Raw genomic sequence first — 144,179 nt, 5'->3', positions numbered from 1 at the left:
AGTAGGAAAGAGAAAATCCCTACTGTGGTCCTATTGATAGACGCTGAAAAGGCATTTGATAGAGTAGATTGGGGTTATATGTTGGATACACTGGAAGTATTGGGGATGGGACCCAGAATGAGAGAATGGATAAGGAAATTATATAGTCAACCCTCTGCTGCAGTCATGGTTAATGGGGAACTATCAGAGTACTTTAGGATGCAAAATGGAACAAGACAGGGATGTCCTTTGTCTCCACTGTTGTACGTTTTATCTTTGGAATCTCTGCTGGCTACAATAAGGAATAACATAGATATAAAAGGTATTAGTATAGTTGATACAGAGCATAAGGTGGCAGCTTATGCAGATGATATGTTGCTCTACATAGGAAATCCAAGGATAACATTGCCAAATTTAATGAAATCAGTGAAGGAATATGGGGAGATGTCAAATTTAAAAATGAATCCAACTAAAACAGAGATTTTAAATATAAATATTTTAAATAGCGAGAAAAATATGCTACAGGAGGAATTTCCTTTTGTATGGAGAGAAAAAGAATTAAAATATTTAGGTATAACGTTAACTGTATCTTCCAAGAATTTATATAGATCAAATTATATCCCATTATTAAATGAGATTAAGGATGAATTAAGAAAACTAAGTGGATAGGTCGTATAAATTTGATAAAATGGTACTTGTTCCAAAAATTCTATACAAATTCCAAATGATACCAATTAAACTACCAGAAGTATATTTTAGAATTATTAAAAAAATTTAACAAGATTTATTTGGAGGAATAAAAAACCTAGAATAGGCTATGAAATCTTAAGTATAAATAAAGAGAAAAGTGGACTGGGAGTTCCAGACTTGAAAAGGTACTATAATTCGGTAATATTGACAAGAATTTGGGATTGGACACATAATTCACATGGGAAAAGTTGGGTAAAAATAGAAAATACACTAAGTCACACAAGCCTTGGTAGAACTGTATGGTTACCTCCAAAATTTCGAGGATTAGCAGATAGCACAAGCTATTTCACACTTAATGTGTTAAAAGTATGGGATGTTTTACATAAACAAAAGGGGTGGGAATATAATTCACTGTTAATGCCCTTATGGTCCACAGAGCTTTTTCCACCAGGTAAAGAAAGTGTCACTGGGAAGTGGATAAAGAAGGAAGAAGTACGGTTGAGAGATGTAATGGTGGGGGAGGAAATAGGTTCACTTAAGGATTTGGAAAAAAAGACGGAAATATTCACGAGAATTGATGAGTGGCATTATTTTCAGTTGAAACACTTTATAGGGAAGCTTCCAAGCAGGGGTGGACTGACAACTCATGGGGCCCCCGGGCAATAGGGGATCATGGGGCCCCTGTGTCCTTGCCCAAACTCAAAAAAGCCTATGAAAAAGGTACCAGGGGCATCTCTTGGGGCCCCCTACTGACCCCTCGGGCAGTGCCCGAGTTTCTAAATGGTCAGTCCACCCCTGCTTCCAAGGCAATTGAGAACAAGAGAGGATTGGAACCCTTTTGAGCACTTATTAGACACACGGGGGAGATGGGAAAAATGGGATTTCTAAAATATAGAAGATTCTCACTGGAACAACCACGGATATAAGGTCATCATTTATAGAGAAATGGGAAAGGGATATAGGAGTAATATTGGATGTGGAAAAGCAAAAGAAAATATATAGTTTAATCCACGAAAACGTAAATATGGAGGAGGTAGAGATGAATTATAAATGTTTGGCAAGATGGTATATTACACCGAGTGTAGCACATAGATTGAATAGAGACAATTCACCTTTATGTTGGCGTGGATGTGGGGGTAGAGGTACAATGTATCACATTTGGTGGGAGTGTCCTAAAATTCAAGAGTATTGGGGTAAAATAGTATGCTTGATTCAGAAAATAACGGAGGTTGATATTCTACAAGACCCAGAGACTTGCCTTTTTCATGGTACTAAGCTTTTGGTTAAGAAATATAAAAAATATGGTTTATTGTACTATCTGAATGCAGCAAAGGGATTGACACCCAAGTTTTGGAAGGAACAGGAGGTACTAAAAATAAAGGATTAGGTAAACAGGGTGGATAAGATATGTAGATTAGAAGAACTTTACCATTTGAGCGAGGATAAGATGGAGAGTTTAAATGTATGTTGGAAAAAATGGGAGGAATTTAAAATGTCAAAATTAATCCTGGAGTATATGGGGGATTATTATAGAAATAATATGGATATATTCTTGAATCAGGATCCCCAGAGCGAGTAGGAAAGATGCAGAGCGGAGGTTTTGTGGGGCTGGAGGGGTGTATGTGATTTAGTGGAGGGGGGGATAGTTGGGGGGAAAAAGTATTAAGACTAAGGTTAATAATTAGATATTATGACAAGCAAATTAGAGGTTGTTATTTGTGTTTATCTTTTTAAACGGTTTGTTTGTATAAATTTGCAATTTGAAAATTTAATAATAAAATATTTAAATAATAATAAAAAAAAAACAAAGATCAGGAGCAGGACTTTGGCCAATGATATTTTTTTGAAGTGCATTGGGGGACAGTCAGCCGGACTATTCCTGCTGAACATTCCAAATGCTTGGATTAAATCCAAACACTGAGCTCATCCCTAACAGATAACATCTATTGATCTACTCTAGAAATATCTATTGTGATTAATCAATATTTTCAATTGGTATCACAAAACAACAAAAGTATAGTCTTGGATATAGTTCATGCGATATAATGTGACTGTGGGGACACAATGAGCAACAATTAGCTTTCGTGACTGCTGTGGCTGGAAGCAATAAGCATACTATGCACTAACCAGATAGCACATATTAACGTGCGTTGGAGTATATAAGACCTACTCCTAGGTACTCTGGGGGTGGGAAATCTGCATGCGGATGTGGTCATCAGGTGCCCTTTGAAAATGTGTTGTTACACGAAACGCGTTAGAGAGGTACCCTTTCTCATGGAACACTAACTGCATGACCTACTGTCTACCTCAGATGTAAGTGCTGGTTCTTTTTTACCTGTACTACTAGTAAGTACATGTTACTCCTTTTGTGATCATTAAACATACTACACTATTGGAGTTCTTTCTCTCTGGGCTCATTTTTTTGGCCATCATATCGCATGAACTATATCCAAGACTATACTTTTGTTGTTTTGTGATACCATTTGTGTACTGTAAATACTCTATAGCACCGCATTTGTACTATTATTTTTGGCATATCTTGGAGGATTTGAGGTTGTTTCCCCTTCTATGCTGGCTGCTCCCCCCTGTTTTTCCTGCTATCACCCAGCGCTCATAATTTATTGTTTATATTATTCTAATATTTTCAATTGAATTATAGTAGTGCAGTTCCTGTGATTAGTCATTATTTTGCCTTTAGTCTTATAGCTGTATATCTGCAGGTTAAGATCTAAGTCATGGTGTATTTGATTTGTAGTCTCATGGGATTTTGAGTGAGAGTTGGTAAGGATGTTACTACTTTACCACTCACTGTTCTCCTTGCTGAAGAGGAAACTGTAACTGAAGACTTGTAGTCCACAGGTCTCTTCTTCTGATTAATTCATTCTATGGATCACCACCTCTCCTGCTACTTTTGATCATGTCCATAAAGTTTTCAGATCACCAATCATCAGGAGGAAGTTATGATATGAGGAGGCCAAGCCTGTATTAGAATAGCTTTCTCCACACATAGACACAGCATGAAACAAGTCAAAATAATTAAATAAGGGGAAATTATCCACTGCAGGCATTGCTGGTGACTAATTTTTTGCCTTCTGAATGCATTTTTTGTGCACAGCTTTCACAGTTCAGGTTCTCCTTAATAGCAGAGATCAAAAAGGAAGGGAATAAAGAAGAACGTGGAAAATTAGTAAAATGTTGAATATGAAAAGGAATCTACAGTTAAAATGAATGAATGGTTTTCTATACAATTTTTTTTACCAATGTTCTATTCAGAAGAAGGTGATAGCTCATTTTCCCGGACTAACGGATGCATTAAGCTTAGTCTCTTCTGGTTGGTATTGTTAGTATTCTTCATCTATCCTTAGCTTTATTATCTTTGTGTTAAATGTAACTAAAATTTCATCTTAAAAAATAATAAACAGATGAATAATTCAAAAGAAACACAAAATGTGCATGTAAAAATATTTTACAGGATATGTTGAAATGCCAAGATGAGAAACACTTTATAAACTTTATCAGGCACTGCATTTTCTTCTTAATACCCCAAAATATGTGCTGGCTTAAATTGGATACACCAATCATTTTTTTTCTTGAGTATAAATTCCACTTTGTATTATGAGGCATATGTATCAAGTTGACTCTAATGCTATAAAGGTAGGTCCCTTAGCATATGCATCAAATATCAATGCATCATGCTGACTTTATTAACATGTAGCTGGCTCCCTGAACATCTGGTAGTTGCATGAAATATATTACATATAAGTATGTTATACAGGTGTTTTGTTTTCAGTAGGTTATGCAGCTGTTCTTTAATATTTAAATTATTCTCACATAATGTTTGTCATTAAGCATGACCTTTGTGCTTTAACGTTATTTACTACATGCTGTCATTATGAACTTATGTATATAAAAAAAAGAAGATGAAGCTAAATTCATGAATAACATTAATAATCAAGTGCAGCGCTTAAATAAATCAGTGGAAATAAAGTCTCAATAAAATTCAGTATACAATCGATATTGTGAGTTGTGGCAGTACGCATATCCTTATTAGGTGGTGCTCCGTATATGTAATAAAGTTGTGCGTTTACTAGAAGCGCATAAATTATGCGCATAGCTAAATCAAAGTTGTGAGGTATGCATCTGGAACATCCATCTCCAATTGGGCAGCTCCGCAATAAGTGGATGATGTCTGCTCCAGAGGTCTCCTTAGGGATCAGCCGGGTCAGCCGCCTGATTACAGGAATTCCCCCTATCTGGATAATGGAGAACTTCCCAGGTTCTGTATACTTAGAAAACTCTGTAACGGAGTTAAAAAAGTGCTCATAGCGTAATATTGCCAGGAAATTGAATTTATTCGTATAGCAAGTTTGACAATAAAAGTAATAAAAAAAGTAATAAAAAGGCACACTGACCAGTAGTATGAATGACCGCCGGACCTGTATATGGCTCCGGCGGTTGAAAAACACAGCGTGTTGACTCCTTAGCCCTTTCGTGCAATTGCACATCTTCAGAGGAATGTCAACAGTGCTGTGTGTATATTGCCTGTGTTTAAATAAGACAGGGTGCTTGTATTTTCGCGCAGGTTCTCACATATGCCTTGCAGTCCTTAGCCATATTCGACCACCAGAACGTGTGCTGCACCAGCTCTAATGTCTTGAACACCCCAAAGTGACCCGCCAACAGGTGATCACGGCAGTAGCCCAGGACCAGAGTTCGAGCTTCCTCGGGCACCAGGATCTGCTTCCCTTTCCATAACAGTCCTTCTCTGCTCTGCACTGAAACTCCAGGTGGACTGGGCATTCCTACAGACGTCATTTGTAACTTGGACAAGAGTTCGGACTGCAACAATAAAAAATTCCCTGCAGGCAGGATGGTGGTGTAAGTTATATGAAAAACAAACCTCGAGAAAAATAATGCCCATCTGGCTTGGCGTGGATTAAGGCGCTTAGCTGTTCTTAAATACTCTAGATTTTTATGGTCCTTATATATTAAGATTGGATGCATAGCCCCCTCCAACAGGTACCTCCATTCTTCCAATGCCGTCTTGATTGCCAAAAGCTCTCGATCTCCAACATCATAGTTTCTTTCAGCAGGGGTAAGTTTTCTGGAAAAGAAAGCCACTGGGTGCATAAGTTCTTTGAGGCCTTTTCTTTGTGATAAGACCAGCCCCACTGCATTTTCGGATGCATCTACCTCCAGTATGTAAGGTAGAGCAGAATCTGGGTGACTTAAGATGGGTGCTGCTGTAAACAACTTTTTCAGGGATTCAAAAGCAACCTGTGCCTCAGGGGTCCAATGGAAGCGGACCCCTAGCTTTGTGAGCTGGGTAATAGGAGACACAAGGCCCAAAAAATTCTTGATAAACGTCCAGTAAAAATTGACAAAGCCGATGAACCTCTGAACACCCTTCTTATCTGAGGGCACCGGCCATTCTAGAATCGCAGAAATCTTCTGAGGATCCATGGCAATTCCTGCAGTAGAAATAATCAATCCCAGGAATAGAATGCTATGTTGCTCAAAACTACACTTCTCTGCCTTGGCATAAAGCCCATGCTGGCGAAGTCGCTCCAGCACGCTCCTGACATGACCTCAGTGGACCTCCAGGGATGAGGAAAAAATTAGAATGTTATCTAGGTAGATCCCAACAAAGACATCTAGGTAGTCCTTGAAAACATCATTAATAAAGTGCTGGAATGTGGCGGGTGAGTTGCACAATCCAAAGGGCATGACCAGATACTCAAAGTGGCCGAACCGAGTGCGGAAAGCTGTCTTCCACTCATCTCCTTCACGTATGCGAACCAGGTTGTAGGCCCCTCTCAGATCTAATTTAGTAAAGACCGTTGCTATTTTCAGTCTTTGGAACAGCTCAGGAACTAAGGGAAGGGGATAACGGTTCTTTACGGTTATCTTATTCAGCTCCCGATAGTCCACGTAAGTCCTCAAGGACTTATTCTTCTTCTCCACAAAGAAGATTCCGGCTCCAGCTGGTGAAGTGGAGGGACGGATGAATCCTTTTTGGAGGTTCTTGTCTATGTAATCCTTTAATACCCCCAGCTCTTGCTCCGATAAAGGGAAGATTCGCCCGAATGAGATCTCGGATCCGGGAAGTAGGTCAATCGGGTAATCATAGGCTCAATGAGGGGGAAGAATGTCGGCTCCCCGTTTACTGAACACATCCAGGTAATCATGGTAAACTGGAGAGATTGCTTGAGTCAGTTCTGCGTCAGAGTCCATGCACAGTAGGGCCTTTGTTGCCAAGGGTGTCCTGGGTAAACAATGTTCTTGACAGTAGGGTGAAAAGAACTGGATTGACCCTGTTTTCCAATTGATTTGGGGGTCATGCGCTCATAGCCAGGGAAGTCCCAAAATAACTGGAAATAATGGGGACGCGATGGCATCCAGACGAAGAAACTCCTGATGGTGGCTGGCAACCGTAGTGTGGATTGGTGGGGTCTCTCGGTCTACCAGCCCAGACCTAATACGGGAACCATTGGCCAGGAAGATGTTCAAACAATGCTCCTTGGTCTGCAAAGGAATACGCTGTTGGGCTGCAAAATTTAGGTCTATAAAACAGCTGCAGACCCCTGAATCAATGATCGCCGTCACCGACACGATTCTTCCGGAAAGCCGGAATGAGATGGGCATGGCTAGGTGAGTGGACTTATTGAGACAGGCTGGAGAAACAGCAGAAGAGACAGAGAGGCACTTACTTAGCTTCACTGGACAGGAGCGCACAAAATGGCCTGCTTCTCCACAATAAAGATAGAGGTTATTCAACCGACGTCTTTGGTGCTCCTCTAATGTTAACGAAGGTCGTATCATTCCAAGTTGCATTGGCTCAGGTACATCAGTAGCCTCCGAGTCCGGGTTCCTGATAGAGGGATTGGACTGGACTGGAAAATGAGGAAGCACCCATGTCGACCTCTGGCCTTGACTGGACCTTTCTAGCCTATGTTCGCGCAGCCTGCGGTCGATCTGAATGGCCAACGTTATTAAGTCCTCCAAGAAGTCAAGTATGCCCACTCTAGCTAGCTCATCCTTGAGAGGTTCAGATAGGCCCAAGCGGAACTGATAATGCAGGGCTGCATCATTCCAACTAGTGTCGCCACTCCAGCGTCTAAAATCAGAAACGTAGTCTTCTGCTGCCCGGTGACCTTGTCGGAGTGCGTGTAGAGCCACCTCCGCTGAAGTAGCCCGCTGCGGGTCGTCATACAACTGTGCCATCGCGTTGAAGAATGTGGACACAAAGTTCAGGTGTGGGTGGCGAGCTTCAAGCAGACGGTGGGCCCAGCCCTGGGGTTCACCTTGCAGTAAAGATATGATGAACCCCACTTTTACGGATTCTGAGGAGAAAGTTCATGGCTGCAGATCGAAGTATAACTGGCAAGTGTTCTGGAAAGCCCTGTATCTTCTTCGATCCCCATTGAAACGCTCCGGCGTCGGCACACGAGGTTCAAGTGGAGGTAGTGTGACCACCGTACCGGTGCGAGGTTCCATGGGGTCCCTGGCCGGGGATGGAGCAGCCGAATCCAGAGATGTAGAGGCTGGTGAGGCTAGGGTCTGGATATGTCCCTCCAGGTGTGTGTACCCCTCCTGCAGTGTCTTAACAGCCTGGGTGAGTGCCGCCAGATGATGACATATTTCATCCAATGGAGAGGGTCCTCCTCCAGGCTCAGTCATGGCCGTATTGTACTGCCATGTACCTACTGACGGTTGCTCTATGGATCCACAGACCGGGATTCCCCAGGGCATGGGGTCTAAGCCCCAGTCTGCTTGTTCACCAGAGCCCCTGATGGTGGGGATGGACTTGGAGCAGGCTGAGACCAGGTCACGGTCCCTGGGTACACCCAGCTGTAGTAGAGGAAACTGCCAGTGGCACGTAGCTGGATAAGAGCCTGATATGAGGAGGCTAAGCAGACCTTGACAGTAACAGATGGATCCATGCAGGATGGATGGATGGAACACACTGTGAACAGTAGCAGAGTCAGACAGGCTGGGTCGGTATCGATGGAGGCAGAACGGAACAGAGCATCAGGCAGAGAGTCATCGGGTCACAAGCCAGGTTCAGCAGCAGGAGATCAGATACTTGGAGACAGGCAGAAGAATGGTCAAACGAGCCAGGAGTCAGGGCAGGAGATGGTCAGCAGTAATCAGGATCAAGCAGGGTTTGGCAACAACAAGATACTCTCACAGGAACAGGATAAACAGGAACAAGACCATACGGCAATGTGAGCATTGCAAGAGCCGGTTTAAATAGCCCGCCTGGGTCCTTGTGCCCACCTGCCTGTATGTCTTGTCTGGATCCTACGCATGTGCAGATTCGTGTGTCGCGGCGATCTTCTTGTTCCCTGACACATACACATTGTGTATTGATGCGGGAATCTGTGAGTTTTTTTTTCATTCAACCCCTTAGACGAATTAAAAAAAACCTCAATGTGTATACCCTGCTTAAGTCTGGGCAGTCTATCCTGTTCAGTCTTATATGTATGCCTAACTTATTTCTCTAAAGTGTATATCGACCATCTCACAGTTGTTTTTTTTTTTTAACAAACCAATTTTTAAGTATTAGTTCCCATGGATTTTCATAGGTGTCTCCTATGTCCTTTCCATGTATCCTTTAAAAGTTCCTAAATTATTCATTGATGAATTCTTCCCTGCTCCATCTCCCTATAAAATTTAGATCAGCTCATGGGGTAAGTCACAGAAAGGGGCAAGTCATAGTCGGGGCATTTTTTTGCCTAAGTGTTATGTGAAATGTTAAGCAGTTTCACACAGCAGTTTAACTAAAGCAGGATAACTAAAGCAGTAAGAATATTCAACAAGAAAGAACTCTGCTCCACTCTGGACTGAATGCAAGCAAACAAACATTTTGTAGAGCATCTCTTACAAGTCTGACTCCTACTCTCTCTACCCTTTATTTTTGCCCCCTCTACTCTGCCTTCTTATATTAGTATCCTTTTCTCTCAAATTCTCATTTCTTTACCCCTATCCCCCCCAAAGCTTTCACAAATCACCCTCACTTCCAACCTCTCCTTACTACTGCACTCATCACCTCTTACAAATATTCAACCTACATGCTGACCTAAACACCAAGACAGGGAGGTACGTGCACTCATATATATCCTGCTCTTACCTTACTTTCCTTATACTCCTAATCTTTGGGGATATCTCCCCCAATCCTAGCCTTCCGGTATCTCACTTCCACATCCCGAACCCTCTATCCTCTGGCAATAGCAAAAAAACTCTCAGTTCAAACTTTATGAAAAATCAACCCACCCCCTCCTTCTTATGTGTCCTATGAAATGTCCACAATGACAGTAAGAAGCTCACCTCAATTCATGACCTTTTTGTCTCCCATTCCCTTAATCTACATGCTTGCCATTACTGAAACCTGGCTTAAAATATCTGTCCCAGACCCAGTGGATATAAAAGAGGTGGAGCTGGTTTGCTTCTCTCCCTGCTGTGCACTATTTAAGTCCTTCCTACCCCCTCCCTCTTATTTTTAGAATTATAGTATTCATCTAATTTATGTAATTTCTCTAAGGATTGCAATGATCTATCGCCCTCCTGGACCAGTGTCACTCTTCCTTGATGATTTCTCTGCCTGACTTCCCTACTGTCTCTCCTCTGAAATACCAACTATCATTCTTAGTGATTTTAACATTACCATTTATGTTAACAGCTCAGCTACATCTAAGCTTTTCAACTTAACTTCATCTTTTGACCTAACACAATATCCACAGTCCTCCACTCTGATGGTAACACCCTTGACCTTGTTTTCTCCCATCTTTGCACTCTCTCTAATCACAACCTCATCACTTTCACAGTGTCCCTGTCTTCAACCACCTATTTCTTCAAGAAGCAAAGGATTACCCATAGAAACCTTTGCCACTTTAAGCCTTCATTTCTCTACTCTGCTACTGAGTATCTCTATGTCAAAATCTCACCCCTGTCTTGCCCTGTCCTAGCCACTTATGTCTACAACAACTCACTGTCATCCACACTGGATTCACTTGCTCCTCTCACTACATGCAGTATCACTACCACTTGGCAGACTGACGAAACCAGAAATCTAACAGAGATAGTCATGCACTGGAGAGATTGAGGTTTAAAACCAAATCCCTGCAAGCCTTCACCCTCATCTAAAACTGCTCCCAAACAAACTTATCTCAGAAGCCTGACTTACCACCTGTTCACTGGACCTCTTTCCTTCACATCTACTATGGTCGCCCTGTTCTTCTATCCTATGCTCCCTCACTCATGTCTTCAATTTCGCCCTCTCTACTGGCAAAGTCCCCCCCCCCCCCCCCAAAGCATGCTCTGATCAACCCCATACTTAAAAAGCCCTCACTGGACCCCACCTGCCTGAACAACTTAAAACCCATCTCCTTGCTCCCATTTACCTTAAAACTTTTAGAATTATTAGTCTACAATGGTCTGAGCTCCTGCCTCACTGACCACAACCTTCTTGACCCCTTACAGTCTGTTTTTCACTTACTACACTCCTCTAAAACTGCCCTTCTAAAACTCACTAATGATTTACTTACCACTAAAACCAATGACCGCTACTCCCTCCTTATACTACTAGACCTTTCTGTGGCCTTTGATATGGTTGACCATACCCTCCTTCTCAAAAAACTCCACTGTCTTGGTCTTCAAGACTCTGCTCTTTCTTGGTCCTCCTCTTATCTATCACAGAATTCCTTTAGTGTTGCCACTCTGTCTCCTTCCTCTTTCTGTAGGGGTTCCCAGAATTTTGCCCTCAGACCCATCTACCACCTTTTCTATAGTTCCCTTGTCTCCTCTTCCCATGCTCATCTCCATGACTTCTCCAGAAGCACTTCCAGCCTCTGGAACCTCCTACCCCAATTTGTCTGGCTATCTCCTACTCTGCCCACTTTTTGGCGAACCCTGAAAATGAATCTATTCAGGGAAGTCTATCCTATCTTCATCTAACAACGAAATCTTTTATTTCTCCCAACAGTTCATCTCTCACAGCTGTTACCTTTTGTTCTACTTCCTCCTCCCTATTAGATTGTAAGCTACCAGGAGCAGGACCCTCCTAACCCTCTTGTATTGAATTGTAATGTTGCTGTATCATCTCCCTTTATATTGTAAAGCACTGTGTAAACTGTTGGCGCTATATAAACCCTGTATATTAATAATAGTGATAAAGCTTCTACTGCATTTTCAAAATGAGCCATGCCAGTCATTAAAAAGGGGCATTTCCATTTTAATTTAGTTTTTTTAATACATTCCAAGATTTTATTTGTTTGTTTGTTTTTTAATGCTGCTTAGCAATGAGTGCTGTTTCCCAGGAGAATGTTAGCAATTATTTCTAAGTCCTTTTTCAACTATTATTTGCCCATCTGTTGCCAATGAAGTTATAGGAGGCAGTGTACTTATACTTTCTTCCCTCACATTCTTGGATGAGCACAGGACTTTACATTTTTTTATTTTAAATTTCATGATTGCCATGCACCCAAACTTTGCACATTTTGAATTGCTTGGTACAATAGATGATAATTCCCTTTCTTGAGGGAAATTAAAAAACAAACAACCCATGTTCCTAAGACTCCTTGCCAAGCTGCTTCTGAGTTTGTCAAGATATGGATGTTGGTTTAGAAAAGGCAAGTAGACTATTCACTGTGCAAGGAAATCTCCAACAGAGCTTAGTGAATGAATACTAAGTTTCATCATCCAATCATGTGCAAGCAAAAAAATGTTGTTTTATTAATTTTCCTTGAATGTGATTAAGTGTTCTTTGCGAAGTGAAACTTCACAATATTCCAAAATAACATTTGATTGTAAAATTACAAATTGAGCTGCTTAGCTCTGTAAACAAGTTTTAAACAACAGTAAAAGGTGAAACTAGAAAAATTAAAAGGAATCTAAACCGCCACCTCCTGACTCAGGAGTATACAGTATATTAATTTTCAATATCTTATATTTATCTGAGTAAAAGAATAAAATGTTTAGAGTTGAATTGAAGAAAACAGCTAAATACACAAAGGAGATACCTAGAAGAGATCTCTTTTATCTGCCAAAAAAAATTTGTATTTCTGTCCATCCTTAGGATTTACACAGCTCTTTACATACCTGATTGGCTCTTTTGTTGTTTCTACCTCCCCCTCAAGAGGCCTATGCCAGGTCAAAGTCAGATGCTTAGAGCGCTTGCACTAAAAAAAAAAAAAGAGTTGTTTTAATTTGTGTTTTTTACACCTTGCTGAAGCTCAACTTTGATTTTATTTTATAGTCAAGAAAGAAAGAAATATTATTACAGCCAATGCTATCCCTGTGGTTTTGGCAAATGTCAGAAGGTTAACTAGAGCATCAGTGTGATATCAGACTTGTACTTTATATCTGTGTTGCATTTTATTTATTATTTATATACTGCAAAAGAACCTTAGAATGCGATGTTTATTTTACACTAATTATATGAAATTTCATAGTTTTTAAATTATATTTTTAATTTTCTTCTCTATATTTGAAAAAGTAATTTTGCCACTTGTTTTATCACCCCTCAGATTTAGTGACTTGCTCATACATTCATAATATATTTAATGTCCACTACATGATAATGCTGATTCCGAATTTCAGTTAATAAGATGCATTCATCATCTCATTAAACTTAATATTGATGTTAGTTATCAAAATGTATTCTGTAGCTATTGACATGTTGGTAGAAAGCATAGAACATTATGTTCAACCATTTATTCATAATCAGGCAAGCGGAACTTTTTTTTTTCAGCCGCAGACTAACCATGTGTTTCACCACCAGTATATGTACTCCTAAGAGAGTGTTAGCTAAGCCCCCAAGCAATAGTTCAGACCTGTAATTATAAAAGCCATGTAATGTTACCTTTGAGCTTTCTCTCTAGTTTGGGGCATGACCTTTTGTCATACTACTAGCGTTTCTTTAGAAAAATATGTTCCTCTTGACCTATATCCAGCTCATTTGTCCTTTAAATATTGTCTATGATGTAAAAACTATGAAATGTAGTCATGTGGCTAAGTATTTAACAGCAATGGATGGTTGGTCTTTTAATTATATTACCCACATGGTATTACTCTACAATCATCTAAAAGATAATATGATTTTGAGATATTTATGTTATGCATACAAATCTCTTCTTTTCTAATTGTGATATATTATGTGTGTGGTTCAAGGGTATTCACATTCCTCAAAAACTCTTTATAGTAATTTAGAAATAGAAATTGGACATTTTTCTTTTTTCACAGCATAGTAATTGTATGCAAACTATTGTGTACAGAGGATTAGGAGGAATATAACAGGCACTATACTCTGAATAGTACCACATGGCCATCTCAGTTTAATATGTTTTTAATATGGTTTTAGTTTCTATTCACATTTTTGATGACACGTCATACATTCAATGGATGCTTTTAATGCATGTAGTTGATCTTAGTACAGATTTGCTGTGTTTAAGAGACAATTTATGCAGGAGAGTAGATATCATTATCTGCTCTCCAGATGACACTGCGGTGTTTGCTCTACAGTGTGGAGCCTGTGATATACTACCGAGTATTCTTTGCATTACTATGTAGATAATACTGCAGGATTTGTAGGAGATGCCAATTACATGACTTTGACAGATCATGTGACTATGCTCTCCTTCTCCCAGCTTTTTCCCATTCAAGCAATGCGGAAGGCTAATAAACACAACCAAAAACTTACCCATAGATATAGGAATGATTGTGTGCATCTGTTGGTCATACAACTTTAAGCACTAAGCGTACAAAATTGATGACAGTTTTACCTTAGAAGAACAGCCGGGAATATCTAACCTAGTGGCCAGTCAGCTAGGCGCTGTATGTGTTTTAGGAGCCTACAGACATACTTTTCACAGTATGAGTACAATTGGCTGAGTAGGAAAACAGTCGTCTAATTTCTGTGAGCCCCTTAACTGGCTTCCTCCCCTTGATATTCCTTTATGCTGAAGCTTTGGCCTCAATGATTTTTGAGTTGCTGACCCAGAACATGTATAGACATCAGAAAATCTGACATAGCCAAGCAACTAGCATTCTCTTAAAGTGAAAATTTAAGTGTTACTAAACCCACAACAGTAAAATCAGTCTATATATGCAGGAAATCATGCTTGTTATACTTGCTGTGTGTTATACTAAGTGGTTAATCCTCTGTATTGTGTAAAAAGGCTGTTTTATCCTGTCTTCTCTGATCATCCCCTTCTTCCCCAATCCATCGGCTGATAGTACTGAGCTCTAGGAGTCACTCTGCATAGGACTGAGCTCTAAGAGTACTGATAGTACTGAGCTCCAGGAGTCACTTGGCACACGCTCAGTATGTTGTATATTGTTCAGAAGGTTTTTTTTTTTGAGGGTGCATGTAATCAGCACAGGGTCAATCAGCGCTGTCCATACAGAGGGTCAGGTGTCATGCAACCTCATAGGACAGTCAGAGGAGAATAGAAACTTCACCTACTAGGTTTAACCAGTGGTCAGCCAGACACTGATAGAAGTTACAAGACTGCTCTAACTGCTGATGAGAAAAGGTATTTAGCAGTTTATATTTACTAAAATAATTTAATGTCCATGTTCTGTGTACTGTGGGAGACCGAATATAGTGAATGCAGGGTCCTGGGTTTAGTGAAAGCATAACATTTGTGGACAGGAAGCTGCAAAAGAGACATATTGGGATGATTTATTAAAAGCAGCTGGCCTGTTTACTGTTCAAGGGAAATCCCAACGTGCCAGGGAATTTTCCTTTAGTTTAATGCATTTGGTGAAAATTCACTTTGCAAAGAATACCCAATCACATACAAGGAAAATAAAAAATATATATTTTTGCTTGTATGATTGATTGAATGATGAAAGTCAGAAGAGCTTCACCTCATTAAGCAAAGGGTAAATTCCCTTGTAAAGTTCAAATTCCCTTGCAAAGTAAATAGCCTACTTACTAAATGAACCCCACTGTCTTTTCTACAATAAAACATATTTACTTTCCACTTCACAAACTGTTATCACTGTACAATGACCTGCATATGAGCATCTTAGTGTACACATCTGGCATCTGATGGGTGTTTGGATAAATTAACTCTCATGCACATCCAAGGGAGTTAAGTTATCTTGCATGGTTAGTCATGACTAAAAATCGTGAACCGGGAAGAAGCTGGCAAAAAAAATCTGTGTGATTGAGAAAGCTCGTGGAGAGGAGGCAAGTATAGCTCTGCTTAAAATAAGCCAGCAATGGCAGTCACTCACCCTTCTCCCATGACATGTTACTTTCAGCTATAGAGGAAAGCCATTTAAGACCATCCAAGGTCCAAGATCAAAAAGTAAAAAAAAACAAATGAACTGCCAATATATATATATATATATATATATATATATATATATATATATATATAAAAAGAAATATAGTTTGATATTTTTTACAGTGAAACCCAGACGACCAAAATATATTTTTCTTAAGCAACACAATAGCTTGTACAGATTCAAAATGGGTAACAGGAAGCTAATTCTATGTAACTACAATTAACCTGCAAAGGAATTAATCTTTTAGTCTAATGATAAATACATTAATGACGCCTGCAATGACCTATTATTTAAACTTCAACATTTTTCATACTTTTTATTCCATTTCAACTGTTGTATAACAAAGAAACTGTCTATGAGGATAATATTCCCAGTCATGAGAAGGCCATGGCTCAGCAGGGAAACAATGTTTTACCTTCAGGTCATAAAACAGTCTTTGCAGGATATTATTTTAGAGTGATTTAGGTTTTTAATTTGTTTTGAACAATAGTACCAGAGCCATTGGCAATTAACTATTATTATTTCATAATGAACCAAAGTTTTTAGTGCTTTAGTATTTTAGGCCCTTCAGTAATAAAACATAAAACATTAACCAGCACAATAACTAATTATTGTAATCTATTATTAATGCTTACATGTTATTCCTCAAAATTTTTAAATAAAATTGAAAATATATGGTAGGTTTCAATATATTTTGTTTTGATAAATGTTCCTGCAATGTTATAGTAACAAAATGACTACAACTTACTTAGACACAATATCAGCTCAAATACTAGATTTTCTTTACTAGTTAATATATGGGTAAATATGTTAAAGGGTAGTAGAGATGAGCTGAACACACCTGGGTTTGGTTTGTGGAGGTCTGGCTGAACATATCAAATGTTTGGGTGCTGAATCCAAACCCCGTTGAAGTCAATATTAGCCGAATCTGTCAAAATCAATGATTTTAATAATGCAATGCTTAACACTCAAAATGCACTATTGCTTTAAAAAAAACCCTGCTTGGTGGGTCCCTTAAATATGTCTATGAAGTGGTTCATCTACCATGTAGACAAGTAAAAGTGACATTTAAAAAATACAATACCAAGTTTAAAATACAATTAATTCAAATGTATATGCAAGCTTCCTTTATTTTTTAAAATATGCAATGGGGATCCCCAAAATACATACCAGACCCTTATCAAAGAAGATAAGGGTCTTCTATGTATTTTAGAGAGTTGACTTTGTGTTATTTACAAAATAATGGGCACATTCAGGGAAGAAATAAATGTATTCCTTTTTTATAGGTCACATTTTACTGTTAAAATAAGTAATGGGGTCCATGACCAAAATCAATACCAAATTCTTAGCTCTAGTATGAGATTTAAGAGGAAACCCCATGAACCATACTAAGCCGCATGCTCTATGTTGATGAGGACTTTTCCCCACAACCCTGATCCAGTAGTTGTGGGGGTTGGGGTGCATGTATCAGAATCTGGGAGCCCCCTTTAAGATAAGGGGCTCCAGATATCCAGCCTCAAAATATGCATGTTTAAGAGGTACATAGTATTCCTACTAATTCACAAAAAATTCAGAAGTAAATACATTTTTGACATGTCAAAGCAAAAAAAAATGCTGCTTTGTAAATCCAGCAATGTAAATCTAGTGTCAGTCATGATTACGTCACCTGTCGATCATTGAAAGAAAAAAAAAGAATTTGCCAACCTGTTTGCTCACTTCACATGACAGCTCTCAGGAGTTCTATATAAGGGAGTGAGGATGTGGTGATATCACCAACCAAATTTGTACATGACCATATTTGGTTTATGGTCATTTTTAGTCAGTGATGTCACCATGATCCCACCCCTTTGCTTACATGGCCAGGCATTCCTGCCACGCCGCAGAAAAGCCCCGGGACAGCCAGGGAAGCTTACCAATTTCTTCCCTGTCACAACATCCAGCCAAGATGGCGCCGGCGGCTCCTTAAACTGCCAGAATCCTTATGAGGGGAACCACAAAGCCCAGCATCTGGATCCCAGGCTCAGGAATCCTCTCTACCCAGGAGACCCGGGTGAGTCCTCTCCCCCCTTATCACCCACCACCAGCAGTCCAGCCAAATCCAGCCCAGACTAGACTAGACCCCCTATCTGACACTCAGCCTCGCCTCACACAGATGTTACCTCACACCACTACGCCATCTTTGATAGATTCCTTCCCTGATGCTGACCAACCTATCACGGAAATAAGCATGAAAAATATGCTTTTATCTCTACGTCAAACAATACACAGCGATCTGACAGCATCAATATCCCAGATCTCAAATGTGATACAGCAGCAAGACCACCGACTGCGCCACATTGAAAGTAAAATGGGAGAAATGGTTACAGCGCACAATGACCTGATTGACGCACATGCAGACCATGATGCTTAAATTGAAAAAATTAACCTTAATTTAGCGGATTTAGAAGACCGATCCAGATGCAATAATATTAAATTCAGAGGTATACCTGAGAATGTTACCAATGACGCATTACTCCCCTATATTCACCAATATATGAAACACCTCATTCTGTCACTCTCGGACATAGAGCTAGCCATTGATCTAGCACACAGGATACCCAAACCATCGTTCCTCCCAGCTTCAATTCCCAGAGATATTTTAGCACGCATCCACTTTTACCACATATTGGAAAAATTAATGTCAGCAGCCAGAAACCCACCACCACTCCCGCCATAACATGCAAATGTAAAATTATTTGCTGATTTGTCCAAAGCCACACTACTCAACCGCAAAAAGCTGATTACCATCACCAAAGCATTGCGGAACCATGGAATAGGCTACCAATGGGGCTTCCCCACAAAAATCACCGTTAAATACCACGGTACAATCTACACCATCAAAAACCTAGAAGCAGGCATTGACCTCCTAAAGACCTGGAACATAATACCTGTAGAACCACACCCATCCACCTCAGCCAATACACAGCAAATGGATGCTGAATAGTCCTGACTTACAACACCCTCAATCCTCCTACATCATATTGCCTTGGGCATTATATCTACATTACTATATGCTAGCAAACGGCCCGTTACCGAATATTTCTACATTGCAAGATACTTTTTGGTACGATCTCATTCACGATCAATATCTGTTCATACTCCCCTGTTATGAAGTAGCAAGTTCTGCTACTCATACCACTTGCATTTTTAGCAAGTTTTTTTTACCCTCTCTTACCTTCAACCTTTCCTGCACCACCAGTTGATCGATCAACTCCTCCGTTCAACTGAAACTCTCACTACAACAAGGAAAACTTCAGCTATTCCAACGACTGAACCAAAACCACACTACCCCATATATGGAAAGACATCATCAACAACCACGTCCTATCAACCTTCTTCAACTATTAAAGAAACAACGCTCATACTCAGTTAACCCAACTAATAACCTACAAAATGATTAATATATCCTCGCTTAATGTGCGTGGCCTCAACTCCCCCTTCAAAAGATCACTGCTCCAAAAAGAAACCCGCTCACTCCATGCTGATGTACTCTTCCTATAGGAAACCCACTTCGCATCTACTAAGACCCCCAAGTTTCATCTCCACCGATACCCCCACGTATACCTGGCAATGAACCCCAAGAAGAAAAATGGAGTCATCACAGCCATAAAAGACTCTATTCAATTCCACCACATCTCAGAAACAGCAAACCCTCTAGGGCGCTGCCATATTTTGATCTGCAAAATCAACGATATTCCCTACACTCTGGTGAATGTCTACGGTCCCAACAACAACCAGATGCAATTCTACAACAAACTTCACCAACAATCAACATTCCTCAATCCCTCGCATATGGAGACTGAATTCATCGATATTGAAGAACCCAGATGACAAAAAGCAATTGCTAGAAGCGCACAACATGTTTTTCGAATTTAATGCCACACCTGATATCTCTATAACCACATTGTGGCCTGCTTACAAAGCATACATGAGAGGTATCCTCATACAATTAAATTCACGTATCACCAACAGAGAACCCAACAAATTGACCAACTCCTGACTTCCATAAAACTAAAAGAAGAAATGAACAAAAAAAATCCAAATCCCTCCATTTCTATCTCCCTTGCATCAGATAAAAATAAACTCTGAGCCCTCCTACTCTGTAAATATGACCTTAACCTACAAAAAACTAAACACAATTCTATTCCCTAGGTAATAAAGCAAACTCCTTTTTAAAAAAATTAATCAAACAACAATACCTAAAATCCAAAATCTCCTCAATTCTACACTCAACTACTCATACCTCTCTCACAAATCCGCAAGATATAGCTAATGTTTTCGCGGCCTACTATCAAAAACTATACAACCTCAAAACAGACCCAAACACAACCAGCCAACAGCCACATCCATAGAAAAATTCCTAAGCTCTGCGAAACTACCCCAACTAACTCCAACACAACTCACATCTATATCCAAGCCAATATCTCCTATGGAGATAGATAAAGTCATCAAAACCTTACCTCATAACAAATCACCAGGAAATGATGGTTTTACCAACGAATTTTACAAAATATTTGCCCCTGACCTTTCACCACATCTGTCCAAACTCTTCAACCATGCTATCTCTACGGGAGAATTCCCCAAAGAAATGTTATAATCCATAATCACTACAATTCCAAAACCTGGTAAAGACCCCCAAATTGTCCAAAACTATAGACCTATTTCACTACTTCCATCTGCTCTCAACACTAACAGTAACCTCAGTAACCCCAAACCCTGCTCTAGCCCTCCTCCACATTGGAATTGACAATTTCCCAAAAGACTCTTGAACCATCATTATCCACACATTAGCGGCAGCCAAGCTTAATATTACCAAATTGTGGAATACTTCTAAAACCCCCTCCCTCAACTCACTGATAACAGACCTTAATTTCCAATGTGACATGGAAAGAAGATCAGCCCGAATAACTCTACCTATCACTCATTTAAATTTCAATGGTCTCTTTGGCTACAAAATCCAAATTGTTCAGTAAAATCCTGATAATCTAATTGTTAACTACCAAGACTCCCACCCCTAGACTGGTGCACTCCCCCCCCCCCTTCCCTTCCCTTCTCCCCCACCATTTATCACATTCCTATTCCTTACCCCCTCAATATAACCTACCTACCTCATCACGGTTCAGACCAAACAAAATATACCTCTCATGTCTATGCGACATACTTATATATTGCCCCCAGCCAACTGGTGGGGAGCTTATAACACACTAATCTATACCGTTATATCTCCATGAACCATATTGAAAAACAATGTTTTGACAAAATCTTTTCAATAAAAACTATTGAACATAAAAAAAAAGCCTATGAAAAAGATACCAGGGGCATCTCATGGGGCCCCCTACTGACCCCGGGCCCTCGGGCAGGGCCAGAGTTTCCAAATGGTCAGTCCACCCCTGTACCAGTCTATCCTTTTCTTATGCTTGTCATCACTGCATTAATGCAGATGCATCATTCACTAGAGACATGTCTCAGATGCAGTGCCCGAGTTTCCAAATGGTCAGTCCGCCCCTGATTGTGGTATGCTCTGGTGATGATCTAGTGACATAAATGTAGACTCTGCACATCTGTTTTGGTCAGGGGCACAGGCTGTCCAAAGAGGTGCTCTTTACTCATAAAATGGCTAGGGGGCTGGGTCTCCCCAACTTGCTGCATTATTATCAAGCTGCCCAGGTAGCTCAACTTTCAGCAGTATATTCCCACTCTGAAAAACCAGACTGGATAGCTATGGGATGAAGTGCAACTAAATTGGTTCCTCTGGATTTTCTTGAATGGCAGCCACAACGGCTACAGTTGCCGATCTTAGCCCCTGCCCTGTCCAACTAGTTGGGTGTCTGGGACAGAGTGCAGAATTATCCAAATTTGATTTTTCCCTTTAAACCATTATCCCATCTTTTCAATAATCCTATTTTTTCCCAGGGTCTTGAACCAGAAGCCTTCCAATGGTGGATAAATAAGGGCCTATACCAAATAGGTCACCTTCTTACTCCTAGGGGCCCTTTTACCTTACAACATTGTTGATCTAGATTAAAAATGCCTCCCTCTGAGACATTTTACTTTTTTCAAATTGCATATTTTTTTTAACTCTCTGGGCTCGACGGTTATTAATAATCCAGCAGTTACCGCCTATAAATCTTGGTGCACGGAGAAGGTAGGACATAGGGGAAGGATATCGACAATCTTCAGGCTGCTGCTTGCTTCCACTTATAAGTTTACCTATATGAGGGCCTGGGACTTGGATTTTGCCTCTGAGAAAGATCTAGAGCAGGGGCGGACTGACAACTCATGGGGCCCCCGGGCAATAGGGGATCATGGGGCCCCTGTGTCCTTGCCCAAACTCAAAAAAGCCTATGAAAAAGCTACCAGGGCATCTCATGGGGCTTTCCAGGCGGCTTTCCAGGCGGCTCTGCACTAGCCAACTGCCATTTTTGTTTTTCAGAATTTACAGGTTTATAATCCACACTTTTACATAAGTGAGTCGGAGATATTATTAAGATATGGTTACCATATCAATTTGGCATTTTTTTTTTCTTGATGCCTGGACCCTACAGAGGTTGCACAGGCAGTCCAACTCCTCCAGCCAGGATGGCACATCAATATGTGCCATTGCCAGAAGGTTTGCTGTGTTTCCCAGTGCAGTCTCAAGAGCATGGAAGAGATTCCAGGAGACAGACAGTTACTCTAGGAGAGCAGTACAGGGCCGTAAAAGGCCCTTAACCCATCAGAAGGACTGGTATCTGCTCCTTTTTGCAAGGAGGAACAGGATGAGCACTGCCAGAGCCCTACAAAATTACCACCAACAGGCCACTGGTGTGAATGTGGGATACTGGTATTGCACTTTTGAATGAGCCAGTGGAAGACCTACCTCACCCAACGAGAAAGCTGATTTTTTTATGCTCCCAGCAGCTAAGCTCACAATAGCCCACTCTTGGAAAAAACTTTCAGTCTTTATGTCATTTTACAGACGTAAGGTCTCCTGGATAATGTTGAGTGAACAACTTTCTAGTATGATAACTGATACTGTCAAATGATTTGAGACAACATGGGAACCTTGGGCAAAATATGTTCATATAGATCTATATTGTTTCCTTTTTGGTGTTTCAGCCAGGAGCCATACTCCTCCCTTTCCTCCGGGAATCCACCCCTTTCCTTTCTTTTTCATCTTCTCTCCTTTTCTTTTTTTGCATTTTCTTTTTTCTGTTATGGCCTATTTAGGCTTAATGTTGTTAGCTCTTTAGGGCCGAGTGGTACTAAATTTTGAAGCTGCGACCTGGACTTTCCAATCCTGACCATAGCCAGACCCCGTCAGGTAATACTGTCAGGTAAAAATGTTGGGGGTTCCTACCACAGTAATGTACAGTTTCTTTGGCCCTCCAGCCAAAGATTTTTGCCATTGTGATCTTCTTTGTTCTCTGTAAATGTGAGCCAGGGTCTCTACCCCGTACTTAGGTAATCATTGTTCCCGTATTGCTTTTTGTCCTTACGAAATGACCTATTGGTTTGTGAAACCAATAAAAAGATTGAAAGTAAAATATAAAAGAGGATGTTACTGAGTAAATACCAAACGTGTTAAGCTTGACTTTCCCTTTTATCTATTGGCACACAATACATTCATAAAATTTGAATACCACCCTAGGAGGTAGCCCGATTGATGTTACCTTCCTTTGATTGTTGACTTTGTCTCAGACTCCACCCATTGTTTGTTTTAGTATTACCACCATTTTGCCATTGAGTGCCACTCTAAGATAAGTCCTGTTTATTTTGAGTTTCCTTTTTTCCTAATTGAAATACTAATTTGTTATAGGGAAAGATTAATATTTCACTATACAAACTGGACTTTGCGACAATGGGACAATGGTATAAATGTCTTGAAGGCTAAATTATGTAAAATATATATATTTAATATATATTTATATAGATTAAAACTATTCTTATGCACATTTAGGACAGAAAGATGCACTATATATAGATATACATAAATTCATATCTCCATTTAAACCTAAAAATTCACGTATTTCACTGCTGATTGGTTAGAGATATGGCATCAAACATACACTATTTCTACAATAAGATAACTTTCAACACACTAAATATATAGGATTGTGCATAACAGTCAGTGTTAATATTCAGTATTCCTTTATTACAATGGGATCTTATGTCAGGATAAACTCTTTTATAGATATCTTGCGACATTGTGCTATAATTTTAAAATCATATATTTCTAAATATGTCTGTGATAATGCTTTTGTCCAGAAAAAGAAATTAGTTATGTGGATAGTTTTAAACATATACAATAAGGTTCAAAGGTTTAACTTCCCAAAGCTCTGTTCCATGAGAGGTGTTGGTTTACCGTTCCCAGAGCTGAACAATGGTAGTTACTGAATGGCCAAAATGCTATTTGCAAGATGTCCCCACAGTTTACATTTATGTGGCCTGGAAAGGCTGGTACATATTATTAAATTGCTTCAGGTGCAGTAGAAGGACAGAACCCATTGTTCCTTTCTAAGGTGTGCTTGTTTTCTTGTTTTCTTGTCAATTCTGTACTTGTCAAATAGATACTATATGCACGAGAATCAGAGGAATCTCTCCTAGACTTATGTAGGGAGAAATCCATTGTTCAACAAGATGAGCTCTTTCAAATAGCTTTGCTTGCAAAAAAAAAAAAGGAAAACTAGCTCAGTTGGGAACAAGATTGTATCCAGCATGAACTGAGACCTGAAATTGACTCTGGATTTCTTTTGACCTCTTAAGTTTAACACAATTACATTTTGATTTGGAGACAACATAAAATATAATTTCTTCTCATAGAAATTCTGACAAGGGTAAGGGTTGTTTTCTGATCTGATAATATGTATTTTTAACTATCCCCAGTAATTAGGATATATATCACTGGAAGGAAATGGTTTGGTAAATCGCGATGACCATGAATCTGGATAAAGAATAAACAGGTGGTGCACACACCTAGTGCATTATCCAAGGTTTATTCAAAGGTATAAAAGATAACAACATACTCACAGACAGGGTTTGTATATAAAAAGCTTTTGCATGAAGAAGATGGCCACAATGGCAAGCAAGGTGTTCCAACTGTCAGTGCAGTCAAATGGCTGAGGCGTTTCGGGGACGAGTCCCTTTCCTCAGAGCTGCTGACCAGCCTCTTAGACTAGTACAGATGTATAGTGGATAAGGTGGACCGATGGTTAGAACAATGTTGTTGCTGATATCAGCATCAGCCATTGACCGCACTGACAGAACACCTTGCTTGCCGTTGTGGCCATCTTCCTAATGCAAAAGCTTTTTATATACATGCTTCGTTTGTGAGTATGTTTTTATCTTTTATACCTTTGAATAAACCTTGGATAATGCACTAGGTGTGTGCGCCACCTGTTTATTCTTTATCTAGTGGCTGATCTCCCCATCTGAGAAGGGCTGCATCCCTGAAGCATCTTCTTTTGTTTATCTCTGTCCTGGTTCCCTTGGCTTCCCTTTGGCTGTCCATTTTCTGAAGCACTGGAGAGTACATACGATGACCATGAATCTGGACTGGGTGCTTAACAGTTAGGTTCAGCAGCTGTATCTGCTTTTGTAATGACAGGTATGGGGTAATGACTAGGGATGAGTTACTGGTTCAGTTAAAACCTACTTTCAAATTGAATTTTGCTTGTTTAGAGGTTCAGCAAGTGACTGAAGTTAATTGGTGTTTTACTGAGTGTTGCTATTATTGCTAAATATGACAATTTCCCCTCAAGTCAGTTTTTAGGAAGCCAATAGCCCCCATTGTACTAACAGCCATGACTTATCAACATCCAACCCATTAGGCAGGAATTCCCAGCTAAGTGGCAGGTCCTCTCCAATATTCCTACCAGACTCTTAAGGTGTGGGGTCCCCCCAAGGCTCTGGTATAAATTTAAGGGGGGAATTTCATGAAAAAAAAGAAAAGAAAGTGTACCCCCAACACCTCCCCCCCCCAGCCAAATCCACACGAGACCCTAATCTGAGCATGTAGCCTGGCTGGTAAATGAATCAGGTTAAGGACATTCCCAAGACACATTGTTTAAAATATCTTTCTTTTCTTTTTGTTTACAAATTATTTTATTGAAGAAAGAAGAAAGTACAGGCCAGTGTTCAAATATCACAGTGTATTTTTAATGTTGTCTTTCAATCATTATCAAAAGTGCTGCTCCTGTTTAAAATGGAACTGTTTAATTTTGTTTTGCTTTGGTACATGTTCCCAAGGCCTTTTGTTTTTCAATTCCTTGCCTAATAGCCTAGAAAAGGACCATTTCTCTTTTTATTATACAGCACCCATTGATTCAATGGGATTAGGAGTCAGCACATTACCCATGTATCATATCCCCTTTCATTGTCTGAATTTGAATTCCTTGCTATATCCTATTAAGTTGACTATAGTTTTATATTGGAAAGCACTGCATAAATTGTTGGCCTTGTATATCTTGTAAAAAATTAATAAGTAATAGTACGCTGATTTTTAGAGGGGTTGTTAATTGCCTTTGGCCTGTTGTTATTCATTACAATGGAATTTTTATTTATATCATATTAAAACATTTAATTTATTTTAGCAACCAGAAAATAAATAAGTACATGTTACTAGTTGGTGATAATTTTGAAATACAAGCTAAATAGTGAAATTATATCCATTCAATTCTGATTTTTTTATTTCTCTGCCTGAATCCTGTGGTCTACATACTATTTCACCAATTTATTTCCTATCAGACATTGAAACACCATATGATAATAAGATTGTTAACTGAAGCACATTAAAGTTTTTGCAAATTACTTGCTTCCAACTGGGTTCATTTTCTTCACAGCCTAAATGTTAGCAGTGAATACCTACAAAATCTAAATTGTGTCTTTTTTAAATCCGTATATGCTGTTATATGAAGATGTATGACATACCCCAGTTTTACTTCAGTACTTTGACCAGAATGTTAAAGAGCATTGAACATGCAGACAACAGGTTCCTGTTTCATCTAGATATATATGTAACTCAAAGTGCTAATACCAACAATGCATTAGTTTCTGTTTCTATTTTATTCATACTAGGAACATTATTTTTTAACTTGAATAAATCAGATTTAGGGTGGTTATAAATTTCAGCCATGAAATATAAACTAAGCATGTCCCTCTATAGCATGTACTTGTCTCAATCCAGGGCACTAAGTGTCATTTCTCTCTGCTGCCTCGCTGCTCTGCTATCTACATGAGTCAGTTCTGACAAGTTTTCCTGACATCAAGAAAAAAAAAAGAAGTGTCAGCGGAGGGACTTCCAGCACACATGAAGACAGCATTTATCCACACTCAGGAATCCTAGGACTGTCATTGTTCTCTTATTGAAGTCTATGCCAGGGACCAATATAAGGAGGCAGCATGCGCCAACAAATGCACAATATTACTAAAGTTTTAGTAATTTTTTTTCCAAAAAAGTTGGCAGCTTGAAGGGAAAAAAATGGCATAAGTCAGATAAAAAGTGCTCAGGAAGCCCAACAGATTCTAGATCTCCACTTACGTGGCCCATGGTTTCGTAATGATGCTGACAAAGCACTTTGTCAGCATCATTACCACACCACGGGTATCCAGGAAAATATGGAACTATTTTAAAAATGACTACTTTAAAAAAACCCACAGTGTGAAGCACCCTCCTCCATGCCAAATGCCATCATTTGGGGAATCCCCAAAGATTAGTTCCAATGTTCATGTAGGAACTGTACAGATATTCAGGATTTCCATCTTGAGTGTTGGAAGCTAAGCACAGACACTTTTCAGAGGACATCCTCACTGAGTTATATGTAGAAGCAAATAAAATGTCATAAATAAGAATAGTAAGGAGGAAGTTAGGCATGGTTACCAAGTTTGGCACACATTGGTAATGGATGTGCTCATTGCTATAAAGTTTGTGGTTCATGTTAATGCTTGACAGCAGAGTAGATATTAGTTTTGGCCCCTCCCCAATTTGATTGCAGAATGTGCCATACAGTTTTGTAACATTTTTGTCAAAGGACTTTTATAAGCTGGCAATTGTGTTCCTGATCACTGCCACAGCAGTCCCAGTGTCACCAGAACAGTTTAAGTCAGTAACAGTGTTCTTGTTTGCCATCACACCAGTCCCTGTGTCACCAAACCAGTGTAATCTAAGCAGTGTTCCTGATCACCACCACACCAGTGCCAGAATCAGCAGACCAGTGTAGGCTGCCAACAGTGTTCTTGATGCTACCCTTTGGAGTTCCAGTGTCACCAGACCAGTGTAAACCAGCAACAGTTCCTGATAACTGTCACATCAGACCAGTGTAAGCCAGCAACAGCAACAGTAACAGTGTAAGCCAGCCAGTGTTCCTGACTGATAAAGGAAATCAACTTTCCTTTTGTGATTACTCTGTGATGGTGATATTTTACTTCAATAAATTATTTTATGTTTATATGGGGTTACACTATGAATTATCCTTTCTCCCTTTGAGCCTATACTCATCTGGATGGATACAGCAAGATATATGTCCCTTAAAAGGGACAGGAGGAGTGAAGTAGCTGCAAAGAGGTGGAAGCTGATACACTGAGTGGGATGAATTTCAAGCAATTGTGGCCTATGATTATATGGGTCTAATGAGAAGGTGAGTGTGCATTGCACCTAGTGATATTGGGGTATTGAGCACATTTTGGAGGTGTTGTTTGAGAATCGCCACCGCTCAGAGAGAGGATATTTTGGTTGAATGAGCACATTTTTACTACACTTTATGTGAGCGCACTTATTAAGGTTATTCACATTATAGTAGTCATACGGTGTTGCACTATGAAATATGTTTTTTGTTTGAGCGCATTTTCCACATCTTTGGAGCAATCAAAGAGAGTCCGGATGAAAGAGTTGGTCTGAGATAATACCACTGATTAACACAGCACATTTGACCTATATTGATTTGTAGGTCTAATCACAAGGTGAGCAAGTTTTTCACTCAAAGGAGGGATAGCACATTATTTGTTTGCACAGCACTGCATTTGTGATAATGGACTATATACACTATTATGGACTGTTTTAGTATTTACTAATAGACATATTTAATTACTTTAGGGTTTATATATATTTTTTTATTTGAGGGATTTAAAGGGGGTAGTGCACCACTTGGCTGGTATGTATTCACTGCCTATAAAGTGTTAGCTGGAGTGTGGCTTGCATTTGTCAGTGTATTTAAATCTGAAAGTATATCTAACACTCTCCTTCCCCGAAACTGACAATGCTGCTACCTGCTATGTCCTTGTGCTCCTTCTTCCAGACTGAAGGGCACTTTAAAATAGCAGGTGTGTTACTGGCCAGATCACCAAGCCATAGCAGAGGGAAAAAACCCTAAAATGAATATTAACCTCATAAGGACTATCCACACGCAATGTACTGTGGATAGGCAGCAGCTACAGGCGGAGCGACATACCGGTATGTCACTCTGGCTGTACTAACACAGTTATTTTATTCATACCAGCTTTGCTTCCATTCCTAGTGAGCTGTGATTGGCAACACTGCTCTCATGTGGTACATGGGCAAATCACAGCACTCTGTACCATATAATTAGCTGTAGCCAATCACAGATCACTAGAATTTTGAACTGTCATGAACGTAACCCATTCATCACAGTTCAAAACAAGCGTGGCATCTTTACTGTTCCTACAAAGCAAAGTGTAAAAAGAAAAAATCCCTACTATGGTAACATTGAACTACTCTGACGAAATTATTTTTTTTAAGTAATAAAAAATAATGTCAAAACAAATTAAAATATTGAGACTTTAAAAAAAAAATTAAAGGTTTTTTTAACTGCTTGCTGACCACCCGCAATGTATGGGCGGCTCTGAGCAAAGCGGCATGCCCTTATGTTGCTTTCTTTTTCTGGGTGTGCATGTGTGTGACCCCCCCCCCCCACTGCCCCCACCCCCCCAGAAGTCCAGAGAGAGAAGAGAGAATACCACACTGTGAGTAAAATCACTAAATTTTACACACATGTTAGATTAGCTACAGGCATCATCCTGGTATAATTTTTTCAGCTGGCGGTTGGTTTTCAAGTAAAAGCAATCCAAGTGGCTAATTAGCCACTGAATCACTTTTAAAAGCAGCAGAAAGGGCTTCCACGGCTTTCTCTGGCTCTTCAATCCCACTGGTTAACCCAAAAATGAAGTTCTGCCAGCTGACCATAGAGCTGATCGGAGACTGGAATGGCTCCAATAATCTCTAAGGTCTAAGAAACCAAAAGCAATGAACATATCATAATTCTTTTACACTGGATATAAACAGAGCCATTTCAAAATCGGGAAAGCATCTGATCACACCGATCTTGGTGTGATCAGATGCTTTAAGGGCAGAGGAGAGCTAATAAACACCAGATTTCACAGAAAAGAGTACCTGGCACTGCCTATTGCTATCACAAGGGATATTTGCATTCCCTGTTATAACAATAAAAGTAATTAAAAAATTAAAGGGGCAGTGAAAAAATTAAAAAAGGAAAATAAATAATTTAAAAAAATTACCCCCACCCCCGTGCTTGCACGAAAAGGCAAATTCAAGCGCTGGACCCGTGTTGATGTGTAAACAGAGATTGCACAATGCATGTGAGGTATCACCACAAACGTCAGATCAAGGGCAGTAATTCTAGCACTAGACCTCCTGTGTAAATTAAAAGTGGTAACCTATAAATTCTTTTAAAGTGTTGCCTATGGATATTAAAAATGTACATAGTTTGTCACCGTTGCAAAGGCATGTGCAATTTTAAAGCATGTCATGTTTGGTATCTATTTACTTGGAGTGACATCATCTTTTACACTGGAACATGCAATTGGGCCCTAAATTGGGTTTTTGTGCATTAGAATTCAAAAAAAGAGTTTTTTTTTTAAAAAACTGCATTTGAAAAATTGCTGCACAAATACATAAAGAATTTCAATACCCACTGTTATATTCTCTAGGGCCTCTACTTTAAAAATATGTAATGTTTGGGGGTTCAATGTAATTTTCTAGCAAAAAAAATGGTTGGTGTGCTGAAATATATTATATTTTTGGATTTAATACTGCTTTAAAAATGCTGCACCCAGATGGTTTAAATGAGATCACTGAAATTATAGAAGAATGATAGGACCATTGTTAGATCTTCATTGTTTCATTGCAATATACAGTCACACTTTATCCACATACATCCTGAGACTCTCTGATCTTTTGGTCCCACTGTACTATACGTTTTCTATAACAATATTAGACTCCTATAGGTCTGGAAACATTTATTGTTTATTGCCACGATTCTGTCAAGCAGATATTGTCTGTGATCATTTGTAAACTGATTGCTTATTGATCCTGATTAATAGAATGCATTATTTATTTATCATCTCCTATTATTTATTGTCTATCTGATTTCAAGCCTATGTAGCTTTTACTGTAAATTGCAGAGGAAAGACAGGGTAAACTGCCCACTGGACATTCTTACACAACTTTTTTTCCTTTTTAGGAACTAAGATTACCCCTTTAGATAACATTGTTCAGCCTTTTTTCACCACCTGCACAATATTTCATTAACCAAATCTTCCTCTAAAATGACAAGTCACATTACTGTTCAGGGGAGAGGCAGTCTGCTTCTTCTTTTGAGTGTCCAGCTTTACTGCCTAGCCTCCCATTAAATAAGATTGGATCAGTATGCCTCTTCCATGCAGGTCCTACTGGCTCTCAGGGCTTTACATTCAAGGATCCTGCCCTCTACAGCACTGGAGTTTATTTCCCTGCACATTTCTCATCAGCTGGAAAGCAGACACAGGCAGATCCTGGAATACAGGCAGACAATATATACAGGAAGTGTGCAGAGCCCACCAATTCAGTATTCTCTGGGTTAAAGGAATGCACACAGATCCCACCCATTAACCACTTGCCGACCCACTCACAATAAATGTGTGAGTGGGTTGCACAGGCAGTCACAGTGACGTACTGGTATGTCGCCCATGTACATGCACAATAGCGAGCTCCAGTGCTCAGTACCCAGCCGATGTGAGTGGCCGGGGTATCGTGTGATTGCTATGACCAATCATAGTGATCACATGATATTATGCAAGTTAACTGTCATGAAGTAAGCTTGTTTACTGTTGTGATGCTGTAATTGGCCCACAACTATCACAAGGTACCTGGCACCCTGTACTATGTGATTAGTTGCAGCCAATCATAGCAAGTCAACAGTAAACAAGCTTACTGTTGCCATCAGTACATCAGGACTGATCCATAGTTTGTAGACTCTATATCTTTCACACTGATTAAATAATATACACTTATTTGGGGTTTTTTTACCCAAAAATGTAGCAGACTAAATTTTGACTTAAATATATGAATAAAGATTATTTGTTTGCAAAATTTTATAACATAATTTTTTTGTCCGTTTGTTATCTTTTCTATTATGTAGCAAATATTTAAAAAAAAAAACAATGGCTATTAAATACCACCAAAAGAAAGCTCTATTTGTGTGAAAAAATGATAAAATGACATTTGGGAACAGTGTTGCATTAGCAAGCAATTGCCAGTTAAAGTAGCACAGTGCTGAACAGCAGAAAATGCCCAGGCCAAGAAGGGGGTAAAACCTTCCTGAGGTCAAGTGGTTAACATTAACTCTTCACATTTAGTAAACAGCAATGTATATTTTCCACCTTTTACTTAGATAGTCATTTCTGAATACTTTGACATAATACTATGCTGATTCTCACCATCACTCTATCTACAGTATATCTATTTGATACCTACTGTGACAAAATGTGTGAAAAATCATAGTGATGATTTGTATATTTCTTGTAGTATACTATAATACTGATAAATTTGATTCTGGATATGAAATGTCATAGTTTATATTGTGCCAGTGGAATATGTTGCAGGGCTAGGAGTATTCACTTTATGTAAATACTGTGTGTGTGTATGAGAGCAGAATTGTTGTGTTGATAGTGGAAACTCCTGTGTGAGAAACTGATTTCCTGTAGGAACGTTTCTGTTTTCTATTTAATAAATGTGATCCAACAAGTCCTTAAACAGCATTTCTAGAGTGGACTGAACTCACTGGAAAGCAATACCATTGAGCTGAAAAAAAAAATAATTTTTTTGTTTATCTCCTGCATCTTTAAAAAGACACTATAGTAACTAAAGTCTCTTTTAAAAGATGTAAGTTTAGTTTACAGAAGTATAGCATAAGAAAAAAGTGCTTATTTTGATGAAAAAAACATGGAATAGTAGTTACTGTAAACATGTTGTATTTTTTATCTCCAGCAGAGACCTTAGAGAAGTGTGGCATTAAGAAAAAGAAAAAAAGTGCCTCTTTTGATGGCCAAAAAACATTGCATAAAATAAATAATAGTAAACATTTTGCATTTTATTTATATACAGTATATATATATATATATATATATATATATATATTTACACTGTATACACACACATACACACACACACATCAGAAAGAACTCTTTGCTCCATCTTCATAGATATCTCCATATTTCCCAGGAATGCCAAAAAGACAAAATAAAAATATTTAATAAAAAAAGGTAAAATAATACCACTCACATGGTTAGGTGCTGTACCAACACTGTATACACCACTACATATGTCCCACCTTCCACATACATTGCCTGATTTTGGAACTTCTCTTTTGCTTTCATCACATGTTGTAACTGTTCCCTTTTCTTGCCTGTTGGCTGGGTATACAATTGTGCCCCACTACCCAGCTGTCTGAAATCACGGTCACTGACTGACATCTCTCACCCTATCTAGGTCAGCTGCTCCGTAAACCACTGATCCTGGCAATGTTTATGGACTACATGCGAAGAAGAAACCAGAAGTCGGAAACCGGAAGTCGGCTACACAACGAGGCTTGGAGCGCACGTTGAATGCAAATCGATCCCTGTGGCCTGGGGATCGCATTGCAAGCCACCCGCTTCATTGCAAGCCACCCGCTCCATCTGTGCTCGCCACAAAGAGATTTCCCCTCGCATTTGGTGAGCAGATGAGTGGAAATTTCAAGCCCTGTGCTACAGCCTTACTGTTCTTGAGGGGGCTTGGAATTATTTATTACCATTAGCAATCTACATCACACAAAATTAAAACTCAATCATTTACTGGTATGCTTCATATGAGATTATGCCCATACAGCCATCACCAAAAAATGATTATACTGAAAACCATCTCTTTATGCATAGCTTAATATACATCCATCCATTAAACTTCTTAAAGCGGAGTTCCACCCAAAAGGTGAAGTTCCGCTTTAATGGTTTGTCCCCCACTCCCCATTAAGGATTGGCACCTTTGGAGAGTGGGGGAGAGTTTGACAGGTACCCGCTCCCACTTCCGCTGCGATTGCCTAGGTGATCGGAAGTGGAAGTTGTCCTCCCTCCCCATAGTCTTCTGGGATACGTGACAGGTACCAGAAGACTACGGGAACATTTACAAAGTGCAGCGCTTCTTGTGCACGCACACCCAGCTGTGAAGCTGCAAGCTGTCACAGCCGGGTGCCCACGCTAAAGTTGCCGGCACCAGGGAGAGAAGACGGCAGGTGAAATCAGCGGTGACGAGGACACTGCCGGACCAAGGGACAGGTAAGTGGCTGTATTTTAAAAGTCAACAGCTACAGTTTTTGTAGCTGCTGACTTTTTTTTTTCAGCTGGAACTCCACTTTAACTTTGATTTTTTTTTTAATGTTACATATAATCACTATAACTAAAGGACCTTTAATCACTTTATAAATTACATTTATATCTTTATTGTATATATTTTTCACCCTTTGAACTTACATTGAAACTGTTTTTGTCATATTTTAATGGATTTTACCCAGAGTGCTGTGCACTTTTCCCTGATGCAGTGGTCACTAAAGAGCCACAAAATGTGTTGATGGTGTTTAACCTGTATTGACCTTTGAAGAATGCACTTGGAATTGGCGTATTTGTTATTTCATGGCACCTCTAATGATCACATTGGTTCCATTTTGGGGCCTCATCCATTCATCTTTGTTCATTGGATCTGATCGCAACCTAGCACATTGCAAGAATTTCCAGAAAACTCCAACAACATCCAAGTGTGATCGCCTACACTATGCATGGAAACAGTCATACTCAATACAGGTGCTAAAAACAGGTTGCTTGAACCTAAGAGAGGTATCCAACATTGTGAATGTGAGTATACATTTACTACTCTTTTGTCATACTTTTCGCATATGCACAACTGAATACTACTCTTTGAAGGATCTGTCTTGATTCTCCTTGTCTTTGCTCATCTGGAGCACCACTGACTGACTAGGCTGTGAAACAGTTTTACATTTGTGGTACTCCTATACTTGGGAGCAGTAGAAAAATACCACACTACATGTTAGGAGTATTTTATTAATTGACAACTTTGTGTCAATATTTTTTTTCTTAAATTTCCAAAAAAAAAATATTCAAAAGACTCAATGTGACTCTTAAAAATATTTTTTGGTGTATGCTTTACAAAATGTAGTAATTTTTTGGGTGTTTATGCTGTCCTGGTGCTCCAGGGCCTCCAAATATATGATAGATAGTTAGGAAATTAGATGCAGAATTTATGCCCCTCACAAGCCTGAACGCGCTCCATAGATTTTGGGTCTTTTTAGGCTCTGAAAAAAAGCTAGGCTCTGAAAAGGTCTCACATACGAGGTAGAAGAATGTTTTTTGGGGTGTCATTCTAATTATCAATGCTGTATGTTAGACATGTCTTATTAATTTAAAACTTTGTGTAAAAAAAATACATTTTCATTCAGCATTTTCCAAAAACTTGTAGCTAAAAAATTAAATCTTGCCTCTTTAAAAAGTACCTCTAGGTTTTTGCCTTTAAAAATGTGGCAAGTTTGTGAGTGATTCTACTGTCCTGGGTTTTCAGAAGATTAGATGCATAATTTATGCAGCTTGAAAGCATAAAGGTAGTGCTTCTTGAACTTTGGACCCCTCTATGCAGCTAGGCTGCAAAAAATCTAACATATGTGGTGTCCCCATACTCAGGAGGAATAGCAGAGAGTGTGCACATATACAAAATACAGGGCTCAGGAATGCCAATTCTGAGTGGATAAAGGTATTTTTTTTATTTTGCTTTGGTATATGTTCCTTAGGACAATACTCAGTCCCCCAAGCCATTTGTTTGACAATCCCTTTCCTATTAGCTGTCAGGAGCATGTAACATTCCTGTTCCATGGCAGCTGCTGGTCTCATTCCAGCATCCTGGTTTTGGCCGAGGTACACTCTCCCTGTCTGACTGTCCACCTGCAGGGTGATTGTTGAAGACACAGCTTCTGGATGGAGACCAAACCTATTCTAAGCCTACCAAGCCCTATTTACTCTCTGCCCTGAACCAAGACTCTGCCTGTCTGTCAACCACAAGTACCTGCTTGCTGTGCTTACCTTGTGTATGCACCGGCTTGGTAGCCAGATACTATAGCATTGTGTATAAGACCTGGGGTCAACTGAATACTGGTAGGCCTGTTTGCCTTATGGGAAAATGGTCTGCTATAAGTGAAGAACACAGATCCAGCTGCAGTGCCTTACCATCAATGCTAAGGGTAGATGTGACATTAGCCTAGTAATGGCCAATATTGTTTTTGAACATTTGGATCCCATGAACTTCAGTGGGTTCGGATTCAGCACCTGAACTGTAGTAATGTTCTGCGAACCTGCTTCAAACTGAATCCAGGTACGATCAGCTCATCCATATATATTGGAGTTTAAATGTGAAACCACCAACCTTAAATTTGTGCAAAATGGATGTAATCTTTTATACAGCGCTATTAATTTTTGTTTAACATGTGCAATAAACAAGTATATTCTCTACAGTGCTCAAATTCTCAAATAAATATTAAACATGATTCAAAAAAGTGTCCTTTGTGCTTCAATAAAGTCTCTCTGTGAATATAAAGTGTCCAAGTGCTTTCAGTTATTCATAGTATAATGCACAATGCCTTCAAACGTCAAAGTTTCCATGCTAAAAAAAGTGCTCCATTTCCAACAATCAGTGCCATAGTGAGGTGTGCCAAGGGCATAGCAGGAAGGGACATCATCCCACACAGCGACACTGGAAGTGGTTAATACAGGAGAAGGTGGCGGTGAGAGAGCCTAGAACCAGATCCGTGTTATCCCTATGCTTATGTTGTAACATGTGTTTTTATCCTAGTGCAAGGGTTTGCACCTAACAATGTAAGTGGGGATTGTGGAAATGGTTTTTTAATAAATAAAAGATTTTAAAGATTTCACACTATTGTAGACTCCTTTCATCTCTCCCTACATATTGTGTGAGACATTTAAGAAGGAAAGAGTGCAAATGACCCAAAAAGGAGAAGGCTGATGGTGGTTATCCATGATACTAAGCGCTGTATGACTCACCTATGATAGGTAGTCATATAAATCTGATGAGAGTTCTGTGTTTATGGTGGAGGATTTCGGGAACACTATGGCACTGATTGTTGGAAATTAAGCACTTTTTTGAGCATGGACACTTTAATATGTTTGAAGGCATTGTGCATTATACTGTGAATAACTGAAAGCACTTGGACACTTTATATGCACAGAGAGACTTAATTGAAGCACAGAGCACATTTTGTTGCATCATGTTTAATGCTTATTTGAGGATTTAGGCACTGTAGAGAATATCCTTGTTTATTGCACATTTAAACAAGAACCAAAAGAGCTGTATAAAAGATAGAGTATATAAGGGCTGATACGATTACTGTAGCACTTGGTACAGCAGGTGTGGTGAACAGGGGCAGACTAACCATTTGGAAACCCGGGCACTGCCTGAGGGCCCGGGGTCAGTAGGGGGCCCCATGAGATGCCCTTGGTACCTTTTTCATATGCTTTTTTGAGTTTGGGCAAGGACACAGGGGCCCCATGATCCCCTATTGCCCGGGGGCCCCATGAGTTGTCAATCCGCCCCTGGTGGGGAATTATGAGATCACATCCAAAGCGCTGGTTTACATTATTTAAGCTGTTCCATTTAAGTGTAAGCAACACTTGTATCTATAATGTTTATGTTAAAAAGAAGGCGCTGGCCCTTTATATCTCTGTGCAAAAAATAAATGTGCAAAAATAAATATAATTATATATGAAACATCAATAATTTCACATAACAATATATCTGAACATGGTTAATCAAATGTCCACATCGAATAAAAAATGGCTATGTCCTAAATCGTTAGTATTTTGTGAAAGGAAAAGTGATAAAAGTGACCAATTCTTCTTCAATATGAACTAAATGTGCTCCACCATGAGAGCAGCTGAAATGCCAACTCACCAAATTAATACGGCCACAAAAGCAGCCAACAGGCAGTATGGATGAAGTCCTGTTCAATGTATTACCTCTTCTCATAGGATACCAAGACCACTCCACACATAAATGTCATAAATGGAAGACCCTCATAAGCCCAAAGATAATATAACATAGTGCAGTATTTTTTATTAATTGGGAAAGTAAAAAGCAAATACCAATATGCACTCACATGATATTGGTGTCAAAGGGGGCACCAACACAAACAGCTCACTAGGGGGGTCCAATCCGTCACACTGTTGTGTGTTCCATAGACCGGATATGACATAGGCGTCTGAAGTATTGAGCTGTTTGTGTTGGCACCTATATCATGTGAGTGCATAGTGATCTTTGATTTTTATTTTCCCAATTTTAAATAAAATTAATGCACTGTTATACTGTTTTGGGGCTTTTTCCTCATTTATCTTTGGGCTTGGTATCCTATGAAGAAGAGATAATCCTTTGAACACAGGGCTTCATCCATACTGCCTGTTGGCTGCTTTTGGTGAGTTGGCATTTCAATTGATCATGCAGTGGAGCACATTTGGTTCATTTTGACGAAGAATTGATCACTTTTATTACTTTTCTTTTCACAAGAGAGTAGCAATTTGGGACTATTTTGTATTTGATGTGAACATTTGATTAATCATGTTCAGATATATTGTGAAATTATTGATGTTTTATATATAATTATATTTAATTGTGCACATTTATTTTTTGCAGGGAGATTTAAAGAGCCACCCCTTATTTTTATCATAAACTTTCATCCGTATTTATGGCAGTCAGTGCTTTAGCAAATCAAAAAAAAGTCCCAGCTGAGGTTTAACCTACAAAACCATTAGCTTCATTTAAAGGGAAGCTTGCAATTGTGTCAGGTTTACTTTAACCATATGTTTCTAAATTCTAAACTTTAAAATTATATATGTTTTTACTATATACTGTATACACAATATTTGTTTTACATATATGACAAGGATATCCAGAGCCCCATGGCTAAAGAGAAAGCATTATACTGGTTTTATATTTTCAAGCAAAGCTGTCTCTCCTTTGAGGTGTTCCGAGGGAAGAGAAATGAGCAGGATGAATGATTCACTGCTCATTTAATTGTGCATGTAGACTTCAGAGTTACTGTAAACAACAGACTATTTTCATTGTATTGTAAGGGAAACTGGAAAACAATATGTTCAATATATTTAAATGAGAGAGAAGATAAGTGTCTTCATAAACTTTTTGTTCATTGGTCAGTCAGCGGTACAGACAAACAAGTGTTCTGACAGTTAACAAAAAACAAACCTGAAGCTTGCACATTTACTCCAGTAAATACACATCTGTGAGAGGACAATGTTCAATTAAAAATTATGCTAGACTAGACAAATTATGACACCTGCATTTTTTTTGACGAATTCCTTTAACAAAATGTATTTGTGTATAGGGTAAAGACACTACCATCATAGTCTTATCAACAAGTTGATATTTCTATATAACACCAATGAGTGAAACTACCATTGTTTACTATGCTGGTACTCCAAAAACATTTTTATAAATCATGTTAAATGTGGCATCTGCCTCATTATCAGATGAGATCAGATGGGATCAGATGGGATAATGCTCTAGCCCAATTATTTCTTAGAAACTCAGGGACATGGCCTCTTATAAAGCTGAAAAGAGAGGAAGGGGTAGGCGTCTTAATCTCACAAGTAATATTCATTGGTTAGCTTTGCCTTGTGATCTGCCAGTGTGGAGGCACAGATGTGTGTAACTCAATACAAGCTAATTATTTCAGAGTCGTCATAGTTCATGTTGGAGAACAAAAGATAACACAAAAGAGAACAGGCAGGGATATTTGTAAAGCTGATAACCACCTGTCTCTCTGATTAGGGATTTTGTTCTCCTATTCAGCAAAGGAATTTAAGTTACATTATATAAATGAAAGTTAAAGAAATAAATTATTATGAATTTTATAAAATTGTTGAGAAAGTCTTCCATAAAGTAAAAAGGAGACTAAAGCTACCTGAAATAGCGAATAGAGAATAAAAAACAATACATATTATATAACACGTAATTAAAGATCTACGTTTGAATATTCAGCTGAATACACATTTTAGTTTCAACTTTTTGTTAAATAAAATCGAGACAATTGTTGAAAAATTGTTAGTTTATGTAGAGGTTATAAAATCACTTGGCTTTGGTTGCAGTGCTGGATTATTGAGAGTTTACTAATTACAGGTATGTACTTTCCTAGAAATCTCAGAACATGGGAAACCAATCAAAAGAAACATTTATACAACATATATTTATACGTTTCTCAAAACAGGTATGTCTGTTGATGCACTTCCCTATGTTTACTCAACTGGCCTTCCAAAGGGTATGACTTGAGTATGGATCACAGTCATTTAATTGGAAACAATACAGTATCTATCATTTGGTACCACAGAAGCAGAACCTACTGGTATTGTGGGAGGAAATTTTTACTTTTTCCATAACAAAGAAAAAAATACACTTTAATGTTGCATTTAGTTTTATATTTACAAAATAGCAGCTACAGTATGTATCACTTTATGTCACAGTGCAAAAAGCATTGATGTATGATAATCAAATCAGTCAATTGTTTTTTCAAACTGCTAAAGATGACCATATGCAGCCAGAATTTTGCTAGCAATCAGGCAATGTGAGTGTAACTAGTTATAACAGGACATGGTATTGGTTAATCAAATACAGTCAATAAAGCTTAAGAGCAATACAATTACTTAGAGTTGATTTCAAAGAACTTCCCACAATTAAGGATTATTCCCTATTACCATAAGAAAATGAAGGATCCTTTTACCGAATTGGTGATTGTATCTGTAGTAGCAAACATCTCATGGATATAAATGTGAATATTTAATTTAGAAATCCACCCGACATTACAAGTAAGTATTAAAGGGAAATTATAGAGACTATTTAGTGTGTTTTTCACTCATTGTCCATGACATGTCAGCAGTAGCAATATGGACTGTAACCCACATTGTGCATGTTATGTGCTGTATATACACATTTCTAGATCAGGCCATTTCAGTCAGCTGCCCTGATTAACATCTGCTGAAATAAATTCACAGGGAGTGCATTCCTTCTAGTTAGATAGACTTGTCAGGTAGATGTCTATTGAGAAACATGAGACATGAGTTAAAGTTTCACTTTGGGGATTCTTTGACTCTTAGGCATGTATACAAGAATTAAAAATGGAGCTGTGTTTAGCCACTCACACGTGCCATAACCGATGAGATCAGGACCAGACAAAAAAAACTGCCTGCATGAAAAAACATGAGTTTCCTCTACATAGCTCTGGGTAAAATTAATTGAAAATCAGCATGTTATACAGGTAAAGAGTAGAAATTGTCCTTTTCCTGATTATTCACACTCATGGTATTGTGTTTTCAGTGACAACATTTTGTATCTAAACCTAACGACAAGGTAATCAAGGTGCAATATTAAGGTCAGCAGCATCAATGTCTCCATTGGAAGATTTCCCCTATATTCCTTTTCTTATGTCAACCCAAAATTTGGGATTTTCTATTACTTCCATGTTTGATGATATTGAGAAATACAGGTAAATCTCCCTAACAGGGGCACAGACTCCATTCTACCGCAAACTAAAACAAAAACATTTGCCTTTAGTTACACTGTAATATTTATTTATTTATTTATTTCAGGTGCTTATATAGTGCCGTCAATTTACGCAGCACTTCACACATATATATTGAACATTCACATCAGTCCCTAACCCTCAAGGGGTGTACAATCTAAGGTCCCTAACTCACATTCATACGTAATAAACTTTTTTTTTGAAAGATACCATCAGAAAGTTTGGATTTGTGTTTAATTAAGTGTTACTCTTTATTGGCTAACTTATACTAGTGAAGATGTAAACTTTTGGGATAAATTATATTCCTTCTCCAGGCTTTATATAATTCTGTTAGAAAAAGGCTAGGTTAAGCTTATTATGATAAGCTGCACAGTTTTAGTTTAATGTTATTTCAGCACAATTTAAACTCTAATTCAGGTAAACTAATGTAAATAGGGATTCTTCTCTTACAACAGAGGAAACAATTTGATTTGATAGTATTGAACCACAGTACAATGGATAGAATTAATCCATTACTATCTCACATTAGAGGAGAAAATTAATCAGACAAATTAAAAGTTTAGTCTTTAATGTATAGGACCAGCCCCATATACTAGATATATATTCCGTTACCCTTACCATTTCCCATGCTTGTCAACTCTATAGTGTAGCTCACAAAGCCTGAATAAATAAAACCGTCTCCAGGTCTACACACTATTTAGAATGTACTATGATGAGGACCCTGAATGACTCACACTACCAACTATCTCGCCTCACTCCAGGTAGCATCCATATAACATTTCCCTGCACTCTCCTTCTTAGATTATAACTCCTACTAAGTTCCAGAATGATCTTGGCCCCATATTTCTATGGGTTATATTGCAGAATTTCCACCATCTGATTGACTTTACAGTCAACATTTTAGCAGTACATATGTCTACTTGTCTTAACATCTGCTATAACTCAAATAACCAGGATTTCCTGCCCATGGGACTTTGAAAGAGATACACCATTTAGAAAAGGATAATTCAATAAAACACATATAAATGTTATTGTTCAACACATGTAATATAAAAACTCATATTTCCAATAATATCTAAATCAGCAATTCACAATCTTAAAGTACCATAAGACAGCATAAATACACAAGGAGGAAGATGATCAAGCCACACCATAAATCACGATGCCTTTCGTGAAGCAGCATTCCATTCTTCAAGAGATATCTATTTTGGCTGATCAAGCATCTACAGAGAGACTATGTTGTTAAAATAGATGTAAATATGTACAGTATGTTTATGTAATTTGGCCATTTTCCCAGAGAAACATACTTACACACATATCAGGGGATATAATTCCTGCCACAGCTATGAAGCAAAGTATCACAGCTGCAGCGTGTGTACACCCTTGCCTGCTGCCTCTGAAGCTAAAGGGGGTAGTGGTTGAGGGGCAGTAAAACAGCTGCTCAAACACAAGTTTTTGCCTTCAGCCAGTCAGTGTCTCCAATCACCACCACAGCAGTCACAATATCGCCAGACCAGTGTAGCTAGCAGGGGCGGACTGACCATTCAAACACTCGTGCACTGCCCGAGGGCCTGGGGTCAGTAGGGGGCCCCATGAAATGCCCCTGGTACCTTTTATAGGCTTTTTTTGAGTGTGGGCAAGGACATAGGGGCCCCATGATCCCTTATTTCCTGGGGGCCTCATGATTTTTCAGTCCACCCCTGGTAGCTAGAATCAGTGTTCCTGATTACCACTATACCAGACCATTGCATCCAGCACCAGTTTTCCTGACCACCACCACATCAGTCCCAGTGACACCAGACCACAGGAACTCCTTTGTTCTTTCTTTCATCAGCTTCCTGTACATCCTGGCCATTGAAAATGGCATTCTTGGAGGCAGTTTCAGTAGGTTAGGCTTGCTTGAGTTATAGGAACAGGGACTGATATAGGTGATGCTACACTAATCTATATTCCCTGACCACTCATATAAAGGCTACCATTGCAATACATTGGTTTTGACACAATTTGTTGATTTGTGTGACACACAAAATACAATGTCACACATAATCGGTCCATGCAGTGAAACAGTCTCACAAATGTGGGTTCGCCATACTCAGGAGGAGTAGTAGAGTGTGTTTTGGGTTTTAATTATATGTATGCCCTTGCTGTGTTTGAGAAATATTTTATTAAATTTACACCTGAAAAATTAATTTTAATTTTCTTTCCACACCTTCCAAAAACGTGTGGTAAAATGAAGTCTTTAACTAAGACTCAACATGCTTCTTAGAAAATACCTCAGTTTTTTGTTTCCAAAATGTTTTACTTTTGTGGCTTTCACTGTCCTGGTGCTCCAGGGCCTCCAAAAATGTGATAGGTAGTCAGGAAATTAGATGTGTAATTTATGGCCCTGGAATGCCCAATGGTGCTCTTTGGGTTTTGGGCCCCTTTATGCATCTAGGCTGTAAAAAAGTCTTGCATATATGGTGTTTCCATAGCAAAATGTGTTTTGAGGTGTAATTCTAAGTATGCCTTTGATGTATGTTAGAAATTTCTTAATTATTGACAACTTTGTGTAAAAAAAAATTTCATTTTTTTTTCCTGCATTTTCCAAAAACTTGTGTCAAAAAATGACAGTTAAAAAGCCTTACTATGCCTTTTAGAAAATACATTGGAGTGTTTGCTTTTCAAAATGTGGACATTTTGTCTTTACCCTTTCTTGGCACTTCAGGGACGCAAGAAATATGATAGGAAGTCAAGAAATTAGATGCCCAAGAACCTTTGGGCTCTTTGGATTTGGGGCCCCTCTTTTCATCAAGGCTGTGAAAAAGTCCCACACATGTGATATCCCCACACAGGATGTGTTTTGGGGTGTAAGTGTAGGTATGCCTATGCTGTGTGTGAAAAATTGTTTTTTAAACTTAAAAATAAAAAAACAAATGTTAGTTAATTTCTTCATTTCCCCCCAAAAATTGGCAAAAAGTTACAACTCAAAAAAACTTGCCATGCCTTTTAATAAATACAGTAGACTTTCTGCTTTCTAAAAAAGGGGTCTTTTGGGCATATGTGTACTGTCCTGGTACTTTATGCCTCAAGAAAAGAGTTAGCTAGTCAGTACATCATATATAGAGTATATATATATACAGTTGCAAGAAAAAGTATGTGAACCCCTTGGGATTACGTGGAGTTTTGCATGAATTGGGCATAAAATGTGCTCTGAACGTCATCTAAGTCACAACAATAGAAGAAAACAGTCTGCTGAACATAATACTACACAAACATTAGATGTTGCCATGGTTTAATTGCACATAACATGTAAACATTCACAGTGCAGGGAGGAAAAAGTATGTGAAGCCCTAGCTTAATGACTTCTCCCAGAGCTAATTGGAGCCAGGAGTGAGCCAACCTTGACTCCAATCAGTGTGATGATATTGAATGTGTTGCTGACAGCTGTCCTGCCCTTAAAAAATACACACCTGTTTTGGGTTTACTGGTTTCAAGAAGCACTGTCTGATGTGAACCATGCCTCGCAGAAAAGAGCTCTCAGAAGACCTACGATCAAGAATTGTTGACTTGCATGAAGCTGGAAAGGGTTACAAAAGTATCTTCAAAAGCCTTGATGTTCATGTGTCCACGGTAAGACAGACTGTCTACAAATGGAGAAAGTTTAGCACTGTTGCTACTCTCCCTAGGCGTGGTCGTCCTGTAAAAATGACTGCAAGAGCACAGTGCAGAATGCTGCATGAGGTAAAGAAGAATCCCAGAGTGTCAGCTAAAGACCTACAGAAATCTCTGGCACATGCTAACATTTTTGTTGACACATCTACAATAAGGAAAACATTAAACAAGAATGGAGTACATGGGAGGACACCACGGAGGAAGCCCTTGCTGTCCAAAAAGAATATTGCAGCACGTTTGAAGTTTGCAAAAGAGCACTTGGATGTTCCACAGCACTACTGGCAAAATATACTGTGGACAGATGAAACCAAGATTGAGTTGTTTGGGAAGAACACACAACACTATGTGTGGAGAAAAAAAGGCACAGCACACCAACATCAAAACCTCATCCCCACTGTAAAACATGGCGGAGGGAGCATCATGGTTTGGGGCTGCTTTGCTGCCTCAGGGCCTGGACGGATTGTTGTCATTGATGGGAAAATGAATTCCAGAGTTTATCAAGACATTTTGCAGGAAAACGTACGACCATCTGTCCGCCAACTGAAGCTCCGCAGAGGATGGGTGATGCAACAGGACAATGACCCAAAGCATACAAGTAATTCAACAAAACAATGGCTGCAACAGCACAGAATACGCCTTCTGGAGTGGCCCAGTCAGAGTCCTGACCTCAACCCAATTGAAATGCTGTGGCATGACCTTAAGAGAGCGATTCACACCAGACATCCCAAGAATATTGCTACACTGAAACAGTTTTGTGAAAAGGAGTGGTCCAAAATTACTCCAGATCGTTGTGCAGGTCTGATCTGCAACTACAGGAAATGTTTGGTTGAGGTTATTGCTGCCAAAGGAGGGTCAATCAGTTATTAAGTCCAAAGGTTCACATACTTTTTCCTCCTGGCACTGTGAATGTTTACATGTTATGTGCAATTAAACCATGGCAACATCTAATGTTTGTGTAGTATTATGTTCAGCAGACTGTCTTCTTCCATTGTTGTGACTTAGATGACGTTCAGAGCACATTTTATGCCCAATTCATGCAAAACTCCACGTAATCCCAAGGGGTTCACATACTTTTTCTTGCAACTGTATATATATATATATATATATATATATATCATACTTTGTACACTCTGTTACTTTCACACAGGCTAAATATTGTGCTCTGACTTGGGTTATTTTTAGCAGAATGTAACAGACAAAAACATTTTGGCCCAAATTCAAGAACAATAATTTATTTGCATAATTTATAACAAAAACTAAGAAAAAAATATATTTTTTAAAATGTGGTCTTCTTTTCTTTACATAGGAAAAAATTCAGTGATAGGAAAATACCACCAGAAGAAATCTCTAGAAAAAAAAATAATATGGGTACAGAGTTGAGTGACTGAGTAATGAGTAATCATTCAATGTGTGACAGTACTGAAAACTGAAAAATGCCATGGGCAGGAAGAGAATGAAACAGTTCTGCCTTGAAGTGATTAGGCACTGCATGGCATTCACAGAGCTGTATGCTCTGTGGCACTTGGAAGGTCCAAATGGGGTTGTTAATATCTTAAAAGGGATGTCACTGATGACAATACCACAGATTCAATAGTTGAACCCTTTATAGCTTGTTACCCAGCCAGCAATAGATTTACCCAATGTGATGTAAAAATTATGCACCATCCTTGCCCATGCATTACTTGAACATATATCTGTGGTCAAGTGCGTCCTGCCACTGAGGGCATCCTGTAGTGACAGGGAAATTAAAGATGAGAATGGCTTGCTAATTGATGGCTGCTTCATTGGGAACCTGTTGTCTTTAGGCACCCAGTTCATCATTTTCCTCATTCTCTCCCTGACTTTGCTGTGCTGGCCCATGCCTTCAACCCTTCTTGGGTCAAACACTCTCTCCTAACTGCAATCAATCTCACAGTAAGCATACTTGTGGTCCCCCACTTCAGGCATGGTCTGTGGGGGACTGACTGTGGACACTGACCCAGCGCGCTCTTCCTCCCCTGGCCAGTCTTATTCTTCCTTTAAGGAAAATAGTACAGACACTAAGTTGTCTACTTTGATCTTTTAAATAACTATTTCACCAACTTGTCAGTAAGGGACAAAAGAAATGACAAACCACCTTTATAACTGGATGGACTGTGTGACTAAAAGCATTGTGTGCCTTCATTTTCTACTCTATTTTTCTAACACAAAGTTGTAACCATAGGCAAAAGCCAAAAGCATGCCTGTCCTAATATGAAATAAATGCTATAGGTGAGCCCCAAATGACACACAGCAGTTTTCAACACAGATATAATGTGCTAACCATGCAGCACTGGAGCTTAATAAGGATAAGCTAAGTGTTGATTTTGCATATTTGTTCAGACAAAACCAGGGGCGGACTGACAACTCATGGGGCCCCCGGGCAATAGGGGATCATGGGGCCCCTGTGTCCTTGCCCAAACTCAAAAAAGCCTATGAAAAAGGTACCAGGGGCATTTCATGGGGCCCCCTACTGACCCCAGGCCCTCGGGCAGTGCCCGAGTTTCCAAATGGTCAGTCTGCCCCTGGACCAAACATTTGCTGTTCTGAGGCTTGGCTGAAATTCAAACCTTTGGGACATCGGAGAGAATTGCTTCACCAAATGTTCTATAATGCATTGTCAAAACCATCATTATATTCGTGATATATATTTGCTACTGATATTATGCAGTGAATTGCAGTTTTTGTGTCTAGGGAAAGTGGATTATAAGCCCATCTGTATTTGCTGTACTTCGACCTAACAGTCCTTTTTAGGACTACTTTTTTCTATTCTTGTGTTTGTCAGCTATAGGTTATGTTGCTGCTTTGCCAAAATAGTAATCGTGAGCAGTGGCGAAACTACCAGGGTCACAAAGGTTGCACTTGTGACTGGGCCCTGGAGTTTCACCACTGTGGGGGGGGGCAAGAGCCTGTACTGTGGCTCCACAGCAGGGTGGCTGGCTGAAGTTGTAAGGAGAGTGTCTGTTACACTCTCTTACACTACCCAGCCACAGCACTTACAGCCTCCCCCAGCACCTCACATGAATAGGAGAGAAGAGAAATAGAGCTGGATCTACTTCTCCCTCCTCCTGTGTGTGCCCACAGCCCCACCCACACTCTAATCCCCCGACAACACTGTACTCAGAAATGGGATGAGTGGGCGAGACAAGAACAGCAGCCAGCAACTAGATCTGGAGGCTATGCAGACTGCATGAGCCTCCTTCCTTCCTGGGGTGAGTGACTTAATTGTCCCCACCTTCTCTCTTCTGCCTCTTTCTCTAATGTAAGGAGTGCTGTGTGGACTCTAATGTAGGGGGGCTTTGGTGAGCAGAGACCCCCTTGTAACAGCGTATACCCAGAAACCGACGCAGTCCTCCATGTTGTTAAGAACCCCCATCTTGGCAAAGGGGTTAACATCCTAACAAATATATTTCCCCCTCATTCTCCCCCTCCCTTTCTGAGAGTCACAGTGACATTTGGCCAGTGTGTATGTGTGTTAGGAGTGTCACAGGAGGCCAGGGCCCAGCAGGGGGCTAGGAGCTATAAAGTCCCCAAGGGAGCTGGGGCCTAGCTGTCAGAAGAACCTGTAAAATGTAACACCTTGTATAAGATAAGGCAAGCTTTCCTAGGAGTTCAAGACATTCCAAGGAAGGCGGGGCCAGCTAACACTTTTAAAAATCCATTTTTCCCCTATGTCTCATATCTTGGAATATGAGAGACTTACATAAAAACCAGACATATCGTCAGATTTGCTAAGAGAAGACAAACAATTTGATAGGTAACTCGCCTTGTCTCGAATACATAGGAAAGCCGAAAAATAGATCTCATGAACTGTTCAGTATATAATTTCATAATTCATATCTAATCAATCCTCAGATGTGTCTGCATAATAATCTACCCGCGGGTGGAATGTCACTTGTGCATAGGAAAAGTTATGAGCCAAAATATGAACTACACAAGATTTTGGCTCTAGTTTAGGTCCACGCCCAGACCTCCATGCCCTAAATGGGGTATTGGTCCTTGAATTCAGAGACACCCCCTGCTGGGGAACTACAAATTAGGCTGTCCGGCCTATGAAGAGTAAGTTGAAGACGTCTCCCATTTTAACATCAGTACCACCTGGGGAGACCCGTGCCCTTTTGCTCTGAAATTTGGATCTGCTAACCCAGGACTTTGGCAAGTACCTTAACCCTTTCACCTCTCTCTGATATCTCTTTGCTGTGCTGTTGGTCTCTGAATATTTATATATATATCTTAGTTACTGTCAGGGCAGGAACGCTGGAATGGGCAGGCAGGCCTATGGTACGGTCACGCTGCGACTGACGACAGCCACTACCCACAGACCAGAGCCCCTCAGGGCGCGGAGTCTAAGCCCCAGGCTACCCTTCACCAGGGTCCCTGATGGTGGGGATGGACTTGACGCAGCCTGAGACCAGGTCGCGGCCCCCGAGTGACCCCAGCTGCGATAACGACTGCCGCCAATGGCGTACAGCTGGTGGGAGCTAGATGGGAACACGAGTAGAGTAGTCAGACAAGCCGGGTCAATAACAACGGAGCAGACAGTACTAGACGGTAGGCAAAGAATACTCAGGTCACGGGCCGGGTTCAGCAACAGAAGGTCAGGTAAAGGGTTAACGCAGAGAGTAGTCTTGTCCAAGCCGAGTCGGTTACCAGGAGAGCAATGGGAACAACACAAGAGCTTGCAACAGGGCAACATACAGGACACAAGTGCAGAGCACACTTGCAGACAGCAGGTTTAAATGTGCTCAACCACACCCTTCTGAGGAGGAGCCGCAGAAGCCTGAAGGCATAAAGGTTCCCACCATGCTTTGCAGAAAACCAAGATGGATGCCAGCTCATGGAGATGCACAAGCTCTGAAGAAAGGTAGGACCTTGACAGTTACATCTTTTCTGTAAATATCTTTATTGCACCCGTTTGACCTTTTAGTAATAAATCTTTCCTTCTGAAAGTGTTGAACTGTTTCTATAGCACTTTATTGCAATTTACGAATTCCTGCCTCTAAAGAGAACGCTACTGTGTTTGTTTAACCCTCTGTATAACCCTGTTATACAGACGATTACCTCAACCATTATAGTGTTATAACTGATATCACCGAGTTTCCTCTTTCTCTGAACAAAAGGAGGTGGTGGCAGTGTAAAGGGTTAATTGTGTAATTAACTTGACCCAGTAACAATCGCTCAGGCTGCCGGTACATCGATTGTGGTCCAATTAGCTGGAAAATTGTTGTGCAGGGTGCAGCTGGGTGTGGCATTGTTACGCACATGACATCGCGGTTTTAGATCGGCTAGTCCTTCAGTCACGAATTTGGTGACACCCCTTACATCAGAGTTTCCCTATACATTAGAGTCTACAGATCTTCCCATTATAGTGAAATTCTGTGGACTCTGATGTAAGGGGGGACTCTGTGGACTCTGAAGTAAGGGGGGCTATGTTGACTTTGATTTACTGGAGCTTTCTGGACTCTTATGTAAGTGGGGGGTTCTGTGGACTCTGATATAAGGGGGGCTCTGTTGACTTTGATGTAATGGGAGATTTCTGAACTCTGATTTAAGGGGGAGGCTATGTGGACTCTGATGTAAGGGGGGGGGGGGGTTCTGTGGACTCTGATGTAAGGAGGCTCTGTGGACTCTGATGTAAGGGAGTTCTGTGGACTCTGAGGTGATGGGGGCTCTCTGGACTCTGATTTAAGGGGAAGGGGGAAGGCTATGTGGACTTTGATGTAAGGGGGGTTGTGTGGACTCTGAGGTAAGGGGGCTCTGTGGACTTTGATATAATGTGGACTCTGGGGAACCTGATTAAGTGGAAATGCTGAGAACTATGGTGTATATTGGGGCTCTGGTTACCAGAAACCCCCTTATATCAGAGTTATCCTTTATATCAGAGTCTGCAATGTAAAGGGGAACTCCATGGATTCCAATGTAAAGGGGAAACTCTTTGGACTCTGCTATAAGGGGGGACTCATGATTAATTAAAGGTGTTATCCTGCGCTAAGTGTCTAAAGAGAATTCATAAACAAATTCATCAAATAAACAGCTACACTCACTGTGTTCTCTCACCAAACCGTACACAAACTAATAAATACAACTAAATGTGTTGTGATGTTAAATACATGGATAATAAATTTAAATAAAGTGCCTAAAGTGCAAAAGCCAAAATACAAAAAAAACATAATACATCAAAATGCATAAATCCAACAACAATTCATTATAATAGAAAAGTCCATATAACTTAATCAGGAAAAAAGTCCATCCACTGAACTTATGAACAATCGTTCTCAGTCTGTGTTTCAAATAAACAGAAAAAAATCTTGTGCTTCCGATCCACACCATTGTGGGTGTCACCCAGTAAATAAAACCTCTTACCAGAAACTGAGACCTCACAAACAAGATCTAACAGTGCTTTGTGGGAATTCCAATCGGAGATAGATGGATTAACACATGGATTCCAAAAGCAGTCAGCCCTTGATATAAATAATATTACCCCACTCTCAACACCGCCGTCAAGCTTCCATTGCAGCTCAGGGTCATAGCGATCAGCATATCTATGATGCCAGATCAAGGGTTCACGTTTTAACATAACCTCTTGTTCTGGTGACATCTCAAACATTTGGATTTTCCATTGCTATCTGTCCTGTTGAGAATGGTCAACAGGAAAAATAGAGAGGGTGAACCCACCTGGAGTAAAGTTTGACTAGTCTGGGCCCTTCTTTTGTTCTCTGTTTGGTCCACAGCAAAGTCGATTTTGTACTTAAAAGTCCTTCAAACGGGGTTGGTTTGGCGGTGGATTTTCTTTGATTTTTGCTGTAATTTTTCAGGGATCTTTCTAAGGTTTTCTCTATGAATTTGCAGAGAAATGGTGAATGTATCTAACAGTGCAACACATTTGCTTTTATTTACTCTTATGATTAAATACATATGATTAGAAATGTGATTTAATCAGAAAATATATGTATAGTGTATACTACGGAAAAAAAAATGTGGTGTGCCACTAAAGTGTTTGGGTTTGGCTTGAGGAAAAGGTAGCAACCCTACCCAAGATGGCAGGAAGGGGGACTGCTGTAGAACATGTGAAAGGGTCTCACCATAATAAAGGGCCTCATGACAAAGTAAAGAGCCCCAGGATCAATGTAAAGGGCCCCAGGCTTGGAGGGAAGGGCCCCAGCACCAGAAGTCAAGGAGGGCTCGTCATGGTTTCTTGCACTGGGGCCCTGAAGGTTCTAGTTCAGTGGATCTTAACCTGGGTTCGATCGAACCCCAGGGGTTCGGTGAGTCAATCTCGCGGGTTCGGCGGAGGTGAAGACCCACACCCGACTCATATGATTCGTGCAGTAAATATTCATTATTATGTTTTTGTTTTTGTGTGAAAATCATGTTTTAATGGTTTTGTTCTTTGTTCTTAATGGTTTTGTTAATTTTGTGCACCTATGTATAAATATATACCTAAATATATACCTATGTTTTGAATTTGAAAAATCATATTTTATTTTTCCAATTAAGAAGGGTTCGGTGAATGCGCATATGAAACTGGTGGGGGTCAGTACCTCCAACAAGGTTAAGAACCACTGTTCTAGTTACACCTCTGATCATGAACATGGTGCAGCATTTACAAGCAGAACACATTTGACATTTATTTTTGCCTCTGCAGAGTTCATTGAGAAGGTGATGGAGTGGCTAACCAAGCCTCCATCATCCTCCTCCTCTGTTTCCAAGGCTCACAGTAGCTTGCAGTCCTTAACAGCTGCAAAAGCAACCTTTGTTCTTTGTCCATAGCTACTCCTGTCATTGCCCTGCCAACTGGCACAGGGGAATCTGCTAAATTATTTAATCACAATGTCAGCCACATGTTGACATTTATTGTATCAGAAGCTAAAGAAGAGAATAACAGTAAAACAGAGGGAGGAGACACCAATCAGGGAGAACCATTTAGCACAAATGTTCCTGCAGTGGCTGCATGCTACCAAGTTGGGACTAGTGATGGGAAGGAGGAACAAAGATGAGGTCTTCAAACATAACTGGGTATGAGATAGAGCAGAGAATTTAGGTAGAGGTACAACCCCAGTGAGGCAGCATGTCATCTGGGGCAGCTTGCAGAGAATTGGAGGGAGCAGCCATCCTATTTCACCTGATGTCAGAGCTCCATGTGTGCAGGACACTGTTTCCCTTAGTCCTAGTAACTTAGTCCTTAGTCCTAGTAACATATTAATTTTTCAACACAAAATTATTTTCAGTCTTTGCCTAAAGTGTAGGCAATATCATCGGCCATTTGGGTACCTCTTGTATGTACCACTCTTTCAGGATCCTTCCTTCCCACATCCACCTCCACTTACAAGATTCTCCATCAGTAATCGGATGACAGTAAGTCAAAGGGTCTGACGGTCTATTAAATGGCTTCTCCAGTGGGGAAGAGGATCAGAATGGGGTCATTCAGAGTAGGTAAAAGCAGAGGGTGCAACCTTTCTCTGATTCTGTTAACCCCACCAGCTGTAGCATTAAGCAAGAAACTATCCATGCTCTAACTACTGAAGAGTCAAAAAAAAAAGTACAATCCAGCCACCTCCATGCCCAGTGGAGGAGCCATTCTGCCAAGCAGGGACCCCCATCCTGTCCCTCCCTGGCTCCGACCACGCAACCAGATGCCATCTTGGTCGAGCGGCTGCAGGCCTTGCTAGTGGAGATGGACGTGGACCCGGGTGATCCCTCTGTCCCATGGACCCCAATCCGGGTGACACCCCCAAATCCTCTGATATCCCCCTCAGATGGTACATCAGCCATCCTGGCGGCTATTGAACAGAGCAAGACCTCCCTCTTGATATGCATAGATAAGCTGGCTATAGAATGCAATTTAATCCATGCTGATTTGGATAAATTTAAAGGCCGCATCACTGAAACTGTTTCTATAGCTGTTTTACAACATTCAGTGTCCTCTCTGACAGCCAAAGCAGATGATGCCAAAAATAGACTTAGACGCAATAATGTCAGGATCCTGGGTCTTCCTGAGGGTGCAGAAGGTGAGAAGCCATCAGAATTTGCTGAATAATTTTTTAAAGAAATCCTTGATCCCCTATCTGTTTCATCCACTTATGTGGTAGAAAGGGCACACAGGGTTCCACCTGGCCGCAATATGCCAGGTAACAACCATTCCTGGTGCATTTCCTAAATTACTGCAATAGAGATATCATCCTTTCTGAGGCCAGGAAATGCCCTGCTTTACAATTTGGAAATGCTTCCATTATGTTATTCCCAGATTTTTTGGCTGAATTGCAGAATAAAAGGAAAACGTTTACTGATAATCACAGACACCTTTGTGACAAAAATATTAAATACAGTATGCTATATCCCAGTCGTCTTCGGGTGCAGTATGAAGGATCCTCCCGTTTTTTTGATTCCCCTGCTGAGGCAGATGGATGGCTTTCTACTCTGCAGTAACTACTGGTTTCCTGAAGAAGTCATGCTGGTTGGTTTGCACTACTTTATATTCGGTCTTGGGTTACCTCCATGGGTCCCCACTTCTTGTTATCGGACACTCTTTCTTTTTGGTCTATTCCATTAGCGATGATCCTGTTTTTTATCTAACTCTGGATGCAGCTTGAGCAAGTCCCGTGGTTTACCAGGAATTGCAGTCTAGCCAATATATCCTCGTCTCATGAGTGTTGAGACGTTTTGGGCCATTTCCATCAGATGTTCTGCGGATGAAAATCAATCCAATAAAAACTGAGATTTTAAATGTAAATCTTCCAAATAGTGAAAAAGAAAAAATACAAAAAGAATTCCCTTTTATATGGAAAAATAGAGAGATAAAGTATCTGGGGGTTAAACTTTCTGCTTCATATACGAACCTGTATAAACTAAACTATATCCCACTCTTAAATGAGATCAAGGAGGAACTAAGGAGATTGGGAGGAGGTAATCCGTCTTGGATAGGCCGTATAAACTTGATAAAAATGATAATAGTACCAAAAATCCTATATAAATTCCAGATGATTCCAGTCAAAATACCTGAGGTTTACTTTAAAGTAATAAAAAGGATGTTAACAAAATATATATGGAAAAATAAAAAACCTAGAATATCATATGATTTGTTAAGTAGAAAAAAGGAGAAGGGAGGACTGGGAGTGCCAGACATCAAGAGGTATTATAGAGCAGCAGTTCTAGCGAGAATTTACGATTGGACAAATAATCCAGAGGGGAAAAGCTGGGTTCAGATTGAGAATGAATTAAGTGGAGTTACCTTGAGTAGAATTATATGGGCACCAGCACAATATAGAGGGTTAAAAGATACCACGAGTGTTTTTACATTAAATGTTTTAAAGGTATGGGATAAAGTGCATAAATTTATGAAATGGGATTTTAATTCACAATTAATATCACTGAGGAACACGGATTATTTCCCTCCAGGTAAGGAGGAGAACACAGGAATATGGTTTAAAAAAGAGGATATCCAATTGAGAGATATTATGGAAGGACAGGAATTGAGAACACTTAAGGATTTGAAAAAAGAAAGAGAACTCTTCATTAAAATAGATGAGTGGAGATATCACCAATTAAAACATTTTGTCAGAAACCTTCCAAAACCGTTGAGATTAAGAAAGGATTGGAATTTGTTTGAAAGGTTGTTCGAAACACGAGGTGATGGGAGGCGGGCCACGGCTAAAGTTTATAAGATCCTCACTGAGTTAGACACATACACAAAACCAATGTATATAGTAAAATGGGAAAGAGATTTGGGAATAGAGATAGATGAGGATAAACAAAGGAAAATATATAGATTAATACACGAGAATATAAGTATGAGAGAGGTGGAGGTAAACTATAAGTGTTTAGTGAGATGGCACATTACACCGAAGGTTGAGTATAAGATATGCGGGGAAAATACACAAGAGTGCTGGAGGGGATGTGGAAAGTTAGGCACTCTATATCATATATGGTGGGAGTGCCCGAAGATCTAAGGTTTTTGGGAGATAATAGTTCAACTAACTGAGAATATCTCTGGGATAAAGATAGGACTGGACCCAGAAGTGTGTCTACTACATAGTACAGAGCTATCAGTAAATAAATACAAGGACTCGGGTATATGGTGCTATTTGAATGTGGCGAAGAGTCTAATACCTAAGTTCTGGCATAGATCAGAGGTGCCGAAGATAGCGGATTGGGTGGAGAGAACGAATCAGATATGTAGGATGGAGAAATTGTATTATATGCAAGAAGACAAGATGGGGTTATTCTCTAAGAAGTGGAGAAAATAGGAAGAATTTATGGGGCATTATATGAAGTAGCAGTGTGAGAGAGATGGAAGTATTTATATATTCTATATTCTAGTTGGGATAAGAGGTAATAGAACAATGCAGAGTGGGTGGGTTTACATGGGAGGAGGGAGGTCTTATTTGGGGAGGAGGGAAAATATAGGGGGGGGGGTGGTAATGGGAATAAAGTTAGTATGAAATGTAATTTATGATCTGGAAATGATTTTTGTATAAGAATAATGATGAAATATGTACTATATTTGAAAAATAAATAAATATTTAAATTAAAAAAAAAGATGTTCTGCGGATGACTCATAATCCTATACTGGAGCTCTTTGACCTCAGCTCGTCTATTGATGATCTCCCCCCCCCCCCCCATTCTCATTTCGTCCCTGAAGAAGTCTGACTCGTGGGAGTACCCTGTTTTTTTTTAGCCTAGTTGTTACTAGGGAAGGACTTCAAGTTTTATTAAGGGTATAAAACTGACCGGTCAGTTGTTGGGGTTACTGGACAGAGGGAGTTTTTACTATTGTTTATGACAACTGTACGCTCCTTAGATTTCTGTTGTGGCAGGATTTGGGGTATTTGTGGTTGGTGGGGGGCTATGGAGGCCCCCTTCTGGGGTCGATGGCCTTCTCCCCCCACTGGCCCTTTTCTTCACTTCCCTTTTTTGCCATTATTTCCATTATTTCTTATCTTGTATATTTAATGGAGCTTAGCGTGATCTCATGGAATGTCCGAGGTTTGAACCATTAAATTTAAGCGGTCCCTAATGTTTAAATTTCTCCAATCTCACAAACCGCATATTCTTTTTTTGCAAGAAACTCATCTCCTGGGTAGTAAAATTGTATCCCTCCGAAGGGCCTGGGTGCAACAGGCTTTTCATGCTACATATTCTAGTTATGCGAGAGGGGTTGCTATACTCTTGAATAAATCCTTACAGTGTACTGTAGTGCAGGTGTGTTTAGATTCTGGGGGCAGATTTATTATTTTAATCCTAGAAATTGGCAATGTGAAATATGCTTTTGTCAATGTTTATTTGCCACCGCCTTTCTGTGCTGAGAGTTTATATAAGACACAGGAACGGCTGGCCCCAATGCAGGTCTCTGAGGTGATTATTGCTGGTGACTTTAATACGGTACTTGACGTCTCTTTGGACTCCTCAAACCCTAGGAGGACTGTCTGTCCGGATTTGGAGGTATAGTCCCAAGCCTTTGGTTTGACTGAGCTGTGGAGGCTTCAGCATCCTGGAGTACGTTACTACTTATGTTTCTCAGCAACTCATAAGTCGGCCTCTAGAATTGATCTGGCTTTTGGCTCTCGTTCATTGTCCAGGTCAGTGCAGAGGGTTGCTTACCTACTGGCAAGTATCTCTTTTCATTCCCCACTAGAGTTGACATTGAGGTTGGGAGGTGGGAGTCACCTGGGATTTTGGAGACTGGATCCTAAGTGGATTCGCAGCACCAAACTACAAGAGTTATTATCTGGGTCCTGCTCTCAGTTTTGGGAAATTATTGCTCAGTCTACCTCTCCTCTGTTAGTTTGGGATGCCTTTAAATATTATACACGAGGGCAATATATCTCGGCCATAAAAACAGCAATGAAGGATTTCACCAGTACCACCTCCGTGTTGGAACTTAATGTTGCTAGTATGGTTTCTAAATTCGCAGACTCTCCTACTGAGGACAATTATGCTGGGTTGGCTGGGGCCCACAGGGAGCTGGAACTACATTTTACGTCCCTGTCCCATGCGGATGAAGCCTTTCTCGCTGGCAAATTGTTTGAATCTGGTGATAAGAATGGCAAATTGTTGTCAAATTTAGTGGCTGAATCTCATCAGCAGACAATAATTCCCCGACTTTTTTCCTCTACGGATGACCTCCTTCTAGAGCATTCTCAGATCCTGCAGGAATTTAGAAGTTATTTTCAGTCTCTTTATAGTCTTCACCCCTCTCCCATGGTTTTGGGGGATAGATTGGGGAGCCTTTCCTTGCTACATTTTTCGGATGATGATGCGGCTGAACTTGACAAAGAAATCACTATCTCAGAAATTGAGGCAGTTATTCGTTCAAGTCTGCCCAATAAAACCCCCCGGACCTGACTTCCGGTTCCGGCGCCGGATGCTGTAAACGCGGGACCCGCGGCTCCCGGGATCCCGGCTATACAAATCCCGCTAACTGCCTCCGGGTCCCCGCTCTGCAGCCCTCGGGTGTCCCTTACCTTCTGGCAGTGGCCCCAGCATGGAGCGGTACCTTCTGCCGGCGCAGTCCGGCCACGAGTCGGCGGCTAGAGCGGAGGGGTGCGGCTCTCCCCCTCCTGCAGCCAAGATGGCCGACGATGCCTGTCACACTATGGACACAGGCAAGGAGCGACATCACACTCAGGGGGCAGTTGTAATGGAATCTCCCTCCAACCTCCTCACTGCCTCTCCACTCCCTTTGGGCACTGACTGCCTTAATGAGCAGTATATTATGATAGCACAGGCAGTGTCCTCTATATTGCTCCCTAATATCACTCAGGCTGTAGATAGAGCTGTCACAATGGGCATGGAACAGCTGAGAAAGGATTTATGTGATCATTCTAAACGATTGACTGAGGCTGAGCAGCGTTTATCTGATTTAGAGGATGAAGTCCATTCCATGCAAGCGGGTACATCACAATCCAATAGTATACAGCAAAGTATTTTGGATAAAATCGAAGATTTGGAAAATTGATCACGTAGGAATAACCTACGCATTGTAGGTCTTCCAGAATCTTTTAATACTGGATCTCTCCCCGATTTATGCTCAAAACGGATCCCGGCGGCATTAGGCCTATCCTCCTCCTGCCAGGTCGAGAGAGCTCACCGCCTGGGGCCTCCGTCTACCGAGCGCCGAACGCCTCGCTCAGTGATTGTCCGCTATCTCAATTATGCTGACCGCGTGGCGATCCTCACCTCTTTCCGTAACTCACGCTCTTTGCAGATTGAGGGTCACAAATTACTGCTATTTGCGGACTACTCGCAGGAAGTGTCGCGTAAACGGAAAGCATTCCAACAAGTATGTGGCACTCTTTATCAGAAAGGAATAAAGTTCACATTGGCGTATCCGGCCACGTTACGGTTCACTGCACCATCTGGGGTCTCTAAATCTTTTGTCCATCCTGAAGAAGCCCACCAATATATCCGAGATCACCTAGCCGAAGGGGATCCGGCATCACAGCCAGCGGGTAGAAATTTTGGGCCCAGAGATCAACGCAGTCCCCGCAAAGACCCACCTAAACGTCAACGCATCATTCCATCGTCCTCTAAAGCTCGTCCGCCTTGAAGGTCTAGGAGGCCATTGGTCTCTACATTAAAGCTTCAAGCTTTTCTCTTGATTCGATTGGCTCTGATGAAAGAGCTTTCTATTGGTATTCTTATTTTTGAATGGTATTTTTTTTTTTTTTTTTTTTGAATACTGACAGCTCACACGTTCTACAGTCTGAGTCTGTTCGATTGTTCAGCGCTAGATGTTCTATGTATTATTTGTTTGGCACAAGGCCTTTGCATTGTCGCCTACTTCAATGTCGTGTTTTATTTACATATATGCCTGAATTTTACTTCTTCCTGCCTGCATTTGCCTTGCTCCATACATCAGCGGTGCTGCGGGGGAGGGGTGCTGGAGCCGCTGTCGGGAGTTCATTTGAGGGACGCCCTCACGTATCCTTAGCAATTATAACTTGGTCCCTGGGGCAGGCTCCTCTCACTGCTACTCCCGGTCACGCTGATGTTGGTGGATACAGCATGCGGAATGACGTGAAGTCCTTTATACTGTTGTGGTATATTATATGTTTGGTATTTTTGTTGGGCTCTGCTAGGGCCCCTGCTCTTGTCTTCGCTTTCTCTCCTCTTTTTTCTCTCCAATTTCACTTTCTCTTCTTTGGAGATCTCCGTCGTCTTCTGAGACCAGATTTACACCACCCACGTCCGCCTAATGAAGCAGCGCTAATTGTTTCTACATCTCTAATTGGTAAGTCCCGTATCTTCTTATCACATACCTTATCCCAGCTAGAATGACACGTATTTTTTCCTGGAATGTTAAGGGCCTCAGATCCCCTCACAAGCGCATGGCAGTACTAAGACATTTGCGGCGCTTACGCGCGGATATAGCTCTACTCCAAGAGACTCATCTTACACAGCCTGACTTTGTTCGTATGCGAAAACTCTGGGTGGGTCACGTCTTCGGCTCCTCCTCCCTTAATAATAAAGCAGGAGTACTTATTCTTATTCACAAGAGACTTAATCCTGAATTGGTCTCTGTGGACGCAGATGCCGAAGGCCGTTTCATAGCAGCACATGTCAAAATAGGACCCCAAGAGTTGGTTCTTGCCAATATATATGCTCCTAACTCCCCGACGAGGCAGGTTTTTCAGGGCCTGTCTTCACGGCTGGCACCCTATATCCACAAGCCGCTTGTCATAGGAGGTGATTTTAATTCTGTTATGCAGGAGCAGGAGGATAAATCGCAGAGTGTTGACCGAGACTCTCGCTCTACTCAGCCTCCCCGTCCAACGCCCACTTTACTTGGTAATTTTGTTGAAGCTATGCAATTTACTGATATATGGCGCTTGACTCACCCAGATGGTAGAGATTATACTTTCTATTCTCCCGTTCACCACTCTTTATCTCGAATCGATTATATTTTTTGCAACCCCACAACGTTGCAACATGTTGTATCATCTACTATACATGACATAGCCATATCGGATCACTCTCCAATTTCTATCATGATAAATTTCTTAGATCCTACACCGCACCCTAGGATATGGCGTTTCCCCTCGTTTTTGGCAAATAATCAGGAGCTTTCCCGGCAGCTACAAGACACCTGGGCAGATTTCCAATCTACTAATGCGGTTCATGTTTCTAATCCAAATTTATTTTGGGATACGGGGAAGGCGGTATTACGCGGTAAAATTATTGCTTTTACGTCCGCATATAAAAAAAGAATTCTGCACCATTTCACGGAGGCTAGTAACCTTCTTTAGACTGACTCAGCGCAGGATGACGGACTCAAATACGCAGGACAATAGGACAGCTTGGGCGGACGCTAAGAACCAGTTCAACACTTGGGCGGCAGCACAGGAAACATTTCATCACTCATACCTTGACCTACAGTATCACAGGTTTGGTAACAAACCAGGAAAATTTTTGGCGCGCATGTGTAGGAAGCCTTTTACCCCCACACAATTCACCTCTTTAAAGGATTCTCAGGGGATACTTAAACATTCATCGGAAGAGATTATATCTATTCTGGAAAGTTTTTACGCAAATTTATATGGGCCGGACCCTATAGACCAGGCACGGGCGCACTCCTTTCTTGACAGCGTACATCTACCACAAATTGATCCAATAGCACTGCAATCTTTAAATGCCCCGATATCGCAGGCGGATATTTGTTTAGCTATTAGTTCCTTAGCCAATGGTAAAGCTCCAGGCCCGGACGGGTACACTTCTGAATTTTATAAACTTATGGATAAAACTCTCTCTCCTACTCTACAGCTGGTATATCAGTCTATTCAGGAGAGCGGGGTATATCTGCCATCAGCTTCGCAGGCCCACATTAAATTAATAGCCAAAAAAGGCAAGGACCCCTCGGACCCTGGTTCTTATCGACCGATTTCTCTCCTTAATCTAGATGCAAAGATTCTCTCCAAAATAGTAGCTAATCGTTTGGCCATCATTTTGCCCACCCTTATTCATCCTTCTCAAGCTGGCTTTATAAAGGGGCGCTCGGCCACCTCAAATATTCGCAAAGTGCTCACAGTTTTACATCAGGCTAAACATAACCCATTACAGGATCTAGCGATTGTTTCCCTCGACGCTGAAAAAGCGTTTTACAATGTAAGTTTTCAATGGCTTTATTCGGTCCTCACCGAATAAATTTGGCTTTTCCGGTCCGTTCACGCGTTTAATTCAGGCTATGTATTCCGCCCCGACGGCGCAGGTAGCGGGGAAAATATCCAATCCCATTCCATTACATAAGGGTACAAGACAAGGCTGCCCATTGTCCCCCCTGCTTTTCAACTTAGCTTTAGAACCCTTAGCCCGCTTCCTGTTGTTTCAATCACGACTCCATGGCATTCAAATTGCCCAACAGGATCTTCATCTAGCTTTATTTGCGGACGACATACTAATATTCACCTCCAACCCGACTCTAGACTTACCGTACATTCAATCCGTTTTCGCAGATTTTCGATGCTGCTCGGGCCTCCGTATTAATTTTGCGAAAAGTGAGGTTCTGCCGTTGTATCACGCTCGACTCCCTGAGTGGGCTGGCGACTCACTCTTTAAAATTAATACTAACCATATCACTTATCTAGGTATTAAAATTGGGAAATTGGCCTCGTCCCTTTATTCTCTGAACTATTCACCAGTAATTCAAAAAATTTTAGGGGAATTGGAAATGTGGAAAGAACTGCCATTATCACTTATGGGTAGAGTTCATCTCTTCAAGATGACGAGTTTTCCGAAGCTTCTGTATCCTCTTCAAACTATTCCTCTCCTGCTCAAACATACAGATATAGTCAGGCTGAATAAAGCGATTTCTAGTTTCTTATGGAGGGGGCGCCGTCCGCGAATAGCTATACATAAGTTGTTTCTTCCTAGATGTGAGGGTGGTCTGGGCCTTCCTAACATTAGGCTTTACAACCTATCTTGTATTTAGTTACCTAGGGACCCGCTGCTTCTTCTCTTTGGCAATCTGGAAATATCAGTGTCTGCTGCCTCACACTGCAATCTTGCTTTGTTCAGAGCAACCAAACCTTGGCTATCCATTTGCTTGATGGCGGCGAGAAGATCTATTTTGAAAAAATGGGTCTCCAACTGTCCTCCTACCATCTCAGACGTCAAATTGGAACTCAACTTTCTACTTCGATTGGATCGGCTTGGTCTGCATATAGCTCCTTCTACAACAGGAGTGGAAAAGTTCAACCGCAAGTGGGGTCAATATGTTTCAAAAGTTCTCCCAAGTCCTGAGCCCCAGCACCCTTCTCATGGTTCTCTAAGCTAGATTTAAGCTAGTTTTCAGGGTATTCCTGATGCATGGTGTTTCTATTGCTCAAGGGGTCAAATGATTGCAACATTATAAATGCTGTGTACCTCTCAGAAATCTCTTTTGTTCTCGCTTTGCTCCACTCCCACTTCGCCAATCTGGCTTATTAATCTCTCTCTCATTTTCCTGGCGGACCTATATGAAGTGGTCCCCTACTAGCACATCTTTATACATACTGATGCGCTGCTTCTCACTATACTTTAATATCTCATTATACTTTACTATCTTATTACTTTATCAGTCTATTACTTTTTTATCCTAATTTCTTTATCCTGGCTTGTTTTCATGGTCCTCTGGCCTCAGACTTTTGGTACATAACTTCTTGTACTCCAGTTCTCCTTTTTTTCTTTCCCTTTTGGCATATTCTTTATATGCTGGCTTTTCCAACTCTCTGGTCTTATGTCCCTACTGCTCTATCTCTATCCTATATTTTTACTTTATTTTTTCCTTTTTTATTCGCATACACGATGACCTCCCTATCGGTCGATATGACAAATGGTCAACATTGCTCACGTCGCTTATTCTTTTGCTTTACGTATGTTTATATATATATATGTGATTTTTCGAAATCCTGCATACTTTAACTTCAAGCCCTTGTACCCTGACATATTACATGTGCTATATTTTCCCATAGATACTCTTCATTCCAAACTTCTTCATTCCCTCTCGGATTCTTTCGGGGCTTCTGTAATATGTTTATGAGTAAATTGTTATTCTGGAATTTATTCATCTGTTTTGGCATGTTGCCACGCTATGAATACTGACAAACCTCATCGTTGGTTATTTTGTGTGTACAATAAAACCCAATAAAGCTTCTTTAAAAAAAAAAAAAAAAAAAACCCCCGGACCGGACGGACTGCCCGGAGACTGGTATAAATTATATATTTCAGATCTGGCACGACATCTCTATGATCTCTTCAGGGAAAGCTTGGCCCAGGGTGTCCTACCCCCCTCCATATATCAGGCTCACATTGTCTTGATACCGAAGCCTGGTAAGGATCCTTTACACTGCTCCTCCTATAGACCCATATCATTATTGAATTATGATTTAAAAATCCTGACAAAAATTTTATCACAGAGGTTGAGGAAACTCCTTTCTTCTCTCCTAAGCATAGATCAGACTGGATTTATCCCTGGGAAATCTACTGCTATTAATTTGTGACACATTGGCCCTGATTCACTAAGATGTGAGTCTATCAGCAGAGTCTGACCATTCAGGCAGACTCCGGTCAATCAATCAGTGGTCTGACCAGCGTCTAGCAAGCTCATTAACGAGCGTCTACTGACTACTTTGCCATTAGTGAATGAGGTATCCTGTCTGGCACATTTTTAGGTGCAATACCGGATATATTTGCTAGATGGCGCACAAGCGCAGGCTTTATTAACATTGGCGTTTTTCTGATAGAAAATTCTAATACAGCTGTACTATTACATTCTGAAAATTCTCTTTTGCTATTTTTTTTTTTTTGCTGTTTCTCCAAAATGATCAGGAAAGTATTGCATTTACTAATGAATGTCATACATTCTATTTTCAAATGTTAAACATTTTCACACTTATATCTCAAATAATTTATATACTTCTAATTTCCCAATATAGTTATATATCTTCATTCTCTTTAATCACATAACTATTCTATGTTAAAGACAAGTGCAGCGCTATAAATGCATGTGATCAATAATGAACGCATGTAAAAACCAAAAAGTGTAAAGAATTGCAATAATGATGTAAACTGGTAAATCATGCTAAAATAAGTTCATATAATTATTCCTGAATAATGGAATGTCCTTGGTGTGAGAGTACCAACTCAGAGAGTGCCTATGAATGGCACATGTGTTCTCTCCGTGACGGACAGTAGTGCATGAACTCGTGAAAGGTAAACCACGCTTGGGACTGATCTACACTCACCAGAACAAAAGTATTAATGTGCATGGGTTATACACATCGCACATCTGGGGGTGCAGCGGTATGCTGGTAGCTATGGGTTAGTCATCCAGCTCCATCCATCCATCCATCCATCCATCAGGGTGGGTGCCCAAATGGTCCTGGGGAAGAATTAGCTCAGCCACAGGAGCCAGAAAGGTGCTCAATAGTGTAGTACACTGTCACAGGGGTGGATGACCTTTCACGAGTTCATGCACTACTGTTCGTGGTTATATTTATCTTGTGTAAGACCATTTTACTAGTCTATATCAGTGACCAGCGCTCGCTTTATCATTTTTAAACAATGTAACTATTCTACATTATAACTGTGTTTCCCACAGTGGTTTAGTGGTTAGAGCTCAGAACTTACAGCACTTGGGTCATGGGTTCTAATCCCAGTCTTGGCAACATCCCAAAAAAATGGAGATCAATTTTCTGGGTTGTGCCAGGAATATTGATCAATCAATTATGATTTTGCCTAATGACTAGAAAGTGGATGAATGTTACTTGCGTACTGTTCTTCTGCCAATTAGGTCATGTGCAAGTTTCATGCCGTGTATATTTCATTGTAACTTTTTTCTCTTTTAAATCTGTCTCCTTATACAACTTGACCCCCTCCCCCACCCCATCATCACCTGTCCCATATGCAAATCTATGGATCACCGCCCCACTCTTTAACTATCTATTTACTGATCAAGTGAATGTGTCTCATTTTCTATCAGCTACAGCTCAGATCTCACATTATTATACAATTGCTGATTGTATCTCACCACTAGTCTGATTGAATTCACAATTCCTGGTCAGTCCTGTTCCCTGACCTCTAATAACCTTTAGGGCCAGTTCACACTACATGTGTTTCAGTTGCTTTTTCAGCATCACAAACGCACAGAAAGAAGGTTATATGGTTGTCAATGTCATAGTTCACATCAGCGCTTGCATTTTCAATGCATTGCAGGTGCTGTAAACAAAGTTGACCACGCTGCATTGTTTCTGCACAGAACTGTACTGGAACACATTAAAACGTCCTTGAATGTACTAAAACGCACATGTCCCTAACTACATTGAATACAAAGAAAATAGAAAAAAATAAGTGGAAGGGATACAAAAATGCAATGTAAACATGTCCAAAACGCATCCAAAATGTACTGGAACACACTAAACATGCATGCCAAAAGGGCATGAAAAAAACCCATCAGGAACACATCTAGACTGTTTCTATAGTGTGAACCAGCCCTTAGGACTTGTTCACACCATTGGTGGTGCAGAAACGCATGCAAGAACACACATTTTCTAGCACAGCAAAGAAATGCAATGCCCTGTGTAGATGTGCGCAGGTACCATGATGAAAACGTTGTTGCACCTACACACGTCTATTAAAAACAGCCCCATTCACAGCCACAAATACGCATGGCACCACACTACTGTGCGGTTAGGTGCGACACACTTGGAAAATAACATAAAAATAAGCCAACATGGCTAAAACATATCTTGAAAATATGGGGACTCTGATATCCGGCGACAGTCCGTTCACGAACGAGAAGCAATTCTGCACCCCTAAAACCAACATAGAGGAAAGGGATGGTCAAATTGCTGTGCTGCTTCCAAACCACCTCTGGCATGCCAGGGTCATTATGCAGGTCCTCGATGCCAGTTCTTGCCTGCGGCCACAAAATATCCACTGGCCACAAGTGAAGGTGAGTGGAGGACGTGAATGTGGATTTCTACCAGCTTCAACCGCAAGCAGTACCACTCCTGAAAAATGAGAGCAAATAATCATTGACACGTCATCATGACAGTCAATTCTCAGTGCAGGCTATCTAGAGTGTCTTTCCTTTTTAACCATTTCAAGAGTTCAAGGAAAAATTCTTGGAGCATCTACTGTGTTTGGAAAGGCCAAAGGTCCCCCCCTCCCCCAGGCACACTAATGCTTATGCAGGCCATAGACGGGGAGAAAAACAGCCGATTTTTCTTTTAAAAAATGAAAAATCGGTTGTTCAAGCGGCCGACGTTACCAGCAATGGTAAAAAAAAAATCGGCCGATTTTCATCCCGTCTACAGCCGGCAAAAAGTGTCCCTGCAGAGAGCTCCGCTATTTCTTTGACAGTTCTTTGACATTTATAGCGGTTGCAACAATGTATTTGTATCCATTTCGGATACAGATGTTTTTATTCGGAAACAAATAGATACAATGTTGCAACCGCTGTAAATGTCAAGGAACTGTCAAAGAAATAGCGGAGCTCTCTGCAGGGACACTTTTTGCCATACTGGAATTCCTCTCATTTTTCATCCTTCTTCTTCCTCTTCTTCTTCATCATCATCCTCTTCTTCCTCTTCATCATCTTCTTCTTCTTCTTCTTCATCATCATCCTCTTCTTCATCATCTTCATCATCATCATCCTCTTCTTCTTTTTCTTCTTTTTGTCTTCCTCTTGCAGGTCACTGCTCATGTGCAGATTTTTTATCAGTAAAAAAATCGGCCGATTTGCCCATCATTGCCGCGAAAATCGGCCGATCGGCAAATTCGGCCGTTTTTTTCCAACTTTACCGAAAAAAAAAATCTGCCAAAATACCGAAAAACGGCCGAACAAATAGCCCACCAACGATCTGAAAATCGGCCGATTTTATTTTCGGCCGAAAAATCGGCCGATTTTCGACCCATCTATGGCCTGCATAAGATATGGTGTGGCCCTAGGGTCAATGTGTGTTTAGAATACTTCCAAAATGCACATACAAAAACACTCCATCCAAATGCATGTTGCATTTCTATAGCATGTTAAACAGAAGAAAAATGCACTTACATAATGTTAACATGCGCAAGTAAAAATAGACAAAATCCACATCCTTTTATTCTGGCTTCACATACATGCATTGTGGTCTAACACCGCACTCCTGGGCAAATCACATGCAATTTGTGTGCGTTGCAATTAGAGACAAACATTTTGCACACCTCAAATTGCACCGCATCCGGGCCAAAAATGTGCAGGACCCTTTTTCAGGGTATGCACATGGGTGTGAATAGGCATGCCATCCAATTTGGCAAATCGCAATACGCTTTGTGTACCAATATTGGTGTGTTGGTAACTTCACCTAGAAAGCCGCAGCAGGTGGCATGAAGGGGTTGCGGTTGTGATGCGGTGCAGCGCTTGCACAGAAAACACTGCAAATTTCACATCGCATCTGTGTGACACCAGAATGTGCCAATATGTGGCTTGACAAAGCACAGTGGTCAGTGCAGATTATTTTCAATCCATGTTTTTTTACACTTTTCATTCACTGGTTTAACTCAGGTGATCATTAATCACAATTATCTCCGGAGATCACATGCAGCCCCTCAACCATCTACACATATCTCTGGAAATCTATACAGATCTCCTTGAAAAAATGTCTCCTCTCCTCTTCGGAAAACAATTGTCCTCCACCTCATAAACAGGGGGACAGAGAAGACTTCTCCTTGATAACTAAAATCAGATGAATTATCTGTGCTTAATAAACATACACCAATACTGCAAATGCATTGTACTGTCCAAGGCATTGCACACGAACGCATTGCACACTAGAAATGTCAAATGCGTTAGTGTGTACAGTGCATGAGTGTAAAATGCTTTAGTGCACACTGCAGTGTACAACGCATTGCACACTGTAATACTCTGTACAAAGTAATACCGTGTACACCCACACATTATAGACTGTAATGCACTGTACACTGTCATGCAGGCTGGAGCTACGCATTGCACACTGTGATACCGTGTACACCCACACATTGTAGACTGTAATGCACTGTACTCTGTCATGCAGGATGGAGCAACGCATTGCACACTGTGATACCGTGTACACCCACACATTGTAGACTGTAATGCACTGTACACTGTCATGCAGGATGGAGCAACGCATTGCACACTGTGATACCGTGTACACCCACACATTGTAGACTGTAATGCACTGTACACTGTCATGCAGGCTGGAGCTACGCATTGCACACTGTGATACGCTGTCCACTGTCATGCAGAATCCAGCAACACATTGCACACTGTGATACCGTGTACACCAACACATTGTAGAATGTAATGCATTATACGCAGTATACATGTCCAGATATTCAAAGATTAGCCATGAAGGCCTAGCTGGTTACCTATTTGGCGACCGCAGATAGCCGAATAACGCTACACTGCATCCAGGCAGCTCTGGGAGGGTGTCATATGACATCCTGGCAGAACGCGCTTTCCGTGATTGCTGTGTCCTAAGGACACAGCTGATCACGTGATGTGGTAAAGACCAATCACAGCGGCTTTTTACCATGTGATCAGCCATGTCCAATGACACGCTGATCACCGGGAAATGCATTTGCCGGGTCTTGGCTGCACTTTCATCACGCTGTCAGAATGTGTGGAAAGTACTGCCGAGAACCAGCAGTTATCAAAGCAGGGGTCGGCCCCGATGATCAGTGCCCACCAGTGCCACCCAACAGTTACGCCCACCTGTGGCCAGCAGTGCCACCCACCAGTGCTGCCTCATCAACGCACATCAGTGTTGCTAAATTACCAGTTTACCAAATGTTATAATATAAACAGCCTTTTATTCATTATGAGCTATTTTGTGGTTTATCGAGCAAAAAGTAAAACTCACAGCAGCAAGTCAATACCACCCAAAGAAAGCTCTATTTGTCTGAAAAAACTGATACAAATTTAAGATGGGTACAATGTGGCATGACCGCACAATTGTCATTCAAAGGGTAACAGTGCAGAAAGATGAAAATTGGCCAGGACAGGAAGGGGGTAGGAGTACCCAGTAGGCAAGTGGTTAATATAATTGACCCATCAATACCCAAGAGCTAATGTACAGATAAGTAGCATGTGCACCAAGTGAGATTCTGCTAGGCCCCACCCACAAAATTACAATTACTTGTCCCTCACATGTTATAAACATATTTGCAATGGCCACACTTACTTTACATATAAGGATCATCTCCTCAGTTGAGAACTGTGCTCTCGCCATGTCCAAATGCCAATAAAGTTATCAAAATTTTCAACCAACACAAAACCTCCAACCACTTCTCATCCACTTACACTCCCCACAACCACTTCCGGGTGCGTGCGCACCAGATGACGGACTTCCAGGAGGATAGCTGCTCGTGCGCCATGGGGGACACCTGTTTGGCGTTTATTTGTGCACGATCGCGCATATCTATGCACGATCGCTCATTTCTATGCACGGCTATGATAGCTTTCGCGAATGTGTGTTTTAGTGATTTTTTTTCTTTTTAAACCTTGGCTAATATATCTTTGTTGCCAAAGGCCAAAAATCAACATACAGTGGGGACTATTTTATTACTGTAAATCAAATTGTAGAAAACCTGTAGCTGGCTGCACAGTGAATGTGACATATTCATTAGTACATAATATTGTGGTGCAAGCAGGTTTTTTTTATTTTTTTTGTTTGGTTTTGAAAAAGCCAGTTTGCACCCACTTGCATATTCACGCTCTTACAAGCTACATTTGAGCAGATTATATAAGTATACAAAGTAACTATTAAGGTTGTTCATATATTGAACATAAAATAAACACAAAAACATCGGTGAAACATTTATTGATCAAATATATCTTCATTTATTTGGTCAGCAGGAACAAGTAGGTACAGTCAATATCTTGGCGAGTCACAAAAATAGGATTGATGTGGCAAAAAGAAAACACTCCTGCTCATAAGAGCTTACAATCTAAAGATACTTCTAGTGAACTGTGTGTGCTCAGGTTATAGCAGGAAACAAAGGGGAAGATGAATCAAGTAACATTTTCGTGCACATAAGGTTTACTTACACAATCATTTAGTATAAAGATCCATTCACAAAAAAGTCTACACATCAAAATATAAAGAAAAGACATATGTGAAAAACCCCTCCCACCTCTACAAATCCCCTCCCACCTCTACAAATCCCCTCCCACCTCTACAAATCCCCTACACATACATTTGTCAGCAGGTTTGTAAGAAAAATGCATTTGAGTCTAAATAAGCAAGCAAAATTAAAACAAGAGCAGATTTTAAACAAAACGATTGACATGTGTGAGGCTTTCAATGCAAAAAGAAAAAACACAATCATTGTGCAATAACACACAAACACACTTTACAAGGCCAAAAATATGCAAACATTTCCAGCCCACTTCCAAACACAGCCTGAGTGGTGTCTGGGGCAATTCAGCACAAAATCTCTTCCTCCCCCAAACCACTACAAGCAAGGACTTAGTCACAAACCATCCGGCCTAGTAACAGGCCAAATCACTCCCTACTGCACATCTTTATATAAGCTAGGTTGTATTTGGAGCGTGCCAAACAAGGCCCCACACCCAATGAAGCCACACCCACCACTGACCTTAGTTTGGTCAGTGAAAGTGTTTTCACCTGATGAATCCTCTTCCTACCTGCATTAACCCTTGGTATACAGGCCCCACAAATCAGAAAGATATATACAGTGAAATGTACGTGTGCAGCATACAACAGAACATTGAGCAGGGATGTGAAAGGGAACCCCAATTGGAACCTTTATTGCTACTATGGTCACAATTCCCTCCAGATTCTCGCATGAGTTAAGACAGTCACATGACCACATCTTGTATGCAATACTGAAAATGACAAATCGATTTGACTAGTATGGTGAATTTCCCATCAATTGGTAAAACACTCCAGAAATCAAACATCACCAAACATTACACTCTGGGCAAAGCTGATTTACAAATCATGCAACTTACAGTAAAGTTGACCATTTCAATGCAATTTTCAAGACATCTGACACAGATCTCTATGCAAATTGCCACTAAAGTAGTACATGTACTACTATAGAAATCAGTGTTTGAAACGCACCCATGTGGTCACTCTAATAGCAGACAATAGGGTGCGACTTTGCAGACGATTTACAGCTTGCATGTTGTGCAAATCACATGCCAAGTCCCACTCAATGAGCACGCTATTGGAGCGTTCATATTGTTGTGGTTCAAACTTGGTAGGAGCCGCAAGTAATAATAGAGTAATGAATACACTACTTTTCATGCAATTTGCTGAGAGATGTTGAATGTCTTGCAAATTGCACTTGAAATCACCATGTACCCCGACTTTGAAATCATGCAACTTCTATGCAAGTCACATGATGTGACTGTGGTGTCAATAACACCACTTAGAAATCTGCTTTAATGTGACCGGGTAGCCCCCAGTAACATTGTTTGCGATTGCCATGCAATTGGCATGACAGGCGACTTGCAAATCGTAGACCAAGTCGCACCCTATTGGCCACTGTAGGCTCTGTTCACATCCAATTGGATTGTGAACTCGTGCAACTTCACTGTAAGTTGGACAATTGCCGCATCGGATTAGATGTGACAGTGGTGTTGGCCCCCAGTAACATTGGGTGCAATTTGCCATGCAAAGAGCAAGCTGCTGGCCATGCCAATCACATGACAAGTCACATCCAGGGTGTGCAATTTCAGGTGCGATTTGTGCATTGACATCGTACCTGATATTGGATATAATGAATGTGAATGTGAGGGGAGTAACGTACGCCATTTGTTGCAGCGAGAGTTCAAAGGTATTTGAGAATTGTGGCCATTTATTAGCAATTTAACATCTAGACTCAAATAGAAATCGCAATGCTACACACAATTGAAAACACAACTAGTTAGTAATTCTCTAGAAAACACAGTAAAATTGGCAACTTAAAGAGTAATTTTCAATTGCATATAGTGTGAGCGAAGCAGGAAAATCAACAAAGGAAATAAATCTTTGAAGGCGTGCGGTACCTGCCTGCTGGGATAAGGGTCTGCTATGCATTTGGGGGAAAAATGCACGCCAGGATTTGTGACAAGTTTGATGTGTGGATTCACCAACCAAGTCTTTTCTCTCTCGTTCACTCTTCTGAATGTCTCTCTTTATCACTCTTCATATGTATCTCTCGCTCACTCTTCTTAGTCTCACTCTTCTCTCTCTCTGTCAGCTCTTTGCTTGCCAAATCCTTCACAAAAGTGGGTGGAGTGTAAACCATCATTATCAAATCTATTAGTGATTCAGGCCCTTATCTTATCCCATTGTATGACATTCACATAAGGTGCAGCTTTGAAGGTGTTTCAACAGACAAGGCCTCATTCTAATTCACATTTTAGGGATCATTTAGACAGAATGCAAAGATGTTGCCAGAACATGTATGTGAAGACAGCCACACACGGAGATCATGCTACTACCTCGCCGGGGTTGGGATTCGAATCGACAACCCTAGAGTTGTGAGGCAGCAGTGCTAACCACTAACCCACGGAGCTACATTGCTAACCCAGCCTGTATTTCTGTGCTGTGAATCAATCTTAGGTCCCTGGGCAAGTTCAGTGTAACTAGCCAGATATCTCCAATGTGACACAAATGTTGTGCTATGTTGCCAATTCAGATGTATGTTGGTTCTATGTATCCCAATACAAAGGATTGCAATACTAATACAGGCGTACCTCGGTTTACCAACGCCTCAGGGAACGTCATATTTGGGGTACAAATGTCAAACCATTTCAGTTAATTGGTCTGTTTACAAATGTTTGAATAATTTGGTATGGGCATGTGGCCTGGTATGGTTCAGGAGGGGGGGAGGCACTCGCTCGTCGTCGTCCCCCCCTTTCCTGACCTGCCGGGCTGCATGCTCGGATAAGTATGTGTTATGGATTTAGGGGGGTACCCCATGCTGTTTTTTATTTAATTTCAGCGTGGAGTTACCTCTTAACATCCATACGAGACCCGAAGGGCTTAGTATGGATGGGAGGGGGGACCCCACGCCAGTTATTTAAAGAACTGTTTATAAATCACTGCAATACTTTGACATTCAACTGTCAGTGGGGAAATCCGCCGACAGCTGAAACATGAGCGCTGCATTGGTTTTCATTACTAAAATGCTGCATGAGTTGATAACATAACTCATGCGGGATTGTAGGAGCGACAGCCATGAGTTAATGTTTCATCTGTCAGCGGGGTTCCCCACTGACAGCTGAATGTAAAATAATTCCCTTTATTGCATAAATAATAAAAAAAAAGCGTGGGGTCCCCCCTCCCATCTGTACCAAGCCCTTCGGATCTGGTATGGATATTAAGGGGGAACTCCACGCTGGAATTAAAAAAAAAACCAGCGTGGGTCCTCCTCAATATCCATACCAGACCCTTATCCGAGCATGCAGCCCGGCAGGTCAGGAAAGGGGGGGGACGAGCGAGCGCCCCCCCCCCTCCTGAACCATACCAGGCCACATGCCCTCAACATGGGGGGGGTGCTTTGGGGCAGGGGGGCTCCCCCCCCCCCAAAGCACCTTGTCCCCATGTTGATGAGGACAAGGGCCTCTTCCCCACAACCCTGGCCGGTGGTTGTGGGGGTCTGCGGGCGGGGGGCTTATCAGAATCTGGAAGCCCCCTTTAACAAGGGGGCCCCCAGATCCCGGTCCCCCCCCCCCTACGTGAATGATTCTGCGGTACACGGTCCGCAGACTCATTCACAAAAAAACTAAGTGTGGTGTAAAAAAAACACAGTACAGGGTCTTTGACAAGTCCTTTATTAAAACAATGTCCCCCGAAGTAGATCCAACGTCAATCGCGGCGGCGGCGACCCGAAAAAAGGAAAAAAAAAAAAGGTTCCGCTCCCGTCCGAGGCTTCCAGCCTAGTGAAGAAAAGCCTAGCTGACAGTTCTTATATAGGTATGGGCGGGGCCAGCCGGGAACAGCAAGCATGTGACATGGGGCGGGTCACTGGGATGATGTCCCCGGCTGGCCCCGCCCATACCTATATAAGAACTGTCAGCTAGGCTTTTCTTCACTAGGCTGGAAGCCTCGGACGGGAGCGGAACCTTTTTTTTTTTTCCTTTTTTCGGGTCGCCGCCGCCGCGATTGACGTTGGATCTACTTCGGGGGACATTGTTTTAATAAAGGACTTGTCAAAGACCCTGTACTGTGTTTTTTTACACCACACTTAGTTTTTTTGTGAATGAGTCTGTGGACCGTGTACCGCAGAATCATTCACGTAGGGGGGGGGGGGACCGGGATCTGGGGGCCCCCTTGTTAAAGGGGGCTTTCAGATTCTGATAAGCCCCCCGCCCGCAGACCCCCACAGCCACCGGCCAGGGTTGTGGGGAAGAGGCCCTTGTCCTCATCAACATGGGGACAAGGTGCTTTGGGGGGGGAGCCCCCCTGCCCCAAAGCACCCCCCCCATGTTGAGGGCATGTGGCCTGGTATGGTTCAGGAGGGGGGGGGGCGCTCGCTCGTCCCCCCCCCCCTTTCCTGACCTGCCGGGCTGCATGCTCGGATAAAGGTCTGGTATGGATATTGAGGGGGACCCACGCTGTTTTTTTTTTAAATTTCAGCATGGAGTTCCCCCTTAATATCCATACCAGACCCGAAGGGCTTGGTATGGATGAGAGGGGGGACCCACGCTGTTTTTTTTTTTTTTTTTTTTATTGCGGACCTTTATTTTTACATTCAGCTTTCAAAATAAATTTTATCTAGACCTTCAAAATAAGTAAAATCATAACAGAAATAATTATAAAGGATAAGAAACAAAAATATAATCACTAAAACGAAGGAAATCTAATTAGTTTACATGAAGATATGCTTAATGCTGTTTATTAAACACAGTAGTCGCGACCGAGTGCCGGCTGTCAGAGGAATCCACAATCAGATTCACTATTAGTCAGTGGCTAAAAAGCAAACGCCCATGGCAGAGGACTAAAATGTGTTCTGCACATGCTCAGTTCTATCTGCCAAAGACACTGCACGGGCATCTAGATTTTTACTGTGTCGATTTCCTTGAAAAAAACGATTTTTAACACATTCTTAATTTTTTTGGAAATAGCAGATATTGTTTAAAGTGAAGTCCTGATATTTGGCAAAGCAAATTTCTAAGTGAACGTCTCTACAGTGATTTTTCATGGTGTTAGACGTGCTTCTTAGCAAGTCTGCTTTTGTGAGTCTGATTCCGGGCGTGTGTCTTTTTGTGAATTAGATTGGGCGTCTGCTTATGGGCTCTGCTCAATAGTGAATTAGGTTGCAGGGTCAAAAATGGACGGACGCCCATGAAAATTGGGCTTAAGCCCATAAATATGCGCCCACGCCCAATAGTGAATCAGGGCCATTTTGTCACATACTCAATTCCCTTCGGCGGGGTCATCCTCCTGGGTGATGGTCATACTTGACATTGAAAAGGCGTTTGACTCTGTTGACTGGGTTTATATGTCTAAGGTGTTGGAGCTGATGGGTTTTGGCCAACATTTTAGTTCCTGGTTAAGTATTTTATATAGTGATCCCCAGGCCCAGATCAAGTTGGGTGGCGACCTTTCTGACCCTTTCCCTGTGGTTAGGGGGACAAGACAGGGATGTCCTCTTTTACCTGCCCTCTTCGCGTTGGTTATGGAGCACTTGGTTCAGGCCTTATGGATGTCCCCCGAGGTTTGGGGCATACAGGTGGGCACTATTACTGAGAAAGTGGCTCTATACGCAGATGATATGGTGTTGTTTCTCCATGATCCGGTCCATCCCTTAAGGTGGCCTTGACCCTGATTTCTCGCCATTATTGGGACTAAGGGTTAACTGGGAAAAATCTTAAATTCTCCCTATAGACCAGAGTTCTAAAACTTTGCTTGATCCTGACATCCCTTGCAGTGGGCCTCCACAGTGAAATATTTGGGTATTGTGGTTTCAACAAACCCCTTAGATTTTTGTAGGCTCAATTTATTGCCGTTACTCTTGAGGGTGAAGCAATGTATGACATCATGGATTAACCTTCCACTCTCTCTCTTTGGTAAGATTAACTTAGTCAAAATGAAACTCCTTCCCGCCTTCCTCTATGTACTTCGACATACTATGGTCTGGATCCCACAGAAATATTTCAAACAATTTGATGCAACAGTAGTCTCTTTCCTGTGGGGTTCGAGGCAACCAAGATTTAAACTAAAGGTGCTGCAGTGACCCTGGACTGTGGGGGGTTTAGCCTGCCCTGACCTCTATTCTTATTACCTTGCGGTGTTGCTCTCTTATGCGCACAACTGGATTGTGGCTGATGAGCCAAAGCTGCTGTGGTGTTGGAGACAGCCTTAATGGGTTCTTATGAAGCCCTCCGTAACCTGTTATATAGGGGTCCGGCCACACCTCTTCCCATTACTATGGCTATGAGAGCGGTCCTTAGGGCCTGGTGGTTGCACTTTCTTTTAGAGTCTGGTCACCTCACACCCCATTATGGCTGAATCCCTCTTTAAAACAATTCTTTCTATTCCATGACCCTCAGGTCTGGGCATCAAAAAATGTTAAGTATCTGCAGCAGATCTGTGAGGGTGGTACGCTCAGAACCTTTGATTCCTTAAAAGCCTAATATGCCCTCCCCAACTCCTATTTTTTTAGATACATTCAACTACGTCATGCTTTTCATCGACAAGGGTAGTCCACTATAGTTTCTGGAACTAGGGTGTGAGTCCATGCTGTGGGATGAGTCCTTGAGGAAACCCCTCTCCTCTCTTTATAAAGCCTTGCAGTCATTGGTCCATATTGGCCTTGAACATCTTTTTGCGCAATGGCGCGTGGAGGTGCCTGATTTGGACTCTGAGGATTGGGAGTACATATGGGAGCATCCTGTGCAGCAATTGGTTTCTACTCGTGACCGATTGATTCAATTTAGGATTCTACATTGAATATATTATACTCCTCAGAGGCTGCGATGGATGTTCCCTGCACACCCTTCTAGTTGTTGGCGATGCCCTGAGGATCCAGCTACTTTTTTGCATATCTTCTGGAGCTGCCCTGTTATCCAAAGATACTGGACAGATGTAGTTGACAATATATTCTCTATAACCACAGTTTTTGTATCACTATCTATTGAGGTTTGTCTGTTGGGTTTAGTTCAGGCCTTGGCTATCTCTCGCACCATGAGAACCTTGATTGGTTTCTTGATTTTTTATGCTCGCAAAGCGATACTCTTAAACTGGAAGTCCGCTCATGCTCCCACATCCAGTTTCTGGGAACAGCTGGTCAATACGGTTCTCCCTCTTTATGAATACACTTATGAATCTAGGGGGTGTTCCGCTAAATTTACGAAGGTGTGGCATATCTGGATTGACTCTTCCAGCCCTGATTAGGATTGAGTGGTGGTTCTCTACCTCTTGTCGCAATTTTTTTTTTCTTTGGTGTGGGTTGTCAGTGATCTTCTTCTGTCGGAATTGTCCTCTGCCATATCTAAGCCCTGTGATATCATTGGGTGTGGTTGTCATCTGTTTGTTGTTGTTCACCTTATCTATGTGTTATGTTTTTCCTCTTTTTTGTTTTTCTTTTTGTTATTATTTGTGCTTTTATTAAGCCTGGGTATACCCAATAGGCTTTGTTTTGTATTCTCCACTTTATAACTCAATAAAGAGAATAAAAAAAAAATTATTACAACAAAGTGCCTGTTTGTGTGCCATGTAGCAGGGCAGCATGTTTTCCAATTCTAATCCCTCTCCTTCCTGTCATGAACGTGTGCACCAGAGGCAGGATGCAGCCTCCATTTTGTTAAGAATCTCCATTTTCTCCCCTCGTACTTTCCCCCTCCCTCTCTGAGAGGCACAATGACATATGGCAGCTTGTGTGTGTTAAAAGTGTCACAGGCCAGAGCCCAGCAGGGGGGCTATGAGCTGTAGGACCCCCAAGGGAGCTGGGGCCTCACTGTCCAAGGAACCTGTAAAATGTAGCATCTCATAAAAGCTACAAAAAGCCTTCCCAGGAGTTCAAAGACATCCGAACGAAGGCAGGAACAGCTAACACTTTTAGAAAATCCATTTTTCCCCTATGTCTCATATCTTGGAATATGAGAGACTTGCATAAAAAACAGGCATATCGTCAGATTGGCCACGAGGAGGCGAACAGTTTGATAGATTACTCTTCATGGTTGGAATACATAGAAAAGCAGAAAAGTAGATCTCGTGAAACATTAAGTGTAGAATTTCATAATTCACATCTAATCAATCCTCAGACGTGTCTGCATAATAATCTACCCGCAGGTGGAATGTCACTTGTGCATAGGAAAAGTTATGAGCAAAATATGAGTTATGAGAGATTTCGGCTATAGTTTAGGCCTCCGCCCGACGAGCCCTCCCTAAACGGGGCATTGGTCCTTGACTTCAGAAACATCCCCTGCTAGGGAACTACAAAATGGGCTGTCAGGCCTAAGAGAGCTAAGTGGAAGAATTCTCCCATTTTAACATCAATACCACCTGGGGAGACCCATACCCTTTAGCTCTGAAACTTGATCTGCTAACCCAGGACTTTGGCAAGTACTTTAACCCTTTAACCTCTCCCTGGTATCTCTTTGCTGTGCTGTTGTTCCCTGTATATTTATATATATATTGGTTACATCTTTGCTCTGTAAATAGTTTTATTGCACCCCTTTTTGACTTTTCAGTAATAAATCTTTCCTTCTGAAAGTGTTGAACTGTTTCTATAGCTCTTAATTGCAATTTACGAATTCCTGCCTCTAAAAAGAACGCTACTGTGTTTGTTTAACCCTCTGTATAACCGGCCTGCGGTGACCGTGTTATACAGACGATTACCTCAACCATTATAGTGTTATTGCGGATATCGCCGAATTTTCTCTTTCTCTGTACAAAAAGGAGGTGGTGGCAGTGTGAAGGGTTAATTGTGTAGTTAACCTGACCGAGTAACAATCGCTCAGGCTGCCGGTTCATCGATTGTGGTCCATTAGCTGGAAAATAGTTGTGCAGGGTGTGGCTGGGTGTGGCATTGTTACGCACGTGAAATCGCGGCTTCAGATTGGCCAGTCCTTCGGTCACGAGTTTGGTGAGAAGGTCAGGGGTCTGACGCCGCGTCCGTCTCATATTGGTGACAGCGATCGTGGGATTGTCACATATTGGTGGCAGCGATCCCACGTCCGTCACACTCCCCACCTGTTACTAGTTGTCAAGAGCACTGTCAGCTTAACATTTGATAGGCTCCTAGCAACCATATCAGGCTATCTATTGGCTATACAATCTGCCCACTGTCCTTGGTCAATCACAGGGGAATGTCTTCCTTGGTTTAGATATACAGCATGTGGGACTGGCTTTGAAGTAAAAAGTCTAACCAATGTGTGCTACCTGAAAATCTTCTGTGTGCTACCTTTAACTTCATCATATAAGAGAACACAAACAAAATTCTCAACTTTGAGGCTTGTGAAATACTTTCTTCTCTGTTGTCTTTTTGTCTTGCCTTCAATATCTAATCATTTAATTAGGTTTTTATAGAAGCATATGCAAAATATTCATCAGCACAATGTCTAGTACATTTCAACTTTATCTGTACACTAATTATATAACCTGAAAGTACCCTATGCTTTATTATGTCAGAAACTTGTCATTTAAAGAAGAGTAAAGTTTAATTGCTTATTTTTTACATAACATTTCAGATTAGAAAACAAATTTCTAGTGTTTTAATGGTTACACTCTTTTTTGCATTGATTGCAAAAACCACTAGATGATGTTGGCTTTTTTTTTTACAAACTCTAGAGCAGTGGTCTCCAAACTGAGGCCTGGGGACCGGATGCAGCCCTTTCCTTACCTTTATCCTGCCCTTGAGAAAATACCTCCCACTGATGCCAACAATGGGGCACAATTCTTCCCACTAAAACCAAGGATGGAGCATTGTTTACTCCCACTGGCCACTCTCTGGCCACCCAAAAGGAAAAAGGACATAAAATTGGCCCTTTGTCTGAAAGGTCTGGAGACCCCTGTTCTAGAGCATTACTGTTGTGACACAGCTCTTATTGAGTACAACTCCTTCCACAGGGGCATGGTTCAGCATGGAGCCTAAATCATGCCTTTGAACATCTTTTAAATTTCAGGCATTGGTGTGTAAGTTCTACTTTTGAGACTGACTGCTCACCCAAGTTTGGCATGAAGACTATAATTCCCTTTGCAACCTATAATTGTATCCATTGTTACTGGCCTGTCATTTCCAGTAGTGCACTGCATGAGGTTGGTGAACTCTCCCTCTCTTTGAGAGATGTTGTATCTGTGTATTCATTCAGGGAATGTATATAGTTTGTAGAGACCTATGAAAAAGCTTCGATCTTATTTGGAGGCCCATGAACTCTCAGAGGTAGGTCAAAACGTATCACGAGGCTCTATCCCTTTGTGTAACATCTAAACATAATCATTTGCAATCATTTTAGCTGTTCACATGATTTCTAAAGTGCATGGCTGTGTGCATTTATGTCCATTAGTTGGAACACATAACAACAAATGGAATGATAAACACGAGATAAAAGCCTTTTAATGTAGAACGTGTAAAAATCGGGTACAACATAATTCTAATGTAAAAACAATGTACCAGTGCAGCATTTCAAGCAATAATTATCTTTTTCAAACACTTTGCTAAACAGAATAATTTAGAACAGCCAAATTTAGCTGAATATGTTTATTTTGTTCAATATTTGAAAAAGAGTTTAATTACTGAAATATGTATAAATTTCTTCTTGTAAATTCAGTGCTCATTCCTTTTGTTTTCTGTCACTGCTAGTTAAATTTGCTTTTTGCCCTTAGCATTCTCTTAGTTGACATTCTGTTGCCAAACATAATCACATTTGCTACCACATGTAATATGTGAAGCAGAATGAAGCCCTAATTTTTAAATTTGTATTTTATTTTAAAGACTTTTTTTTAAATAGATAGATAGATAGATAGATAGCGAAACATTAATTTCTCCTATTTTAGTGAACATACCTAACATTATACAGGTGAAACTCGAAAAATTAGAATATCGTGCAAAATTTCATTTATTTCAGTAATGCAACTTAACCTCCTTAGCGGTATTCCCGAGTGTAGCTCGGGGTAACATTTCAGTACCAAAAGTGGTAACCCCGAGCTACACTCGGGAATACAATGCGGCACTGCTCCGGCATGTGTTCTTCACTTACCTTACCTTGCGCTCCCACGATGTGTCCCCTGCAGCGTCCCCGGCCATCTCCTCCGGCCGATGCCGGCATCCGGCTTCTGTGTCCTGTCCCTGTGACGTCGGGACGTACGGGCGCCGCCGCCGCCGCCGGCGGCGGGAAATTTAAAAATTTTAAAAAATGTCATTTTTTTTTTTACATTTTACATAGTAAAACATTGCTGTCTCAACCAATTTCACATACATTTTGTCTCTAGTGCTTTGTCCTGCGCCCTGCCTGCATTTTGTCTGTTCTTTCTGCCTGGAAACTGAGAAACGTCCATGGCATCCAAAAAGTGTCCCTTTAGGTCAAAAGCGGTTTAGATCAGCTAGAGAACAGCGATAGTAAATCAGAACCACTTGCAGAATTGAGTGATAATGATTCGTGGGGAAATTCGTCATCAGACACTGAAAACGATTTTGCGACTGAGCTCACCGATGTGCGAACTTGGCGCTATATTTCAAATTTCAGTGTTTTTGGTTTGATTATATTATTGAATTACATTTTTTATTATTTTTATGATTATTTATTAAATTATAATTTATGATTTTGTGTTTCAAATTTTATCATACCCGAGATGTTTACTAGACTCTTGTTCGGACAGATTTCAGTGAGTTATTCCTAAATATTACAGGCCTACAATTAAAAAAATACATATTTCCATGCAAAAAAATGGTACCGCTTTCAGCACCAAAAATCTGAAATAATCATACCGCCAGGGAGGTTAAAAGGTGAAACTAATATATGAGATAGACTCATTACATGCAAAGCAAGATAGTTCAAGCCCTGATTTGTCATAATTGTGATGATTATGGCTTACAGCTCATGAAAACCCCAAATCCACAATCTCAGAAAATTAGAATATTACATGCAATCAATAAAACAAAGATTGTACATAGAACAATATCGGACCTCTGAAAAGTATAAGCATGCATATGTACTCAGTACTTGGTTTGGGCCCCTTTTGCAGCAATTACTGCCTCAATGCGGCGTGACATGGAAGCTATCAGCCTGTGGCACTGCTGAGGTGTTATGGAAGACCAGGATGCTTCAATAGCTGCCTTCAGCTCTTCTGAATTGTTCGGTCTCATGTCTCTCATCTTTCTCTTGGCAATGCCCCATAGATTCTTTATGGGGTTCAGGTCAGGCGAGCTTGCTAATTCTAATTTTTCGAGTTGCCCCTGTATATAGTGCTAAATGTTAAAAAAACAAGCCTTTCTAATATAGCTTTCAACCAATTAAATCATTGTTAGTAGGGATAAAAAGAAGTGAATAAGGCAGATTAGGTTTCTGCTGGGAAATAACCAATTTGCCTTTAGTAACATTTGCTAAAGCAGAAACTCAGTTTCACTCATTGAGTTTCTTTAATAAACTCTGTGTGCTGTCCTACTAACACTTAGCTGACAGTTCACTAACAAAACTGACAGAGCAGAGTTGTGTTTCATTCCAAAACTGAATTTACTTCTGTGAATAGTTCTGTAAAACTGCAATACAATTACATAAACTGAAGTTATATGCTTGTAAACATGGACAGGTGCAGTTGCAGTGAACACCCAACAGATGGCCCCCTACTCAACACACTGATATTATACAGAACACCTTGCTTGAAAAAAAAAAATCAACAATTTTTTTTTCTCGTTATTTATAGGTTGTTTATGATCTTTGTGTGTTTTTTGTATTTGATGATTATTTGTGTACTGTAATGTTACTTACTTATTTTTTTTTTTTCATTGTGAAATCCAGTCCAGTAAAAAAAAAACACGCTGTTTTCTGAGACTCAGGCCTGTGAACTGAATTATTAACACATGAAGACTTCTTGGCACCATGGATAGGGTTATGCAACTACAACAAAATGGTTCCTCAACTTTCATACTCCCATCCTATTCATGGACAATCAAGATCTTCCTTGAGCTTGGATTAAGGTGTCTTTTTTTCCTGCGTGCATATAAATTATGAAATATGTTCCAGACAAATTAGAACTTTAGAGGTAGCGTGGCAAAGCAGCTTCAATATTACAGAACAAATCCAAATAAATGTGACTAACTGCCTCTAGTGGACTAAAGGGTTCTGTTTCAAAGAACATCATAAAGGATAATACAGCATTGTTTCTAATGTATAAGACAGTAACTATCCAAAATGCTGGTCCAGTCACCGTTTGAACTGACTAGTCAGTGCAGCTTACAAAGGTCCTTACCATAGGATTGATCCACCTACAAGGGAAACAAACCAACAGCAAGGTAATGTCTAGCACATGGAACCTGTGAGACTGGCTCCAGGTCACCAGCCAAGTGTATCAGGTCTCAGGATTGCTGCTACTGAAAGATTTGATATGTGTGCTGATTCTCTAGGATAGTAAAGGCAATACTGAGAAATTTTCATGTTGTGTAACACAAAATTGACTGGTAGATATCATTTTTATTCACAGTGTGCTAGTTAAAAGAACTGCCCTGGGGAGTTTGTACCAACACATACAAATTGTAAAAAAAAAAATGTAATTTAGCCAGCAGCAGTGATTTATGTTAAAATGCTTAAATTGAAACATTAACAATACCTAGTTCCTTTAAAACTAAATTCAAGAAATTTGTCCATTTTATATAATATACATGCATATTATGAGTTAAGTATAACGAGGTGCATACCACATGCACTTATCTCTTATTACTAACATCTGACAAGTGGAGAAACTCGGAGCTCAGAGAGGAGAGAAGCAAACACAGCAACTCTGCCCACCCCTGCCCTCTGCTGCCCATTCACAGAAGCCTTTGTATTTTGTTAATGAGTAAACATTCTTCTGTGATTAGGCAGGAGGAGGGAAGGTGCAGGCATACCAGCTGCATCACCTCTGCTGCTGAGAAGGGGTTGAGACCAGAAAGTCCAGCATTGGAGCTCTGTAACTATAGTGATAGCTGTCTTTGTGGAGCTCCATAAACCCATCACATGTAAATAATAGAGGTATGTCCAGGAGGTGGCATGCACCTCAGTGGATTTAACTCTTAGTATGTCTGCACTTTTTACAAAGAAGCTGAATTCCTGGAGTTCAGCTTTAAAAAAACATGCCTAAGAGGTGCCCTATTCCTGTCTGTGAAGGGGGCATTTGTGTGATGCTCAGAAAGTGCTGCAGCAGCACTGACATTTACAAAGAAAAAATTATTTTAAATTGCTGGCAAAGACAATTCTCTGCTAGTTTCTAAAAAAGGCACACAAACCCTTCCAAAAGACCCCAATATAGTGTACATAGAAGATATAGGGCCTGCTATGTATTTTGGTAGACCTTTGGTGGTATTTTTATCCTTTTTTTTTAGAAAAGAAGCTGGCAATAAAACATCATTAGTTGCCAATTTCTGACTTTATCTGTTGGCAATTTTTCTTTGTAAATGTTACTTTCGCTCTAGCACATCTTACCGCAAGGTGGGAAAAAATTCTGTATACAGTTCCGTCAAAATTAATTCCAGGCCCATTGAGTCTGGAATGCATTTTAATTAACTACTCCGTGCAAAATATGTGTGAGGTGCCCCAGGAAATCCGGTAAAAATTTTAAGGGGTATCCCAACACAAAAAAAAATTTGAAGGTCCCTCTAAAATTCCATATCAGATTCTTAATATGAGCATACAGCCTAGAGTACCAGGAGAGAGGGTGGGCGAGCATGAAATCCCCACCTCCTGAAATATACCAGTTCACAACATGTGGGTTGGCTTGTCAGGGGGTCCCCCCTTGCAAAGCACCTTGTGCTCATGTTGATGAGGACAAGGGCTCAGTGGTTGTGGATGTCTGTAGGTGAGGGAATTATTGGAATCTGGGAGCTTCCTTTAAAAACCACGATATAAGATATTTTGCTTAAAGTAACTATTAGTAGAGATATTGTTTATGCAGATGATTCAAAGTTGCTATCCCATCCAGCCAGTTCCTGATTCTAACAAAAGATCAAGAGCTGTCTATGACAGCTTAGTCACTGTGGTGAAAAATTACTGAAAAATTACACGCACTTGTAATTGTGTTATACTGTATATAATCTATTCAAATTTTATTGAAACAGAAAAATAATTAGGGGGTTTGGGATTAAAAGGATGTTAATGCTTTTGTTTTTTGTTTTTTTTTAATCCAAACAAATGCTTTTTTAAATATTGAGAACCTTTTAATACACTTAATAAGATTAATAAAATGTTAAGGAAATAGTAATGAAAACTGAAGGTGCACAGACTATTGGTAATTCGAAATGTGAAAACACACAAATGGAGATGAGACGAGGCAGATAATAATAGAAAAAGGGAGTTTAATATAATGGCTATTATATATCAACGTAAAGCTGTTATTTAATAAAGATAAATATTAGCACATACAGCATTTTATTCTCTCTTTTTAATTATAAATGTGGAACAAGAGTCAGTTTCAGTGTTTCTTGCCTGCAGGTATAATATTGCAAAATGGCAAGTTCCTTGACCTCTCCATTAATGTTTTATTATGTATTTTAACAATACACATCCACAACCTTATAACTGAATTACGTTAAAAAATTCAGTAACACTAATGACACTTAATATTTTATAGATATGTTGGCCTCTGAGAGAAAATTGTATGCCCTAAGTTTCTGCCAGTTCACATCTGAGTTAAATTTCTTGTTATGCTTTAATGCCTCAATATCTTACATGTACTGAATTCATCACTTTTATGCTTTCAGGATTACAAGTTTTCATCCTATCCTATATTATATGGTATTCAAATGTAATGGGCACTTTTGTTTTCTAATTGAGGGATTTTGCCCCTAGTCCTGAATTTATTGGAACAGAGCATTCCCTACAAGTCAGATGCTGCCCTAATACACTTATTTGTCTTCCCCAGCTTACACACCTCACTCCCATCTGTTGCATGCCTACTTACAGCAAGGGGAAAACACACACACACACACACACACACACACACACACACACACACACACACACACACTGAGCATTTACTCAAAGACAATACACATGCAAAGATCACACACTTAAGTATGCCATAAATGATGTGATATTCTTTCCTTCCACCATGGGTGGAGGAAAACAAATTGCTCAATTTCCCCATCTACACAGTCAGTGTTGATAGGTAAATCCCTACCACAGCGCTATTGTGTTTGCTGACAGGGAGCCCTCCTGGCTGGCAGAGCACGATTCCAGACCCATTGAGTCTGGAATGCATTTTAATTAAGTACTCCATGCAAAATATGTGTGAGGTGCCCCAGGAAATCCAGTAAAAATTTTAAGGGGTATCCCAACACAAAAAAACACGTGAAGGTCCCTCTAAAATTCCATATCAGATTCTTAATATGAGCATACAGCCTAGAGTACCAGGAGAGAGGGTGGGCGAGCATGAAATCCCCACCTCCTGAAATATACCAGTTCAGAGCACGATTACTGCTGGCGCTGTAGCCACTGGCAGTAATTGAATGTAAAAAAGATCCAACAGGCTGGTTGTACCCAAGTCAATCAATCAACTTGTGTACAACCAATCTGCCTATAGATGGATCAAATCTTGGCCTACCCCTGTTAAACCGGCCAAGATGCAATCCATCTATGACTGGCTTTAGTCCCTATTCTATTTAGTCATAGCACACAGACAAGCTATACACAGACAGGCCACACACTAATTTACAACACAAACAGAAATCACACCCAGTCATAGCACACAAATAGATGGGACACTCAAACACAAGACCACACACAAGGTAGGCAGAATATACTTCTCTCTTTGTGAGGACATCATGTCTTTAGAAAAATGGCACATGCGCAAGCAAAAACAAATACTTAACATAAAACTATGGAAAACATCACTTCTGTTTTGGCAGGTGAAAAATAGGACATTTTTAGTGGTCACATTATTACTCTATGCATAAAAGGCAGCACACTGCTATCATATTTTTTATACCTCAGTCTCTCACAGTAAAATAATTTGCATGAAGTACATGTCTGAAATGGCAAAACTCTGACAACTCTTCATATATGAAACATAGAAAAAGCTTTTAACAAAATGCTTACATTTAGGACTTCTTCACACCAGGCCACTTCAATAGTGTGGTAAAATGCAGGCATTACCCCAACTTACATAATACATTTTACGTGTTGATGCATCATTGTACTACCTCAACAATGCACTGTAAATAAAGACAGCAAGTTCGATTTTTTTCATGTGCAAGGGTGCATTGCAGCCCATTTTTTTTGAATGTGCTGCTTAATGCATCTCAAATGCAATGCTCCTCCATACATAAAAAGATGTGCATTGCAGCACAAGGAAATAGGGTCTGAATGGGCTCTTAGTTTTCCTAAATATGGAAGCTATTATCACAAACCATACCATGTATTAAATAGCACAGCAAAAGGGGAACATAAAAAGCTTTAATGTTGAAAAAGAGTCCAAAAAAGAGAGTGGCACTAACAGTTTTTGAATGGTGAACGCACAGTGAAGATTTTTTTTTCAATGTGTCAATGAGGTACAACTTTCTTTCTCAGGACACCAAACAAGTGAAGCAAAACAACATTATTCCCTTTCCCCACACACCCCATCATTACCATTCATGTGTGAAGACAACAATTGCAAGCTAAAAACAAAATTGGGCAAATAATCAAATTAGGGAGAACAGGAAAACAACAACTAGAGTACATAAAAATTAGACATAAATAATGGAGAGAGCCAATTAATATTCAAGGTATGGGGGCAAACTAGAGCTGCTGTACTCAAAGAGCCATCTAACATCACCATAATGCTGGATTGTATACATTACTTTCAATCTGGCCATTTTAAAATATTTTTCAGGCATGAGCAAATGTTTCATGGTTGTGTAGTCCATTAAGCATGACAGCACACTGCTGTGTAACTCTGGTGAAGCCAAATTATCTCTTATATTTTATAAATATTACTAAAAACATTTTAAAATATTTTAAAGGAGATGTACAGGCAAATCTAATTTGACTGTACTTCTGAGGATCATAGGAGTGCAGTTCGTTCTGTACTCCTGATGTCATTCAGCAGGTCCAGGCTGGGGAAAGATCCCAACTTTTTTTTCTCAATAAAAACGTTTTATTAAACAGAGAAGAAATTGTACAATATACAGAACAACATCAAGATTCATAGCTCACTCTAAACCAGGGCTTGAAATTTCCACTCGCCTGCTCGCCAATGGCGAGTGGAAATTATGGTGGGGGTGAGTGTGTCCCCCAGGGCAGGGGCGTATCTACAGCGAGGCAAGGTGGAAATTTTTAGGGGGGTAGCACCGCTCACTGGAAGGAGGGACCTTTTGGGCAGCAGCGGACAGAGCAATGCAGGGCCACCAGCAGAGGGGTCGCACCAGCACCCTTGCAGTGGCCTGGACAGTAGGAGGATTGATGTGGGGGAGGGCAGTTGCAGAGCGATGCTCCTGTACCTCTCCCTCCAACAGCTGATGAGCCAGGACCAGGGGACAGCCTGGAGCAGGGAGAGAAGTGTTGGAGAGGAATAAGCCCGGAGCAGGTGAGCTGTGCTGTGTTCTTTGGGATCTCCCTGCTTCCCTCCCTACACTGGTGGATCATATGGGACTGCCCCCCCCCCTCCTGCTGCCCGGAGATCAGCAGCCCTTGGAGAAGGTGTTTGTGTGCAGCCCCATACTATGTGAGAGAGGGGGAGAGAGAAAGAGAGAAAGACAAATGAGAGAGAGGGGGGGAGAGAGAGAAAGAGAAGGAAGAGAGAGAAGAGAGAGGGGGAGAGAGGGAAGAGAGAGAGAGAAGAGAGAGAAGAGAGAGAGGGAGAGAGAGGGGGAGAGAGAGAAAGAGAGAGAGAAGAGAGAGTGTCACGTACCTGATCGGAGACTGAATTGAAGAGGCCGGCCTCACTTGTGTCACTAGCCCTGACCCCACTGAGGTTGAAACAGAGGGAGTCTAGGAACCAGGGGGACAAGAGCGCCAGTGGTGGTTGTTTGCGGCTCTTGCAGATGATGACTTCGGTAGGCAGAATATCCTCTGATTTGGTTACCGGAATAGCAGGCAGAGCAGGTTCTGGGCAATACCCGATGTGCAGCAGGGCAATGTAGGTAGCCAGGACACAGGACAGGAGCAGGGTCATAGAGTAGCCAGGGTCATCAACCGTCGGGCAGCGAGGTACAAAATCAGCAGGAGAAGCCAGAGTCAAGAACAGAGCTGGAGTCAGGAACCAGGAGCAGGAGAGTAGTTGGAGTCGGGTCAGGAGCAAGCCGGGTCAGCAACAAGGAAACGTTCAGAAGCAAGCAGGACACAGGGGGGAGCTGAAGACCAGTCAGCACTGAATCAGCACAGAGGTGCTCTTTAAATAGCCTGCCCAGCGCCAACAGTCACGCCTGATTTCTAGTGCCTGCCCGGCGCCGTCATTGGTGACAGGTGCGCCTGGGTCCTAGTGCCCGCCTGCCTGTATGCCTTGTCGGGATCCTGCGCATTCACAGATTTATGCGCTGCGGCGATCTTCTCTTAGCCGGAAATCCCTTACAGAGAGAGAGGGGGGAGAAAGAGGGAAGAGAGAGAGGGAAGAGAGAGAGAGAAGAGAGAGAGGAGGAAGAGAGAGAGGGAAGAGAGACAGAGACAGAGAGGGAAGATGTGTATTTCTGTGTATGTACATGTATCTGTGTGTATGCGTGTCTGTACGTGCCTGTGTGTGTATACATGTGTCTGTATGTGTGTGTGTACATGTGTCTCTGTGTGTGTGTGTGTACATGTTTCTGTGTATGTGTGTGTGTGTGTGTGTGTATGTACATGTCTGTGTGTGTACAGGTGTCTCTGTTTGTGTGTGTTTGTTGGTGGCGAGTAACTCTAAGGCCTGTCTAGTAGCTCAGGACTTGAAATTTTAAGCCCTGCTAAACAATATCATGCACTCGGCATACAACCTACATGTTCGAAAGGAGATTTTCACCATCAAATGCACCCAGTAACTGAAATGCATACAGGTTATGTCAGTAAACAGTGTCTTACACAGGATTACAACCAAAAAATAACATCATGTTCAAAGCATTACATTATATGGTCCATAACCAGATCAACTGGGGCTAAGCCTGGGACATTTAACCATGGGGCCCAGAGTCTGTCAAATTTACCACTACAACCACTATGCTGATAAATGTATGTTTCAAGCCTAATAGTTTCCTCCACTTGGGAGATCCACTCTTTCAGCATGGGCAGGCCTGCTGATACCCAATTTCTCAGGATCAATTTGCAGGATTGAAAAAGGGCTCTAGCTATGGCCTGTTTGGGGATATCCTCAATTAGGAGATCACCCAAAATACCCAAAAGACAATATTTGGGGCCCTGCAGTACTTGTACCTGGAAAACCCTATTAATAGTGGTTATATAGTGGTTATAACCTCCGTCCAATAACAATGTAACTTGCACACCCATGTGAAAAATCCTAGCTGGTGTAAAATGGACCCTCAAGAGTAGGTATAACTGTGAAAGGCATTGTGCCACATTTAAGGAACCCTGTTGGACTGCCAACAGGGCGTCTTCCCACTGTTCTCCCTCCAAATGCCTAACATATTTTTCCCACTTGGCGAACACTTTAAAGGGGTAGTCATTAAGAAAAATATTCAGCAGCAAAGTAGAGGTGTGTGACATGAACCCTTTGGATGAAGTCTCATCAAACATATAATTAAAGATAGGAGTGGGGGATTGCAACCAAATGTCTGTACCTTGTCGAGCCCTCACAGCATGTTGGAGTTGCAAACAGTAAAACTGTATAGAGGAGGGGAGTTGGAACTGTAGTTGAAGTTCTGGGTGTAATCAGGGCCGGATCTAGACTGCCTGATGTAGGGGTGCAGTAAAAAATCTCGGGGGGGGGGGGGGGGGGCAGAGGATGTGAACTCAGTAGAGCAGTGTACAGGGGCCGGCAGGTCAGAGGATAGGGTCAGCAGTTATAGGGCAGTCTACAGCGGTCATTAGCTTGTAGGACAGTGTACAGTGGGCTATCAGAGCAGAGGACAGTGTGCAGGGGGTCAGCAGAACAAAGGACCAGGGTCAGCAGGGTGGAGAAAATGAGTTGTCAGGTCAGCAGTGCAGAGGACAGGAGTCAGTCAGGCATAAGACATTGGTTGGCAGAGAAGAGAAAAGGGTCACTGTTGGCAGAGCACTCAGCAGGTCTCCTCCTCCCTTCCCCACACTGCAAACAGCCTGGGTACTCAGATCTCCTGCACCCCACACAGCACATAGCTGAGATCAGATTCTCTTACAGACACAGCATCCATCTGCACAGTATGTAGCTGGCCTTGCACATATCCCCTTCCTTGCACATATCCCAACTAATCCCTCCTTCTTGAACATATAAAGGTTAGCCATGATGTAGAGTCAGCTGTGAGATGTGTTTTATGCAAGGCACAAATGGCAGGTAGATGCTTACACAGTTTATTTCAGAGGGTCATGTAGCCCCCTAATATTCCAAGCTACTATCGATACCATAGTCATCATGAGATTAACAGTAAATAAAAAACAAGATAATGCATTGATGCATCAGGCAAATAAGGATCTTGAATGTAGAATTCCACCCGGGTTCAGTGGAGAGTCACATCTGGCCCACAGGGAGCCGTAGAGTAATAAGTGTAGTGCTCTGGAGGAATAGAACCAAGTTAGTTGAACACAAAAGTGCAACGGCACTCCAACATGTACTGAGAAGGAACATCGGAAAGTATAAACAAACAGCGGGGTAAGCCTGGATCCAAGGGACCCTAGTCCTTTAGCTGTGCAAAGTATACGTGTAGATGTCATTCCAATGAGCTACAGTAGAACTGGAACAACAGGTTCTCATTTGTTGAAAATGGTTTGGAGGAATATGCCATTATGAAAAAGGAGCTCTCTACAGAAAAAAAACAGCTATGAGTTCCCAGACACAAGTGTAGAGAAGAATAGGATGTAGATGACACAATCCCAATACGAGTCAAGAGGTGGATTATCCAGTGGATTAGTCCTACTCTGCTGCTGGCCTCTGGGCCTGCTGAAAGACATTTTTGTTGGCATCAAGCCAGATGGAGACCTCTGCTGCATTCTCAAAAAAGTATGCCCGCCCCCCGGGCTTTGCAGGATAAAACATGGCAAAGGAAGCCTGAGGCTGTAGCAGATGTTTTTTTGACATCAGAGAACCGTGATCTGCATTTCTGAACTTCAGCAGAAAAATCACGATAGAACGATACCCTCATTCCATTACATTGAATATTTTGCTGTTCTTGTGCCAGCCGCAGTATAATTTCTTTGTCTCTGTAATTCAAGAGACGTGTCAGGATGGGTGGCCTGGTGGGAAAGGGTGAGGGGGGACTCTATGTGCTCTCCCCACAGCATATAGTGGCGTGAAGGTCTCCTTCCCAAATACCTCTAGTAGCCAGCATTCCACAAATTCAGTGGGGTTCCTTCCTTCCACCTTCTCCAGTAGCCCCACATTCCGAATGTTGTTATGTCAGTTTTCCAGGTCTTCCGCTGTTATATCAGTGGCTTTGGCTAGGCGGGTGTTGGACTGGGTATCTCTGATCAGAGATGGAAGTTTATCCTTTATGTGCCTGATTCTGCTCTCTGCAGCCGTGGTTCTCTCCCTTATCTTATGCAGATCTTGCTGGAACAGAGCTACCTCTTCCTTCAGTCCTGCAAAGTGTTACTTAAGGTTGTTAATGGAGGCTGTGCATTTATTAACCACCCGTAAAATCTCTGCCAGTGTAGGCTGCTTTCTTTCCTCCTCATCACCCTCCTGGCCCTCCCCTGTATCTGTAGGCTGTAAGTCAAGCTGATCTACATTATAATGGCATCTGAGGCCTGCATGCACCCAGACTCTTCCTACTCAGTGTCAGAGAGCTCTGGAGAATGTTCAGCAGTAGCTGGAGTAACTTGGTCCAAGGAACCTATCAGCTTTTGAGAATAGAATCTCATATCTCTGGGGGATTCCTCAGAGGAGGCTTTGGGCATTTTAGAGGATTTACTTACAGTTTCCTTTTGCTTATCCGCACCACGAGGGGTACACTGTGGAAGGCCCGCTGTGGAGCCATGTTGGAGTTCAGGGTTAGTCCTTTGTCTTGTTTTTATGAGCCACCATGGAGCTAGTGTAGAAGATAGGTGTGCCTGGCTATTTGCAAGGGTCTAGGAGTAGGTGGGAGCCAGTCTCAGGAGTCTGCAGTGCTGGGAACAGGATTAGAACAGGATGATCTCCATGAGCTCTGTGAGATACGTCTGCTCACATGCAGACTTGGCCACATCCCCATATCCCAACTTTAAAGTCGGGATCCACCCAGATGTCTGGGCTGGCACCTGGCTCTGCCTTTCAGTGATCCGCTGAGAATCTGAGCTAGCTCTCCCTCCCCCTCCACAGCCCAGTGTTCCATTGATTGTGTGTGGGTGGGGGGCAGAGCAGACAGCGGTGACTGACAGTCACCCCTCTCTGCTCAGAGCATCAGGGAGAACTGAGCAGTCAGCGGTGTCTGATTGCTTAGTTCTCACCCTTAGCGTTGGTGGGGGACAAACGGATCGATGCTGTATCCACATAGGTAAGTATAATTTGTTTTAAAAAATATGCCCATACTTCTCTTTTAAGAAACTACATAAGTCACATGACTAATTAAACTTACATTTATATAGAATATATATATATATATCTATAGATATAGATATATATATAGATATATGAATATATGGATTTTGGGCTTTAGTAAATGTAATTGGTTTTAATTGTATTTTCAATAAACAAAGTTAAAACTGAGTGAGTGCTCCAATGTGCTGAATAATATGGTAGTGGTTGTAAAATAACCATGCACATTTGAAACAAACCAACACCCTATGAAAGTGACGGCTAATACCAGTCATGATTAATACCATGTTAAGTTGATAGTATCAATTACACAAGGTATTTTAACGAAATAATTGACCTGGGTTGTAGTCCTGGTACCATGTACATTGCTTAGCACCACCAAATAGTACAACTACTACCTCCCACATATCCAGATCACAAATGCCTGCACTCCCAATAGTACAACCATCACCATTTATAGGGTTTATATGGTGTGCGTGTGTGTGGGGGGGATTTGGTTGCAAATTCATTTGAGTATCATATAAAACTGCTATGCTTACTGTATAATAATAAACACATGACACAAATTATATAATTGATATAATTAAGCTATTGGGCTTGAGTTATGTTTATCATAGTATATAAATAAAATCGGACCTTAAAAACCAGATGATAAAAGTATAATTTCAGCTTTTCAGTGAAATAAATCCTTTGAGACATATGGTACATGTGTGCTGGTCTTAACTGTTAGAACTGCTAGAACGAAGATAGTCCTATTTGATTAATCAAATTACATTTAAAGTTAAATGACAATACATGAGAGAGAGAGACTCACAAGAGACTATAAATTGCTTACAATAAGCTACTGCACATTGCTTAATTAACACAGTTTATAGTTTTCATTTCCCCAACTATAAATTAAAGCTTGTTTTCAAATAAAATATTACTTTTTTAAAAAGAGATTTACAAAAATATCTGGTCCTGATGAACTCACAGAATTCTAAAAACCTTCAAACCCAACATTACCCCACTTTTGAATAAACTATTATTTTTGGAGTAAACAGAAATACTTCCTACATTTAACAGAGCTTACACCTCATGTATACCTAAACATCTCAATAACCCAGGACCTCCTATTGCCCTATAATGCTACTAATCACAGACAAGAAACTGTTATCAAAAAGTTATTTCCAATACACTATAACACATTTTACTTTCTCATCTCAATACACATCAACTTGTCTTTGTTAGGAACAAAGATATTTCAATAATAGCAACTGCTACCTCACTGATACTAAGAATGATGCTAGAAAGGACTTTCATAAAATTCAGTGGCCATATTTGTATACAAACCTTGGTGAAGGGGTGTGGCTGGATCGTGGTCCGAGATGGCCATTTGACTTCAGAGCTCAATCACCTGGAGGACTTAATCTTGCTATTTGTGGACTCCCAGAGCACCTGCGGCTATAGGCAGAAGTAGTAGGAGTGACTCTACCCCTCGCACACATGGGACCCCAGTACTCAGCTGAGCCAAATCATCCCGGAGCTGTTCCGTTTCCAGCAAGCTGAGAGACAGGCCTCCAACGCGCGCTCATCTGAGAGTGGGTCGGACATGCCAGCAGACAGTGGGGAGGCGGATTTTTTTCCACCAAGCCAGCCTCCTAGATCTCCACTCAGTGGTCTCTGATATAAAGAACACTTTAATGACCACGATCACGGATCTCCGGTCAGACCTGCAGGCAATCATCTCCTGGCTGGGAGATGTGGAAAAAAAACTCCCAAATCCATATGGATGCCATCCACCAAGTCCAACAGACGTATGATTCCCATTTACCACATCTCTTTGAAATGCACAGGCATCTGGAAGATCTGGACAATTGAGGCCGCCGCCACATTAGAATCAGAGGCGGTGGAGCCAACAACCCTGGAGCAAACGGTATGTGCCATCTTTAATAGTCTGCTTGCTTTCCCGCTAGAGTCCCCAGTTGAACTAGAGAGGATTCATGGAGCCCTTCGACCCCTGACTAGAGACCCGGAGCCACCGCGGGATGTAGTATGCTGCATAGTGAGCTTCCCCCTTTAAGGAGAAATATTATTCAAGGCCAGGGAGAGAGGACGTGTTCTCTATCATGAAACTGATATACATTTATTCCAAGACCTCTTGCAAATTACACTTCAAAATAGATGGGCCTCATTTGCAGAGTTAAGTCCTGTACATGTGTTCTGATTTGATGTAAAACTCTGTAGGGAAAGGCCGAGGTGTTTGAAGAGGAGTCAACTAGAGGGCATAAAGGGATGTTGAAATCACCACCCATGACCAGCAGTCTGGAGTGGAACTCCAGTAAGAGATCACGTACTTTCCGGAAGAAAGAGACCTGGTGCTCATTGGGGCAATAGATATTAGCTAGAGTAATGGGTCGAAATGCCAAAGAACCCTTCAGAAACAAGTATCTACCTTCCGGGTCTACCATTGTGTCCATGAGCTAGAATTGAGAGTGTTTGGCTATAAGAATGGAAAATCCTTTAGTCTTAGAGTGTGGATTTGTGGCATAGAATGCCGAGATGAATGTTTTGTTAGCAAGTTTTGGTATTGAGTCCGAGCAGAAGTGTGTTTCCTGTAAGAAGATGAAATGTTTCCTGAAGGGGTTCGAAGTTGGTGGATAGGGGAGGAGGTTTTCAGTGAGCATATGGCCTGGGCCAGTAGTCTCCCACTCTTATTACCATGCTCGTAGAACACTTTTTGCCTAAGCACATACCACCGTCAGGTTTGTGTGGCCAATTCTTCTAGTAGCACAGAGCGAACATGCTCCAATTTCTGTAAGGTACTCTGGGCACAGGTTAGTTTGTGGGCTTTTTCTAGACCTTGAATGCAGGTAATCAGTGACTGGATCAGTGCTTGGTGTTCTTTTTTAAGTCTAGCCGATAACGAAAAAAACTCCCCCCTTATCACACATTTGTGTGCTTCCCACAGAGTAGAGGGGTGAACATCTGAGGTGTCATTTTATGAAAAGTAATTCTTAAGACAGGAATTAATGTATTGCACATTACCCACATTCTTCAGTACTGACGCGTTTAACCTCCAGAGCTTGGAGCTAGCAAATCACTCAGGGAACACTAGAGTCATGGTGACTGGATGGTGATCTGAGAGGAACATGGGCTCTATAGATGCCTGCTGGAGGAAAGGAAGAGCTACTTGTGACAAGAAAAAATAGTCAATCCTAGAATATTTTTGGTGGAGAGCCGAATAAAAAGGATAGTCCCTGTCATTAGGGTGAAGTGTATGAGCTGTCTTCCTCTTCCCAGATGGGTTATTTCCCATTTTGGACATATGTACAGACACAACATTTCCTTTCCCAACAGGGACCTTTTGAGCAGTGGTCCAGACCTTGCACACAGGTTGAATCCTTATGCCTTAAAGATACCCCCCAGAGACACTTAGTATCTATGATTTACTCCTTAATGCTTCAGTGTGCCTCCTTGCCTCTGGACTGTGCCAGACAGGCATGGGAAAGGGAGCTTGAACACACCCTTACAGATGAGGACTGGACTGTTATAAATTATAACAGTCTATAAAGGGTCTCTCAATGTAGCCATCCAAGAGAATAGTTACAAAATTCGAACCCATTGGTACAGAACCCCCGCTCTCCTACATACATTCCCTTCCTACAGTTTCAAGCACATGCTGGAGATGTGGCAAAGGAGTGGGCACAATGCTCCACATCTGTTGGGCATGTGAACAGCTTCATCTCTTTTGGCAAGCAGTTCATGATAACATTTTTCTAGTTACCACATACTGTACATTCTGGATTTTACACCTGATCAATATTTATTGCATCATACATTCCTCTCAAAAAAGCATTATGGGAAGTCTCTAGCTATGCATTTGGTCAACGTGGCTAGACTTTGCATTCCAGTCCACTTGAATCAATAAAATAGGAGAGATGAAGGAAACGATCTACTACTGAGCGATATGAGAAATACACGCAATACATGATCTTCATGTTATAGATGAATTAAGCTTTCTTTTCCCGCTCTTGGGTACAGTGTACATTTATTCCTTGTATGGGCCAATACTGTCTTTTCCCCTTCTCTTTCCTTCTCCACCCCTTCCCCATCTCCTGTACCATGTCTGCAGTCTCTGGTCATCCCCTGTACCGTATTCGCAGTCTCTGGTCATCCCCTGTACCGTATCCGCAATATCTGGTCATCCCCTGTACCGTGTCCGCAGTCTCTGGTCATCCCCTGTACCATGTCCGCAGTCTCTGGTCATCTCCTGTACTGTGTCCGCAGTCTCTGGTCATCTCCTGTACCGTGTCCGCAGTCTCTGGTCATCTCCTGTACTTTGTTCCCAGTCTCTGGTCATCTCCTGTACTATGTCTGCAGTCCATTGGTTCAGAATATTTTTTTCCTGTTTCCACCTCTAAAATCTAGGTGCGTCGTACGGTCAGGTACATCTTATGGAGTGAAAAATACGAGAAATAAAAAAGTTTATGGATAAAAAAAAAACCTTGGTGAAAAGGGTTTTCAGCAAACCCTTCTGGTATTACATACAATACTTTTGTATGTATACACTGTACTTCACCTATTATGACTCAACTTACCAACAAAATACCAACAGAGGAACAATGTCCACTATCCCCATTTCTTTTCACTCTAGCTTTAGACCCCTGTTATTACTACTAGAAGACATCCAACAATTACAGGGGATCCAATTTGGACCTACCACACATTTAAGATATCAGAATTTGTGGATGATGTATAATTTTTTACCTCAAACCTCTTTTTGTCCTATACTCTATATTTAATATTACACTTTCAAAATTTCCAGGATATACCATAAACTTTAAAAAGATTACAGCACTTAGCTTTATGTAGCTCACAAACTTATTTGGAGCCACTACTATTGATGGGCCAGGCATAAGCTTAAATACGTGGCAGTGATTATCACCAAAAAGCCCAGTTTACTTTAATACCATGAACATTTGCATGCTTTAAAATACAATATTATTATTATTATACAAGATTTATATAGCGCCAACAGTTTGCTCACTGCTTTACAATATAACGGGAGACAATTCAGCAACAATACAGTTCAATACAAGAGGGTTAGAAGGGCCTTGCTCCTTCGAGCTTACAATCTAAAAAGGAGGGGCTGGCAGTACAAATGGTAAAAACCGTGGGGGTTGAACTGATAGGAGAGATAGAAGATTCGGTTATTAGCTGAAGGCAGGATAGGCTTCCCTGATGAGATAGATTTTCAGAGATCGCCTAAAAGTGGGCAGAGTAGGCAATAGACGGATAGATTGGGGTAGGGAGTTCCAGAGGATGGGCAAAGTTCTGCAGAAGTCTTTGAGACAATAAAAAAAGTTTCACAACAGGGACAAGCGTACATTCTTCTACCTGGGAAGAGTTGTTTTTATAAAAATGATAATGTTCCCCTGCCTGCTCTATTTAATTCAAAACCTACCCATTTTACTCAATCCAAATGACCTAAATGAAAACTATCAAATGTTCAGACATTTCACATGGAGGAAGAGATGTTTAAAAGTTATCAACACCCAACACATGATTAAACATTCCAGACATTGAGCAATGCCTTTCTCAGTAAAATATGAAAGGATTGGATCTATAGAATTAATTAGCACACCAAAACTGAGAGAGTTTACCACCTACAACTACCACACACAAAACTCTGACCTGATGCAACAACTAAAATCCTTACCTATATTCACTTTGGAGTCTGTGGCACAAAATAGTAAACCATTTAAACATGCATATATGCCTTATTTCTGCTCCTAATTGTCAATGATTATTTCACTCTGGGCCTCAGATCAAAAACATTCCAAGATTTGTAATACCGCTTCACGTTTAGTTTTACTTCTATTTAAAAAATGTTTATCCCTGATACTTGCAAAAAACTAACCCTAACTTAAATATACAGCAAATTCCCACTTACAAAATGTTTACGCTTTCTCCCAAGCTGAATTATACATCTCAAACTTTATCCAGACTCTTTGTCAAAGACTGCAATAATGCCCTTGATAAAATACTATTAACCCTTAACACCCCACACAAAGATGATTCCAAATTTTACTGTACAACCATAAAGCATGAACTATGCAAATTGTAACATGGTCTTATCAACAAGGCTGCAACATTCATCTACACATGACAAACCTACTAAATGCCAACAAGCAATCTTGAAAAATACTATCCACAGCACATTGTAGAGAAATTAATTTATGACACTGTCATCCCTTGTGTGATATCACCCTAATAAGCCAATATAATACTTTCTTATTACAATAGCACCTAACAATCAATTATGCTGCTTCAGTATTAGCTTCTTCTCAGGCATATTGATTTGGGATAGGAATACATTGGCAATTGAAATTGCAATATTGAACTACTTGCTACTTATCATTATACTCATATAAATAGAAACACATTTCAAAGTGATACAAAACAGGAAGCTGCCAAAAAACTGCTAAATCTCTAAGCAGCAAAGAGATTATAGTGATAACAAAGGTTCCTTTTTTTCTTTAAAATAAAAAACATGTCATACTTACCTGCTCCATGCAAAAGTTTATCACAGAGCAGCCTCAATTCTCCTCTTTTTTGGGTCCCCCGCAGATGCTCCACCCTTCCGCTGAGTGCCCCCATAGGTATTTGTTTCCGAGGGGGCACTCATGTGGGCTCTCTCCAGAGCTTGGCTGTTTGCATCTATTCAGGCACATAGCCTGGCTCTGCCCCCCCCCCCACTTTCTGCTAACAGGTGTTGACTGACAGCAGCAGGAGCCAATGGCCCTCACTGCTCTCAGCCAAGCCTATGAGAACCAGCAGAGGGCAGAAGCGCTGCTGAAGAGTGCACAGCGCTGGACCGAGATCCGGCTCAGGTGATTATTTAGGGGGGCTGTGGGGGGAACTGCATTTAAAAAGTATTTTACCTTAAAGCATTGAATGCATTAAGGTGAAAAACATTTTTTTTTTATCTTTGCAACCACTTTAGTTTGCAAGGTAGCCCTAGCCTCACTTTTAAAGTGTATCTATAACCAAAAGTTATTTTTCTAAATGGAGTTAGAAAGATGTAGAACCTCTGCCAAGTTTTTATTGTCATCTGTGTCTCCTTCGGAGATTCATCTTCCCTTTTTGTCTAGTGATCACTGTCACTAAGACAAAAAGTGATGGGAAGTCCCAAATTCAGAAGCTGTTCCCAGAGTAAGAGTTAGGGCACCTGTTCTAGTGACAACTGTCTACCTCACTTCACTTTGTAAAAAGTTTATCTCACTTCCTGATGCATTTCTGGACAGAATTTCCAATAAAACACAGACATTACAAAATAAACTTAAAGGGGTTTTAACCATTTCCTATTCTAAACTGAAAAAGAAAAGAGTTGACTATACAAACACTTTAAGGGGTCTACGCATAAAAAAGGTTGTTGTGTGAATGTCTTACATATTCACTCAGCTGTCATGAATAATCCCATATTTTGCCTAATATGTTTAGTTTCTACAATCGTCAGCTTCAGCTAGTGGTCATAATGCACTAGTCTTCTGAAATACCTCAATCAAGAAAAAACTGCATTATAGCCACTAGATGGAGTTAACTATATTAGGCAAAGTACAGGATTATCTATAACAGCTGAGTGAATGCTTGAGAATTTTGCATAGTACATTTTTAATAAATAGGCCCCTTAGTGTGGGATGATGACAGCTGAAACACACATTCACACTTGCAATGTGTGTAGACTTTTCTCTGTTTGAAAAAAAATCTGAATAAAGATGTATTCTTGTTAAAGATTACTTGGAAAAAGAAACACTTTACTGTACTTTATTCATTTGAATCAGAACTCTTTAATACATAGAATACTATACACAAATAAACATGACACTGGGGGCGTGGTCTGCCGCGGCTGGATGATGGCCGCTTAGAGTGAGAGCTCCCGCCGGCCGGATCCCTCTACACCGCCTTACGGAGGAGCGGGGTGAGTGAGTGCTGTCTCACTATGGGGAAGTCGGACCGGACATCAGCCGGTGCCCGATCACGATCCCCACGGAGCCAGGGAATGCAGGGGCGGCATATACAGGAGCTCTTCCGCTCCCAGCAGCAGAGGGAAAGGCCGCAGTCATCTCCTTCTCCCTCTGCATCCCCCTCGCCCCCTCCCTCTGCTGCCGCTGATGTAACAGCTCCCTCCTGCTCTGCCTTGTCGGCTGCTCCGGACACAGTGCCACACCATGACATCCATCCTGCATCCCAATCCCTGTCCTTAAGGGATCTTCATGCAGTGGCAGCAGACATCAAGGCCACCCTGTCTGCCACGCTCACTAATGCCCTAGGAGATTTAAGGGAGGATATAAGGGCCATGGGCTCACGCATGGAGCAGGTGGAATCCACCTCCAGGCAAAACAAATCTGCCATTTTAGACATACACCAAAAATCAGTGAGGCACACTTCTACTATCAGAGAACTTTGCAGACATGTTGAGGATCTAGACAACCGTGGCCGCAGACATAACATTAGAATACGTGGTCTCCCAGAATCAGTGGAAACTAACGATATCCCCAATGCGGTAATGGCCATATTTAATGACCTCCTTGGTCGCCCGCCAGCAACCCCAATTGACATCGAACGTGTACACAGAGCGACCCGCCCTAGGAGGGGAGACGCAGACCCACCCAGGGATGTCATTTGTTGCCTTGTAAGTTTCCCGCTCAAAGAGGATATCCTCAGATGTGCTAGAGGCAGAAGGCATCTTTCATATGAAGGCGCAGACTTACAACTGTTTCAAGACTTATCCAGCATTACCCTACAACAACGCCGTGCATTACGTCCCCTTCTGGACGTGCTCCGATCACGTAACATCACTTATAGATGGAGGTTCCCGTTCTGCCTCTCTGTACAAGCTAACGGACAATCATGCAACCTGAGATCCCCTGAAGAATTGCCATTGTTTTGTTCCTCCCTGGACATACCTTTGATTGACCTACCTGACTGGTACAGCTCCATAAGATTGCCACCAGTTCAGGGCCCGGGATCGGTGGACAGTGCTATGGATTGGCATGCTCAATCTAACCGTAGAGGTCGGATGCCTCCGACGACTCCTCCGAGACTCCCCACAGGGGGCGCAACAGCCATCCTCAGCCCGACGGCCTCTCCTGCACATAGGAAGCCGCGGCGCGAAATCTAATAGTCCGGAATCCACATACAGCAATACCTTTCCGGCGCATGTTTTCGCCAGGTTTCTATATTTGGCCAATTCCACGAACGCTTTCTTACAGTTTTGCCACGAAAGTTCCAGTTACCTCTTTGTGCACTGATCAATGCCTGTTGAACTTACACTTTGCGACACATACCTCTTCTCCACCAGGATGACATCCTCTGCTCTACAGAACTTACATACAGTTATGGCCCTGTATACACTTAAAGGGCCTCCTCACTTCTCCCTACATGATATGGGAACGGACATTGACCGTATGCAAACCGGTTTCACCCCCCACATTGGGGAACAGTTTTTTTTTTTGGATCCATCCAGGTCATCGCTCAAACACACTCAGCTTCCTTTGGCAGTCTCTCCGCCCCCCGCTGTTTCTTGACCTGCGCCTCTTCACAGCCTCCTGGGCCCTCTGACCATCCGTCTGCATTCTGGAAGACTTCCATCCTTCAGCTCCGTCCTTATGGTATTAAATGAGCTTCAATCTTACGTCCCTGAAGATGTCCTGCGGCCTGCAAGAGACTGCTCAGTATTACGCTGTTCGCTCCCCCTACACCTTGGACTGCCCGGCACATCTTGGTCCTTCGGATGACGCCTCTGCCTGATCTGTAATGTATTCTCTTTGTAGGATTGTGTCAGTGACCTAATTTCTCTCTTGGGGGGCGGTTTGAGGGGATATGGTTACTGTATGCTGGGATGGGCAGTAGCGTTATAGGGGTTGGTAGCGGCAATTACTGTACATGGAGTTTGGCTGTGTGGATGAGCATCGCCTCCCTCTGCCACTAGATAGTTCACCCGGATTTGAGTCCTCCTTTTTTCTCTCCGGGTTGTCCTTACCTACTACTTTGACTGACGAGGTTAACCTGAGGACTATCACGCCCTCGATTACCCTCGTACACATCCCCCTTTCGCCTCCTTGTCCCCTTTACTATGCTGAACTGGGAGAGGTGATGCCCGCCCCCCCTGCTACTCGGAGGATTCAGAGGTCATTTTGTTCTATGGGTGTGTGGGGTTTTTTTTTTTTTTTTTTTTTTTTTTTTTTTATATGTTCTTGTAGGTGTATGTGTACATGTATGTATATGTGTATATATATATATGCATATCAGCTAGCTCATTTCAGATTATAAGCTTGCATGCCTGGTTTTGATCCTAAGAAGCTTCGTCGCTCACCGGTGGTTGCTTAGGGGTTTCTGTGTGTTAAGCCTGTTATGACACGATTTCACATGTTTTGCTGTTGATGTCTAATTTTCCTTACGCCTTATGATACGGTTTGCCTGTAATATTTGTGAGGGCCCCTCACTACTCTACTCATATTGCTGAGTCCCTAACCGGTCTTGATCTCACACTAGTATAGGCTATCCTGGTTTGTAAGCGTCCGCGCACTTTTTCTACACATAGTGTACTGTTGCTCCTCGTTTTGCGACCCCCCCAGTCATATTGCGCCTATGCCCCTTCTCCCAGTTCTCACCCTTTGAGCGTTACGTTACATTTCTTTCCCCGCAGAGGACAGGTGGTCATTTTCTGGTTATTTAATCTATAGGACTCCCGACACTATTTGCACCCTTCGTACCCCGCATCCTTCCTTTTTCCCTCTACATCATTGCTCACAGAGGGATGCCGGCCGGCAATGGTTCACTTCCTAGTTCTACGTCGACTTTGACCCCCACACAGTGAGCTCAGTGAGCTTATACTGATTCCTCTATTCGGCTACGATTATTATATCTTTTCTGGTCTCTCTCCCTTTTTTTTTTTCTCGCGCTTCTCTCTTTTTCTTCCTGAACTTCCTTTCCCTTTTTTTTTTTTTTTTTTTTTTTTTTTTTTCTCACGTGGAACAGCGGGTCTGTTCCCCAAGCCGTCTATTACCTACTTTCCTCTTTTTCCTTTTCTTGTTCTCATACGTCTGTTTTCTTTTTCTTTCTCCTTCTACTTCCCCCCCCCCCCCTTTTTTTTTTTTTTTTTTTTTTTTTTTTTTTTTTCCCCTTCTCCCCTCCTCCTTCCCCCCCCCCTCCTGATCCGTAGTACACCGTTACATCTGACTTAGACGACACTAGATAGCAATCATGCTCTCTTCCACCTCAATGGCGGGTCATTTGTCTTTGAAAATCCTCTCACTAAATGTAAAGGGATTGAACACACCGGAAAAACGTTCCATGCTTCTCTCCTATTTACATAAACAAAAAGCAGATGTGGTCTTTCTGCAAGAGACGCACTTTCGACAAGACTCCATTCCCAAGTTATATAATTTCCACTTTCCTACGGTCCTCCATGCCACTAACCCTCTAGCTAAATCAAAGGGGGTGGCCATATTGTTCGCCAGGCACCTTCCGTTCCAAATAGCAGATTCCCTGGCGGACCCCGAAGGTAGATATTTGCTTATAAAGGGAGTCTTTGCCAACAGACCAATCACACTTGCTAACGTATATGCGCCCAATATTAAACAGGTCCCTTTTATGCGTTCACTTACCTCCACTTTAGCTGCTTTCCAATCAGGGATGCTGATATTGGGAGGTGATTTGAATGTACCTTTGAGCCCCCTGATAGATTCCTCTTCGGGATGTTCTTTTTTGCCTTACAAGGCTCTGAAGCAAATACGCATACAACTTCAGCTCTTGCAACTACACGACTCCTGGCGTATCCTCAACCCTACCGTCAAAGACTACACTTTTTTCTCTCCGCCACACAACAAATACTCTAGGATAGACTACTTTTTTCTGTCGCAATCAGATCTTCCATTCCTCCATGCTGCTACCATAGAACCGATGACTCTCTCAGATCACCATCCCATCACTATGTCTCTCCGGTTCCCCACTGCTCACTCACGCTCAACATATTGGCGTCTGGATGCTTCCCTTCTAGCGGACGCTGCTATTGAACAAGAGATCCGCTCTCAGTTGATTGAATATTTCTCTTTGAATAGCTCATCGGACACCTCTCCCCTCACGCAGTGGGAAGCTCATAAGTGTGTTATACGGGGTATCCTCATGGCTACTGCGTCGAGACGTAAGAGAGCCAAGCAGGAGCGCCTGAGACTCCTCACAGACAGGATTCACTCCTTGGAGAGAGCACATAAGCGGACTCTGGCTGCGTCGACCCTTGCAGACCTTACAAATACTCGCTCACAACTTCTTACGGAATTGGGTAAGGTTGTTAGGAAAAAATACATTCTTTCTCAAAAACTGTACTACGAATTCGCAAATAAGAGCGGGAAATTTCTAGCTAGAGCGCTTCGTGAGAAACGAGCCAGCATGACGGTACATAAAATCAGGGGCTCTGATGGCACCGAGGCTACATCTGACCCCGATATTGCCTCCCACTTTGAACGCTTCTATAGAGATTTATACAATCTTTCTCCGGAACGTCCCCCTATACATACAGACAGGTCCAGAACCTCCTTGATCTCCGAATTCCTTCGCCTTTACGGTCCTGCGGCCCTCTCCGAAGATCTGGTTCAGGCTATGGAAGGGGACCTGACCCTAACTGAGCTTCAGTCCGCGACAAAACAGATGAAACCGGGTAAGAGTCCGGGCCCTGATGGTTTTACAGTAGCTTACTATAAATCTTTCCTGGATATCCTGAGTGTCCCATTTCTTTTGGCTTTCAATACTCTCTCTCATCCTTCCCGATCGCAAAACCGCCTTTTGGAGGCTCACATCACAGTTATCCCTAAGAGTGGGAAAGATACCACACAGGTCTCTAATTACAGACCCATTTCCTTGCTGAATGTGGACATCAAGTTATTTGCGAAGATCATCGCTAATCGTCTTCTTCCCCTGCTCCCCTCCCTGATTGACCTAGACCAAGTGGGTTTTGTCCCTGGGAGAGAAGCAAGGGACAATACCATTAAGGCCCTTAACCTTAATCATTGGCTCCATAAGTCTAACTCTCCTGGTTTTTTTCTCTCCCTGGATGCAGAAAAGGCCTTCGATAGGATTGCGTGGGACTTCTTGAAGGCATCTCTAGTAGCACTGGGTTTAGGTGAGAAGATGCTTAACTTCATAATGGCCCTATACTCCGATCCGACAGCTCGAGTGAGGGTGAACGGTCATTTATCGAATTCCTTTCATCTAAGGAATGGCACACGGCAAGGATGCCCCCTCTCTCCGCTCCTGTTTGTCCTCTCCCTTGAACCTTTGCTACGGAAAATTCGCTCGAATTCCGATATCAAGGGGATTAGGGTAGCGGACAAAGACTACAAGCTCGCAGCCTACGCAGACGATATTCTCCTATTTCTTGCTGATCCTCACATCACCTTGCCCAACCTACTGAAGGATTTTGCCCTCTTCAGATTCTTATCGAATTTTAAAATTAACTTCTCCAAGTCGGCTGCCCTTAACATTACCCTGCCTGCTGAGCTTGTCTCCTCCTGTGAGCTCCAATTCCCATTCCATTGGGAAAAGGAATCCTTAACCTATCTCGGTATTCAGCTTACCCGTAATCTGGACGACCTCTATGTGAAAAATTTCCTTCCCGCTCTGCGCTCTCTGCAGGAAGACCTTAATAAATGGCATCGTCCTTCCTTCTCTTGGTTTGGAAGGGCAGCAATAATCAAAATGAATATACTTCCTCGCCTTCTATATCTCTTCCAAACATTGCCAATTCATTTGCCCCTTGTCTTTTTTATATCGTGCAAAAGACTTTGCTCATCATTCCTTTGGCATCATAAGCGTCCGCGCATTGCTTTCTCCCAAATGACCCTTCCTAAGCTTAGAGGTGGAATTGGCTTCCCTGACCTTCACCGCTACTACTGGGCATGTCACCTTTCCCGGGTAGTTGATTGGCACGTTCACACTGCCTCCAAGGACTGGATATATATAGAAGATGCGTGCTCACCCTTACCCCTGGCATCGATTCCTTGGCTTCTGCCGCAGCACACGCCTCATACCCTTCTCACTCACCCTTTAGTGGGGCCTACCTTAAAAACTTTTCGCTTGGCTTGTAAATTTGCATCCATCTCCGAAACACCCAACCCGTTAACCTCTATTCGTCTCAATCCTGCTTTCCCTCCAGGAATGCACAAGGACTTCTTACTGAAATTTTGGCCGCATAAACAGATCTTGGTGAAACATTTTCTCCACAAAGGCAAGGTGAAAACACTCAGAGAACTGACTGAAAGTCTAGGTGTCCGCGATTTCCCTTTTTGGGTATATTTTCAGATTAGACACTATCTGCTTTCACAGAAACCCCCGTTCGACTGGGGCCGTTCTCTTACCCCTTTTGAAACTATCTGCGCTAAAGCTGAACCACGAAAGCACCTGATCTCGGAGATCTATCCCCTCCTACTGGAGAATCGGACTTATGACTCCCTCCCATCATGTCGAGCGTGGAATAGAGATCTTGAAACTAACCTATTGGACTTAGACTGGGACCGGGTATTTAAGCATTCCCATAAATGCTCCCTCAACGTCTCGACTCAGGAAAATGGCTACAAAATAGCCTCGAGATGGTACCGAACCCCTTGGAAAATTCATCGGTTCAACCCCGCTTTCCCCAACAGTTGTTGGAGATGTGGGACCTCAGATGGATCATTCCTTCACATCTGGTGGTCTTGCTCTGTTCTGCAACCGTTTTGGCAAGAAGTACACAGGCTAGTGGTGTCTGTAACTACCTTGCCTGTGGATTTCTCTCCGGCTCAATTCCTCCTTCATCACTCTTCCCTTTCCGGGGGGCAGTATTTCAAATCCTTAGCTATGCACATGATCAATGCAGCCAGACTCTGCATCCCTGTTCTGTGGGGTTCCACACGCCCTCCTTCTATACGCGATTGGCTCACCCGAGTGGGTAAAACGGCAGTTATGGAAGAACTGATTGCGACTGCACTTGATACCCCTACGAAATTTTCCCACACTTGGGCCTGTTGGACTCATTTCCTGACCACCCCTGCATATCAGTCTCTTATGGACCAACCTGTTTGACTTGACTTAGGTTCCCTACTGTTGTAACTCAGTTGTATTTGACCCGATGGTGGTCAACATACTCCTCCTCCTTCGTGTACATCCCACATTTATTTGCAACTAAGGTTAATTTAGACTTCTACCGCACCTGATATGACCCGTATTGATGATCCAATAATTTTTTGCAGTCACCCCCTCCCTCACTCCCTTCTACCCATATGTTTCCCTCCCCCCCCCCCCCCTTTTTTTTTTTTTTTTTTTTTTTCTTCTCTTCCCCTTTTCTTTCTCTTTCTTTCCTTCGCGCTTCTCTCCTTCCTCTTTTTTTTCTCCTCTCTTATGCTTGTACAAGCTCCAGATAATTATTCCGCAGAGCATTAGGCATGATGTCAACATCTTATCTCCTTTCCCATTAGCGATTTCCATGACTATCTACTCCCATATACGCTCTCCGCCACCTCCACTATCTCAAACCTGTAGTTTGGACTTCTGCTTAGATATTGTACGCACCTTCCTTTCCTCCATAGCACCATACTTTGAGACATTACTGTAGAATGCCTGGTGCCTTCTTGCTCTATTCGTTTGACAAGCACACTGGAATATTGCAGGCACAACCTTGTCGTGGTTTTACTCATCCAATTTGTTCATTTCTGCTTTGGATTTCATGCTCTTCTGTATGATATATGTTTTGCCACATGACCTATGTTCAACCCGTTTGAAATTTTATTCTGTCTTGTATCAATCTGTGTGTTTTGTTTTCAATAAACACCTCTTTTTTTTGGAAAAAAAAAAAAAATAAACATGACAACATTATACTAGAAGCCCTTGTACACATTATTAGCTGAAATATTGCTTGCTACATTTGTTGGTCTCTATTAAGCAGCCTGACATTTCACACAGAAAGGTGCAGTGACCATTTTATGCTACAATGTACTTTGTAATTGCATTATAGGACTTGTTGAGCAAAGTGTTGTTATCAGTGGGTGAGCTGCTTATTAGTTTTAATGAGTGCTCTGCTTACTGTAGATGCTCTGTGAAGTGGTGGCTCATTCACCTCTGGATTGGTTGTGGTAGAGGTTCTTCTTGTTTTCATACAATATGGTATTATTTGTCAGGCATTGTTGAAGTGTTCGATGTGAATGCTGCTATGTAGAAATTTCTTACTGATCAAATCAGCTATTTCCATGAGGTTCAGTTTACAGGTCTTCATCTTGGTATTAAAAAACATATTTTTAGTCGTTATTGTAGAATTGTTCTCTATTTTTACAGGAACTCGTTTTACTTAAAAAGCATCAATAAAGGGTCCTGCCTGGGCATCTATTGCATACGAAGCTTTGCAAGTTGGCTTGATTTATATTTATCTAGTGGAACACACAAAGAAAAATGTAAGAACATTACAATACTCTTAATGACAGTGCTTTTGCTGTAGATAGAAACCAGGACAGCTTTAGGAAGAATTTTGGTTCACACTCTTGCCTTTAGGTGATGGGTCCTGAGCTTGAAATTCACCTTGATCACTGTATCTGCATGTAGTTTGTATATTCTAACTTTGTTTTGGGGTTTCCTCTAAGCACTCTGATTTTCTCCTGAAAACATACAGGTAAGATACTTTAATCATACCGGTCTTGGTACTCGTACAATTAGTGGCTGGCACTGGTATAAATCTCTGTCTTCTAAATAATTATAGTTGGTGGTATGAATATTTCCATTTGTTTTATACATCACTACATAATATGTTGGTGCCTTATAAAAAAAAAAGCAAACAAACAGTTAAAAATATGGATGTGAAGAATTGGGATTTTTTATTACATGGGGGTATGTTTATTATATGTTATTTCTTAATCAATTTTCATTAGCTTGATATATATTGCTAGTTAATATTTATTATCAATGTAAAACAAAACAGTGGGGCTATTTATGAATACCGGTGGATGATTTTTTCAAAATGCTTTTGTTCACTGTTTTTTTCCCAGTTCAATAAAACATATTTGATTTTAGCATTTGCCAGTTAACCCTCATTTTTAGTGTGCTATTCCCTAACTGTTTTTAGCTATTTTTTTCTGTATTTTAGGAAAATGTATCCCGTTTATTAGGGGGTGTGCATGGATTTTGAGAATATGGACTTGCATGGTTACACTATAGTACATTTAGCACATATTTTATTAAGCAGTGGCATTCTGAAAATTGCTCATCATCTTCCCATATGCTGCTATCTTGGAGCTTGTATTTTTGTAATTTTATGTCACACTTTTAAATAATGGATCAGTTAACTTGTGAATTTAAAAACTGGTCTTAGATCCCAATAATTGAGACACTGATGGTTGACATCTAGTAACTATCTACTCACGCTGTATATCTTGAGACTCAAAACAATAAATATAAAGATTGTCTATTGGTATTTCTACTGCTTTTACATATGATAGCTTCTCACTGCCAATAGTTCCAAAGAAAGCAATGGGTTCTTGCACATGCTAAATCCCTAGGAACTGCTGATGTCACCGGGAATCCCTGCCATGTAGGCAAAGGGGAAGAGACAGTGGTGACATTGCTGCCCAAATATGGCCACTGGCCATGTTTGGACAACAACATTTACCAAATATAGTCTTGGCCATATTTGGTCAATGATGTCAACTATCCCTGCCCCTACCCTATATAGACGATGACAGCACGTAGAGCTGCCATTTGGCTATGAGTAGTGTTGGTATCATTTGTGGGTTTGGATGGTCATTTTTTTCTGCAAGTCAGAAGCAAAAGTAAAATTTCCTAAGGAAAGAGATACTCTGTAATTGTTTGCAAATATAACTTCATTGCAAGCACACTTACCCTCCTAGAGGTCCCCCAAAATACACATCAGACCCTTCAAGGGGCCTGTGTGCTGAACTAAAAAAAAAAAAAGTCCAGCAATGAAGTATCATTTGCCTGCAATCTAATTTTTTTTTTGGGGGGTATAACAAACAAACTGCTTTGATGTTCGGCAAATCCTGCTCGAACCAGACCCAGGACAGGTCAGCTCATCCCTCGTTCAGATCCATTGACTGTTGTGGAATAAATAATTTGTCATCCTTCTTTCTATTACAAGTTGTCTGGTTCTCTGGTCCCGCAAGAATGTATGTTTTTATTGTTTTATCTGAACAGAGTAGGCATTCTAAAATGGGAGCCAGAAAAAAGTCCACACAGATCAACATTGATACCAGAGGTCACTAAACAGTGTCAAGGGATTGAACGAGAATGTAGTTGAGATGGAACCAACAGTAAGAGTCCATTACTAAAAGTCAAAGTAGAAGAGAGCAGGGTTTTACTAACTGTTTCCCTTACCCTAAAATTTACCCTAATATTTTACCCTCCCATCCTTAAATAAAGACAAACAATTACCAGCAAAATCTTACTCCAAATATCAGTAAATTTGTAAAATTAGTTAGTGATAACTATAATCAAGGTTTAATGTTTTTTGTCAGCATATATACTTGACAAAGAAATGCATCTTGTCAATACAATACAGGTATGCAAATGTATTCCCTGACATCCTTGCGGCATTTTGTTTCAGTTTACTGGAGCCAGTTGCTCCTGCTGCTGTTTATCACAGCCAATGAGGAGAGAGTGGAGGGGTGGGGTCAATCTACACTGTGTGTGTCAATGGACACAGAGAACACCTCTGGAGTGAGCCCGCAAAAGTGCCCCCATAGCAAATGGCTTGCTATGGGGGCACTCAGAGGGCACTCCTTTAAAATCACTCTAATTTTAAGAACTTCAGCACAGTTCAGTTCAGCACAGTTCACAAACCTAGGCACATTTGATGCATCCCTAGTTACTTGCTGTATAGCATTATTTACAAGTATTACCTGGAGAGAAGGTGTTAAAACCTGAATAAATAAAGAATGTTTATCAGAAGTCAGAGAAGCAAAGAAGACCTATTGCTGTGCTTTCCATATGTCATTGATCAAGACATTCCTGCTGCTACCCCTTCATGAATTTTAACTACCTGAGTCTCAGGAATGTTTCTTCTTAAATCTCCTTGTATCCCAGAGTGTTTTTTTTTATTTTGATTATGTCCTTGTTCTGCACATTTTAGCATTTGTAACCTATTTTAGCATATTATACATTGTATTTTTCAGGACAGACAGAAATGAGATAAATATATTTTTATTTCCTTTACGTTTATTGCAAAAAAATAGGACAAAGTAAGAAAAGCTGCATTGTGAGTGGAGAACAGATCTACCACCCACCATGCAGCAACTTCTATTAGGGATCTATTGCTGTCTGCAATCAGTTAGAAATAGATCGCTATAGCAATGATCTGTTGCTGCAGGGAGAGGCTGGGCAGAGATGCCTGAGCCCCCATTCTAGGAGGAAGAGTTGTGACTTAATTTTTGATGTCAGATCCCTTTCGGTGTGAGGCTCCATTCACATTTGAACTATCTGCAATCATGGGCAAATCACACTAAATTAACAGAAAAACACACAATGCACCTTTGGGTGCCATTCATTCTCAATGGCATCCTAAACCAAGAGCGATTTTGGCATGATTGTCACCTGGAAATTGCAGCAAAGCATGTGAAAAAAACCACACCTGGCTTAGTGCTACAATTTGGCAAATGAGCTTCTTTGGCACAGAAAACACGCATAAAGCAGCCTATTTAAGTGAATGGGCTGTCCAATGCATAACATACAGAAACATTCTTAATTGCCCAAAAAATGTGAGCAGTAACACGTGTTCTTGTTAAGCAATGTTAAAAGGGGCCTAAACATAATGCAGAAACTTATGTTGCTTTTGCCAATTTAAAACAGCACTCAGAACTAAAGTGGTTAAAGAAGACAAAATCTTTTCCATGAGATAAGTACAGCTTTCTTGTATTGCACAAATGTTCAAAAAAAAAAGCTCAGGGTAGGATTTTGTAAATCTGTATTGTTTTAAAGTCCTAAAAAATCAACTATATATGTTTTTATTTCTGTAAAGTTCAGAAAGCATGTTTAATTTAATGCCTAGACTCTGACTTAAATTGTATTGTCCTGAATTCTGCTGTTGTGGTAGATCCTTTGTAAAATGCATAATTTTCAAATAGTAAAGATATTTAAATACTTTGTCAACTGTTTCTGTTTTCCTTGGCAGTTTGTGCAATTTCTTATTGACTTTTATAGGGCACAGAGCATTTCACCATTACAAAAAATATATTCTGTAAAATTATCCAAAGAACTTGACTGGAAACAAAAACACTGCTTCAAGAATTCCAGGAGAAGAGATGAAAATGAACAAGCTTGAATACTAACTAAGGAAAAAAAACACAACACTTACAACACCAAGTCTTTGTTCATAACTCTATTATCATTTGAATCATATGAATGATAAAACAATCTATTGTTGGCATATGGGCAGTCCTTGCTGTAGGTAATGATGAAACAGAGTTATGTATTAAATCACATCTTTATTTGTTTTTATATAACATCATGGTCAACTTGTTCTGAATATTTAATGGATTTAAATGTAATGCTTCAAAAACTCTTAAGAATGTTGCTTACACTATATAGAGAACTTCATGCACCCCTTAACTGATAATAGGTGCACCAGAGTGTAGATTTACTATTTTCTGTTCTTCATCTCACCTAGTAATGTCGTAGTGTACACATCTTGTAATTCTTAGATTACAAAAGAACATAACATTGTCTAAGAACTGCAAAACAATCTCCATTACATCTTGCTTGCAACAGTTCATGTCTGTAGAGGTCTCTGCAGATTTAGGAATTCATTTTTTCCTCTTGTTGTGATAGTTATTACATGTGTTGATGTTGTGTTAGCTGGTATCATGAACTTGTTACTGTGCTACTTTAAAACTTTGACAATTTTCATCTGCTCTGTCTGATTCAAATACTTTTTTTTTCTGAAGGACTCACTCTTTCAGATTTCTGCAGAGGATAAACAGCTGGTATTTTACTAAAGAATCACACATGTTGTAATTATAAGAATTGCTCTTAAGGTATATATACTTTAGCAGGTTTCCTTCCTTTATGAATATATCTATTTCAAGGCTGTGCCAAGTCTAATTACAACACATATTATAATATAGAAATAAAACATTTTTACTCTAATAACCTGAATTTTCTGAAAACACAAATGATCTATGCTTCATTATTTATTCACAATGCTTATAAAAATGTTCAGACATGTACAGTTCTTCTGTCCCCTGACTAGGGACATAGGATGTACCATTAATTAAAATTGTAATTCCCTCTCTAAGAAGTCTTCCCCCAGGTTTTCACCCTCTTGTTATATACAGTATGTATGTCAGTGGTTAACCTATTTTGGCACACGTGGGAGTCTTTGTTTTCAACATGTTTTACACACGCAGCTTCTTCAGGGGAATATATTAAAATCAGAGTTAGAGTCAATATACAGTATATACTGTACATGCTTATACAGTACAATTACATGAAGTATTGTTATACAATTGTTATCAAACATACATCCTTATTATCTCTGCTGCCCATCCTGTCTGCCAACCATCTGTGTGAACCAGGGTTCTCCTTCCTACACACAGGAAAGAAATGAATGAGACCCTCTGCAATAACGTTTAACATTTTTGTTAATTTAAACATCCATTATATATATATGGCAATATTGTTAGCTCTTTACCACACTTTTGTCATGAGTACCAAATGCCAAAATATAACTAGGGATCAATGAATGTCCAGGATACTAATTAAATAAATCAAACACATAATGTGCTCACTTTCTCAATTGATATAGTGTGCTCCAAGATTATTGTATAATCCTCCAGAATTACGTTGTAATCATCACCAATCACCCTTCTCAATATTTACTCTGATCCTCCAACAAAAATTCCATGAATCACATCTATATGCTTTCTTCTCCACCAATCCTTCTCAGTATCTTCACAGTGTATCAAGTGCACCATCCACCTCAGAAAATCACACCACCACTAGTGCTCCTCAACTCCCCTCCAGGTCATGTACCTTACCATCTATAAACTGAATGTATACCTCCTTATATCTCTCCGTTAGATCTCCAATGTCACCTCTTCTTTATCTTTCATGAGTCTCTCCCCGATATATGTGATTAAAAACAGAATTGCACAGTGAAGCAGTATGTATAAAATGCACTTTATTCAATAAAATATGCTTACATGGATTCTGGTTATAGAATGTCTTCTCTAAAATGGCCACCACAGTACTTCCAGTTTGCATCTGATATCACGTCCCTCTGACGCATTGGGGTTTATTTACTAAAGCTGGAGAGTCCAAAATCAGACTCCCTTCTGCATAGAAACCAATCAGCTTCTAACCTCAGCTTGTTCAATGAAGCTTTGGCAATGAAACCTGGAAGCTGATTGGTTTCTATGCAGAAGTGAGTCTGATTTTGCACTCTCCAGCTTTAGTAAATAAACCCCATTTTGTCATTCCATCGACTTCCTTTTGGCCTATGACAGAGAACAGTAGCAGACATCAAACTGATAATGTAATAAATGAACAGCAATTCATTACCAATTCACGTTCCTATATGCAATTTCACCTCAAAGAGTGTCTGCCCCCCCCGGGCTGCCATGGAAGGATCCATCAACCTTGACAAATGAGTGCAAGCCACACCTATATCACCCCAGGATATCAATAGCAGCATGACTGAACATATTATTAAACATTAAGCTAGTATACAATATACATAAATTGTATGCAATCAAATCAATTCTAGTAATAAGAGATCCCTCCCTCATAAAGCAGTCATTTGTAGCTTGAAGTAGAATTAAACCTCTGCAAAAAATTTGAAAAAAAATAAATTGGCTTCAGGAACCTTTAACCATAATATTGTTGCAGACTTACCTGGTAAGCGATTCCCTGCAGTGCTGTACTGCAAGCAGTCCAGTTGGTCACAAGAGCTTACATTTTCACTTGGTCTTCCTTTCTGGTTGTGACTCTTCAGCCATAATTCAATTTCCATTATCTCTTTGCTATTTATTTATTATTATTGAACTTTTCAAAACGTGAAATTCTTCCCCTTACCGTATGTAAAGTCCAAGTGTGGTCTAATCATACAGACCACACAGCTAGCATTGGGAAAGATTACTTATCTAGGCATAAAACTGGCAAGGTTCCAGTTAGGAAACTGGAGACAAGGCAGGACATACTGTACCCCTTATTCTTTGAGAGAATTCACTTGATCAAAATGTCACATTTTGCTAAATTATTATATTCTTTGCAAACTATTCCTCTTTTAGTGTAAATGCCTTGAGTGGGCTATTATACACTTTTTATGGTGGGATATATGTGCAAGGATTTCAAACAAGAGACTTAGGGACCAAGCAGACGTAATTTTCCCGATAATAAATTATGTAACATTACCTGTTTGTTGAGAACTGCTCTAGTTTGACTGGACTGTCAATCTAGATACCTAAATATTATAGTATTCGCTATGAAATGGCCTTAGCTAATCCATGGACCCAGGAAGATTTTCTACACAGCAAGCTATCATCTCTCCTCAATTTAATACTCAATAATACCATCTTCAGAGACACTATCATTGCCTGGTGACAAGTTAGAAAATACTGAACCTTCCACTTTATGTTTCCAGAAATTCAAGCCTCCTGGGTTATCCTGCGTTTCCAAAGGGAAAATAATATGTAGTTTTTTCCAACTGTCATTCAAATGGCCTTAAAAATGGAGTCTTAAACATATTTTTAACCCCTTGACCCATCTACCTAAAACCTTCCAAAAATTGATGGTCAAATACTAATTTCCTTAAACTCATTTTCTCCATGTTCATTAAATTACATTTTGGGAAGTCTGTGCCAGAAAACCTGTTATTTACCTAGACTCTCCTGGGTAATCTATTAAAAGGCCAGTCCTATTCTCCTGTAGTTTCCACTATTCATTCCACCAACAGATTCCATGTAACAAGCCCTTGGAACAAACAAAACTGTCAAAGAATGACACAAAGACTTTGCTACACCTGATCTCATAGAAAAACTCCTACAAGAATACGATAAAGTTAGACTGAATCACAAAAATGAAAAGAGATTCAATTTAAGATTCTCCACAGAGCATATGTCCTGTACTTTGTAACTTCTGCTTCTCACTCACACAGAACAGCTACCTCCATACCCTCCAAATATGGTCTCAACTTTTATGGTATATATGCCAAGTTTTTGCCTGGACCCAGCCTTATGACCCTCCTCTCATTCTTTGTATTTACTCTTCGACTTCAACATTAAATGTGCACAAGAAGCTGGCCAGCAGGACAGACTGGCTATGTATACTGTATGTTTGCCCACAGCCAGATGATACAAAATTCAAAGTTGGGTGGTGCCCCAATCTCCAATCTTGCAAGATATGGAAAATGACCTTATGCAGCTATTGTGTCACAAAAAGTTGGAAGCCATAAAATAAGCACACTTCTCATTTCTTTAAAAAGTGGAACATTTTTATTGAGTTTACTTTAGAAGAGAAATACATATGGTATGCAAGCCCTAAAAATGCCTAAGTAATCTAAAGATATTGTGATATTTGGTGATATTACTTCTATGGTTATACATTCTCAGTTGTGCTTTCTCCTTTCCTTTTGATCTAACGTTTCCTTTCTTGTAAGGTATTCATAGGATTCTGTAATATTCATCACTAAATGTCTGATATACTGGCAAACATTTGGATTTCTGTCTTCTGTTCTCTAACAAAAAAAAAGAGCCCTAATAAACTATATTTTAAAATATTGGTGCTCTTAGCCCACCCTTTTATAGACAGGGAGTTGAGCTATCCGTTCCTTTAAATAATAGTTCTTTTGGTTTTGCCCTGTGTTATAGGTTGTTACTTTTTCTGGTGCCAAGTCTGTAAACTTTACAACCAGGATTTCATTATTCACAAACTGTAGCTGTGTATGCTATCTATGCATTCCACCAGAATTTCTTTCCTGCTAAAGTTAAAACAGTTATCTACTACTAGACAAAGCATGCACTACCAGAACATTAAAATACCAGCTCCAATGATTGACAGTTTCTACAGTCTAAAGGGAATTACTGGGTAGATTAGTAGTTCAGCACTCTAAGGTAGGATCAAAGTGTAGACAATTATTTTGTGGAGCCAACAGAATTAACTTAGAGATACCAAGGGTCATATGCCTACAACAGGGGCAAGAACTATATGAGAAATGTGAGTCAAAGGATCTAACAACTAGAAATTGTGTCACTGGCATCTGTCTCAGCCTGGTCACTGAAATTGGAGTTGTGTGACTAACACTTCAAGGCTGTGGCACTTACAAATTATAAATCTGAGACAGAAATACTATGAGACAGGCACTGACAGACAGGAACTAACAAGAAGAACAGCACAACATAGGGTGAGGCTAACCAAGGACAGACTGGAAACAAGTAAGGATTGTTAAGGGTTAATAGATAAGTAAGAACAAAAATTGCAGCATGCCACTAAGAAGAAAAAGGCAGACATGCATTACTATTAAAGGGAATGGACCTGGTTGAAGCAAGACAAGTCAGACACGAGTTGCAGGGTGAAAATTAAGAACATAGAAACTGGTCAAAGATTAGATGGATAATGTACTACACTATGCAAAAAGGACACAAACCATTAAAGTGGTAATACAGGTTCAAGGTTTCTGTGTGCAGCACCTCTCTAGCCCCCCTAATACTTACTTGAGCCCGATTGCAATCCAACAATGTGCAAGAGAGCCTCGGCTCTCCAGAGACTCTTCCTCCTCATTGGCTGAGAAAGCAGCAGGATCTAACGGGTCCCACTACTGTCAACCAAAGCTAGCAAGCCAATTAAGAGAGAGAGGGGGCAGAGCTGAGCTCTGTGTGAAAGGACATGCAGAGCAGCAGTTTGGGAGCAAGCCACCCTGGGTGCTCCCATAGCAAACTGTTTGCTCTGGGGACCTTTGGAAAGAAGGAGGGGCTAGGAGCACCAGAGGGGGACCTGAGAAGAGAAGGATTGGGGCTGCTCTGTGCAAAAGCACTGCACAGAGCATGTAAGTATGACATGTTTGATATTTAAAAAATATTGCCTTTAACCACTTGCCCTCCTGGGGTTTTACCCCCTTCCTTACCAGGCCATTTTTTGCACTACGGTTCTGCGTTTCTTTAACTGACAATTGCACGGTTATGGAATGCTGCACCCAGATTACATTTACATCCTTTTTTCTGAATAGAGCTTTCTTTCGGTGGTATTTGATCACCTGTGCATTTTTATTTTTTGCGCTATAAAAAAAGAAGCCCAACAATTTTGAGAAACAAAACAATATTTTTTACTTTTTGCTATTAAACATGTCCAGTAAAAAAATAAAAAAAATCAAATTTCATCATAAATTTAGGCCAAAATGTATTCTGCTACATCTTTGCTAAAATAAAATTCCAATATGTGTAAATTAATTGGTTACGTGAAAGTTATAGCATTTACAAATGGCGGTATATATACTGGGATTGTTTTTTTTTTACTAGTAATGTCGGTGATCAGAGACTTATAGCAGGACTGTGGGACTGTGGCAGGCATTCTGACACTGGGAGGAACTGACTTGGTGTCAATTACATCCCCAGTGACACCAATACAGTGATCAGTGCTAATAAAAAGCACTGACACTGTACTAATGGCACTGGGCAGGAAGGGATTTACATCTGGGGCGATCAAAGGGTTAGCTGTGTGCTGTTTTACTATGTGCTGTACTGTAAGCACACTGCTTTGCATGGCTCTGCTATGCAAAGCCATATTGTAAAGCCGTATTGTTTACTTACAGTTCTCTCCCTCCATCAGTAATGCTCCTTGATCACCAGAGGGGACAAGGTGATTGACAGCTGAGACAGTGAACAGCGGGGAGGCTCGCACGCGCCCCCTACCTGGAACTGCAAAATCCAAAATATATGTGATTTTGCACACCCCTGCCACCCTGTAGCAGTACATCTGCTATAGGGTGGTGGGAAAGCAGTTAATATCACTTGAAATAGTAACAGGTCAAGTGGAAACAAAGTACAGTAGTAGTAAGTTATGGTAAATCTTCCTAATGAAGAGAAACATAAAAACAAAAACACATGTTATACAAAAGGTTAACATTTCTGATGTTTAAATATTTGTTCATGCCTATCTGTCTCAGTGGCCAGAACTACATGTTTCTTTTATCGGCATCGCATGAAAATAAAATAAAGAAAATCTAGCCAATGGGGTCACACAAATGGTAACTCTTCCCTTGCTACCTCAAACTAAAAAAAATAGGTTGGAGAGAAATGTCTTTGTCTTGTTAAACATGATGTCTACCACTTGGAACTATCAGTTATTGGTAAAACTGGCTGAAATATTAAGTGTATTATATTCTGAATCATGTATTCATGGATCATGGAGTCATTGTTTAAAATTTCAAATAATGTTAATGGAAATATATCCTATTTCAACACAGAATAACTTAATGACCTCTTGTCCATTAACCATGTTCAATGGTCAAACAAAATAGATCATTCAGACAAATGGATAGTCAATAACTCTAGTGAAACAAAATATTGTCAGGATAATCTTTCCCCAGATGAGCAACCAGCAAAAAAATACATTTTGTTCAGTTTTCAGATATTAATCATAAGGGTTATTTCTAAGAAAAGGAAAAAAAATATTTGTGTTCAGTTTTCAGATATTAATCATGAGGGTTATTTCTAAGAAAAGAAAAAAAAATTATTTGTGTTCAGTTTTCAGATATTAAAGTCATGAGGGCTATTTCTAAGAAAAAAATGTTTTTCATCTAAAATCCATTGAAGTAAAACTTACATAATTAATAGGTGCTATTTTGCTTTATTTTCTTCTAATGTGCTCTCTGACAATCTTTAAAAATCCATTAACGTGGCTGAAAATGCAGGACATAAAGTGAATCTTTTCTAAAAGGATTTTTTTTTGTTACTACTTTTCCTTGGTCTCCACTTCTGTCAATATCTTCAAGTGCAATATTGACTAGAACACCTTGCTTTAACCTTTTTAACCACTTGCTCTAAATGGCTATAGCACAATGTGTGACTGTGTAATGTACCACCTCAAAGCAAAGCAATTTTCACAGGGAACTGAATTTGTTAAAGAAAATTACTGATAGAAGATGTTCTCTTTAGAAGACAAGCTGTTGTGCCAAGTTTTGTAAATAGCGATTGGGTGATATTTATTGTCTATTTATTGTCTATTTAAACTAAGAAACCTAAATGCTGTTTTTTTATTATTAGTATTCAAATAAAGTATATGTGTATATTCTAAACTTAAACAGGCAGATATTTTAAAAATCAGAAAACCAGGCTCTCTTACATTGCGCAGTATTATCACTTAAACGCAGGGTATATGAGCACTAGAGGAAAGAGCACGCATATCGCTTCATTAGGGAGCTGCTGTTCCTCCACTGTCCAACATGCAGGCTGAGGCAGGAGGTTGGCACCAGTGTATAACTTAGCTATAATCCACAAAACACATTGTTTGCTATCCACGCAATATTATTATTTTTTTTTGTTTACAAACGATTTTATTGTATAACAGTAGACTGTAAAACAACAGTACATTTTCAAATGATACTTACAGCAAAAACAAGGCACCTTTGAAAAGTACAATACAGAAAAGTATATTAATGTAAGAAAGAGAAGAAATAGAAAAGAGTAGATTGCAAGTACATGAAATACGTAAATGATAAGGTAGGTTAAGTGATACATCTGTCAACAGTATATGCCAGTCAACTTTCACTGGGAATGTTGTTAATCATGCAATAAATGTCTATAATCCCTCCATGACTCCCATTTTTTATCAAATAGGTGCATCTTATCCAGTAGGGTATAATGAATGCGTTCCATGAGCATTACAACATCAATTCTGTGTAAAACGGAGGCCAAGGGTACAGCATTAGACCTCCAATGTAAGGCAATAGACCATAAAGTGGCAATACACATAGTATGTATCAATCTCATAATGGCATCAGAGACTCCCAGGATATGAGCTCCCAATAAACAGGTCTGTATAGACAATCGTATCTGGGTACCCGCCAGTGAGGTAGCCACCTCAGATATCCTGCTCCAAACCAAAGATAAGGACGGGCAATCCCAGAATATATGAACCAAAGTACCTGTGAGGCGCAATATTATTTTTTGTCTTATTTATTAAAGCAGTATTAAACCCAAAAGCAAACATTTATTATATTGAAACGTACCAATCCTTAGATGTGTTGGCTGCATTAGTTTCATTTTTTGGCTTTCTTTTATTTTCTATTTCTTCTGTTTTAATCTGGTGATTCAGCCAGTAAGTCTGCCATGTTTCAGAAGCTCAAACTCTCCAGCAGAATGTATCAGTTTACATAGATAAGACCATCCATTTACTACTGGCCCCCAATAAACAGGTCTGTATAGACAATCGTATCTGGGTACCCGCCAGTGAGGTAGCCACCTCAGATATCCTGCTCCAAACCAAAGATAAGGACGGGCAATCCCAAAATATATGAACCAAAGTACCTGTGAGGCGCAATATTATTTTTTGTCTTATTTATTAAAGCAGTATTAAACCCAAAAGCAAACATTTATTATATTGAAACGTACCAATCCTTAGATGTGTTGGCTGCATTAGTTTCATTTTTTGGCTTTCTTTTATTTTCTATTTCTTCTGTTTTAATCTGGTGATTCAGCCAGTAAGTCTGCCATGTTTCGGAAGCTCAAACTCTCCAGCAGAATGTATCAGTTTACATAGATAAGACCATCCATTTACTACTGGCAGGGGTGATTAAAATTACAATGTTTTGTTTATTCGTGTAAAAGCTTTAATGAAAATGTTTTCTGTAACTGATTCTAAAGTTTGAGCTGGAGTGTAGCTTCAATTTCTTATTGTATTTGAATCTGCTAATACATTTAACACTCCCATCCCCCAAGACTAACAATGCTGCTGTTTCCTGCATCCTGGCCCATTCCTCCAAAGTGGTGTCTCACTAATACTGGAGATGTGTTAATGTCCAGATCACTAGGTATATAGCCACTACATCTAATGATTGGTAAGCTGCAATATAATTTTTGGTTTTCGCTTTAATACAGCTTTAAAGGCTACTTACATACATGCATAGGAACAAGTCAGAAATAATATTGTTACATCATTCTATAGTTAGGAAATGCACAACCTTTTATTATTGTATTTAGATCGTTATTGCTCTTTTATGTAATTTCAGTTGTCATGTATAGTTGGAATTTATGTTTTTTGAGGCTTTATATTTGTTTATCACTAATTCATTCATTTTAATTACCCACCTTCCCTCCGGAGGATTTACCCCCCCCCCCCCCTAACCAGTCCATTTTTGGCTGTATGGCCTTGTGTTACTTTAACTGACAATTGCGCAGTCATGCAATGCTGCACCCAAATGAAATTTATTACCTTTTTTTCCTTTTCCCACAAATGAAGATATATTTTGGTGGTATTTTGTCACCTGTGCATTTTTTATTTTTTGCGCCATAAACAAAAAAAGACCAACAATTTTGAAAAAAAAAACAATATTTTTGAATTTTTGCTATAAAACATCCAGTAAAAAATTTTAAAAAATCTAATTTCATCATAAATTTAGGACAAAATGTATTATGCTACATTAATTGTTTGAGGGTTTTTTTTATACTAGTTATGGTGGCAATCAGCAACTTATAGCGGGACTGTGGCGGGCATTCTGAAGGTGGGGGGAACTAACTGCCACAGACATCCCCACTGACACTAATACAGTGATCAGTGATAATAAAAAGCACTGACACTGTACTAATGACACTGGGCAGGAAGAAGTTAACATCTGGAGCGATCAAAGGGTATGTGCTGTTTTACTATTTTGCATGTGTAAGCCCGCTGCTTTGTATTGCTCTGCGCGCCCCCCACCTGGAAATACAAAATCACGTATATATACATGATTATGTGCAGCCCTGCTGCCCTGTAGCCGTACTTCTGCTATAGGGCAGTTGGGAAGCAGTTAAACTACTTTAATAGCAAACTGATTTTGAATATGCATAAGTTCTCAGTTTCAGTATAGGCAGAAATGTTAGAAGTTTAATCATTTCAATACCGGGCACTTTTACTCCCTTCCTGCCCAGACCAATTTTTAGCTTTCAGCGTTTTTGCACTTTGAATGACAATTGCAGGGCCATGCAACACTGTACCCACACAAAATTTATGATTTTCTTCACACAAATAGAACTTTCTTTTGGTGGTATTTATTCACCTCTGGCTTTTTTGCTAAATAAAAAGAACAAAAATCTTGAAAAAATGTTTTTTTCTTTGTTTCTGTTATAAAATTTTGCAAATAAATAAATGTTCATAAATTTAGGCCAACATTCTGCTACATTCCTTTGATGAAAATAACTCTAGGAAAGTTATAGAGTCCACAAACTATGGTTTATATCTGAAAATCGATCATTTCTGATGTACTGATGTACTCTCATTTCCTGAGGCCCAAAAATGTGAGACTGACAACTCATGGGGCCCCCGGGGAAATAGGGGATCATGGGGCCCCTGTGTCCTTGCCAAAACTCAAAAAAGCCTATGAAAAAGGTACCAGGGGCATCTCATGGGGCCCCCTACTGACCCCGGGCCCTCAGGCAGTGCCCGAGTTTCCAAATGGTCAGTCCGTCTCTGGTCAGGACAGTACAAATACCCTCGAAATTAGCCTTTTTTGGAAAGTAGACAGTCCAAGGTATTTAGTAGGAGGCATGGCAAGTTTTTTGAAGTTGTAATTTTTTGTCACAATTTTTTTTAAAAATTAAGAAATTAAAAAAAAAACACAATTTTTTTTTTACATACTGTCACCAGTGCAGTATAGCATCATCACATAACTGGTGTGGCATTGGTCAGGGACACTGGTGACTGTATGAAAAAGAAAAAAAACATTTTTTTTTATTTTTTATTACTTTATTTCATGTTTTTTTTTAACCCACTGTGACCAGAGCAATATAATGTTACCATAGTAACATTGTACTACTCTGGAGAAATTATCATTTTTTATACATTTCGATTGCTTATACCAATGAATCTCATTGGTACAATTATATTTATATTGTAATTGTACTGTCTGCCCTTTTGTTGTAAAGTGCTGCATAAACTGTTGGTGCTATTTAATCCTGTATAATAATAATAATGATAATAACTAGAAAAGCTACAAGTTCTGGGGAAATTGTGTGAAGTGTTCTTGCCTCCACCAGTAGTCTACAACTGGAGTGGGTGGAGTAACTAGGTGGAGTGGCTTGAGTAACTGTTGTGTGGTTGGAGTGGCTGGAGTAACTGTGAAAAGGTTGGACTGGGCAGAGTAACTTTATGGAGTGGGCAGAGTAACTGTGTGGAGTGTTTGAAGTGAGTAAAGATAGTAAACATTACACTAACCAATTGATTGATCAAATTTAAAAAGTGCGCATGGCAAGCTTGATAGAGTGAGAAATGCATTTCAACTTTTAACTAGAAAAGCTACAATTTCTGGGTAAATTGTGTGAAGTGTTCTTGCCTCCACCAGTAGTCTACAACTCACACTCTAGCTTTTGTCACTCTGGTGCCTGCTCACACACCTGGGTTCCTATGGCAACTCACTCTAAAGCAAGGGCAGAGAAGAGGGATTAAAAACAAACTGCTCCAACTTGCTCACTTCACTGGCGGTTGCCATCTTCAAACAGTTGTAGTTTAAAAATTATAAATCCTACACCGAAGAGCTTTATATTGAATCACAAGACCCAGACCTACATTTTGATGTATAGTATGTCTCTGAAATATTAAAAATGAAGGCACAGTCGCAGTTTAGAAATTGCCCTTCAAATTTGAGGTGGCTAGAGTGGAGTTTCAATGAATGTCAATGGGTGGCGTGAGTTGCAAACAAATGGTCATATTGTGAAAACTATCAGGACTATGGCTTACCGTGAACATTTTTAGTGGCAGCAGTGATAGCTGAACATTTTGATATAAAATTTGTGTAGGTGGGCTTGAAAATGAGGGAGTCATGGCAGTTTAGAAATCATGTCCTGATTTTTCAGCTCACACTCTAGCTTTTGTCAGCTCCCACTCTAGTTTTGAACATTCCGCCATTCATTCCTATGGGACCAATTTCACCACAAAAACACCAATATTTTGTGAACCATTCGGCAAAACGTTCTACAAAGTGATAGCACACCAATCGGGAACAATCCGCACGTTTCGGTATATTACTGTCTATGTAGTGTAAAAACTGTGGGAGGAGTTAGGGTGGTAAATTTGGCTATAATAATAAGAATATACTGTATTTTTCGCTCCATAAGATGCACCTGACCATAAGACGCACCTAGGTTTTAGAGGCAGAAGACAGGAAAAAAAAATTCTGAACTAATGGACTGCAGACATAGTACAGGAGATGACCAGAGACTGCGGACACAGTACAGGAGATGACCAGAGACTGCGGACATAGTACAGGAGATGACCAGAGACTATGGACATAGTACAGGAGATGACCAGAGACTGCGGACACAGTACAGGAGATGACCAGAGACTGCGGACATAGTACAGGAGATGACCAGAGACTGCGGACACAGTACAGGAGATGACCAGAGACTGCGGACACAGTACAGGAGATGACCAGAGACTGTGGACATAGTACAGGAGATGACCAGAGACTGCGGACACAATACAAGAGATGATCAGAGACTGCGGACAGTACAGGAGATGACCAGAGACTGCAGACATAGTACAGGAGATGACCAGAGACTGCGGACACAATACAAGAGATGATCAGAGACTGCGGACAGTACAGGAGATGACCAGAGACTGCAGACATAGTACAGGAGATGACCAGAGACGGCGGACATAGTACAGGAAATGACCAGAGACTGCGGACACAGTACAGGGGATGACCAGAGACTGCGGGGACAGTACAGGAAATGATCAGAGACTGCGGACAGTACAGGAGATGACCAGAGACTGCGGACATAGTACAGGAGATGACCAGAGACTGCGGACATAGTACAGGAGATGACCAGAGACTGCGGACACAGTACAGGAGATGACCAGAGACTGCGGACACAGTACAGGAGATGACCAGAGACTGCGGACACAGTACAGGAGATGACCAGAGACTGCGGACATAGTACAGGAGATGACCAGAGACTATGGACATAGTACAGGAGATGACCAGAGACTGCGGACATAGTAAAGGAGATGACCAAAGACTATGGACATAGTACAGGAGATGACCAGAGACTGCGGACATAGTACAGGAGATGACCAGAGACTGCAGACACAGTACAGGAGATGACCAGAGACTGCGGACACAGTACAGGAGATGACCAGAGACTGCGGACACAGTACAGGAGATGACCAGAGACTGTGGACATAGTACAGGAGATGACCAGAGACTGCGGACACAATACAAGAGATGATCAGAGACTGCGGACAGTACAGGAGATGACCAGAGACTGTGGACATAGTACAGGAGATGACCAGAGACGGCGGACATAGTACAGGAAATGACCAGAGACTGCGGACACAGTACAGGGGATGACCAGAGACTGCGGGGACAGTACAGGAGATGATCAGAGACTGCGGACAGTACAGGAGATGACCAGAGACTGCGGACATAGTGCAGGAGATGACCAGAGACTGCGGACATAGTAGAGGAGATGACCAGAGACTGCGGACACAGTACAGGAGATGACCAGAGACTGCGGACACAGTACAGGAGATGACCAGAGACTGCGGACACAGTACAGGAGATGACCAGAGACTGCGGACATAGTACAGGAGATGACCAGAGACTGCGGACACAATACAAGAGATGATCAGAGACTGCGGACAGTACAGGAGATGACCAGAGACTGCGGACATAGTACAGGAGATGACCGGAGACTGCGGACATAGTACAGGAAATGACCAGAGACTGCGGACACAGTACAGGGGATGACCAGAGACTGCGGGGACAGTACGGGAGATGATCAGAGACTGCGGACAGTACAGGAGATGACCAGAGATTGCGGACATAGTACAGGAGATGACCAGAGACTGCAGGGACAGTACAGGAGATGACCAGAGACTGCGGGGACAGCACAGGGATGACCAGAGACTGCGGGGACAGCACAGGAGATGACTGCTGACCTTTGGGGAGGGGGGGGAGCGGGTACCTGAATTTGACAGGTACTCGCTCTTACTTCCGCGGAGTTGTTCTTTGATCTTACCTGTTCCTCTATCCAGCCGCGTGCTGTCTTCCCGGCTTCTGTAGTGTGGGCGCTCGGCGGACAGCCGGATGCCCAGTGTGCATGAGCGAGAAGCACTGCGCTTTGTGATTGGTCCGGCGGCTTCTGGGATCTGTCATGTGTCCCAGGTACCGCCTTACCATTCACAAAGAGCACCGCTTTGTGCGCATGCGCACTTGGCACCCGGCTCTCACGCACACTACAGAAGCCGGGAAGACAGCGCGCCACTGGATAGAGGAACAGGTAAGGTCCCACTGCAGAGCTCCATATTCGCTCCATAAGACGCACTGACATTTCCCCCCCTTTTTTGGGGGGAAAAAAGTGCGTCTTATGGAGCGAAAAATACGGTATATGTGAGATAACAGTAAGTGGTCTTGCCATGCAAGAACACTTAAATATTGGCTTCCCCCAGAACTATACCTAAATATATATGTACACAGCTAAAAAAAAACTAGAATAAATCTATACACACACAGAGGATAACCCTAATCTACTAAATCTCTCCTCAACCCATGAAATTGGTAGACCTAATAAACACCATCAAATAATGCAAACAATAATAATATAAATAAAATAAAAATGAAATAAAATTCTAGATGGCTCAAAACGAATATCACCATCTTCTAATATTAAAAATCCTTATCTTTAAAACCACTACATCAGTGTAGCTACCATCTAGTGGGAAAACTACATATTGGCAAATACAAAAAGAACTGGACAATTTATTTCAATAGGGCTACCCTCTGATAAATAAGTATAAATAGATGACTACATCATCCATTGGTAGATACAAAAAAAATTTTTTGTATCAAATATAACAGATCACGCCATACAGCCTCACATTCGGCTCGTTCCGGGAGGACATCATATAATGTCCACCTGAATCGATGAAACACCCTTCCAGCCATCAAATTGCTATTGGCTGGGCGGGATGTGGTTAAAGTATATGTACGAGCTACCAAAAACTTCATATAACATTTATTATGATAATGTCATTTGAAAAGTAGCTTTCAATATTTTAAAATCTATAGCTTTTATTATAATAATGCCAGATGGTTCTGGTACTTCCTTTTCAAGGATTACAATACTCTATTCCTGTCTCCCACTTATGCTCATACATTGTAACTCTGTCACACTCTGTCAGAGACTACAAGAGGCTGATTTAACATGTTATGCAGACATGGCCCACTTTTATGGTTCAATGAAAACTGTCTTGAGAAGTGCCATGCAGTCAGCTGAAATACATGCATGTAGACAAGAAGTAGCTACAAAGAAGCTGCAGGAGATCAGTAGCACAGAGATGCAACAAGGGATGAAAAGAAGGCAAAAACAAGTTTTTATGTATATCTTAGATTGTACGCCCCTTGAGGTTTGCGGACTGATGTGAATGTACAACATATATGTAAAGCACTGCGTTAATTGGCATCTCAATATAAGTACCTGTAATAATAATAATAATAATAATCATTTAAAAAAGAAAATTGTTCACAATACATAGGGGTTGATTTACTGAAGGTGAATATGCTGTTCATTTAGCAAGGGAATTTGCACTTTGCCATGGAATTTTCCACAAAGTTTAGTGAAAGTGTGGACATTTTACTTTGTTTGCAAATGATGCATGGTGGCCATCAGCAGAGCTTCATCTCATTTACTAAGCTCTGGGGGAAAATTCTTTGTAAAACTTTCTTTACAAAGGGAACAGCCTTTAGAAAATCAACATCATACTGTTTTGCAGACTAACTTTCAATCTCTGTAGGGTTTACATCTGAACACAGTAGGTGTTCCTAAACTAATACCTTTTAACAAATTTCAAGTTAACCAATGGTGAACATTAATATTTAAAATTTCACACTTTTTGTTTTCATCAGCTGTGTTGCTAAAGGGATGCCGGTAAACATACAGTAAGCCTGCAGAATGCAGAAAGGTAAAGTCACTTATAATTAGGTGCATGCTTAGAAGCAAAGCTACAAAATAAAGAGATTGTGAACTCTAGCACACTAAAAGTGAGAAATGGAAAACATGTTTATTTTACCAATGAATGTATAAATGCTTTAGGAATGATAAAAGATTGACTAACATAAAGATAACAGAGTTTATTTAAAGTGGTTTTACACTTTACTTGGAATCTTATCCTGAACCTCTTGATTGTTGAAAGCTTGTTTAGGAATGCCATAGACAATGTGATTTTCTTTCTTGCAACCACAATAGCTCAACGGGAGGGATTCCTCCATCAACACTGAATGTGCTGAAGGGGGAATAAAGCAATTTTCTTTGTTGCAACCAGGGGTTCAGCACAGTCAGTGTTGATGGAGGAATCCCTCCCGTTGAGCTATTGTGTTCTCCTAGCAGAGGGATGCAGGGAGCTTTCCTGGCAGGAGAATACAGTGATTAGAGATGAGCGAATCGAACCTGGCGAAGTGGAATTCATTTAGAATATCAGGAAAAATTCGATTCGCATCGAATCCGAATTTTAGCAAACTTCGGGTGCACGAATCAAATTTTTCCCGATCAGCCGGCAAAAGTGTCACTGCAGAGAGCTCCGCTATTTCTGACAGTTCTGACAGTTCATTTACAGCGGTTGAAACATTGTATCTATTTGTTTCCATTTAGGATACAGATGTTTTTATTCGGAAATAAATAGATACAATGTTTCAACCGCTGTAAATGTGAAGGAACTGTCAGAGAACTGTCAGAAATAGCGGAGCTCTCTGCAGATACACTTTTTGCTGTACTTTAATTCTTCTTTTCATTCTTCTTCTTCTTTTCATTCTTCTTCTTCTTCTTCTTCTTTTCATTCTTCTTTTCATTCTTCTTCTTCTTCTTTTCATTCTTCTTCTTCTTCTTTTCATTCTTCTTTTCATTCTTCTTCTTCTTCTTTTCATTCTTCTTCTTCTTCTTTTCATTCTTCTTTTCATTCTTCTTCTTCTTCTTTTCATTCTTCTTCTTCTTCTTTTCATTCTTCTTTTCATTCTTCTTCTTCTTCTTTTCATTCTTCTTCTTTTCATTCTTCTTTTCATTCTTCTTCTTCTTCTTTTCATTCTTCTTCTTCTTCTTTTCATTCTCCTTTTCATTCTTTTTCTTCTTCTTTTCATTCTTCTTCTTCTTTTTATTCTTCTTTTCATTCTTCTTCTTCTTCTTTTCATTCTTCTTTTCATTCTTCTTCTTCTTCTTTTCATTCTTCTTCTTCTTCTTTTCATTCTTCTTTTCATTCTTCTTCTTCTTCTTCTTTTCATTCTTCTTCTTTTCATTCTTCTTCTTCTTCTTTTCATTCTTCTTCTTCTTCTTTTCATTCTTCTTTTCATTCTTTTTCTTCTTCTTTTCATTCTTCTTATTCTTCTTTTCATTCTTCTTCTTCTTCTTTTCATTCTTCTTCTTTTCATTCTTCTTCTTCTTCTTCTTTTCATTCTTCTTTTCATTCTTCTTCTTCTTCTTTTCATTCTTCCTCTTCTTCTTTTCATTCTTCTTTTCATTCTTTTTCTTCTTCTTTTCATTCTTCTTCTTCTTCTTTTCATTCTTCTTTTCATTCTTCTTCTTCTTCTTTTCATTCTTCTTCTTCTTCTTTTCATTCTTCTTTTCATTCTTCTTCTTCTTCTTTTCATTCTTCTTCTTCTTCTTTTCATTCTTCTTTTCATTCTTCTTCTTCTTCTTTTCATTCTTCTTCTTTTCATTCTTCTTTTCATTCTTCTTCTTCTTCTTCTTTTCATTCTTCTTCTTCTTCTTCTTTTCATTCTTCTTTTCATTCTTCTTCTTCTTCTTTTCATTCTTCTTCTTTTCATTCTTCTTCTTCTTCTTTTCATTCTTCTTTTCATTCTTCTTCTTCTTCTTTTCATTCTTCTTCTTCTTCTTTTCATTCTTCTTTTCATTCTTCTTCTTTTCATTCTTCTTCTTCTTCTTTTCATTCTTCTTTTCATTCTTCTTCTTCTTCTTCTTCTTTTCATTCTTCTTCTTCTTCTTTTCATTCTTCTTTTCATTCTTCTTCTTCTTCTTTTCATTCTTCTTTTCATTCTTCTTCTTTTCATTCTTCTTTTCATTCTTCTCATTCTTCTTTTCATTCTTCTTCTTCTTCTTTTCATTCTTCTTCTTCTTCTTTTCATTCTTCTTTTCATTCTTCTTCTTCTTCTTTTCATTCTTCTTTTCATTCTTCTTCTTCTTCTTCTTCTTCTTCGTCGTGCCCCGTGACTGCCCAAATGAGTGAAGTGTGCGGTGATTCTAAGATCGACGGCACTCATCTGCATGTCATACTGACTGACAGTATTATTTCTCTTCCCCAGCAGACTCCAAGGGCATTTAAATTAAAGGTACAGTGTTCTACACTAATATAAAGGCTCTCTGAAGCCTAGAAACCCTTTTAATAAGTTAAATTCGCGGCGAATAAATTTGCATCGAATCGAATTTCTCCCGCAAATTCGGCGAATCAGCCGAATCGAATTTTTGAATAATTCGCTCATCTCTAACAGTGATTATTGCTAGCAGCTATAGCCTCTGGCAATAATCACATGAAAAATCTGACATGCTAGTCGTACCCAAGTTGTAAAACAATTGAGTTGGGTACAAGAAGCCTGCTCATGGTTCAAATCTTGCCTGATCCTTGCTGAACCATTCGAGATTCAAACCAACTATGTCCAGCTTTAGCAACATAGGGCATACTTATAAATCAGTGACTGTGGCATTCACCAAATATTCACTACATGTGAATCTTCCTGACCATGAGTTTTAAATTACAAGGAATGATTAACCACCTGAGAATATTTGGTAGTTTTATAAATGTGCCCCAAACTACCTAGAAATTTTGAGAGAGGATTGCAAAATTCTTTAGGCAAATAAGCAATATAAGTTGCACTTATCACACTGTTCTTAAAAAATACAGTTGAATAGTAGACTGTAGCTGAATCCAAAGTCAAGAAAAGACCTCACTCGAAGATATTCTTCATCAATACTGTAGATTACATTACCACTTCATGTCTGGACACTTTTACCCCCTTCCTGCCCAGGCCAATTTTCATCTTTCAGCGCTGTCACACTTTGAATGACAATTGTGTGGTCATGCAACACTGTACCCATATGATTTTTTTTTGTATTTTCTTGAGACAGATAAAACTTTATTTTGGTGGTATTTATTCATCACTGGGTTTTTTTTTTGCCTTATAAATGAAAAAGTCCAAACATTTTGAAAAAAAAAGTGTTTTTCTTATAATATTTTGCAAATAAATAGTCTTTCTTCATAAATCTTGGACAAAATGTATTCAGTTATCTTTTTATTAAAAAAAAATAACCTAAATTAGTTTATAACCAAAAATTATAATTTTTCAAAACATATTTTTATGTTTATTTTTTTATAATATTATTTATACTTTTGTTTTTTTTTTCTTTAACATACTGTCACCCTAGCAGTACAGTGTCACCATAGTAACACTGTACTACTTGTGGGAGGTGATTTTTTTTTACATTGATTGCTTTTACACCCATAAAGGCTTAAAAGCAATCTTTTCTCCTTCTCTCTGGCTGCATTCTTGCAGCCATTGAGAAATACTGTGTGAGCTGTGATTGGTCACAGCTTGTCACATGGTACAAGGCTGTTGTAAATATTGTTGTACCATGTGATCTCTGTGATCATTCACAGATTTCACACGTAGTAAGCAATGATGTCAGAAGTGACATTGGCCAATCAGTGATCACATGATTGGGACCTCACACAGTGGTCCCATACAGCGGTCGGTGTTCCACTGTGTCCGCTGGACATAGCGGGCACTGGATCGCGGTGCCACACGCTTCCAGGGAGCTCGCACAGTACAAAATGGTGTATGCCATTTATGAACGGCAACCCGCTCCTGCACTGCCTCCGTCCGGCAATTTATATACATGGGCCGGAAGGGAAAAATTAAATTGGAACTAAACTCTGAAAACAAAATTAGGAGGTAGAGATTTTTGGAAGACTCCTTCCTCTTTTCCCTAGCATTTTTTTTATATTCTGTGTATAATGTATGACACATGCACTATGCAGTGTACACTTGCAGCTCATTGCTGGGTATGGTGTAAATCTGTGTACATGTGCAAATGTTACATCATTAGTGGCAAGCCAATGGCTGAAGAGGAAAATGGGCAACCCAGTACCAGTGGAGGTGATGACTACTAGTATTCTGGCTCTTGCAACATTGGAGGTGACACATTTGTAGGGTAAATGTGCCATAAGTGAAAGTATGTTCTGCATTATGGAAAAATCCCACACCACACACAGTGGTTTTAGTTCCACTTTAGGAATTCTAGACTTACACAAACTGTACCATGAACTGGACCATAAGCACAACATTTTTGTAAAAACTAAACGTAAATATATGGGCACTTGAGAGATTTGGTTTTGCTACTGTCGTTGGTTGCAGCTATATGCAACCTGGAGGCACATTCCGGATGAGCCTCAGCCAAGGAGTTTTTCATCAGGTGGTGGAGTATGACTGTAGACATATTGGATTAAATGCCTTTTAAAAGAAAGCAGAACAGTTATTTCTGTACTGAGGTGACAAGGCCAACAAATTGTAGATGTGAGTGTGAGTAACTTGTGGCAGAGCTATATTCACTAGGTGCAGGTGTAATAATTCTTTACAGTAGAAATAAATGTAAAACTCAGGAAAGCACTGACAAATAGGGGTTTTATGGCAGAAGAGACACTATTGGCTCATTCTGTCATACATCCTTCTCCTTGCCTGTCAGAATTGTTTGTGCACATTGAGCCAGGCAGCTTACCATACATTTAAAGCACAGCTCCGTGCAGTGATGACATGACTGCCATGCGCATTCTCATGCAGGAGAGTTGGAAACCAGAGGAAAACCAGGAGAAGATGGAAGGAGGAGGAGATTATTTGCCAGGTAAATTTCCCATGATGTGCTAATATGGGGTGTGTAAAGCACACTATTGCTAAAAGCTCCTGGGGCCCATATTTTATGGCAGTGTAATTTTATTTTAAGTGAAACAAAAAAAAAAGGCTAATTTCCCCTAAAGACATGCCTGGGAGATGCACTGAACCTTCCTGTTAACCACTTGCCCTCCTGAGGATTTACCCCCCTTCCTGACCAGGCCATTTTTTGCGTTACGGTGTTGCGTTATTTTATCTGACAATTGCGTGGTCATGCAATGCTGCATCCAAATGAAATGTACGTCCTTTTTCCCCTACTACTTGAGCTTTATTTTAGTGGTATTTAATTGCTTGTGCGTTTTTTATTTTTTGCGCTATAAGAAAAAAGACCAACAATTTTGAGAAAAAAACAATATTTTTGACTTTTTGCTATTAAACATGTCTAGTAAAAAAATTTAAAAAATGTAATTTCGTCATAAATTTAGGCCAAAATGTATTCTGCGACATGCATTTGCTAAAAAAAATGTGTATATGAATTGGTTTACGTGAAAGTTATAGCGTTTACAAATGTATATATACTGGAATTTTTTTTTTTTAATAGTAATGGCCATGATCAGTGATTTATAGCAGGACTGCGGGACTACGGTGGGCATTCTGACACTGGGGGGAACTGACTTGGTGTCACTGACATCCCCAGTGACACCAATGCAGAGATCAGTCCTAAAAAAAAGTACTGACACTGTACTAATGACACTGGGCAGGAAGGGGTTAACATGTGGGGAGATCAAAGGGTTAACTGTGTTATAGGAGTGTTTTACTGGGGGGCAGTGTGTTGGTGCTTCGCTGTAAGCACATTGCTCTGGATGGCTGCGCTGTGTACAGCCATCCAGAGCAGTGTGCCCGAGCTTAGAGGGAGGAGGACTGTTAGTAAACAAAGCAGCCCTCTTCCCTGTCAGAGATCCTCAGTAATCACCAGGCACTGGTGGGTAATCACCAGCCAGGACCCGGTGATTGACAGCCGCGACTGCAAATGGCAGCGCGGGTAGGATGCACGTGCGGCTCGCGCGTGCAACCTACCCGGAAACTCGAAATCACATATATATATGTGACTTTGCGCCCCCCTGCCGCCCTGTAGCAGTATATCTATAGGGAAGTGGTTAAGTGGCACATCTGTATGATACAATCTGCTAAAGCAAAACTGACAACTACCAAGAAAATGACAAAAGTACAAAATTACAAAAGTTACAATTTACTTTTGTTTGTAAAGAAAGTAGCTGGGGATTCCTTGCATACCAGCCCATTATCCTAAATGAGGATATGGTATAGATGTTATTAGGTAACACCAAACAAAAAATGGCATGGGTTCCCCTTGAAATCTATATCAGGCCCTTATCCAAGAATGCAGCCTGGCTGGCCAGGAAACATGAAGAATGAGCGTGCAGCCCTGCCAAACTATATCAGGCCACATGCCCTCAATATAGAGGGGTACTTTGTCATTGAGAACCTCCCTGTCAAAGCACCTTTTTTTGTGTTGATATGTCTTGTAAGAATATTGGGGGCACAGTGATTTTTTTTTTCACAAATGTGGGGATGACTCATATTTGTCAGAATGATTGCAGCTGGTGACTTCCTACCAACCAGCCTGAAGGGAAGCTGTCACATTTATCAAGGATAGGAATACCAGTGCTAAATGTTTCCTATCCCACTGCCAGTCTCAACTTGACTAAACACCAATTTGGCCATTTGTCAAACCTCTGAGCAAGCAAAATTTGGTCAGAAGTTAGGTTTGGACTTTACCAGCAGCTCATCCCTGTACATACTGTATGTTCTGCTTTTACATGGGGATATGCCTACTCCCATTGGTATAAATAAAATAAAACTGAAATATTTTTTTTTAAATGAGTAGATAGTCTGAAGGTTAGAAGTCAGCTATGGAACATTAACTGGTGTTTTTCTAAGAGTATTCAATTGCAGGACCATGCTTTGTTAAAGAGAAGAAAACCAGAGACTTGTAGCCCTATTTTGCTTGTATTATCCCGATACAGTTGGGTGAATAAGTGTTGTCACCCTAGAGCTGGGAGTTTGTTACTGGCATCACCAGGTATTACAAGGCATGGAGGATCCAGCACTTTGCATTTCAACATCAATATTAAGGTGGTTATATAGCCCGCATGTCGCGATGAAGAAACCCCTTAAAGCAGGACCCTGACATTTCTACAACATTGAGGAAGTCAATGGTGATTTTTATATTTCTGATTCCATACTCAAGCAATATGGATATATTCACTGTGGCTTTATATTTCACCACCTACTCTTGCCATTAACTTTTGCCATTACTTTATCTGGTTATCACAGAGGCTAACCGCATCCCTACATGTATATTTATTTTTTACCCACATTACCTGGTCAGGTTTATGGGCAACTTTATCATTATCACTTGGTACTTGTTGTCAGTCATTATTGCAATGTATGCTATGCCAATATGGTACAATTTTTTGATACACCTCCTGCATGGCGGTGTAACCAATGTGTCGGTGCTGCAAATGTATTAGACCATTGTCACTATATGTGCAGCACATCATTACTAAGACCGGTCCTGACGTTGCTTTTATGCGATTTTAGGTCTGTTTTTTGTATTATCTCCTACTGAGGTGATGGTGAACCAAGGGATTTACCTTAATTGTCCACATGCATATTGTGAAATAAAGCATAATTTTTGGAACTACTTTTAGTGTCGCATTCTGTCCATAATGTAACCAATTTTTTGTGAATCTCTTTTCACGTTCCCCACTTTTTTTATGTAAACATATATGCTGCCTTTCAGTTCTTAATTTCCTTCTTTTTTTTAGCTGTGCATCCCACATGACTATAGGGTCACACATACTGTATACACAGTGGTAAATGACACTCCCTCCTCCTCCATGTCCTCCTATTGTTAAACAGTATGGGGGCGGGATATAGTATGCTGATTGATTACATTCCCTAAGACACTCACAAAAAAGCTTAGTTTTAATATAAATCAGTAATAAATGTATAAAATATAGTTGCTAATACCTGTAAAGTAAAAAGAAGAGCATTGGATATAGATGCTGTTTGAATAAAATGAAAGCTAGTGTCAATCATCCTTGACTCTACCTACACCATATTACTGGACAAAAAATACACATTTGATGTTCAATAAAGATATATTTGGAGCTTTAAAACAGTTTTTGACATTTATCATTTTATTTGAAATACTCTACTGATTTTTATTTGTGACCGACGCAGCACCAAGCAGGGCTGTGCAGACTCAGACTCTGTAGAAAGTGTATATCAGCAGAGTAATAGAAGCCCCTCCCAAAGAACTTCCCTGCAGATGCCAAAAAAACAAAAAAAGGGGAAAATCATGTGACCACCTAACAGTGCTGCAGGGATTAGATACTTACCCATTGCTGATTGCAGATATTTACTCAGTGCTGCAGGGGTTAGGTACTTAGAGGATTAAAAAAAAAAACAACAACAACAACAAAATATAGTGGCATATCTGTTTAGTATTACTTTAACAAATGTGCACATGGGTTAAAAGTCAGCAACTGAAGGCAGCAAGCAACAAAAGCCAATATACCCAGACCTTCAAATGTATATGTCTAATCAGTGCAGCACCAAAAGTAAAAAAAAAAACAATTATTTCCTCACACAATTGACACTATCAAATAAATAACTGAATACTGTAAAATGCTCTGATTTCAACAATTAATAATTAAACAATTTGATAGACAGATGACTATGCAATAAATATATATCTTAAAAACACAACTTCATAAATAAAGTACAATGAACCAATATCTGTCGAGAGACCCCTGATGCCCTACCTTCACACAAAATGCATTGGGTGGAGCTTACTCCCTGACATCACCCCACTCAGGGGCGGACTGACAACTCATGGGGCCCCCGGGCACTAGGGGATCATGGGGCCTTTGTGTCCTCCTCCACACTCAAACAACACCCAAAAAATCCTATGAAAAGGTACCAGGGGTATCTCATGGGGCCCCTTACTGACCCTAGGCCCTCGGGCAGTGCCCAAGTTTCTGAATGGTCAGTCCGCCCCTGACCCCACTGCTTCTGGTCCAGAACATCGGCCATTGTTGTGAGTTTGGCTGCATTTTCTTGTCTTTTTTTCCTAAAGGGGGTTGAAGCTGGTGTGTGTAAAGGGAGAACTTGGTCATACCACTGTATTGCGCACTGTATACTGGTTCAGCAGCATGTTGCCTGGTGAGTGCAGTGTGGTGGAGATGTGGTGACACTCATGCTCAGAAGATGACATCTGTATGGCACATTTTGGTGGATTTGGTGGAAGAACCAGTAGAGAGTAAATCACATTTTTCATGAACTGTTGAAATGTTTTTATTTTATTTTTATATATATATATATATACACACACACACTGATATATCTTAATGAGCAGATATTGATTCATTGTACTTTATTCATAAAGTTCTGTTTCTAAGGTATTTAGGTATTTATTTATCGCATAGTCACCTGTCTATTTATCAACTGCTTTAATCATGAATTGTTGAAATTGGAGGAATATATTCATGCATTTAATTGATAGTGTAAATTGTGTGATGAATTAATTATTGTTATTTTTTTTTACTTCTGGCGCTGCACTGATTAGACAAACACACAAAAATTGTAAAGTGTGCAGCTGTATCCATTACCTGACCTGGTATGCGTGTAAACCATGCTTTATTATCCTACAACTGTTTTTACTATAATTTGTCAGCGACAATGTCACAGACACAAAGCTAAAAAAAAATCAAAATCCTGCAATAATAACACATTTTATAAAAACCTTTATTTACCCTATCATTTTAGATTTTCCTATCCTACAGTTTTTGTTGTTTACCTACGGCTCAACTTGCTTCATTTTAAAGCCTGTGCTTTAAAGTAAAACATCAGCTTATTACAGATTTTGCATCAGTAGTCTTCTATCTTATTTTCTGTTAGTTGTACAATAATCAAGGAACACATAGTAGTAATCTGTATAGAATTTAGAACAGATTTTGCTTTATAATCTTCCTTGGAATGCTTTTCTCTTTAATCCTTTTGCAATCTGTTCTTCTATCAGGGAAACATCATGTGATGCTTTGTAAACTGTTTCCATTAAACCTTCCCAGATGCATGAGAACTTAACCCTTTTATGCTAGATATTGGTTAAACAAAAGGTCGGCAACCTTTTCCACGTTAAATCTGCAAGCATTAGACAACTGGTGTGCCAATGAACAATAGCAAGCTACGGCCATACAGTTAATTTTCAAAGTTTACACTCATAGTTATACTGATAATGGCATTTAAACTCAACAAGTGTTATTACAGTAACAGGTGCACACACATAATATGTAAATATTTAATGTGTACTGAACAGTATGCTGAACTTACAATTTCAGTGTGGTCCCTGTATTTTACAGCTCAGTTGTACTATGTCTGCCCTATGGAATGGAAATTACAGCTACAGACACAACATAAAGCTTATCTATGGTCAAAATGTTAAATCACATATTGATTTCCACATTGTGTTTAAGTTATATTAACTTACTTTTATTAGATTCCATGCACCAAAGGGGAGTTGCAACGCACCCCTTATTATTTTTTTAAAATTCTCCCCAAGCTACTTGATGCTGAGATGGCCTCAGTTGAGATACTCACCCACACAGAGGATCCAGCATTATCCTGCTTGGATCTTGTTTTCTGCAGCCACCACAGGGTCCCGACAGTCCTGTTCTTTTGTGATATCATTGGCAGGCTGCACTGGCTCTTCGAGTTCTGGTGCAGCCTACTGATGATGCACTGCTAGGCCCACCCCCTTCCTCTACTGAATGGGGTGATTTGGGGGCTCCCGGTGCCTCCTGGGATATGAGTGTCACATATTCCAGGAGGCTCCCAGGACACTAACATCATTCACCTTGGAAAATGACAGAGGATGAGGGGGGAGGGCAGGAACAAAACAAAAATCAGTTAAAAACAAAATTAGAGAACTCAACATATGTGCAGCAGAGAGTGGGTGGGTTGCAGAGGAGCTGAGTCACACCAATGGGTGAAGATCTGCTTTAACGTCCTTGCACCTTGCATTCTGTGACACATATTCACTATGCCCTGTGAGTAGACACTGCTGTGTTACATATTTCCCAGAGCCTGCCTCCTGAACTAAAAAAGAGCTGAGAGGTGGAGATTCAGGAGTTGGAGTCAGTAGAGGAGTCACTGATGGCAGGTGGAAAGGATTGTCAAACTACAAACTATTGTTTGTATTATTATTACAATGCTGATGTTGTAAAATGAAAGTGTATGCTGTGACTATAGATCTCCTTTAATTATCTGTTAAATGTTGACTTTGGGATGGAATAGAATGCTGTTCTTTAGGTTAAAAAAAAATCAGTCTACACATATACAGTATATGTATCCAAATCTAGAGATTAACACCACCTGTTTCACACATTAGAATTTTTTACAACACTACAGATTCTATAAAAATGAAAACCAAACTCTGGGAGTATGAAAAGCCCTCCCCTGCAGTGGGGCTGCGCTCACACTTCAAAGGTTATCTGTTTGCTTCTGACTAGTGCAGGGGTTTCAAACTGGCAGCCCTCCAGCTGTTCCAAAACTACAAGTCCCATCATGCCTCTGCTTTTCAGAGTCATGCTTCTAGCTGTCAATCTTGCAATGCCTCATGGGACATGTAGTTTGGCAAAAGCTGGAGGGCCACCAGTTTGACACCAGTTTGACACCCGTGGTCTAAGGGATGAGAAAAACACTTTTGTTTACCTGATTCTCCACACCCTTGGCAGATGG

This window comes from Staurois parvus, unplaced genomic scaffold (genome assembly GCF_062004578.1).
Source record: "Staurois parvus isolate SC_StPar_1 unplaced genomic scaffold, SC_StPar_1.0 ptg000064l, whole genome shotgun sequence".
Classification (NCBI taxonomy): Eukaryota; Metazoa; Chordata; class Amphibia; order Anura; family Ranidae; genus Staurois; species Staurois parvus.
This window is presented reverse-complemented; position numbering follows the sequence as displayed.